General features: G+C 38.4%; 3 protein-coding genes and 3 long non-coding RNA genes across 14 annotated transcripts; 2 read left to right on the forward strand and 4 right to left on the reverse strand.

The window, feature by feature from the left end:
- Positions 1 to 48,683: 48,683 nt before the first annotated feature.
- On the reverse strand, positions 48,684 to 49,672 carry LOC118479823. Its single transcript, XR_004860947.1, has 2 exons — positions 49,579 to 49,672; positions 48,684 to 48,853 (listed from the first exon to the last, which is right to left on the reverse strand). It is a non-coding gene; the product is annotated as an uncharacterized LOC118479823 (long non-coding RNA).
- A 1,322-nt stretch (positions 49,673 to 50,994) lies between these two features.
- LOC110877188 lies at positions 50,995 to 55,684 on the forward strand. Of its 9 annotated transcripts, none has more exons than XR_004860970.1 (14): positions 50,995 to 51,137; positions 51,241 to 51,426; positions 51,531 to 51,680; positions 51,875 to 51,907; positions 52,170 to 52,275; positions 52,411 to 52,505; positions 52,578 to 52,746; positions 52,909 to 53,040; positions 53,124 to 53,176; positions 53,288 to 53,353; positions 54,168 to 54,199; positions 54,300 to 54,413; positions 55,015 to 55,232; positions 55,386 to 55,684. It is a non-coding gene; the product is annotated as an uncharacterized LOC110877188 (long non-coding RNA). The 9 variants fall into 9 exon arrangements; XR_004860982.1 differs by having other exon boundaries at positions 51,241 to 51,284; positions 51,385 to 51,426; positions 52,170 to 52,505; XR_004860952.1 differs by having other exon boundaries at positions 52,170 to 52,505.
- A 7,238-nt stretch (positions 55,685 to 62,922) lies between these two features.
- Positions 62,923 to 64,021, reverse strand: LOC110931056 (calponin homology domain-containing protein DDB_G0272472-like). Its single transcript, XM_022174453.1, has 3 exons — positions 63,629 to 64,021; positions 63,358 to 63,537; positions 62,923 to 63,279 (listed from the first exon to the last, which is right to left on the reverse strand). Exons 1-3 carry the CDS (start codon positions 64,019 to 64,021, stop codon positions 62,923 to 62,925), a joined length of 930 nt encoding a protein of 309 aa, XP_022030145.1.
- A 17,063-nt stretch (positions 64,022 to 81,084) lies between these two features.
- Positions 81,085 to 84,744, reverse strand: LOC110877229. The gene is made up of 4 exons (XR_002556852.2): positions 84,458 to 84,744; positions 83,871 to 83,921; positions 82,911 to 83,202; positions 81,085 to 81,456 (listed from the first exon to the last, which is right to left on the reverse strand). It is a non-coding gene; the product is annotated as an uncharacterized LOC110877229 (long non-coding RNA).
- A 1,211-nt stretch (positions 84,745 to 85,955) lies between these two features.
- On the forward strand, positions 85,956 to 93,050 carry LOC110877234 (protein transport protein SEC23). Its single transcript, XM_022125395.2, has 12 exons — positions 85,956 to 86,928; positions 87,006 to 87,179; positions 87,501 to 87,662; positions 88,595 to 88,737; positions 88,819 to 88,894; positions 88,992 to 89,161; positions 89,290 to 89,371; positions 89,838 to 89,915; positions 90,015 to 90,176; positions 90,606 to 90,869; positions 91,823 to 91,927; positions 92,625 to 93,050. Exons 1-12 carry the CDS (start codon positions 86,179 to 86,181, stop codon positions 92,766 to 92,768), a joined length of 2,310 nt encoding a protein of 769 aa, XP_021981087.1. The 5' UTR covers positions 85,956 to 86,178; the 3' UTR covers positions 92,769 to 93,050.
- A 10,176-nt stretch (positions 93,051 to 103,226) lies between these two features.
- LOC110931065 (glutathione S-transferase T3-like) lies at positions 103,227 to 104,997 on the reverse strand. The gene is made up of 4 exons (XM_022174464.1): positions 104,920 to 104,997; positions 104,003 to 104,353; positions 103,815 to 103,911; positions 103,227 to 103,240 (listed from the first exon to the last, which is right to left on the reverse strand). Exons 1-4 carry the CDS (start codon positions 104,995 to 104,997, stop codon positions 103,227 to 103,229), a joined length of 540 nt encoding a protein of 179 aa, XP_022030156.1.
- Between the last annotated feature and the right edge of the window lie 39,182 nt (positions 104,998 to 144,179).

Raw genomic sequence — 144,179 nt, forward strand, 5'->3', positions numbered from 1 at the left:
TTGATTACTTCACCAAATGGGTAGAAGCAAAACCACTCGCCTCAACCACTGCTATGATAACAAGAAAGTTCATTTGGGAACACATCATCTGCCGTTTCGGATTACCAATGTGCATTGTCACCGATAACGGCACCAATTTCGCTGCCGACGAATTTCAAAAATGGCTAGAGGAACTACACATTGAACACATATTCTCCTCGGCCGCACACCCGCAAGGGAACGGCCAAGTCGAGAGTATCAATAAAAGCCTAGTCGAAGGGATCAAGGCACGGTTGGGAACGGCCAGGCGTGGCTGGGTCGATGAACTCCCAAATATCTTATCGGCTCACCGCACAAGCCCAAAAACAAGCAATGGGGAAACACCCTTCAGCCTAGTCTACGGTTCAGAAGCGGTGATCCCCGCAGAAGTAGGTCTCCCCTCTCCTAGAATGTTGGCTATTGAAAAACTAGACAACAACATGGAACGCAGGATCGATTTGGACCTCTTGGAAGAAAGGCGCGAAAACGCTGCCATCAACGAGGCCAAATATAAATCCAAACTTGAAAAATACTACAACGCGCGCGTCCGCGTTTGTACTTTCAACCCGGGAGACTACGTCCTACGCGACAATGAGGCATCTAATGCCGAGCGCCCAGGCAAACTCGCCCCCAAGTGGGAAGGACCCTACCTCATCAAAGAGGTCTTAGGGAAAGGCGCGTACAGATTGCAAACACTAGAAGGCGAACCTATCGCACGCACATGGAATGCACAACAGCTTCGACGCTGTTATATGTAAGCCATGTTCTTACATTTCTCTATGTAACCTATTGGGCCGCAGGCCATTTGCAAATAAATAAATAAGCAATTTTCTACATTATTGTTTATTATCACTATTACAAATGCGTGTTCCACTTTGCGGTATCCCAAAAACAGATTGGCAAAATCTTCATTCGTGATACCCATACAAAGTGGTAACCACACACAAAAATTGTAATAGGCCAGGAAAAGGCAAACAGACTTGCATGTTTTATCCGGCCGGATACACAAGTTTTTGTTAAACACTTAACACAATTCCTGAGCCCAAAAAGGCAAACAATGGAATTGACGCGGACTCATACGACAAAGGTATGGAGTACACTCGACCCCATTCACAAATGGGTAGAGTTCCGGTAATATAAGCTTTTACAAAGTTTACGCAATTCTAAAAACCCTCACACGGTAAATAACAGAATTGATGCATACCCATACAACAAAAGTATGGAGTATACTTGACCCCGTTCATAAATGGGTAAAGATTACGCATACACACGTTCAGACATGCAAGAATTAAAAAAACTTGTACAAACTGAACAAAGAAACTTTATATTCAAAAAATTCAAGTATCCACATGATGCTTACGGAATTTACATAAAGTTCCCATTCTATACAAGAGGAATACAAAAAAGGAGGCACACTAGCCAACCCAAACCCTATTTTGTACCGCTGGTCCCCGCGTCTCCTCCGGCACCACCAGCGGGTTCTTCCTCTTCCACATCCGGATAAAGCATCCGCAAGCGGTCGACATAGTCCGCAACCTCCAAACACTCGTCCAGCTCCCCTACACAGGCAAGGGGCGTATCATAAAAGGAGGCTACGGCCGCTTTCAGACGACCCTCGGTATCCACATCACGGAACCCGGATGCCTGATCGGTATAACCGCCTGCGGATAATACATTGATGTGCCCAATGCAACGGTTGTAACCAGCCTTGAAGCCAGCATCGCGCGCACGCTCCCTAACCAGGTCCAAACCAGATGAGGTCTCAGGAGCATTCATTATAGCCTCGACAATCTGCAATAAAAGGATCATAAGTCTTGAATGCTAATCCAAGCAAATATAAAGGCAAGGGATACTTACACGCGCGATACCGTGAGTCCGCAACCACTCACGGTCAGCTTCCAGCTGGTTCAAAGAGGACACCAAGGCATCCTTGGCCTCAGCAGCAGCGTCGGCCCGCTCCTCCGCAGTAGACACGCGGGAAGTAAGGTCCGTCACTGCGACCTCCCGGGCCTGAACCTCAGCCTGTTACAAGAACAGCAAACAGTTCACTCGGTGAATATTTTGAAAACAATAAAGACGAAAGCAACAACGTTAAAGAAACATACCTGCAGGCTTTCAACAACTTTGCCTAAACGAATGCGCTCCGCATTCGCCTCTTCAAGAGCCTTGGAAGCACGGCTCTCCTTCTCTGCGGCCTCTTCATGGGCCTTTGAGGCACGAGCCCCGGCTTCTTTGGCCTCTTCAAGGGCCTTCAAGGCATCGGCCTTCGCCTGCAGCGCTTTACAAGAAATGGCCTCCGCCGCAGCTTTCTCGCTGCCCAAGGCAACGTTTGCCGCCTTGGCGTTTGCTAGCTCCTGCCGAGTATGAAACAGAAGATTGTTCTGCTTAGCCCAAGATTCGTTCCACTTCTTGCGCTCGTTGGATGAAATTTCCTCCCAACGCTTACGCTCATCAGCAAGGAGTTTAGCAAGGGTACGCACCTGTTTCAGTTGGGCAGTGGCAGCCCACTCAGCGGTCTGTTTCTGCTTCTCAAAAGCAGCTTTATCTTTTTCCAGTTGCTCTGCACCCGCACGAGCAGCTTGGACCAGCTTTTCCGCCTCCGCCCGCAGGCGGACAGCCTCTTCTTCACGGCGGCTCAGAACTTTATAGTCTTCCAACATGGCATTCGCCACAATGGAAGTCCCTACCAACATGGTCGAGAGCTGGTTTATACGCAGCTCCCGCGGTGCGGCACGAGCCCGCTCAACTTCAAAGGGGGTCCCCAGACCGCCCAAGATCTCCCTGCAGGCCGCAGGGTCGTTAGCAATATCATCCCCCTGCAACACAGTCCAGGGGGGTCGATGGTACACCGTACTGCGATCCTGGGAGTAGGTGCGGTAGTAATACTCCAATTCAGACTCCCCAGGCTGAATTGGAGGCCCGTCATACCCCGCACCACCAGCAGACGAGCTGGTACCCTTATCAACCGAAGACTTCTGCGGCCCAGCATCATGCTGCCGCACTTCAGCGCCAGTTTTTGCGGTTCAGCATCAGAATGTTGCTTCCCAGTAGCAGTAAACCGCACACTCAAATCGTCTCCCTCATTGGGAGAGATCAGATTGTTGGACGAGTCGACAGTATCAAATATCTGGGCCGCAGCATTCTCTGCGGTACCCTCCTTCTGCACGGTTGACTCAGGTACCACCTTGACGGGAGGTGTCGACGGCACCTCCGTTGCACCCGCACCCGTGGCACGCGGGGGGGACTCCGGAGCATTGAAGATAGAAAAATCTTCATCTTGAGGCTCTGCAAAAAAGTCAAATAGCTATCAAAACTAGTTACACAACAGTTAAGACTAGATAGCCTACACTTACCAACGACAACCGCAGGTTTTTTCTGCGTCGGAGCAGACCTTTTGGTTACTAGTCTCCGACGTTTGGTTTCAACACCACCAGCAGCTTTCTGCTCTGGCCTCCTCTTCTCACCAATCACAGGGGGACCCGCAGCTGTACCTCCCGCAGCCGCCTCTTCTGCCTGCTTCTTCGCAGCACCAGAACGTGACTCCGCGGCTGTACCCAAACCCTCAAGGGTATCAGATACTATCACATAATCCTTCTGTCGACGAAAAGAGGAATGAGAGATACCTGCTGCCTGCGGCACCAGATGAGGCACAGTAGTGACCTCCTTTATCTTCTTTTGGCGAAAGCGCACGCCCTTCACAGTTTGCCTCTTTGGCACACCTTTCGCTTCAGGGTCCCCCAAGGCCCCAAGATCACCTGCATGGAATCAATACGTCAATAACACAACATGATCAATACAAGTAGCAAAGCTTCGATAGTATACCTTTGCCTACTGGCAACTCAACTGCCAGTGCGGCCTCAGTAGGCACCCGGAAGTTACTACGGATGATAGTATTGTGATCCTGTTCACCATCCGCACAAACTACGGTCTCAACCGTACCCTCGAAATCCGGAGCAAACATCCTCCATGCAGGAGCATCTTCTGATAGTAGACACAAAAGTCAGTAACGCACGAAAGGATAAAGAAGGTAAACAAACAAAAAGTACGTACCACCGCTCTTTTCCCGCACCACGGGTTTCGAGTTCTTGCCCCTCCTCAACATCATACGCAACAGCCATAGTTGCGTGTTGGTCAACTTCACAGACTCAATAGTCTGCAGCTGCGGGAACCACTGCACTGATTTCAAGCTGGGCATCGCAATGGTCTCTGCTATGATCGTCTCGGTCACATTCCGAAACGTCATACCCACAGCAAGGGCAGCAGACTTGATATAGAAGAACTTCTTCTTCCACATCGTCATCCCCTTAGGGGGAGTCATCAGCTTGGGGGTACCGTCTCGTTGACGGAAAGAAAAGAACCCCATAAACACTGTCATCTGATAAAACCGTCGGAAATCTCCGACGGTAGGCTCTATGCCAAGAGCACGGAAGGTAGACTCAAAATTACGAATCCGAATCATCCCAAACGGACTCACTTGAGAAATGTGGACCTTGTACCACTCCAAGATATCCACAACAAACACCGTCAACGGTAATCGGAGGTTACAATCTCCGAAGAAATCGGACCACATGGTCACATAACCGGCCGGAGCGTCGGCACCAGTATCACCCTCTGATGGGTACCGAGCCCCATACTCAGAGGGCATTTGGACCTCAAGCATAAGGCGATCAAAGCTTTTCCTGGTCCACTTCAGCGCCGGTAATCCACTACCGGCAGCCCCATCTTCTTCTTCCTCAGCCACTATCGGCTGTTCAGTGTTTTCACCCTCCACATTGTATGGATTCGATGGTTCAGCCATCAAAAATATTCAAGAAACGAAAGATGGTGAACAGAAAAACTAAAAAACCTCACCGGAATTTCAGAAAAAATAGTCGGAGAAGACAGCTAGCAGTTTCTCTCTCAAACGGCAAATTTTTTGAAATTTTCGAACAAGTGAGGGGAAACCACGAACGGTTTCCCCTTATATACCCATCGCAATTAATGCGGAGGGAGAAAACAAATGATCACGTTCAAAAAGAGCGAATTATAGGACACCACGTGTCGAGCGCCGTTTCCGCTGACGGTTATCACGCGCGCGTGGCCGCCCACGCGCCTGACACAAGAGACGTTTACACTCTTCGCTACAGTGCATTTAATGCCTCGGGCAGTGCAAACGTCCTTTCATTTCAGCACATGCCAGGAAGATCTCACCAACTTCCACCAACTCACACGTGCGTCCAGCCACATATGCAACAAAAAGCGACTACATTATCCAATTATAAGCGGCATGCGGTTTCTCTGGTATACCGCACCATAACCCATACCGCATGTCGTTTTTTAACATACCCCTAAAAATAGGTAAAAACATATATCTCTACTATAAGGGGGTATAATACCTATCCGCGCGACCCACAAGCACACGTGGAATATGCGGACATGACACACACGAGCCCGTTCAGGTGTGTCAGATGCTCAGAACCAGCGTTGGCCGTTGGACTGAACCGCATCTCAGACACAGGGGAACTGCATTGCCTTCATTCTCTTCAAGCTTCAAATCCCTCCTGCCCGGTTCACAACCGCAGAGGGTATATGAACACCTTCTTTAACAAAAGGAAGGAAGGGTATGCACGCGACCGCACATCAGCAACCCTGTCTCCTGAACCTTCAAGAGCTACATCCGACCCACACCCACTTCGAGCAAATGTGGTAATACAAAACCGCAGACACTCACGAGGAGCTACGGACATAACCATAGCTTCCGCAGAGTGGTTGCTACGGAAGAGCCAAGCTCACTCCACATCACCGAACAAATGCTACTGCATGACAAACTCGGTATTGGAGCGGGAAGGTAAGTGGCTCCAAAACGAACGCAGAACAGCGCTCTAAATAAACCCTCGTCGAACAACAAGCGTCCGAACAGCGGTAACAAGTCTGCTTATGACTTTGTTAACCCGATTATGGGCCGCATAGAATAAACAATGGTGGGCATATCCTTGCCTATGACCATGTTTATTTACCCATAGTATGAATATACATTGTTCGACCAAACATGGCCAACAATGACGCAACGAGGTAACCGCAAAGAACATGCGGTTACTAGAGAGCTATGACGATAAACACGAAAACCCCACAAAAAAGGGATTGTCGTCTCATAACTCGATGCTGAACATAGAGCTCGAGCAAAGCACTTGCAAGCATCAACAACTTTTGATCCCAGTCTCAAAGATTGGTCCAAAAAGTTTCTTTTCTTCTTCATGCACCAATTCAACAATTGGTATGAAGACAAGCCCACCTTTAAAGGATGGGAAACCTCCACATACCTTCGAACCACCACCTCAGAGGTTGGTTCGAAGTTTGTGCAGCATTACTAACAAGGTCTCTAAGAGACCTTCGGCACAACAACAGGTGGCAGACCACCTGGTGACATAAATCGGCGAAGAATCTCGCATCCGACGAGATTCCTTCACCGATACGGAAGAGGCGTCAGATGACCCTTCCGGACCTCCAGCTTCATTTACATACCAAAAAGACCACACATGGTCTAGGATCTTCTCCAGACTCCAAACTACCTTCCAAACACCATAGTCCAGTACTCCTCCCACATACACCTTGTATGTGGCAGCAACACTAGACTGGGGGGACTTGAAGGGGTATGGTCCCAGATCTCGCGTCAGCATCGACCGCGAGTGACCATTACCCTTATCAAAACCCCCACTAGCTAACAACCCACTTGTGCCCATGCGGGAACGCATCGACACAAGGGTTGAATCCAATCTATCTAGTAACAAAGGAAGACTTACATGGAACAGGAGAACGGTAGAGTGATGCGACATAGCATCACATCTGGTGTACGAAAACGGAAGTATTCACAGCGACGCGGCATTGCACCGCGTCCAGTGAACACTTCTATCAATACAGGAAAGCCTTACCTTAGGCATAGAAGGAGATGAACGTAGTGGTACGGCTGACACCGCACCATACGGACATTTTCGTCACGACAAGGGATGCAGGCAAAACGACGATGCGGCTAGCACCGCATCTCGCGTATTCCTTGATCACAAGTACGAGACGCGGTAACTTCAGATGTTACCGCACGTAGCGATGCGGCTTGCACCGCATCCTATGTACTCAAGCAAGTGGTACTGACACCACAGTGCAAGTGGCACCAATGACAGTTACCTGTCAGAGCTACGTAAGCAATGGACTGACGTGGCGTAACCTCCATAACCGACGAGCCTGACACACCTGAAAAGGGGCAGCACGTCGTCAGTCCATCCATCATCATCCTCCTCCACTCCTCGGCTATAAATACCAACCCCAAACCAGGTTTGAGGTATCTTCTCACAATTCTCTCACTACTACTACTATCTTACTTTGCTTCCCAAGCAAACTACTGATTCTCACGCCGGAGAGTGGTAACAAGGAGCACCCCCCACCCCATCCTCCTTGTTACGAGTCACGGCTTGTTTCCTTGTGCAGGAGATCAACCACCGGTGATCCAGCCAGCGATCCTCGAGAGGAAGGGATTAACCCTTCTTGACGAGACCAGTGAGTTAACCCCGCCCGGTTAACCATTGTTTCATCAATGGTGGAAGCCATGGTCATGATGTCTAAAAACACAACTAAATATATTTCATGGTGCTCATGGTGTGAGAGAATAGAATATTGTGTCCTTTACTTTAGACTTTTAGTTAAAAAATGTGTTTTTTTCATATATTGTTATTGGTTAACAGGATTAATATGTTGGGATGAAAATGAGACGGGTATGGCTAATCTCATACCAATATCCGATTGTAAAATCTTGCCTCATTCCCGGCCCATACCCGTCGGGTATTTATCCGTAGGGTATCGGGCATGCCCATTGGGATTTTCATGTATGTGTATTTTTTACTTTCCTTTATTATTTTATGTTTTAAAAATCTATATAATATATTAAATTATGATAATAACATATATATCATGGTAAAGAGTAAAATACAAATGCGCTTATCGTACGATACGTACGCGATCATCCCAGCCGTTCGATCAGGTGCAGATCTGGTGCGAATTCAATACATATCGCATGTGAAAAAATGGTTAGCATGGGGTAGTGTGAAAAATGGCATGGGGTGTGTAGATGGACAAAAACGCATGTGGAAGATTTGAATATCGCATGTGAAAAAATAGCATGGGGTAATGTGAAAAATGGCATGGAGTGTGTAGAATCGCATGTGGAAGATTGAATATCGCATGTGAAAAAATGGCTAGCATGGGGTAATGTGAAAAATGGCATGGAGTGTGTAGAATCACATGTGGAAAATTGAATATCGCATGTGAAAAAATGGCATGGGGTAATGTGAAAAATGGCATGGGGTGTGTAGAACCGCATGTGGAAAATTGAATATTGCATGTGAAAAAATGGCTAGCATGGGGTAATGTGAAAAATGGCATGGGGTGTGTAGAATCGCATGTGGAAAATTGAATATCGCATGTGAAAAAATGGTTAGCATGGGGTAATGTGAAAAATGGCATGGGGTGTGAAGATGGAGAAAATCGCATGTGGAAGATTGAATTCGCATAGCTCGTACAGTTCGCATGGAGGTATTAAATCGCATGGGAGATGAAGATCTGACGGCTAGGGTTATCGCGTACGTAATGTACGATAAGCCCTATTGTACGTTAACCGGCCTCTATATATCATTACCGTAATAATATTTGATATATTTAAAAATGTAAATATTTTATAATATTAATCTTTACAAATAATTTTGAATTTCATATATATATATATATATATATATATATATATATATATATATATATATAAGGTTCAAGAGTGAACACTAGTGCAGCTTGCGAACTGAGTGAACTAATCCTGGCCATACACGTGTGTAGATCAATGGCCAGGATTTGATGTTGAAATACAATAGTGTATTTTACGATATGATGATGAGATCCTGACCATACACGTGTGTAGATCAATGGCCAGGATTTGTTCACTCAGTTCACAAATAATAAAGCTAAAAACGGTTAAATGAAAATAAATATAAAACTTAAAAGTTTTCGGATATATAGTTTCGGGTAATCGCGTCAGGTGTCATCTAATCTCATACTCGTCCCATACATTCCAATCCCATACCTGACCCAATATCCATCAGGTATCGGGTGTACCCGTTCTAAATGCTTCGGGTTTCAGATATATCCGTCGGACGAGTATTTTGCCATCCCTATTAACATGTAGACTTTTTGTTAAAAAATTGTTTTTCATATATCTTTTTCTTTTGCCATCCCTATTTTTAGTTTAAAAAATATTTTTTTTTCATAGATCCTTTTTATTGGTTTACATGATTAACATGTGACAATTAACGTGAAGTCATTATTATAACCTTATTAATAAGCAACTTATTTGTGTATATGATAGTTGTACAATTGGCTTTGGGAGTATTTCAAAAAAAAAATAGAAATTTTCCTTTTTAACCTTATAGTTTTAAAGTTTGACAATTTAAGTTTAAACTTCTAATTTTTCTTTCCTTTTTAACCCTAAAGTTTTAATCTTTGACAATTTACCCTACAATTTTAATCTTTGACAATTTAAGTTAAAAAATTTTAATATTTCTTTCCTTTTTAACCCTAAAGTTTTAATCTTTGACAATTTAAGTTTAAAGTTTTAATCTTTGGTAATTTAACCCCTTTGATTAATTTGATTCTTTTACTTCTAATTCAAAAGTTTTCATCTTTTGCGATTTAATCACTTTGATTCTTTTTTACTTATGTGTTGTAATCTTTACTTTGTTGGTTTTTCAAAGAAAAAATAGTTATGCGTATGGTTGTTGTAACTTTGCCATTGGAGGTTTTTCAAAAAAAAAATGATTTTTTTACTTTTCATCCAAAAGTATTTCATAAATTACTTTTAACCCAAAACTATTTGTTTTTTAGTTTTAACATTAAACCTTTTATCTTTTGCAATCTATACTCACAACTTTTTTTACTTTCAAATTTGGTCCTTTATAGTTTTCATTTTCCGCAAATTTTTCGCTTTATGCTTCATTCTAAATTTTGTGACTTAAAACATCGCAACGTGCGTCTTTGGTTTAGCGTTTTCACGTTTCGGTCTAAATTTTGCGAGTTAACACGACGCAACGTACGTGTGTGGGTGAACGTTTTTACATCGTCTATTTTTTCCTGTTTGACAGGTTCAACATAACGTGTGCGTCCTAAATCGACTTAGTTATAACTAAAGAATCTCCGCCGCATTGCGGCGGGTCGTAATTCTAGTTATAACTTAAAAAGACCATGCCAAAGAAAATAATTAATATTTATATGTAACACCCTAATCTGACTACAGTTGATGTTTCTTTTATATATAATAAAACTAGGTTATAACTGTCACACCCCCAAAATCCACACGCGGAGTACCACCGCTTGGAGGCGTGACGTGACCAGGATCAAGCCACCAATCATATTGAACATAGAAATTAAAAAGTAATCAATTCGACCCATCACAATATAACTGGTGTTTAACAAAACATAATTTGAATAGCGGAAGCATAAGTATGTAAACCCAAAGTAAATCATAAGTTTCAAATGTTTAAACGTTTAACATGGCATCCATGATCCATGTCCCACAACGACCTGCTCCTCCCTATGCAAGCTCCATAAGTACCTAAGGTCCTGCAAGGCATGCAGCAGAGAGTCAACAACTAGTTGAGCGAGTTCACAGTTTATAGTTCAGTAGTTGTAATCGTATGAGTAGCGTTAAGTTCGTTCATTAGATCATGTATCGTATTATTTTGCATCGCGGCCATCTAGGCATGTATGCGAAGATTAGGGGAAATTTTCCCAAGTATTCTAGACTAGGTATATTTGTATGGCAGCCACCCGGCATGTGTGCGAAGTTTAGTGTATGGTTCGCAGCCATCCTAGGCATGTGTGCGAAGATTAGTCATATTATCGCAGCCAACCCCGGCGTGTGTGCGAAGATCAGTTCTATTAGTATCACTAGTCTAGTCGTATCTTATCAATAACCCTTCCTCACCCGAGGACCATATCATTAAGTTCCATTAACTAGGTAAGTACAAGTAAATCATCTAATCCCATTCCCACCCTGGGAACCCCATGCCTTGGTTGTGTGAACTCACCTTGGTTTGCTCGGCAGATACACAAAAGGTTTCTTGAACTAAGAGTGGTCAACCACGTCCTAACAGGGTTACCATACAAGTTAGGTTTGCATTCAAGTGGTGCACGTATGTTCTACACGTATTGTACACAAGTAGTGATCATAGCATACACGTATAATCATGGCAGATCAATCAACAGATCAGTCACGTAAACAAGTCCAAGTATGCGGCCCAAATGGTTGGGCTCGTAACAGTGTGCAAAGTCCAAAACAGTGTGCATGTGTTCATGGTCTCGAGTCGAGACTAGAGATCTCGAGTCGAGACAGTGCGGTCTCGAGTTGTGACGGCCTCAAGGTCTCGAGTCGCAACCAAAGAGGCCTCGAGTCATCATGTACTAGTCGAGACTACACGGTCTCGAGTCGCAACCGGACCAGCAACCGTGGTCTCGGGTTGTGCTGTTTGTGTCGGTGTTGTGGTCTCGAGTCGAGACTAGGAGTTCTCGACTCGCAATCTGTGTCGAGACTAAGCGATGTAACAGACTTCCTGATTTCCTTAATTTGCAGCTCAATCAATTCCTAAATATCAGCAAACATCTTTGGCAGTTTCACAATTCAGATGAAAACAATCATTAATCATCATTCAACCGTGTTCATATCATTATCATTTCAAGAACACTAATCAATATCCTATGAACATAAAATCAGATCATGTGATTAACGAATTCAAGAACTATCGTGCAACCCTAAGTCATGTGTACAATAAACCAATCAATACCACAAATCATAACATCACAGCCGGTTATCATGCATACACCCTAACCGGATTAGATCATCATATGACAATACCCAATCATTTATCAACAATCATGTACCATTTACAACTCATCACAAGAGACATGTATAACCACATATCATAACACAACAATTAACAAGTACTAACCGGTTGAGAGGAATATAATGATCCGAACACAAGGATCTTCGAGAGTTGAGAGGTTGTCGTCGGGTTCCAAGGGAAAACGAGAGAGAGAAGGAGAGCTCATAGGGTTTGTGTGTGTGTGAAGTGTTTTGCAACAATGAGAATCAAACCCCCACATTGGGTTATGTGTTTGCGTAAAGAGGGAAGTGGGCCGAACCCTTACTTGGGTTGCCCTCTTGGTCTCGAGTAGTAGAGAGTGGGCCGAGAGAGAGAGGGAGATGTACGAGAGATGAAGTGTGCGGCCCTAAAGGCTTGCGTGACAAGTATACATATCCACATTCATTCACATAACACGTATCATACAAAACGTAACATTCTATTACAATCCAACACATCAACTAGTCATGTATAGTCCAAACAAGTTACATCGAAGCACACAAATAGAGGTTTAAAATACGAGTTGTCACATTATCCCCAACTTAAAAGAAATTTCGTCCCGAAATTTGGTACGTACTCACTGAGGAAGCTAGGTATCGTTTACTGGTTTTCCTGGGGTGTCACATCCTCCCCCCGTTGATCTGGAATTTTGTCCCGAAATTCTGTGGTAGCTTCAGCCTCAGTAGTGGTTGTACTATTCGCGAACAATTGGGGGTACTTTTCTTTCATCTGATCTTCGCGTTCCCAGGTGAACTCTGAGCCACGACGGGAGTTCCAACGAACTCGAACAAGAGGGATTCTCTTGTTCTTGAGGACCTTAACATCCCGGTCTGTGATTTCTACTGGTTCCTCGACGAATCGCAACTGCTCGTCGATAGTGAGTTCCTTCAGAGGAACTATGAGGGTCTCATCTGACAGGCACTTCTTCAGATTCGACATGTGAAAGACGTTGTGAACTGCACCGAGTTCAGCTGGTAGGTTTAGTCTGTAGGCTACTTTGCCTATTCTTTCTATGATCTCAAACGGTCCGACATACCGCGGATTGAGCTTGCCCCGTTTGCCAAAACGAACCACACCCTTCCAGGGTGAGACTTTGAGTAGCACTCGATCCCCAACTTGGAACTCGAGTAGTTTCCTGCGCTTATCAGCGTAACTTTTCTGACGGTCACGAGCCGCCGCCATGCGTTGCCGTATCTGAGCAATTCGTTCAGTAGCATCAACTACCATTTCTGGTCCTGTGATCTGACTATCCCCCACCTCTGCCCAACAGAGAGGTGACCGGCATTTACGTCCGTACAATGCCTCGAATGGAGCAGCTTGAATGCTAGTGTGGTAGCTGTTATTGTACGAGAACTCCACCAAAAGGAGATGCTTTTCCCAGCTGTTGCCGAAATCAATAACACATGCTCGAAGCATGTCTTCTAGGGTTTGAATCGTGCGCTCAGACTGCCCATCCGTCTGAGGATGATAAGCTGTGCTCATGTCTAACCGTGAGCTAAAAGATTTGTGCATTGCTTGCCATAGCTCTGACGTGAATCGTGCATCGCGATCCGAAATGATAGAGGTGGGCACCCCGTGCCTCGAGACTACTTCCTTCAAATAGATGTTTGCTAGTGTGGAGAACTTGTCTGTTTCTTTGATTGCCAAGAAATGAGCAGACTTAGTGAGTCGATCCACGATCACCCAAATAGTATCGTTCCCACGCTGGGATCTAGGCAGGCTAGTAACGAAATCCATGGAAATTTCCTCCCATTTCCACTGTGGTATCTTGGGTTGCTAAAGTAAGCTTGATGGTTTCTGATACTCTGCCTTGACTCTTGCACAGGTCAAGCACTTGTTAACGTAAGTCGCTATGTGGGCCTTCATGCTAGGCCACCAATACGTAGTCCTGAGATCGTGGTACATTTTATCCGACCCTGGATGTACCGACTAGCGAGACTTGTGAGCTTCGTCCATTACAAGCTCGTGTAAGTTGCCATACAGTGGGACCCAAGTACGCCCCGTTACATAGTAGGCGCCGTCATCCTTCCGTTCTAATCGTTGTCTTGAGCCGCGTAGGGCTTCAGCCCTGACGTTTTCTGGTTTCAATGCTTCCACCTGAGCATCTCGTATATGTGCAGGAAGACCAGACTGAATAGTAAGCTGTAGTGCTCGCACGCGTCTAGGCAGAGTGTCTTTTCGACTGAGGGCATCAGCCACAACGTTGGCTTTGCCTGGATGGTACTTGATGGCACATTCGTAATCGTTCAGTAGTTCAACCCATCGACGTTGACGCATGTTCAGTTCCTTCTGCTTGAAGATATGCTCGAGACTCCTGTGATCGGTGTAGATAGTGCACTTGGTACCGTACATGTAGTGTCGCCATATCTTAAGCGCGAAAACAACAGCTCCCAGCTCTAAATCGTGCGTCGTGCAGTTCCGTTCGTGAACCTTAAGTTGGCGCGAAGCGTAAGCAATGACCTTGTCGCGCTGCATTAACACACATCCAAGACCCTGAATGGATGCATCACAATAAACCACGAAATCGTCCATGCCCTCTGGCAATGAGAGGATAGGTGCACTGCAGAGTCTATCCTTCAAGTGCTGAAAAGCGGTTTCCTGAGTATTTCCCCAACGGTAGGTGACACCCTTCTGTGTCAGTAACGTAAGCGGCTGTGCGATCTTTGAGAAATCTTTAATGAATCGCCTGTAATATCCTGCCAAACCCAAGAATTGGCGTATTTCCGTTGGTGTACGCGGTGCAGGCCAGTTCCTGATCGAATCTACCTTGGATGGATCAACATAGATCCCATCCTTGTTTACTACGTGGCCTAGAAAGTGGACTTCACGGAGCCAGAAGTCGCATTTTGAAAACTTGGCATACAGTTGTTCCTTTCGAAGAAGTTCCAAGATAAGACGTAAGTGCTGCTCGTGTTCCTCCTGACTCTTGGAGTAGATCAGGATGTCGTCAATGAAAACAATCACAAACTTGTCTAGGTAGGGTTTGCACACCCTGTTCATAAGATCCATAAATACGGCAGGCGCGTTCGTTAAGCCGAACGGCATGACAAGAAACTCGTAATGGCCGTAACGAGTTCTGAATGCTGTCTTGGAGACGTCCTCATCCAGGACTCTCAGCTGATGGTAACCCGACCTTAAGTCTATCTTAGAGAAGTAGCACGACCCTTGCAACTGGTCGAATAGGTCGTCTATACGCGGAAGAGGATAACGGTTCTTCACCGTCACCTTGTTGAGTTCCCGGTAGTCTATGCACATCCTGAATGTACCGTCCTTCTTCTTCACAAATAATACTGGAGCTCCCCAAGGCGAAGAGCTAGGATGAATAAAGCCCTTTTCCAAGAGCTCTTGTAGCTACTTTGACAGTTCTTCCAGTTCAGTTGGAGCTAAACGATACGGTGCTCGAGCTATGGGTGCTGCTCCTGGAGCGAGCTCGATTTGAAATTCGACCTGACGATGAGGCGGTAGACCTGGTAAATCTTCAGGAAACACCCAAGGGAAGTCGCGTACAACTGGAATGTCCTCTAATCTCTTTTCCTTCGCTGATGCATCAGTAATGAGCGCCAAACTAGCGGTGTGACCCTTCTATAAACATTTCTGAGCCTTCAAGAAAGAGATGATGCCAACCACAGCACCACTCTTGTCGCCTTGAACTTCGAGAGGTTCCTTATCAAAACGAGAAATACGAACTATCTTCTCCTTGCATAAGATCTCTGCTTGATGTTGGGATAACCAGTCCATCCCAATCACGATATCGAAGCTTCCCAGGACTATGGAAATGAGGTCGATTGTCACACCCCAACCGATGGCGGAAACATCGGGATGAGACGAACAAATTGCTCAAAACAACATAACACTAAATGTGACAATAATTTATTTAATTCATTTCATAAACTCTAAAGTGAAATACATAGTTCCATACAATACAACATATTGTTCAACAATAATTCAAATGTTATGTGGGTTTCTAGAGTTCATCCTAGCTTGATTCTTGAATCTTGTACTTTCAACCTGCAATATGTATTAAAATACAATCAACAAAAGCATGTTGGCGAGTATACAAGTTTTCATACATAGCATAGTACGTGTTTAAAATGTTTGCTCATATCCAAATGTGAAATACAATATCATGTTAACAGTCTATACTCGAAACGATGTTACTCTATGTGTCCAAACCAAAGTTTAACGCAATTAAAGTGTACTCAAACGAGTTTGAGTATGTTTGACATAGTTTAAGCCTAACAATACCTGCTCATAGAACAGGAGGGGCGTTTCTCAACCTATAGCGCTACCATTGTTAGGGGAGGCTTGTACGAAGTTAATGAACACATAGTCATTAGGTGTTTACAATAGCATAACATGTCTAACATGATTAAAATGTATCACATAGAATAAGCGAGAGTACAATTGTCTAAAATAGGAAAGTACAAGTTAACGAGCTATAAATAGAAAGTTCAAAAACGCGAGGCGTTACAGTCTCCCCTACTTTAGGAGATTTCGTCCTCGAAATCAAGATGAAAGATCAAAAGAAAAGAAATGATGCAATAGTTGAAGAACAACGCTGGCCGCGACAACTTCACCATTAGATGTTGGCCTCTTGGGCTTGATTAGGAGCTGGATCTTTTGGTGCTGGTTGTCGCTCTTGATTCCATAGAGAACAGTGTGGGCGAAGGTGTGTTGTGTCTCCACACTTGAAACACGCGCGAACTCTGTTGTTTGCCTCCGAGCCTTGAAATTTTCGTTTCCTACCCTCGTTGCCATTTGTTGGGGCTTTAAGGTCAGTGGTTATCTGGTTGGCTACTCGAGTGGAAGTTGCGGCTTGTTTATCACGAACACGATTATTGTTTAAACTAGCGGCGAGACGATAAACAGCCTCGATGTTGTCAAGCTGGGCTGCTTCGATAGTGTCCCTCATAACAGGGGGTAATCCACGAATATACTTCTTGATCATACGATCAACCGTGAGGACCAGGTGGGGTACAACAAAGCTCAGCTGCTTAAAGCGGGTGGTATACGCGAGGTTATCGTCCCCAACTTGCTTGAGAGCCCAAAATTCTTCCTCAAGCTTTTGTTGTTCATGAGGAGGGCAAAATTCCTCCATCATGAGCTGCTTTAATTCTTCCCATGACAACGCGTATGCCAACTCATTTGAACGAATGTTCCTTTCATTCGCCCACCATTCTAGGGCTCTTGCTTGAAAGACACCAGTAGCACTACGTGTCTTGAGCTCATCAGGACATTCACTATTGATAAACGTGACCTCTATGCTGTCGAACCACTCGAACATAGCTGTCACACCTTCTTCACCAGTGAAGGGTTTAGGGCGACAAGAGGCAAAGTGCTTGTAGCTAAAAGTAATAGGCTTAGGTTGGTTAACTTTGGAGTCAATGGAAGAGTTTGGGGTGTTGGAAGCTTGGATCTCAGTCACGACTTTGGGGATAAGGCGAGCGAACTGCTTGGCCATAAAAGCCATCATCTTCTTTTGGGAACTGACCCTTGACTTTTTGGATGAGCTGGAATGTTGACGCGATGAAGACATCTATGGATTCCAAATGAAATGAGAACGAGAATGAGACTTGATCATAATGTTTAAAAGAATTTGTTTTTATGCATGCCACATGTAGCACATTGTTTCACATTGTTTTTCACATAGGATTACATGAATAAAATGTCATAAGTTTCCACATAGTGTAACATGTATAATGAAAGCACAATAAATTTAGTTTGTTCACGAGAGAGTATTGTTAATTGTTTTAGGTTACGACAATTGTGCAAAATGTGTCTCCTAGATAGAAACGAACGTAACGCTCAAACGTAAAACACATAATAATTGAGATAACATAAAAAAAGAGGTTTAACGTAAAATATGGATTGTCACGGAACGTAACATACGACACTTCCAAAGTGAATCGAGGACCTTCTCGAATTAAGGAAACGTGCTTTGGCCTAATAGGTATTAGTACTCTCATCGATGGTCCCCAGGTAGGCAACGGGTCCTTAATGGATTTATACGAATGCCAAACCTAGACAGGATGTCCCGACTACCGGTACCTAACCCTTCCAGTTACTACACGTTCTTAATCGATTGGGAAATCGAGACTTTGGCGAGAGCGAAAATCGAGGAGTGGGACTAGTTAACAAGATGCGAGTATCACCTCTAACTTGATAACATCGTACCCTAGTGTGGTTGGTACTTATCCTAAGATAAGGGTCCTCTAGAATATGAAATGGAAAACTCCCAACAAGGTTTGGATATCACTCCTAACTTGAGGGTAGATTTCGTGCAAAAATCAAAGTATAGCTGAGTGAAAATCATCACCAAGTGTGGGAATCACCCCTATCTTGATGAATCATTTCGATTGTGTTGTAAGAGTGTCTTCAAAGCCTCCAAGTGTGTATTGTGTTAGCCTTAGGAAAGGCATGTATATTATGAGTCCAAGAGAATAGGGGGAAGCAAAGAAGATAGAAAGGAAGTTGTTTTAAGCAACACATAGTGAAAAAGCTCCTAAACTATAGACTAGGCAAGGCATTCCTAATTCCCTATAGTTATGGCTCTGATACCAATCTGGTATCAGAGTACTCCTACTATAGACTAGGGAAAAGTAAGGCAATCCTACCTAATTCCCTATAGTTATGGCTCTGATACCAATCTGTCACACCCCAACCGATGGCGGAAACATCGGGATGAGACGAACAAATTGCTCAAAACAACATAACACTAAATGTGACAATAATTTATTTAATTCATTTCATAAACTCTAAAGTGAAATACATAGTTCCATACAATACAACATATTGTTCAACAATAATTCAAATGTTATGTGGGTTTCTAGAGTTCATCCTAGCTTGATTCTTGAATCTTGTACTTTCAACCTGCAATATGTATTAAAATACAATCAACAAAAGCATGTTGGCGAGTATACAAGTTTTCATACATAGCATAGTACGTGTTTAAAATGTTTGCTCATATCCAAATGTGAAATACAATATCATGTTAACAGTCTATACTCGAAACGATGTTACTCTATGTGTCCAAACCAAAGTTTAACGCAATTAAAGTGTACTCAAACGAGTTTGAGTATGTTTGACATAGTTTAAGCCTAACAATACCTGCTCATAGAACAGGAGGGGCGTTTCTCAACCTATAGCGCTACCATTGTTAGGGGAGGCTTGTACGAAGTTAATGAACACATAGTCATTAGGTGTTTACAATAGCATAACATGTCTAACATGATTAAAATGTATCACATAGAATAAGGATAGAGTGTGCATAAAATGTTTAACGTGTTGTGATGTTTGATATGTAATACATATTGCACCCAAAAGTGTAAAACGAAAATGGGTTATGTATACTCACCTTAGTGTGCGTTGCGTATTTCTTGGAATAAGATTAAGAATCAAAGATTTTCCCAAAGAGAGCGTGCACAAGAGAATTACCCTATTAATTTTGAGGATTTGATTAATATTGGGAATTCAGGGATTGTTTAATTAACAAGGCAAAATTTATGTTAATATTTCTAAAACGGAATAATAACAATATGCCTTATTTTATATATCTTGTATTTAATAAAAATAAATGGCAATTTATTTATAAATAAGTAAGCAAAATAAATACTGATTTTTACATGGTAATACTACTGATCTTACCAAAATAATATAAATATTATTACTAAAATGATGTATTATATAAGTAGTATTTACTTAAAATAATTCTTATATATCTAAATATGATAGATTAATAAATAATATTTCTAAGTAAACTTGTTTATTATATAATAATTAGATAAAGTAATAACTCTGATTTTTTTTATACTTTTATATAAAAATGATTTTGATTATTAAACATAAAATAATAATTCTGATTATAATAATAGTAAGTAATAATAAATATAATAAATAAACCTGTTTGTCATATATTAGTTATATTTATAATTTATAATATCGATTCATATATACTATATTATTTATAATATCGATTTCTTTTTTTTTATTTGGTGATAATGTTAACATTAATAACAGTTATATGTATACATATATATACGTACATACGCCAAACGGAAAAAAAAGAAACGGAAAACGGAAACGGAGTTTCATACCGGAGATTGACGGTGGTCGAAGGTGGTTCCGGCGAAGACGGAGATGATCGTGTGGGGTCGTTCCTGTGGTGGAAGGTGTCCGAAACAGAAGAAGTGTCGAGGTTCCCGTCGACCTCCGATCGTCTTCTCCGGCGACGGCAATGGTTCTGTTCCGGCGGGTTTCAAAAAGAGAGGTGTGCGAGTTCGGTGGAGGTGATGCCCGGTTATTTATAGGGGATTCGAAGGCTACGTAATTACGGAATTGAATCTTGTGATTATGGGTATTGTTTGTGATTGATAAACAAAAAAAAGAAATGGTTCGGTTCATATGGTAAACGATTTTTTTGATTGATGATAATAAAGGAAGGAAGAATGAAATTGGAAGTTTTCAGGAATGGAAAGAAGAAGAAGAAAGAAAAGTCGGACCAGAAGACGCGTTTTTCTTGGGCGGTTATGTTTGAATTTGGTTCGAATGTAATAACGTATAAGATTAATTAGAAACCAAGTTTATCAGCTCCGGAAAGGAGGATAAACTGGTTAATTTGTTTGGGTTTGGTGCGAGAGGCGCGGGTTCGAGTCCAAGGGAGGCCGGTTCTCACCCAGGAGACCCCTCCCTTTTTACTCCTTTTTATACTTAACCGGGTTAACAGCAGTTAACTGGGTTTTCTAACCCAGTTACATGATTTCTTTTATAAAGCTAACCGGGTTAGGTTACTTGATGGGAATAAGCGAGAGTACAATTGTCTAAAATAGGAAAGTACAAGTTAACGAGCTATAAATAGAAAGTTCAAAAACGCGAGGCGTTACAGTGTAACCTAACAATACCAAAGTTTAACGCAATTAAAGTGTACTCAAACGAGTTTGAGTATGTTTGACATAGTTTAAGCCTAACAATACCTGCTCATAGAACAGGAGGGGCGTTTCTCAACCTATAGCGCTACCATTGTTAGGGGAGGCTTGTACGAAGTTAATGAACACATAGTCATTAGGTGTTTACAATAGCATAACATGTCTAACATGATTAAAATGTATCACATAGAATAAGGATAGAGTGTGCATAAAATGTTTAACGTGTTGTGATGTTTGATATGTAATACATATTGCACCCAAAAGTGTAAAACGAAAATGGGTTATGTATACTCACCTTAGTGTGCGTTGCGTATTTCTTGGAATAAGATTAAGAATCAAAGATTTTCCCAAAGAGAGCGTGCACAAGAGAATTACCCTATTAATTTTGAGGATTTGATTAATATTGGGAATTCAGGGATTGTTTAATTAACAAGGCAAAATTTATGTTAATATTTCTAAAACGGAATAATAACAATATGCCTTATTTTATATATCTTGTATTTAATAAAAATAAATGGCAATTTATTTATAAATAAGTAAGCAAAATAAATACTGATTTTTACATGGTAATACTACTGATCTTACCAAAATAATATAAATATTATTACTAAAATGATGTATTATATAAGTAGTATTTACTTAAAATAATTCTTATATATCTAAATATGATAGATTAATAAATAATATTTCTAAGTAAACTTGTTTATTATATAATAATTAGATAAAGTAATAACTCTGATTTTTTTTATACTTTTATATAAAAATGATTTTGATTATTAAACATAAAATAATAATTCTGATTATAATAATTCTAAACTAAAATAGTAATTCTATTTATATAAAGTTCTGATTTAATAAAATAATAGAATAATTTCTGATTTAATGGGATAAGATATAAATTCTGAATAAAATTTCTGATTTTAAATTTAAATAAAAATAAAAATTCTGATTTAAATAAATAATACAATTTCTGATTAAAATTATAAAGTACAAATTCTGAATATTATTTTAAATACTAATTCTGATTTATATAAATAACAGAAATATTAATTCTGATTATTAGGATAGAATTCTGATTTTAATAATAAAACAGAATAATTCTGTTATAAAAATTAAATTTCAGAAATGTATTAATAAATCTGATTTTATAAATAATTCTGGACTAATATTTCTGATTTAAATCAAATAATATAAATTCTGGAATTTATAAATAAATCTGATTTATGATAATATTTCAGATATAAATAAATAATATTTCTGATTTATAACTAAAACTGAAATAATTAAATTTCAGAAAATTAATAATTCTGCTTTTATAATAGTAAGTAATAATAAATATAATAAATAAACCTGTTTGTCATATATTAGTTATATTTATAATTTATAATATCGATTCATATATACTATATTATTTATAATATCGATTTCTTTTTTTTTTATTTGGTGATAATGTTAACATTAATAACAGTTATATGTATACATATATATACGTACATACGCCAAACGGAAAAAAAAGAAACGGAAAACGGAAACGGAGTTTCATACCGGAGATTGACGGTGGTCGAAGGTGGTTCCGGCGAAGACGGAGATGATCGTGTGGGGTCGTTCCTGTGGTGGAAGGTGTCCGAAACAGAAGAAGTGTCGAGGTTCCCGTCGACCTCCGATCGTCTTCTCCGGCGACGGCAATGGTTCTGTTCCGGCGGGTTTCAAAAAGAGAGGTGTGCGAGTTCGGTGGAGGTGATGCCCGGTTATTTATAGGGGATTCGAAGGCTACGTAATTACGGAATTGAATCTTGTGATTATGGGTATTGTTTGTGATTGATAAACAAAAAAAAGAAATGGTTCGGTTCATATGGTAAACGATTTTTTTGATTGATGATAATAAAGGAAGGAAGAATGAAATTGGAAGTTTTCAGGAATGGAAAGAAGAAGAAGAAAGAAAAGTCGGACCAGAAGACGCGTTTTTCTTGGGCGGTTATGTTTGAATTTGGTTCGAATGTAATAACGTATAAGATTAATTAGAAACCAAGTTTATCAGCTCCGGAAAGGAGGATAAACTGGTTAATTTGTTTGGGTTTGGTGCGAGAGGCGCGGGTTCGAGTCCAAGGGAGGCCGGTTCTCACCCAGGAGACCCCTCCCTTTTTACTCCTTTTTATACTTAACCGGGTTAACAGCAGTTAACTGGGTTTTCTAACCCAGTTACATGATTTCTTTTATAAAGCTAACCGGGTTAGGTTACTTGATGGGAATAAGCGAGAGTACAATTGTCTAAAATAGGAAAGTACAAGTTAACGAGCTATAAATAGAAAGTTCAAAAACGCGAGGCGTTACAGTCTCCCCTACTTTAGGAGATTTCGTCCTCGAAATCAAGATGAAAGATCAAAAGAAAAGAAATGGTTCGGTTCATATGGTAAACGATTTTTTTGATTGATGATAATAAAGGAAGGAAGAATGAAATTGGAAGTTTTCAGGAATGGAAAGAAGAAGAAGAAAGAAAAGTCGGACCAGAAGACGCGTTTTTCTTGGGCGGTTATGTTTGAATTTGGTTCGAATGTAATAACGTATAAGATTAATTAGAAACCAAGTTTATCAGCTCCGGAAAGGAGGATAAACTGGTTAATTTGTTTGGGTTTGGTGCGAGAGGCGCGGGTTCGAGTCCAAGGGAGGCCAGTTCTCACCCAGGAGACCCCTCCCTTTTTACTCCTTTTTATACTTAACCGGGTTAACAGCAGTTAACTGGGTTTTCTAACCCAGTTACATGATTTCTTTTATAAAGCTAACCGGGTTAGGTTACTTGATGGGAATAAGCGAGAGTACAATTGTCTAAAATAGGAAAGTACAAGTTAACGAGCTATAAATAGAAAGTTCAAAAACGCGAGGCGTTACATCGATGGAGAAAGCTTGACCGGCTAAAACAATATTACAACCCCTGACTACATGCGTGGCTTCTAGACTCTTACCATTAGCTAATTCTACTACATGTTTGGTGGTTAAGAGTGTTGGTGCACGTTTTAACAATTTACTCACTTTCAAAGATATATAACTTGTATCCGCACCCGAATCAAACAAAACAGTAACATAAATATCGTCGAGAAGAAACTTACCCATAACCACATTGGGATCATTCCTTGCGTCGCCCTGACCTAGCACGAAAGCACGACCTCGGGCTTCGTTGCCATTGTTGTTGTTGTTTCCCCCATTGTTGTTGTTCCCATTGCCCTGGTGATTGTTGTTGCGATTTTGGTTCTGGTTCAATTGGGGGCAATCACGTTTGTAATGACCTTCAACCCCACACTGAAAACACCCCCGGTTTCCGCGCTGTGGCTGCTGTTGCTGGTTCTGTGGAGCTGGTGGTGGGAGTTGCTGATTCTGATTCGCAGGTCGCGAACTCCTGCAGTCTTTAGCTTCATGCCCTAACTTGAGACATCTCTAACATCGTTCCTTACGACACCGTCCACTGTGGTGTCTGTTGCACCTATTACACAATGGGTGGATTCCCCGATATCCACCCTGCCCCTGACCACCAGAAGATTGTTGACCCAGACTCTGGTAGTCGTTTAACTTGCGCTGCTGTGCTTGAGACTGAGCTGAGACTGAACCTTTACTGGAATCCCCATCCCACTTTCTTTTGTTGTCGATGGGTGTAGCAGAAGTAGCAGCTGGAGTGGTAGCAGTAGTAGCGCTGATACGTTTCGGTAGTTTGTCCTGCTCCACTGCCTGATCAGTGAGACGATGAGCTAGGCGTTGAACATCCTGGATGTTGTTATGATTAGCCGATGTCACATGGCTTTGAATTTCCGGTGCTAGCCCCTTTAGATATAGCTCGATACGCTTGATAGGTGGGTCCACCATAGTTGGGCACAAAACGGCCAGCTCATTCGACCGCTTGGTGTAGGCCTCGATCTCCGACCCCGTCATCTTAAGATTGAAAAACTCCACTTCTAACTTGTGGATGTCGTCTCGTGAGCAGTATTCTCTTTTGATCAGTTCCTTGAACTCGTTCCAAGGGGTGGCGTTAGCAGCTGCCAACCCTAGGAGTTGAACTTGCGCGTTCCACCAAGTTAGCGCAATTCCTTCTAACGTGCAAGTGGCGTACTTGACCTTGCGAGCCTCAGGGCATTCACACATCTCGAATACCGACTCGAGCTTTTCAAACCAATGGAGGAGTCCCACTTGTCACACCCCGGCCGCATGTAACGTGCAACCGCGGCGGAAACGCCGGGGAGTGTTGTGGACAGAATTAATTGTTATACAACCATGGAAATTAAAGTCACATTTTATTTATCAAACATGGGTGCTACATTGTCTTAAAAGGAAGTACGGAATTCAAAACATAGTTATACTAGTTCTATCTCCATTTTTAGTCTCTAAGGCACAGGTCCGCCCTAGTATCGTGATCAACCTCTTATGGAACAGCTCCTGAAAACACATGTGAAAGTAGGTACGTCAGCATAAAAATGCCTGTGAGATACATAGGTTTTATGAAAATAAGATTCATGACTTGAGTTTAAAGAAATGTTTTAATAACAGTTAGTCATGAACCTTGTAAATTGTCTTGCTTTGTAAACCATTTGAAAAACGATAACATAAGATGATGTGTATAGATAAGTGTAAGGTTAAACGAGTAACCAATTAAAGTGAGTTGAATAAGATAAGATGTCTGTGAAAATAATGTCTTGTGAAGAATATGTTATTTGTGTAAAATGTAATGTGTCTAAACTGAAATGACTTAGATAACGCCACGATATGTAATATTATACAAACATTTATATATAGGAAGTACCAGCGGCGTATCCACCATGTTTGTATCATATTACATACGCCACATTACTCAAATCATTTACCCAAACCAACCACCATGTAAATTGTTCATGTATAAACCAAATGTCAAGTGTTATTGTGTAAATCATGTCGAAATGTCTATGTTCAATGTAAACCACCAAATGTGTATGTCAATGTCAACGTGTTTATTGTTCAATGAAAATCATGTAATGTGTATCCCAAAATGTATCATGTACGGTAAGCGAAATGTATCAACTTAAACCATATGTAAAATGCACAAAACAAGTCGTTGAAGTAAAACGTGGTTTAAATCAACGTTATGTTCTGTGGAAAAATGCATGCTCTATTGATATTAACATTTATGCGGTATTGTGAAATATGCATACATCCAAGCCTTGAGACTGTGGCGATAAACCCTTAAACAAATTAAAGGTTTATCTAAGTTATGTATATCGAATTCGGTCATTCCTTACAATCCTATCAAACCCAGGACTTCAGGAACGGGAGTTGTCAATTCCTATGGTACCACTACCTACTAACGAACGGCGTAGCTAATGTTAATGAATGTATTGTCCCATGTTAAACAAACCAAATGTCATAACAAAATGAAGGCATGTGATGTAAACAATTGTACTAAGTATGCTAAGTAAACATACGAAGCAGAAATGTTCATGTAAATCAATGTGTCCATATGCTGAGTAAACATATGCAACAGAAATGTTCATGTAAATCAATGTGTCCATATGCTGAGTAAACATATGCAACAGAAATGTTCATGTAAATCAATGTGTCCATATGCTGAGTAAACATATGCAACAGAAATGTTCATGTAAATCAATGTGTCCATATGCTGAGTAAACATATGCAACAGAAATGTAATGTAAATCAATGTGTCCATATGCTGAGTAAACATATGCAACAGAAATGTTCATGTAAATCAATGTGTCCATATGCCGAGTAAACATGTGCAACAGAAATGTAATGTAAACCAATGTACTAAGTACGCACACAATGGGCATACATAGCATGAAATGTAATGAAATCATGTACTATAATGTACTAACAACATAGCAGGCATATGATGTAAAAACATGGAAAGCATGAAAGTAACAGATAGGCACATGTGTTTCACCCCAAAACAGTTTGGAAAACAGTAAAAGATGGGGTTCTATGTACTCACCTGAGATTGCTTTGAAGTTCTTGTATAATAACCAGATAATGCTAAAGATCACGGGATATCAAACGGCACCTAATAGCTATGTTAATATACCGGACCAAATCGGAAGGATCGGATAGTATGCGGGTTCGTAAACCAAACGAGTATGGAGACTCGTGTAATATGGTTTAACAAAGCCTACATACTAAAATGAAACCAAACCTAAGTGCTTGCGACCCATCACGACCCGTTTAGGTAGCTTATGCTACCTTACGCGTCGTTCGCGTAGAACGCGTCTGGAACGCCTAACATCGTGACCACAAGGAATAACCTCGGAAGGTTATAGCTATGGTCACCTAATGTGTTTGGTCGGATCCTAATGATCGACCAAATGGGTCGGGTTCGAAAGTATAAGCGATGGTTTAGATCGCTTACCTTACGACCCTATATACGCACTATACTAAAAGTGACGAGCTAAGCATGTTAGAACATGCTTAACTAAGTTTAGAAAACAGGTTTGACATCAAAGCAAACGGCTTTGATGCTCACGAGTAGTTTGGTTACAAAATATGCAAGAATGCACATTTTGGCCGAAACTACGACTCGTCACTGAGCCTAGATAACGTGGTAATCAGTAGGTATAGTCACTACGGACTATAACCATCGTGATCACGCTCACGTTATGAAGTTCCATGAACTTTGGGTTGACCATAGGCTGGTCAATGCAGAAAGTCAACAAAACGTTGACTTTCGGACTCGAAAAGCGAATAAAAGAACGAAAGAAGACTTACGGAGGGTCCCCGAATGCTAATCTAGATCAAAGAGCTCAGGTATGAAGCAATGGAATCAACTTAGAGCATTTTGATCAGATTGTGTGAGTTTTTAGCAACAAGGGGGGGTATTTATAGGAAAAGTAGTGCCGTTAGGATCGTTTCTTGATTTTCGTGCCACGATCCTAAGCGTCCACTTGTCAAAATGTTGTGGTTACTGAAAATGGCCCTTGGCTCTTGATTGGGTGAAAGGGCATTGCCCCTTGAACGAACGAAAGGCCAACTGCAAGTGGATTCAATGAATCTGCTGTACTTGGGACTCCTTACGGACCGTATGGGTTTTGGCTTACGGCCCGTAAGCCCTTAGTTTGGCAGATTTACAGTTTTGGTCCCTACAGCTCCAAAACTTGGTATTTGATGCATTTTTGACACGTTTAAGCCCCGTTAACCCCATTTCAAAGCTCTAAAATGAAGTTAAAGTATAGGGAACTTAAAATGTGCTAAAAAATATGTCGGATGTCGGTTCGTTTGGCCGTACGTCGCGATGCTCGGTTAATTACGACGGAATGCGCATAAGCGCGAAAGACGATCCAAATTGCACGACGAATGGATTTTTCTCATGCCATACACTAAGGCATAATATAAGGATGCTTACATAAATTTTTGGATGTCCGGATGTATTCAGAACGTAAGTTATGCGCGAAAGTGCAAACTTGTGCACTTTTTGACACTTTTAGCCCCTCAATGTTCCAAAAGTTTGTTTTAGCATACCAAACCCCTCAAAGCCTATTTCTAAGCTATGTAAAGGATATTTATGGTATGTTTAACTTATGGACATGTTCCGGAATGTTTGTTACGGTCCAAATTGGCATACTTTCGCAGTTTGTCAAGTTTAGTCCCTGTAAGCGAATTAACTTGTTTTTGCCATACCAAAGCCTTCAAAACTTATTTCTAAGTTATGTAAGGGTTATTTAAGGTATGTTGAGTATATGTTGATGTTCCGGAGTATTTGTCGCATTAAACCGAGTACGTTTATGCACCAGTTTGCGTATAATTCTCCATAAAGCGATGTAGAGTTTGGAATTGAATAAAAGTCAAAACATGAAAAATGTAAAACACAACCAAACAAACATTGGGATCAAATAACATTGTTTTATTGATAATTGAACTGTTCACAATGATTACAAGCACAAATGTTACAGTCTCCCCTACTTGTGGAAATTTCGTCCCGAAATTTATTTAGAGGAAACTCGTGGAAACAGATGTGGATATTTCGCCTTCATTTGATCTTCACGTTCCCAAGTAAACTCGGGTCCACGTTTAGATTCCCAGCGAACCTTGACCAAAGGAATGCGCTTGCGTTTTAGCCACTTGACTTCACGTTCCATTATTTCTACCGGTTTCTCAACAAATTTCAGTGTTTTATCAACACGAATCTCGTCAAGCGGTATGTGGAGGTTTTCATCAGCTAAACACCTCTTGAGATTGGACACGTGAAAGGTTGGATGAACATTTCCAAGTTCAGGAGGTAACTCAAGTCTGTAGGCTACCTTACCGATTCTTTCGACGATCTTGAATGGTCCAACGTATCTAGGTGCAAGTTTTCCTTTCTTTCCAAATCTGATCACACCTTTCCAAGGTGAGACCTTAAGTAATACACAATCACCGACTTGAAAATCCAAGGGTTTGCGTTTTAGGTCTGCGTAACTCTTTTGACGGCTTCTAGCTATCTGAAGGTTATCACGAACTTTCTTTACCTTATCTGTTGTCTCTAAAATGAGGGCAGGTCCAGTAAGTTTAGCCTCGCCGATCTCATTCCAGCAGACTGGTGAACGATATTTTCGACCATAGAGAGCCTCGAAAGGAGCCATGTTGATGCTGGAGTGATAACTGTTGTTGTAGGAGAATTCAATCAACGGAAGATGTGAATCCCAACTACCACCAAAATCGATCACACAAGCTCTAAGCATATCCTCCAGTGTCTGGATTGTTCTTTCAGATTGACCATCCGTTTGCGGATGATAGGCTGTGCTCAGATTAAGTTGGGACCCCATGGCAGATTGCATGGTTCTCCAAAAATGAGAAGTGAAACGAGCATCTCTGTCAGAAATGATGTTCAAAGGAACACCATGTCGAGCTACGATTTCATCCACGTAGATTTGAGCAAGTTTGTCAGTAGAAAAATCCTCACGGGTTGGCAAGAAATGCGCTGACTTGGTAAGACGATCAACGACTACCCAGATGGCATCGTGACCTTTCTTTGTGCGCGGGAGTTTGGTAATGAGATCCATAGTAATGTTTTCCCATTTCCAAACTGGGATCTCTGGTTGTTCCAATAAACCAGAAGGACGCTGATGTTCAGCTTTAACCTTAAGACAAGTAAGGCATTTTGATACATATAAGGCAATGTCTTTCTTCATACCAGGCCACCAATACTGAATACGAAGATCCTTATACATCTTATCTGAGCCAGGATGAATAGAATAACGAGACTTATGGGCTTCATCCGTAAGCAGGGTACGAAGATTATCTTGGCTCAGGACCCACAAACGGTCCATGAAGTAATACGATCCATTGTCCTTCAGTTCAAGAGCATGTGTTATGTGATAAGGAAATTCCTTATCCATTAAACCTTGTGAAACACAAGCTTGTTGAGCCTGAGAAATACGGGCTTGGATATCGGATTGAGCTTGAATAACAGACTGGACACGAACACAATGAAGCTTAGTACGTTCCTTGCGACTCAAAACATCGGCTACGACATTCGCCTTACCAGGATGGTAGCGAATCTCGCAGTCGTAGTCGTTTAGAAGTTCAACCCAACGTCGTTGCCTCATGTTGAGCTCTTTCTGATTGAAGATATGCTGAAGACTTTTGTGGTCCGTGAAAACCACACATTTTGTGCCGTACAAATAGTGTCTCCAGATCTTAAGAGCGAAGACAACTGCACCCAACTCAATATCATGAGTGGTGTAGTTCTTCTCATGAATCTTCAACTGTCTCGATGCGTATGCTATGACTTTGTTCCTTTGCATCAGGATGCAGCCAAGACCTAATTTAGATGCGTCGCAATAAACGACGAAATCATCATTGCCCTCAGGCAATGTTAGGACAGGCGCGTCACAAAGTTTCTGCTTCAAGTGTTGAAAAGCTTCCTCTAGCTTGAATCCCCAATCAAAGGGCTTGTTCTTCTGAGTTAGAGCAGTTAGAGGAACTGCAATCTTTGAGAAGTTCTCAATGAAGCGGCGATAGTAACCCGCTAGACCAAGAAAAGAACGAACCTCAGTAGGAGTAGTAGGAGTATCCCAATCCTTGATCGCGCTGATCTTGGAGGGATCTACATGAATACCTTGTTCGTTGACAATGTGTCCTAAGAATTGAACTTCTTTAAGCCAAAATTCACACTTGGAGAATTTGGCGAAAAGTTGCTCTTTCTTTAGGAGTTCCAATGTAAGACGAAGGTGTTGCTCATGATCAGCTCGCGTCTTAGAATATATCAAAATGTCATCAATGAAAACGATGATGAACTTATCTAAATAAGGCTTGCAGACCCTATTCATCAAGTCCATGAAAACAGCAGGAGCATTGGTCAAACCGAATGGCATGACTTTGAACTCATAATGTCCATAACGAGTATGGAATGTCGTCTTGGGAATGTCTTCCTCATGCACCCGAAGTTGATGATATCCAGATCGTAGATCAATCTTTGAAAAGTAAGAAGCGCCTTGCAATTGATCAAAGAGATCATCAATGCGAGGTAGGGGATATCGATTCTTGATGGTAAGCTTGTTAAGCTCACGATAATCGATACACATCCTAAAAGATCCATCCTTCTTCTTGACAAAAAGAACGGGAGCACCCCAAGGTGAAAAGCTAGGACGGATAAAACCTTTGTCAGAGAGCTCCTGAAGCTGCTTAGATAACTCTTGCATCTCAGACGGTGCAAGACGGTATGGAGCTCTGGCAATGGGATTTGCACCAGGTACGAGATCAATACGGAACTCGACTTGGCGTGCTGGAGGTAGACCAGGTAACTCTTCAGGGAAAACTTCAGAATAATCCCGAATGACAGGAATATCTGAAATAGACTTACCCTTGCCTTTATCTGCTGTAACATGTGCTAAGAAAGCCACATAGTGCTTTCACAGATACTTCCGAGCTTTAAAACAAGACATGAGTTTGAGACCACCGGCAGGCTTCTCACCACGAACCTGTAGGACCTCGCCTGTCGACAGCGGCACACGAACAATCTTCTCAGAACAAACTATCTCTGCGCGATGCTTAGATAACCAATCCATTCCCACAATAACGTCGAAGCTTCCAAGTTGCATTGGCATGAGGTCAATAGGAAAAATATGGTCGTTAAGGTTCAACTGGCAGTTGCGTAGAACAGAATTAAGAACAATGGGTTCACCACTGGCAGCCTCTACTGTCAAAGGTTTACCTAGTTTCGTTCTAGACACGCGAAGCATTGTCTCAAAAGACAATGACACAAAACTCTTGTCGGCACCCGAATCAAAAAGAACAGATGTTGGCTGATTATTAATAAAGAACGTACCGTTCACCACTTCGTTGTCTGCTTGTGCTTCTTGTGCATTCATGTTGAAGACTCGACCTCGAGCCTGAGCCTGATTTTGGTTTGCATTCTGGTTCTGGTTGGCTAGCCTTGGACACCGATTTCTGTAGTGGGTCAGATCCCCACAGTTATAACAAGCACCTGGTGGGTAGTTTGGTCGTGCAGCCTGACCCTGTTGCTGAGCAGGGTTCTGAACTGCGCGATTCTGAGCAAACCGACAAACATCGGCAAGATGACCTGACTTCCCACAGTTAGTACAGAAACGGCACTGATGTTGCGGCTGATGGTGACTGTTGCATTGATTGCACAAAGGTGCACTTCCTGAGTAGGGTTTCTTTGCTGGAGGCTGGTTGGGAGCTGCCTGGTTAGCTTGGGCAGTGACAGCATAGTTTTGGGAAGCCTTACGCTTCTTTGCCCTTTTTGATGAACTAGACTCCTTTCCATTCTTGTTTTGACCTTTCTTGCTATCTTCCTTGTCAGCCGACTGCTTCTTGCCCTTGTCACCCTTCCTGTGTAATTTATTCTTTCGAATCTGCGACTCAGTTAACGTCGCTGATAACTCGATCGCCTGACGGAGTGTGGTAGGGTTGCTACCAGTAAGGATGTCTTGTACCGAGTCAGGCAGGCCGTCGATGTACCTTTCGATAGCCTTATCGAGTGGGGTAACCATAGTCGGGCAAAGCAGACTCAACTCCTCAAACCTATCAGTATAAGCCCGGTGCTCGCCACTATCTTGCTTCAAAACATCAAATTCTTTCTCCAACGCTCGTTGTTCATGACGAGGACAAAACTCACTCATCATAAGAGCTCTCAGTTCAGCCCATGTCTGGGCTAGAGCAACTTCTGCACCTTGATCTCTCATAACCCCGTTCCACCACGTAAGAGCCCTCTTCTGAGACACACTCGAAGAAAACTCGACCTTGCGATTGTCAGGACACTGCACATGCCGGAAAGTGTTCTCGATACTCTCGAATCACTGAAGAAGCCCAGTTGCTCCCTCAGAACCACTAAACTTGAGTGGCTTAGCCGAGTTAAAATCCTTGTATTTGCATGTACCATTGTTGTTGTTGTTGGCCTGGTTCCATTGAGCAAAGAGATTTGGGAATTGAGCAGCCATCTGCTGTGAAATAATTTCTGCCAGCTCGGCAGTAGCTATCTGGTTGTCGCGTCGAGGAGGCATTCTAGAAGAGAAAAACATGAAATGAAACGAGTGAGATGATTGGATGATGTAACAACTGTCACTAAAATCAGTAATTAGGATGATAATTAGTGAATAAGAAAACCCTAATTGAGACACCCAAATGATTCTGCATAAACCCTGAAATTTCCGGAACAATCGGAATCAGGATCAGGGCCCCCAAAACTCAAGGGGGGCAAACCCTAGTTAACGATTATCTATATAAAACGGTGTTAAAAGTTCATTGGACCCATTTTTCGACCTATCAGAGCTAATCCCGTGGGGGGCAAGCCAAAGAAGTCGGTTCCATCCTTTACGGACCATAAGGGTTGGTCCTTACGGACCGTAAGCCGCCCAGGTTCCCTTACGGACCGTAAGGGTAAGGTCATACGGTCCGTAAGCCAATCGAAATTCTGGCTATAAATAGCCGACCTTGGCAGTCGACTGATGATAATAAAACGTCGACCAAACTCTCTGTGTACGTCGTTATTAGGCCAAATTACTACAAATTAAACATACACTACTACACGAGGTGCTGCTACGATGCCGGTATTAACTCAATCGCTGTTCAATTCTTTTCTTTCCGTCAGCTTTTATTTTGTAAATAATAGCTCGGGATTTTACCCTCTAAATCCCCAAACTCTGCTCGTTATTTGGGTAATAACTCTAATCACTGGTCATTAAAGTTGAATTGAGTTAATACACTAATACGAGTTCTTGTGTCTAGAAATTAGAACTCATAATCAGTAAGCTGTTAAACTAGTATATCAAACTTAGCAGTTAAGATAGCTAAATAGATTAATTAATTTATTAAGTTTAGTATTAATTAAGTGGGATTAATTAAACTAAACTAGATTAATTAAGCTGAGTACGATTAATTAAGTTAAGCAAGATTAATTAAGCTAAGTAGAATCTACTAATAAAAATATATAAATATAATAGATAATACCGAAGGAAGGTGCTAGGAAAGTGTAAGAGGATAGATATCTGTGGGTAGGAAGCTTCCTGGAAGATGTAAGTAACTTCCTAGAAAAGCTATAGGAAACTTCCTAGAAATACAAGGGAAACTTCCTAGAAATTTCCTATTTTCTACCTATAAATAGGAAGCTTAGGATTCATTTTCCTTTGCTCATTTCTTTTCTTCTTCTCTCTATACGTTGGTGTTCTAACCAATAATCACTCGATCGCTATTACGATTCATTTCCGGGATCAATATATCCAAGGAATGTCTAAGTGCCGCCCACATTAGGTTATGCTTTGTAGTTGTCGATAATTCGATAATGAGTTGAAGCATTGTACTTTGTCGTTGTCGATAATTCGATAATGAGTTGAAGTACTATACTTTGTCGTTTGTCATTTTGATAAATGAGTTGAAGTATTGCACTTGGTCATTCATTGTGAGAATTTGATCTCGGGAAATTATCGTAACTGCTGTATTGATCATTAACCCGGTTTTTGTGAAATTCGTTAAGGTTCGAATCTCATGACTACCGTTAAGGTTTGATTTGGGTTTTACACCAATACGTATTCCATTCTGTTAAACTATGTATTTAACTACCAAGAATACTCCCAACTACACCCTTACAATCAAACAAACTATTAAATCATCAGAAGATCCAGAATAATAAAGTGCATGCCTAATTATCGGAAGAAGTAGAATCAGGAAGTTTGTTAACTCAATACTGCATGCTTATATTGTGAGTTATTCTCTTTTTATAAATTCTTTTATCACAGTTTGTGACTATTTACAATACTCCAAATTATTTTCAGAATTATAACTTACAGTGATTAAGTTTATGTGAATCACCAAATTACAGTCGGTATGTGGGGTATTGTGCACATTACTTGATAATCTTCACCATTAGGGCAGCCATTGGGTGATATGACCATAATCACAGATACCATTGGACGTATGGGCCAATGGATCGAGTGGTAAAGTACTGTGGGTAGTTGGTTGATATCAGGAAACATTGTAAAAGATCTTACCACTGTAAATTATAATAAATGTGTCATTTTCCAGTAACTAGAATAATTCACTCAGTATTTCCCGCTGACAAAAACCTTTTTAAAACGCGTTTCAGGTAATTACAATAGATTGGAGTAAGGATTGGATCCGACACTGAAGGACTTCAAGAAGTGGCTTATTTTCAAATTAAGAAATATTGTTTTTATTAAAAGCTACCTTTGTAAAACATGGAATTTATTCCATCTTTTTAAATAAAATCCGGTGTTTCTAAACTCTGATATTTTTCCTAACTCACGGTCCTGATGAAATTTCCGCTGCAATGTTTTTCAAAATAATCACCGGTACCACTGGACTGCTCACGACACCGATTCCGGCTAGATGGGGTCGGGGGTCGTGACAAGAAGGTGGTATCAGAGCTAAGCCACTACTTTAAGCCTATAGGTGTTGTGATAACAATACTTAAGCTTAAATAAAAGAGTTAGGAGATTGCTATTAACTTAACTGGTAGCACATCTGATAACATTTAGACTTGAACATAAGAAAAGATGCCTTAGTATAAGCTAAGCCACTTGTTTACGCAAATAGGTGTTATAATAATACCTAAGTTTAAACGGAGAATTAGAAACTTAATATTATCTGATAGCACTCTGAATAATATTTAGACTCGAACTTAAGAATTTTGTCTTAATATAAGCTTCAAGATAAAATTACTTATATAAGTATATATATATAAGTATAATTGTTATTCAATAAGAATAACGACTAGCAGGTAATAGCATTTAATTGCTACTTATTCTTGTTTATTAGTATTACTTGGTCACGAATAAAGATATATTATGGAAATACAAATTTCCTTGATTCTGGATAAAAGTCCTAATAAAAGAGACACTTTTAAAATCTTGAAAAGATACTATTTATGGGAAATAGAAAATTTTCTCCGGCAAAACTGGGTATAGAGTAGCAGACTCTCCAGCTTGTCCGGATATACTGAAATTACCGCTCCGGCGCGAACCGGATAAGACGGGATAAATGGTATGTCAAACCAGTAACAAGATTTCCCTAAATAGTATCATGACCAAATATCTGACTGGTTTTTGGAAATATGAATCTATTATATACATTTAACCCTATGAAAGGTATGTATATTACAACATGTGAAATATATATTATAGATATGTATATCTATAAGGAATTCAAAAGTCAATTAAGAATAAAGCACAAGCATATGTATATAGATTTCTTTATCAGGAATCTTTCGCATATATCTTTAATTTTGATGTCAAACATTCTTTCGTTTGATCATCTACCTCGTAACTCATGCAACAAAATAATACTGGAAACCCATTAAGTTGGGGACACCATCAAAAATATAAGAATTACCAATGCGTTGCCATAAATTATTAACGCCATAAATTATGAACGCAAGTAAGAACCATCTAAAAGTTGTGCTAATGCACAAGAAAACACATGAAACTTAAAATTTTACATCCACAGATGTCGAAGTTTATTACACACGACTTCCAAAGGCAAGATCTTTGAAAAATATAAATTAGGCACAATGATACCTACACTAATTCCATCAGTAAAAGAACTCCTAAATCAAAAATCGGCACTTTGCCACATGATCTTACAAACGATCAAAATATCGCTGAGATACGTTAGAACAATATTTCACAAACATCGGTGCATAGTCTAACCTGAGTCATAATTATTAGCACTACAAAAGAAGTCATATATTTTTGCAAATCCCTGATTTCATTTCACTTCATTCGACATTCTCTGATAATGTCATTTAACAAATAGTTATCACACGAAATTTCAGATAAGAAGTTCTTATATTTCTTTCGTTGCAATTCTAACTTCTGCCTATAATAAGTTGACTTTCGTGTTCTTTTAATGGTCATCATACCATAAAGAATTCTTTCATAATAGCAAATATTGATCCATTTCGTTTCTTGGTAAATCCACACGATACACATGCACTATTTGTTGCGCATGTGGTTCATTGGAGTTATAAGACCCTAGGAAGGCATCATTTCAATTTGTTGTTTTATCAAAAGTTCAAATATCGTTCCGCTATACTTGATCTCTGCATTGTAAACCGCGTTTTTACAAAGCAATGACTCTTTAATATCGAATCAATGAATTTCTTGAAAAACTCGATTTTCTTTTTGAAGGGTATACATGGTTTCTGTTGTAATCATGTCCGAACTTCCTTATTAAAACTCGTTTTATCCAAACCCAGTTAACTTGCTCGCAATACGTACTCAATTCAAAGTCCCATATGATGGATTGAAACCATCATATTCAAAATAGTCCTAACAAGCACTTCAATTCTCTTAAATCATAATATGCTTGTTTAGTCTTCGAATTCATCAAATCATCTCTTTGATCACGATCACTTTGTGATGACATTTTCACAAAATTGAAGATTGCGCTAATCTAAGATTTAATTATTTATTTATATTGAATCCGCTTTATTGATTTATTTTATAAAAGCAATCTTAACACAATTATGTGCTAAGATAATGATCCACCATTTCATGTCCTAAATTCCGTAGTCCTTACAACCAATCGAGCCTTTCGTGATATTTCTTACCTTATCATCATTAATCAAAAAAAATTGTATAAACTTAATTGATTATATATAGAAACTTACAATATAGTATTTCTGTAATTAAAATTTTTGCTAAAACCATTAAGGTAAAGAAATTATATTTTTACATATAAAATTTTGTTTAAAATATATTCTCATTTAAGTTTATGCATTTATTATTGGTAATTAATATTAGTTTTATTATTAGTAATAAAATATTGATAGTAATAGTGTTAATATTATTTTTAGATACTAGAGTTATTATTATGGGCATGTATTGAATAGCCTAGCCTTAATTAGGCATGGACTGGCCACCTATGCTTAAACAAGGCAGCACTAATCAATATCTGACCATGATAATGACTAGTTAATAAACTAAGTCATCATACTTAATTAATAAATTTCAATTATATGTAAAAAAAAACATTTTTATATTATATATAGAAATATATATACTTCGTACTGTAAAGAGAAAACATATTTTCATAAAACAATTAAAAGGGACAAACAAAATTATCTAAATAATTGTCTAAGCATTCATTAACAAAACATATTATAAATAAATGTTTATCTTAATTAATATTTCACAACTATTAAATACTTATAGAAATATTCTTTTATAATATATACATATTAAAATATCAAATGTCATTTACGCAACCCAATATTTAAGTATGCTTGATATTAGAATAAACATTTATTATTTTACTTTTATGATTTAAAATACCCTATTATAAAATCTTATAGTTAAACATACTTGATTTTAAAAATGATAATCATGAATTCTAGAATATTGTCTAAACCTATTTATAAAACATATATCATAATTTTATCAAAACTATTACGGGTTTTGATATTTTAAACCTATCTATATTTATGTATTATTCTACTTTATGATAACATAAAAAGGAAAAGGTATTTAGTAAATCAAAATATTACCTATCTTTAATCAAATATTTTGATTAAAATCATCTGAATATAATTATGTATTAAGACAAAAATATACTAACTTTATTGTCTTTTCATGTATTCTTACAAATCACCCATCGCAGCACATTGATTTTCTCATATCATAATTCAATATTTGATGAATCATTTTCATGTTTTCATTTCATTTTGAACCGATCAATCTTAAGTCTTCCTTAGGTACCAATCAAGGTAAGTTTTCTTCTGACAAAGAATTTTACTAATTCCAAAAAGTTCTTCACATTCATTCTAAAAATCTATAGATCATATATCTTTTGGTTTAAACATAATCACCTTGGAAACTTTATCATTTCATCGGAATATCTCATCTTTTGAAATATTTAGATTCGCTTCCTTGAAACTCACAATTTCGAAAACGGTGAATTTATTCGGTCATCATTATTGAATTCTTTCAAATCATTACAAACGCTTTGTAACATCCGAATAGATTTGTAGCCTGTGCTAAACCCTATTCATACGCCATTCATTTAACTTATTCCTGATACAATTATATACTCAGATTACTATACACTAAAATTCTATTGTTTAGTATAACCTTACCATTTAGGTAAACAATATTGATTTTCGGGATAATCATTAACAAATCATTTTTCATACTTCTACTCACAAATAGAATCTTTCTCAATTGATCAAAATAAGTTCCTTTCTGACATTAAGTCATATTCTCCAAATCGTTTCATTTCAAAATTCATGCCTATCAAATATCTTTTGATTCCATAATATATTGTTCCTATTAAAAGAAGTAACATAACCTCAAGAAAATATCATCATCCAAATCTCGAGGACGAGATTTTTATTAAGGTGGGGAGAATGTAACAACTGTCACTAAAATCAGTAATTAGGATGATAATTGGTGAATAAGAAAACCCTAATTGAGACACCCAAATGATTCTGCATAAACCCTGAAATTTCCGGAACAATCGGAATCAGGATCAGGGCCCCTAAAACTCAAGGGGGCAAACCCTAGTTAACGATTATCTATATAAAACGGTGTTAAAAGTTCATTGGACCCAGTTTTCGACCTATCAGAGCTAATCCCGTGGGGGGCAAGCCAAAGAAGTCGGTTCCATCCTTTACGGACCATAAGGGTTGGTCCTTACGGACCGTAAGCCGCCCAGGTTCCCTTACGGACCGTAAGGGTAAGGTCATACGGTCCGTAAGCCAATCGAAATTCTGGCTATAAATAGCCGACCTTGGCAGTCGACTGATGATAATAAAACGTCGACCAAACTCTCTGTGTACGTCGTTATTAGGCCAAATTACTACAAATTAAACATACACTACTACACGAGGTGCTGCTACGATGCCGGTATTAACTCAATCGCTGTTCAATTCTTTTCTTTCCGTCAACTTTTATTTTGTAAATAATAGCTCGGGATTTTACCCTCTAAATCCCCAAACTCTGCTCGTTATTTGGGTAATAACTCTAATCACTGGTCATTAAAGTTGAATTGAGTTAATACACTAATACGAGTTCTTGTGTCTAGAAATTAGAACTCATAATCAGTAAGCTGTTAAACTAGTATATCAAACTTAGCAGTTAAGATAGCTAAATAGATTAATTAATTTATTAAGTTTAGTATTAATTAAGTGGGATTAATTAAACTAAACTAGATTAATTAAGCTGAGTACGATTAATTAAGTTAAGCAAGATTAATTAAGCTAAGTAGAATCTACTAATAAAAATATATAAATATAATAGATAATACCGAAGGAAGGTGCTAGGAAAGTGTAAGAGGATAGATATCTGTGGGTAGGAAGCTTCCTGGAAGATGTAAGTAACTTCCTAGAAAAGCTATAGGAAACTTCCTAGAAATACAAGGGAAACTTCCTAGAAATTTCCTATTTTCTACCTATAAATAGGAAGCTTAGGATTCATTTTCCTTTGCTCATTTCTTTTCTTCTTCTCTCTATACGTTGGTGTTCTAACCAATAATCACTCGATCGCTATTACGATTCATTTCCGGGATCAATATATCCAAGGAATGTCTAAGTGCCGCCCACATTGGGTTATGCTTTGTCGTTGTCGATAATTCGATAATGAGTTGAAGCATTGTACTTTGTCGTTGTCGATAATTCGATAATGAGTTGAAGTACTATACTTTGTCGTTTGTCATTTTGATAAATGAGTTGAAGTATTGCACTTGGTCATTCATTGTGAGAATTTGATCTCGGGAAATTATCGTAACTGTTGTATTGATCATTAACCCGGTTTTTGTGAAATTCGTTAAGGTTCGAATCTCATGACTACCGTTAAGGTTTGATTTGGGTTTTACACCAATACGTATTCCATTCTGTTAAACTATGTATTTAACTACCAAGAATACTCCCAACTACACCCTTACAATCAAACAAACTATTAAATCATCAGAAGATCCAGAATAATAAAGTGCATGCCTAATTATCGGAAGAAGTAGAATCAGGAAGTTTGTCAACTCAATACTGCATGCTTATATTGTGAGTTATTCTCTTTTTATAAATTCTTTTATCACAGTTTGTGACTATTTACAATACTCCAAATTATTTTCAGAATTATAACTTACAGTGATTAAGTTTATGTGAATCACCAAATTACAGTCGGTATGTGGGGTATTGTGCACATTACTTGATAATCTTCACCATTGGGGCAGCCATTGGGTGATATGACCATAATCACAGATACCATTGGACGTATGGGCCAATGGATCGAGTGGTAAAGTACTGTGGGTAGTTGGTTGATATCAGGAAACATTGTAAAAGATCTTACCACTGTAAATTATAATAAATGTGTCATTTTCCAGTAACTAGAATAATTCACTCAGTATTTCCCGCTGACAAAAACCTTTTTAAAACGCGTTTCAGTTAATTACAAAAGATTGGAGTAAGGATTGGATCCGACACTGAAGGACTTCAAGAAGTGGCTTATTTTCAAATTAAGAAATATTGTTTTTATTAAAAGCTACCTTTGTAAAACATGGAATTTATTCCATCTTTTTAAATAAAATCCGGTGTTTCTAAACTCTGATATTTTTCCTAACTCACGGTCCTGATGAAATTTCCGCTGCAATGTTTTTCAAAATAATCACCGGTACCACTGGACTGCTCACGACACCGATTCCGGCTAGATGGGGTCGGGGGTCGTGACAGATGAAGAGAATGAGATGAAGCAAAATCAACAAAAGCAAAGATGGCGGTTATGCATGGCAAAGCAAACAAGCGACATGAAATGTCTAGTCAAAGTAAATGGGTCAGAATTAGTGTATCGCGAAGACATGCTCGCCTATAAGTGAACACTCACCCCAAGAGTTCCCAGGTAAGAGTGACTGGTCCGATTATGTGGATTTGTACGAACACTCTAGCCTTAGACAGAAAACCCAGGGTACAGGCATTCACTCTTCCAGTTCGCACGTGTTCACACTATTAACCCAAAACTTTGACGGGATTTTTGATATCCAAAGAGGTTTAAAACCATATAACAGAGGGTTCAAAACCTAGTAATCAATCATCCTAGAACAGATGATTAATTTTCAAAGCGGATTCGGAATCGAAATCCTCGTTGTGGTTATCACCTAAGGATCCTAATGATCGACCAAATGGGTCGGGTTCGAAAGTATAAGCGATGGTTTAGATCGCTTACCTTACGACCCTATATACGCACTATACTAAAAGTGACGAGCTAAGCATGTTAGAACATGCTTAACTAAGTTTAGAAAACAGGTTTGACATCAAAGCAAACGGCTTTGATGCTCACGAGTAGTTTGGTTACAAAATATGCAAGAATGCACATTTTGGCCGAAACTACGACTCGTCACTGAGCCTAGATAACGTGGTAATCAGTAGGTATAGTCACTACGGACTATAACCATCGTGATCACGCTCACGTTATGAAGTTCCATGAACTTCGGGTTGACCATAGGCTGGTCAATGCAGAAAGTCAACAAAACGTTGACTTTCGGACTCGAAAAGCGAATAAAAGAACGAAAGAAGACTTACGGAGGGTCCTCGAATGCTAATCTAGATCAAAGAGCTCAGGTATGAAGCAATGGCATCAACTTAGAGCATTTTGATCAGACTGTGTGAGTTTTTAGCAACAAGGGGGGGGGGTATTTATAGGAAAAGTAGAGCCGTTAGGATCGTTTCTTGATTTTCGTGCCACGATCCTAAGCGTCCACTTGTCAAAATGTTGTGGTTACTGAAAATGGCCCTTGGCTCTTGATTGGGTGAAAGGGCATTGCCCCTTGAACGAACGAAAGGCCAACTGCAAGTGGATTCAATGAATCTGCTGTACTGGGGACTCCTTACGGACCGTATGGGTTTTGGCTTACGGTCCGTAAGCCCTTAGTTTGGCAGATTTACAGTTTTGGTCCCTGCAGCTCCAAAACTTGGTATTTGATGCATTTTTGACACGTTTAAGCCCCATTAACCCCATTTCAAAGCTCTAAAATGAAGTTAAAGTATAGGGAACTTAAAATGTGCTCAAAAATATGTCGGATGTCGGTTCGTTTGGCCGTACGGTCGTGATGTTCGATTAATTACGACGGAATGCGCATAAGCGCGAAAGACGATCCAAATTGCGCGACGATTGGATTTTTCTCATGCCATACACTAAGGCATAATATAAGGATGATTACATAAATTTTTGGATGTCCGGATGTATTCAGAACGTAAGTTATGCGCGAAAGTGCAAACTTGTGCACTTTTTGACACTTTTAGCCCCTGAATGTTCCAAAAGTTTGTTTTAGCATACCAAACCCCTCAAAGCCTATTTCTAAGCTATGTAAAGGATATTTATGGTATGTTTAACTTATGGACATGTTCCGGAATGTTTGTTATGGTCCAAATTGGCATACTTTCGCAGTTTGTCAAGTTTAGTCCCTGTAAGCGAATTAACTTGTTTTTGCCATACCAAAGCCTTCAAAACTTATTTCTAAGTTATGTAAGGGTTATTTAAGGTATGTTGAGTATATGTTGATGTTCCGGAGTATTTGTCGCATTAAACTGAGTACGTTTATGCACCAGTTTGCGTATAATTCTCCAGAAAGCGATGTAGAGTTTGGAATTGAATAAAAGTCAAAACATGAAAAATGTAAAACACAACCAAACAAACACTGGGATCAAATAACATTGTTTTATTGATAATTGAACTGTTCACAATGATTACAAACACAAATGTTACACCATTGCTCCTTCAGTGCCACTAAACGTGCTTGGACGACAGTCCATGAAGTTCTTGAAAGTGCAAACTTGTTGCGGTGCGTGTTGACCTATTGTGTACGAACAGGGCAAAGTTAAACACAAGAGTTGGTCTAAAAGTGTAGGATCTAAAGACCCTAGTGTGAGATACGACTGCAGGGTATACCTCCTGCGTGTGCAGCTGCAAGTGCCGCAGCAACTTGTTCGTTAATGAGAGCCGTCAACTGGGCTTGAGTCATGTTAACGCGTCCAGACATGATATTCATAGCAAAGATAACATAGGTAAGAGAGAGGTTCGCGAAAAGTGCGATGACAGAAGAGAGTAAGCACACAAGTGTTCTCAAGAAATAGTAGATATGTGTATCCAAGCATACTACGAGCAAAGTTCTATGTAATTCTAGCAAGCAGGTAATAAACATAAACCATATTACCTAGGATGTTGAGTCTTGCACATGGAGCGAAGCGTCGTTGTGGGTCGTTGAGAGCACTGTTCTGGTTATAGTCTTGTTTTAATAAAAACGTTTTTCCCTTATTAAAACCGAGTTCTCTATAACCAATGGCTCTGATACCAATCTGTCACACCCCCAAAATCCACACGCGGAGTACCACCGCTTGGAGGCGTGACGTGACCAGGATCAAGCCACCAATCATATTGAACATAGAAATTAAAAAGTAATCAATTCGACCCATCACAATATAACTGGTGTTTAACAAAACATAATTTAAGTAGCAGAAGCATAAATATGTAAACCCAAAGTAAATCATAAGTTTCAAATGTTTAAACGTTTAACATGGCATCCATGATCCATGTCCCACAACGACCTGCTCCTCCCTGTGCAAGCTCCATAAGTACCTAAGGTCCTGCAAGGCATGCTGTCACGGCCCCCGACCCGGTTTGACCCGTTTCAGGAGCCGCGGGACAGAAATCCCGTGGTATTTAATTTAGGCGACAGCGGAAGTCTTTTAAAACAGGATCTTTAGTATTAAAACTGCTTGTTACATAATTTAGGGATAAAACCCAGTAATTTACAATAATGTGATTTCCATGGAAATCTTTATTTTCAAAACATGTTTCTTTATTTATTTACACTGAGCCACTTTTCTAAGCTGGTAGTGCTTTCTGGCACTTTTCTTTGCTCACAACAGATTACCTGAAACATGTTTGAAAAAGGTTTTGTCAGCGGGGAAATACTGAGTGAGTTCATTCAGTTTTTAGGAAATGACCCATAGTTATAAATTACAGCATAAGAGCGATTACAATGGTTCATATCTTATTTTTATCTGGCTTTCTGTCACAATGGTGACAAGTCACAATGGTGACGATGGTCATACCACTATTAGGTCAATGAACTCTAATAGTGACGTTTCTCCCTAGTAGGTCAATGAACTCTAACTGGGAGAAATAGTAATGTGCACAATACCCCACTAACCAATAAATCAAGATATCCACGACTTAGTCCCTGTAATTATAACACTTTGAAAATAATTTGGAGTATTGTAAAACAGTTAATAAAAAGAGAATGACTCACATTGCAGATTTAACGAGCAGTGTATAAGCCTACTGATTAGCCTTGATTATTTCTAATTTAACAATAATGCACACAAAACAGGGTTAGTGATCAATACAGCAGTTACGATAACTCACGAGATCAAATTCTCACAATGAATGACAAAGTGCAATACTTCAACTCATTTATCGTATTAACGACAAACGACAAAGTATAATACTTCAACTCATTTATCGAATTATCGACAAACGACAAAGTATAATGCTTCAACTCATTTATCGAATTATCGACAAACGACAAAGCATAACCCAATGTGGGCGGCACTTAGACATTCTTTGGATATATTGATCCCGGAAATGAATCGTAATAGCGATCGAGTTATTACCCTGATTGCGGCAGCGTTTCGTGATCGGTGTGTGTTGTGTGGTAAACGAACGATATCTCTGTGTATATTTTGAGTTTTTACGTCGAATTAACGGCAAACTTCAAGTGCCACTGCCCCCTATTTATAGCTGAAAAATGTCCTCCCTCGCGTGTCACGACAGGGAAACCTGGTCCTGGCGCGTGGCGCGAGAGGTCACTTTTAATATGGTGTTGCCACGCGTCTCAGTAGCTTGGGTGAGTCGACGGTTTGTTAAAATTCAATTTCTATCGAAAACAGTTTGGATAATACTAACTAGGAAATACCCCCCCTGAGTTTTAGGGGCCCTGATCCTGATTCTGAAAATTCTGAAAATTTTAGGGTTTGTGTAGAATCAATTGGGTGTCTCAATTAGGGTTTTCTTAATAGATAATTAACATTCTAATTATTAATTTTAATGAGAGTTGTTACACATGCAGCAGAGAGTCAACAACTAGTTGAGCGAGTTCACAGTTGATAGTTCAGTAGTTGTAATCGTATGAGTAGCGTTATGTTCGTTCATTAGATCATGTATCGTATTATTTTGCATCGTGGCCATCTAGGCATGTATGCGAAGATTAGGGGAAATTTTCCCAAGTATTATAGACTAGGTATATTTGTATCGCAGCCACCCGGCATGTGTGCGAAGTTTAGTGTATGGTTCGCAGCCATCCTAGGCATGTGTGCGAAGATTAGTCATATTATCGTAGCCAACCCTGGCGTGTGTGCGAAGATCAGTTCTATTAGTATCACTAGTCTAGTCGTATCTTATCAATAACCCTTCCTCACCCGAGGACCATATCATTAAGTTCCATTAGCTAGGTAAGTACAAGTAAATCATCTAATCCCATTCCCACCCTGGGAACCCCATGCCTTGGCTGTTTGAACTCACCTTGGTTTGCTCGGCAGATACACAAAAGGTTTCTTGAACTAAGAGTGGTCAACCACGTCCTAATAGGGTTACCATACAAGTTAGGTTTGCATTCAAGTGGTGCACGTATGTTCTACACGTATTGTACACAAGTAGTGATCATAGCATACACGTATAATCATGGCAGATCAATCAACAGACCAGTCACGTAAACAAGTCCAAGTATGCGGCCCAAATGGTTGGGCTCGTAACAGTGTGCAAAGTCCAAAACAGTGTGCATGTGTTCATGGTCTCGAGTCGAGACTAGAGATCTCGAGCCGAGACAGTGCGGTCTCGAGTTGTGCCGGCCTCAAGGTCTCGAGTCGCAACCAAAGAGGCCTCGAGTCATCATGTACTAGTCGAGACTACACGGTCTCGAGTCGCAACCGGACCCGCAACCGTGGTCTCGGTTGTGCTGTTTGTGTCGGTGTTGTGGTCTCGAGTCGAGACTAGGAGTTCTCGACTCGCAATCTGTGTCGAGACTAAGCGATGTAACAGACTTCATGATTTCCTTAATTTGCAGCTCAATCAATTCCTAAATATCAGCAAACATCTTTGGCAGTTTCACAATTCAGATCAAAACAATCATTAATCATCATTCAACCGTGTTCATATCATTATCATTTCAAGAACACTAATCAATATCCTATGAACATAAAATCGGATCATGTGATTAACGAATTCAAGAACTATCGTGCAACCCTAAGTCATGTGTACAATAAACCAATCAATACCACAAATCATAACATCACAGCCGGTTATCATGCATACACCCTAACCGGATTAGATCATCAAATGACAATACCCAATCATTTATCAACAATCATGTACCATTTACAACTCATCACAAGAGACATGTATAACCACATATCATAACACAACAATTAACAAGTACTAACCGATTGAGAGGAATAGAATAATCCGAACACAAGGATCTTTGAGAGTTGAGAGGTTGCCGTCGGGTTCCAAGGGAAAACGAGAGAGAGAAGGAGAGCTCCTAGGGTTTGTGTGTGTGTGAAGTGTTTTGCAACAATGAGAATCAAACCCCCACATTGGGTTATGTGTTTGCGTAAAGAGGGAAGTGGGCCGAACCCTTACTTGGGTTGCCCTCTTGGTCTCGAGTAGTAGAGAGTGGGCCGAGAGAGAGAGGGAGATGTACGAGAGATGAAGTGTGCGGCCCTAAAGGCTTGCGTGACAAGTATACATATCCACATTCATTCACATTACACGTATCATACAAAACGTAACATTCTATTACAATCCAACACATCAACTAGTCACGTATAGTCCAAACAAGTTACATCGAAGCACACAAATAGAGGTTTGAAATACGAGTTGTCACAATAACCCCGTGTATTACACGGGTTGAATAAATAAATTTTATATACTAAATAATAAAACAACATATCTTTAAAAACCTCATTTATTGCATGGGTTGAATTAATATAATTTTATATATTAAATAATAAAGGTTAAGAACGATATTGTACGGGTTGAATAAATGTTATTTTATATACCAAATAAAAAAGTTATATCTTTAAAACCACGTGTATTACACGGGTTGAATAAATATAATTTTATATACCGAATAATAAAAAAATTACATCTTTAAAAATATGCGCATTACACGGTTTGAGCAAATGTAATTTTCTGTACTGAATAAAAAATATATATATCTTATCTTAAAAAACCTCATTTATTACATGGGTCGAGTAAATGTAATTTTGTAACGCCCTAACACGTTTTAACCAAAAGTCGCAGCGGAAATACGAACTTAAAAATTTTCTTTCATTATATTCAATCTAACATACTAGAAATACATTAAATCACTCTTTTACATTAAATACATTAATGCTTTCTATAAATTTATACAATCTGACATACTTATATTAAATTACGTGACCACGCACCCACACGTACAATCCAGGACTTGACTCGATCTTCGACCGCCTACACTTCATGATGAGAATTCACAGTTCTGTACAACCTGCAGACACCACGTACAATCACATTATTAGCAATGGGAGTCATCATACATAAAATTTAAACATACATAAAATTTAAACATACATAATTAGGAGTCAACATATCATGCTTTCGCTTATGTTAGACCATTTATCCATCCATTCAAACCACCCGCATTGGATTTCGGTGTCTACCTTCAACTTCCATCACAAGTATACTTGCATCTCCATTTCATTCTCAATAGGAAAACGGTTAGCATCATTAGATTTCATTCACACGAACATATCCATGTATACGCCTAACAAGTCTCATTCAATTGTGCATATAACTAAATTCCAATTCATGCATACATACCCTTTCTATCCGTACATGTACTTACAAATTTACATTCTACACAATATTACTTGTAAGTCCTAAACATACCCATCTATACATGTAAATTGTATACACATAATTCTCCATACTTACGTGTTCATAGTTATACTCTCCTATGAGTCCCAATTACTTACTTACAATTAAACCCATACCTACGCGTATAACTACTTATTTCATCTTTATGCATAATATCTTCATGTAAGATTCCTTCTTACCTATACTTAATAGAAACTATTTCTTAACTACTTTCGTCTCATTCACCGTAAACTTACCTTATTACTTCCATTGTCTCATACTCTCTCACACGATTCACAATAATCATCATACTACAATACATTTTACATCTAAAGTGTAATTCCGGGATTCACTTACCTCGAGCGTCCGAGTTCAAGCATAGCTTCCGTGTTTATCTTTGGCCCGTTGCCCTTCCATGCTTGTGTCCATGTTGACATGACTCCTATCCGTACATGCTATCACATTCATCATAACATGATTAGCATACGTGAGCATACATATCTTTTAATGAAGGTTTCTAGCCATATCATGTTATCAAACTAATTTCCCACTTGTAATTCATTCGAAACACATTCCTTATACAAATCTATTATCTAATACATCATCATCACATTCTACATACATTTATTCATTATTAGCATACAATCTCACTTATCATTTTCTCTTAAGCATTTCATCAAACACCTGGTGTGCGTATCACTTTCTAAGCATAATGTACAAGTGCTTTAAGCATGTTCTTCCTTATTTCATCTTATGAACCATTACATTCAAGCAAAATATCATAATCATAAATTCCACATCAAGTTTATCTATCTTAGCCTATCATACAACACCATATACATCACAAGATCACACTATAGCATCTTCAAGTTCATCATGATCATCATCTTCACACTCATGCAATGGGTTTTATTCTAAATCACCCAATTACTTGAAATTATTCATATCACAAGTTCTATTTGGTGTTTCTAACACCTCTACATGCTTAAATTCATACAATTTCATGGATTGATCATAACCCACTTCAAACAAGATCATCAAATCTAAGTTTTAAGACATACCTTGTGATCCCCTTGTGAAGGTGATCATTAATTTATGTTCGGTTGTGAATTTGGGCTTCGTTTAGTCTTTCAATTTGAAGAATTTGATGAAGTTTAGGGTTTTGGCTCCATGGGGAGCCTTCCCTGCTCGTTCACGAACACACACACACACACGATGTGTGTGTATGTGTGTGTGTTGTTTTCTTTTAGTAGAACAACTTTCAAGTTGTTCACTTTGGTCCCTCATGTTTTGTTTTAATTAAATAAGGCCACAATCCTTCGTTTAATACCAACGATACTAATATTCAACTAGGTTAATTATCCCTAGTTAATATTCATTTACGGGTTCACTTTTACTCCTAACAGTATTTTTACCCATTCCTTTATATTAACCGGGTTTAAATTACCAACCCATTTTTGGGGTGTTACAAATTTTATATAGTGAAAATAGAAATATTTAATATATTAATACAAAGTTTGGTTTTCGTGATAAAAATAGATTATTCTGTTGTTGCAAAATTTGTTAACGAAGTCTCAATAAATTTAACCCTTTATTTAAAACTCCGTAAATGTATAAATGATAAATAATATTAGTTAATTTTATTCTAAGTTTCGTAAAATCTATTCGATACCAAACTAAACAAAACGTTTAAATATAATTAATTCAAATAAATCTATTATATATAATAAATGAAAGTCATTTGGGCACGTGTCAACACCAGAGAGCCCCTAAATGCCCTTTTTCCCGCCCAACAGTGTTTTCCCTTCTTTATCTTCTTCTTTTCTCTGCTTCTCAATTCAGATTTCATTTCCCTCTTCTCTCTCTTCTCTCTGGCGATTCAAATGGCGATTCAAATACCAGATCTGCGATTTCAGGTACCTTTCATCTAATAACCTAAAATCATCTTGAATCTCTCTTATGTTAATCGTTGATATATGTATAGATCTGTGTGTTTTTCATTTTGTTGTTCAACCCTAGGGTCCTCCACATCTTCTAATCTTCTCTGGCGATTCAAAAACCAGGTAAATCTCTGCTTTCAGATCTACACAACTATGCTTCATATTTAGGGCTTTTTATGATCCCGGATGGAAGCTTACTATTGAGGAGTATTATGATCGGCAGAGTAAGCATATTTTGGATACGATTGTTGAGACTCTGTTGAAGGTGAGTTGTTGTTTTGGTTTGGTTTAAGTTTGTGTGGGTTGTTATGTAATGTGTGTTTGGTTTGATGGTTATTTGGATGGATTGGTTTGTTGTGATGTGTTTAGGATGAAAGGAGGAAGTTTATTTGGGAAGAGATGTCGTATTTGGAGAGGTGGTGGCGGGATGCTCCGGATGCGAAAAAGGAGGCTTTGGTTCGGTTGCTGCAGAATGGACAGTTAGAGATAGTTGGTGGTGGTTGGGTGATGAATGATGAGGTAAGATTAAGTTAAATCTCACTTGCTTCTCTATCAATGATTTTGATCGTATAGTTTATGTATGATACATACATCTTACAGTCCCGAAAGATAAACATGTTAGCATGGTTTTGTCAATATATATGCAGAAGTGATTGCACTTTCTCTTGATCTTTTAGCCTTACTGAATTTCATCTTTTTAATGTCTGTTGCAGGCCAATTCACATTATTTTGCCATCATTGAACAGGTACCGTTTTATCATTCATACTGAATTATCTCAATTAGTTATATTAGCTGATCAAAGTGTCTTATATGATATAAACTGCTAATTTTAGTCTGGTATAACAACTGGAAGTTACACAAAGCCTTTTACATGTTATACTCTTTTTACATTATAAGATTATAATTTTGTTTTCATGATGAAGTTTGAGTTCATATCAAGTTATTTTACTTCAGATGATGGAGGTCCAAAACCTTTAACCGTGTTTATTGTTCATTTTGTTTGGTAGGTATGTGATTGGTCAACAACTGTGGATCCAACATAAATGTTGAAATATATATTGATGATTCTTCATGCTTGATTACTTAGGCTACATGTTGTGGACTGAGATATTGGTTTGTGAATTTAGGGCTTTTGGCTTGCTTTTATGAATGCTATAGACAGTGATACATTAGTTGGGAAAAAATAAATTTTATTTAAATCTGTAATGTACTAAAGTTGGATATATATTAAGGGTATGTTCTATTTAGGAAGTACACCTCAATGCTTGAATTTTGAGATGAAGACAAGCAAATAAGCATGGTGCAACCGGATGGTTTGTTAACATTGGCTGGTCAGGTGGAAGGTAAGTACTGGGATTCAACTACTTATTTTTTTTTCCAGATTCTTATGCTTAGTGTTTTCCTTTGGTATGTAGTTATGGATCAGGTAAGCGTATAAAATTGGGATACACACGGAAAATAATTGATGCCATCCACTCTGGGAAGCTTTTGGAAGCAAACTACACAAAGACAGAGATATTTGGGCTTGAAATCCCAACTGAAATTGAAGGGGTTCCTTCTGAGATCTGAGATCCAGCTAACACAGTAAGTTACTTATAAATAAAGACATGTGTTGGTATATGGTAAGACCTGAGAATTGTTTATATTTTTGGAATATGTAGTTATGTATACGTATTATAATAGTGAATCCTAATTATCAATGGAAAATTTTCATAATATACTAATGGTTTCGCTTTTTTTAAATAGTTGGTTCAAGCCGCCCAAACCGAAGCAAGTCGGTTGGTTTGATATCCAAAGGGTTCGGTTCTGGTGGTTTGACAGCTTGGTTTGGAACTTTGAACTAACCGTGTAAACCGAACAAGTTATTTAACTTTATTGGTGAGTTTCATCTATCTGTCTATGAAGATGTATTGTAGATTTGCTTTATTATTTGTTGACAAAATTTACCATGTTGTTTTCAGGAGATAGCCATGCTGGAGGCAAGGCGTCAGCGGTGTTAAAGAAAATGTTGCCCGTAAGTGTCATTTAAGATTTGCTCATATTCTAATTGTCATCTATTGTTATTTCATACCTGATCATATGAAACCTTTATGTAATAACTAATAATTACTTTTATATGATCAAGTTCTCAAGAAGGAAGAGGAAGAAAAGAAAGCGAGGGAAGGCACTGGTCGTAAAATAACAAGCATGGGTACACTACATTTTCTTTTTTTTACTTTAATTATAAATTTTCAACTTTAACCAAACATATGGATCAATATCCTTTGCTTATTCAGCTCGCTTACATTTGTAAAGGTAAAGGCAATGTTGTCAAAATGGGTTCGAGTCGGATAATGGGTCAAAATGGGTTCGAGTCTGGTTGAAACCACTTTTGGGTTAAAACAGAGTTTTAAACCGGTGGTTTGAAACCACTTTTGGGTTAAAATAGAGTTTTAAACCACTGTTGGGTTAAAACAAGGGTTGAAAGCACCGTTGGCTTCAAACAGTGTTTCAAGCAACTGTTGGGTTAAAACAGTGTTTCAAGCCACTTTTGGGTTAAAACACTGTTGTTAAAGCAGTGGTTTGAAACCACTCTTGGTTTAAAACAGTGTTTCAAACCACTTTTGGGTTAAAACACTATTGTTAAAGCAGTGGTTTGAAACCACTCTTGGTTTAAAACAGTGTTTTAAACCGGTGGTTTGAAACCACTTTTGGGTTAAAACAGTGTTTCAAGCCACTGTTGGGTTAAAAACAGTATTTGAAAACACTATTGAGTCAAAACACTGTTGTTAAAGCAGTGGTTCAAACCACTGTTGGGTTAAAACAGTGAGTTAAACCGCTGTTGGGTTGAAACCACTGTCGGGTTAAAACAATGAGTTAAACCTTTGTTGGGTTAAAACAGTGGTTGAAACCACTGTTGGGTTAAAACAGTGAGTTAAACCACTGTTGAGTTGCAACGGTGGTTTAACTTTTGAGTTTTTCTGTTAGTTCATGTAGGATGTTAATCTTTTGAGTTTTTTTGTTAGGGCTTTGATCCTTTTCAAGAAATCTGATTTGGGTATGTTCTAATCTTTTTGTTTAAGGATTTTGTTGATTAAATTTAAGGGCTTTAGTTTCTGCAGATCACTTATACTACCTTCAGATTGCTCATCTTACAGATTTTATCTTTTTGACACGGTATGCTTCTTCAAAAGAGCTATTGGACTATTTCTCCGGTGCGATTTTGTCAGGCTGTTCCAGTTTTGAGTGGCTGTTAAAACAAGTAATAAAGGGTAAGTATTCATCGTACAATTTCATGACTGGCCACTACCGACTGATAATAGAGAAATGATTAGTCTAAAGATGAATCTTTCTGTTGAAAGGATGAACCTTTTGTGGAAAAGATAAAATTATCATAGAAAAGATAAACCTTTTGTAGAAAAGATGAATCTTTAATATAAAAGATGATTATTTTATAAAAAAGGAAGAATCTTTTATATAAAGCATGAATATTTTTTTAGAAAATATAGATAACTAGCTATTTCCAAACACGCAAGAAAAACAATGAACAAGAGCGTTAGATAGGTGATGCCCGCTCACTAAAATAAAGATGTTTGGTGTGCATTTCTGAAAGAAAAAAATGCGACATAAAAAATTTATATCAGATAATCAGCTAGTAATTAAAAGGGACTATGAAAAATAGTGTTTGGATGTGCATGCTGTTTGATGTTCAAACAATAAGATGATCGGATGACTGGTAAATAAAATTCTAATTATTTAAAAAAGTTAATAGATAAAACGATCAAAATGACGTTTTCCAGTCTCTAATTTAGGTTGAGAAAAGAGTAAATCAGTACTTTTATCTTATTCTTAGAAAAAACAATTCTGTTCCAGGTATCAACTAAATTCAAATAAAAAACGTTGCATATACTTTAGTGAAGGTCAAACTGTGATCAAGGTCAAAGTCAAGTTTCATGATAGAAGAACACAGTTTTTACACTCTACGGTTTGCATTTGATCTAAAGAACACAGTTTTTGCACTCTACGGTTTGCATTTGAGCAACAGTATTTCCCCTTTGACCGTCATACGAACAAAGTACAGGCAAGATAAGGTAGTTAACAACTTAACAAGCTACTCTTTTTCTTTCTAATTTTACATTAACCACTAATCTCAAGATTCAAAAGATCAAAGTAACAAAATTTTGATGCAAGAATTTTCGGTCAGAAACTCATGAAGTTACCGTGAATTCAATCTTTTCTTGTAGGAAGCCGGATTATGTATGCCGGTATATACATTCCGATGATGGAGATTTGGTAAAATACAACCTTTTGAGGTCTAATCTGGATGAGGAGCGATGGGTATCTATCAAGGACACTGATCAATAATTTGAATCGATTCAACTCTGGCATGTATCATTTTTAGTTGTTTATGTTGAGTAGGTTTCAATAAATAACTTTTTAAATTTGAGCATGAACTCAAGTACTTCAAAAATACTTTGGCTCTGTTTTCTTGGTTAAATTGTACTTTACTGACGTTATAGTCTATCAAAATCCATTATTATTTTCCTTATGTTTCAAAATAATCATTAATAAAATATTTAAGACAGTAAGAATGCTTATAACCAACAGATTAATATGTCAATTTGTTTCTAGAATTTTAATTATGTGTTAATTATTAATAATTAGTATAAATAACTTTCTTGTGCATTGAAGTAATCGTGGAAATGATGTTATTCATGTGATTCAGTTGTGCTTTTGATGTAATGAGGTCGTATTAATAACAAATAATAATTAATATAACTAAGTTTCCCGAGTCCGGGAAGCAATCCCGGATAAAAACCTAGTAATATTATAAATGAGAAGGAGATTAAACTAAATATATTAAATTAATAATGTTTAGTAGGAGGGTTATCTATAATTAATTAGAAGAGATTAAACTAAAATAATAATTATCTATAAGAGATGGCCTAATATGATGACAAGTGTCCATAAAGTGGTTTCTTTTATTATATAGTTAGATTAGATTAGATTAGATTAGATTAGATTAGATTAGATTAGATTACAAACCAAGTCCAATAAATGCTTACGACGTACCTAACTTGATATACAAGTTAAACTCTAGTTAATTTTTTTTGAACGGTGATTTTTTTTAGTGACCCAATGTCACACCGCCTGATCGGCGGCCCTAGCCAAATTTGCCCAGACTTACGTTGTTTTAACCGGGCTTGCGCTGGGTTGGCCAGACTTGGTTACGGCGTTCTAGCATTCTTTGTATGTCTCTGTCTCTAGCATTCTTTCATATCCCCTTTCTCGAGCATACGACAATTTGATGTACAAGAAGGAAAAATAAAAATGCACGTCTGAGTAAATTTTGTCCGTATTTGATTTTAGGGGCGTGTAGGATAATTAGTGGACCATAAGAAAATTAGGGATTATGTAGCATAATCATGCATGTTATTCGACTAACATTTCATAAAACTTTTTCATCAATAACCAATACAAACATTTTCAAATTACTTATGATTTTCATTATCTTAAGTTCTCTCGAGTCATAGACATATTTCTTAAGTTCTCACGAGTCATAGACATTCTTTAAGACAAATAAAATCAACTTAAGTTCTCTCATATATGATGTTGCATATTTAACACATGTTGACATGAAATTTGAAATAAAATCAACTTGTTCGATACATACAAATAAATTTGAACCACATAGACTGAATGTAGTGGCCAAGTGTGTATCGGTTTGACCATAGAAATTCAATTCGTGTGGTATACTATAATTTTTTTCCATGACATATTGAATATTTAATTTCACTAGTATTTTTAACCCACGCATTTACATGTCCACCGTACTAATTCTATGCAAGCTTATCAATTGGATATTTCTATTAGTTGTTTTTTTTTATAAACTACATGGTCAAGCATGTACCTTTCAAAAAAAGAAAAAAAATGGTCAAGCACATGATCCATTTTCTATTTAAGTATTGTAATTGCTATAAATTAGATTATGAATGAAAAATATTAGTATTGAATTCTCTCTAAATTGCTATTTGGCTTCCTTCTTAATTTCTTTGGCCAGCAATTGATTGTTGGAACCACAACAGTGGTATTAGAGCTACTGTGATCCACCCATGAATGGAATGCTTTGATGGATCGAATCGAGTCGATGTTTTTTTGAGATGATTGGTCTTCTCAAAAAGGAGTCCAGAAGATGGGCAACCTCACCCATTTTTCTAAACCACCACCAATTTTCGCTCATATACCACCATCACCCACTCCCAAACCATTGCCGACGACAGCAATCATAATACCAGCCACAAGATTCACCACCTTCGACCAACTTACAACCACCCTAGCCCTTAAACAACTTACAGCCCCAAAACCAGCTCTAAACACTGCACCACCACCCACTTCTGTTGTTGTACAACCACCAACACAAGTTTCTTCAGCCACACCGGCACCAAAAACCACCCTAAAACTGCAAACACCGCCTCCAAACAGGGCCTCTTCACCTTCTATATCAGCACCAAACCAAGGCACGTTACCACAATATGTTGCACCAAGAACCTTATCGTTACCGGAACCGGGTGCATCAAAAAATGCTGCAACACCAACAACATTTGCGGGCCACAATTTGATATCTCTAGTACAACCGACTTCCACCGCAAAGCGTGAGTGGCGACCATTATGGAGTCATGGTGAGACCGCTCTATATGTGATTGTCCAACTCGAATGGCGGCCACTGTGGTCTATCCGAAGTTTCGCCTTGAGGACAAGGCGAGTTCGAGTAGGGTGGATTGTTACGTGTCCACCGTACTAATCCCATGCAAGCTTATCAATAGGATATTTCTATTAGTTGTTTTTTATAAACTATGTGGTCAAGCACGTGGTCCATGTTTCCTGTTTTATTTCCCAACTTTCAGTAGTGGCTCTGATACCAATTGATGTGTACCAATCGGATTTGGGATAAATAATCCGTTCAGTGGATTAAGCGCAAAAGAAAGTAGAAAGAAGCAAGACTTTGAGATAACTCTCTTTTAATATTTTTCATTCACAATAAAACACTAAACACAAATACCTTTTTATAGGCTTACAAAATAAAGAGAATTAAACTACTATCACCACTAATCCCACTACTCGTTCTAACTTACCTATGTACGTGAAATAAGGACATGAATTACAAACAAAACAAAGGAAAATTGCATAACTAAAGGTGCGTGAAAATGAGTTTTGTGAGAACGTGCTAGGAGATCGTGGGGTCACATTGGTATGTATCATTCCTCCCCGCTCAAACTATCCTTGTCCTCAAGGATACAATGAGAAAGATGCTCGATAATAGGTCATGACAGAGGCCACTCGGTTCTTCCGGTTGCATTGCGAGAAGTTATAACGACGAGCCATGGCAGACGCCACTCACGTTTCTTGGTTGAGGCTTCTTTCAAATCTCTATTGTACAACTGCGACCCCCAGTTTAACGTAGGAGGCCTAAATACACCAGCCACAAACAATTGAGAAGGGTTTGGCAGGATAGGCATCGACATAGAAAAAATCACGGGTTCGGTTGCCGGGGCTAGTTTTGGTACAAACATCACTGGTAGTGCGCACTGTGAGGTTGGTTTTGGTGTAGATGAGGCGGTAGGAAGGGTGGCGTGTGGTAACAGGGTTGGTACCGGTTTTGTGTTTATTGCGGAAGTGGTTGTCGGCAATGTTTTAGAAACCGGTAAATACCGGCAGGTTATACCGGTATTACCGTTTCCAGATGTAAATCCGGTACGAAACACCCCGGTAAATAAGTGAAACGGCATAAGGTTTGTACCGGCGGTAAAATCCGGTATACCGGTTTGAAACGTAATATCGGCACCGGCACATGGTTATTCTAGTTTGAGTTGATACTTATTTTCAATATATATGTTACTGATCTTATGTAATTTGTATATATTATGATTATTCGTAACTAAAAGTTCTTATTTAATATTGTATGAAACGAAAATAGTTGATGTATTCAATACTCAAATGGCTTAAACATATCGTACACTTTCATTTAAAAGAGCTTGTTGGAAAATTGAATGATTTTCGATTATCTTTTGGATTATTTTTTATTCTGGATTTACTTTTGGATCATCTTTTAATACGTAGTCATTCATTTTTGGATTAACTTTTGAGTTGATGTTGTAATTTATGAAATTATAGAGTTAGCTAGTCAACCCGGTTGAACCGCTTGGTACAACCTGGTTCAACCGGTTGAACCATTTTTTAACCTAATCTGGTTTGATCTAAAAACTGGTTTTTAAAACATTGGTTGTCGGTGGTGGTTGTTTGGGTTTTGGATTGGCGATTGTCGTCGAGGTGGTGGCAGAAACGGGTGACGGGGTTGGTGGTGGTGGTTTGATGGTAGCTATTGGTGATGGTGAGGCAATAGCGGCTGACGGGGCGGGTGGTAGCAATCCAGGTTTGTTCTTGAGAAAATCAATGATCTCAACAATCACTGACTCGATTCGAACCAATGACTCGTTCCATTGTTGAGCATCCATAAGAGTGGATCAAGACCACTCTGATACCAATTGATACAAACCTAATCGTTACCCGGTTGATCCAAAGAAAATAGATCGAAGCTTGAAAGAAAATCAGAGAGAAACCAAGACTTAATTTATATTTCATTCATATCTTATCTAATAAACTTGAGGCTTATATATAGCCTTATATTTAAAAACGTTAATGAAGGGGTAAGGTCCCAAAAACCTCGCTTCAAGTACTTGGGACCATACCACAACCTCATCTTTCTAGACCTTCTTTAGACCTTGCGCGACCCCGCACTGGTCCTACAAAGAAAACTTAGAAGGAAAACAACAGGCAGCACCTGCGCGCCAAAAGGAAGGTAACGAATCCTTGCGCCAAACCCCATAACTAATAAGGATAAAAATCCTGCGAAGCACTCCCGTATAAATAATATCCAGACTTGGGTATTATTTACTTCATCGATGCCATACAGTAAGGAGTCACACAGGATTACAGCTATGCTTCTTCTAGAAGGCTCCATCGTGCATCACCAGACGGTTATAACCGTCTGGCCACGTGTCATCATCCCAGGCTCTCTTGAAGTCACGATGATGGCACGGAATTGAAGAGAGATCTTCACTTGCCCACTTTCCACGTGGCAATACCCCAGCCGTTGATCAAAGACCGCGATTCATGTGCTCTCACATTCGTTAAATGATTAACGGAGGGAAAAATAACCGCTTACGGAATTAACACTTTCCGTCAATATTTCACCAACAAGTTTTCCCGCCCGAACTTCGGCTATAAATAGAAGGATAATTCAGATATAATCTTCAAGTTACATTCACTTCAGTTACACTTCTTCTTCTTCATAAAACCTGTACTTATTCTCACACCGGAGGGTGGTCACGGAAAGAACCCCCATTCTCCCCGTGGCGAGTCTAACGGTGGTTGTTTTGCAGTTACTGTGAAGAGAATAAGACCTGTCACCCACGAACCGAACGAGGAGAAACCACCCCTTTTATGCAGAATCAGACCCCCTGATTAGTTGATTCCGGTCAATTAACCAGTGTTTCTTCATTGGCGCCCACCGATTTCTTAGTTTCACTCACTTCTTCTCGTTTCGATTCACTTTTTCATCTTCGTTTTTCAAATGGAAGAAACTCCGAGGAACCGTCAAACCGCCCCTCGGCCAAATTTCGCTCACAATACCCAAGTTGAAGGGATTGTGGAAGAGGCTTCAGATGACAATGAAGTGCAGTACGCTGATAATCATCCAAATGACCCTGTCACTCCAGTGATGCAGCCTGAATTCCTATAAGCTGAATTCTACCTCCTGGGGAAACCCCTATCTCCTGGTACGTCAGATCCCAAGGAGCGATAAATGCTGTATATGCACAACTCTGTGTACAAACTGCTCCTCCCACTCAATCACGAAGACCTGTATCTCGTACCCGAGCACCATCAGTACCTCGTGGTTCTCATCATGATGCACCATCATGAGTTCAGGAAGAAGAAACAGAAGTTTACTCTAGATCTCCAGCGAGATCTAAGCATACTCACCCAGAAAATCGACGAAGAGAATATCACGATGAATCTCATTCTCACGAAACCAGTCAGTGTACTCCAGGTTCGGCCCACGACGGGACACCCACACCAATGAGTACGACAGAACATACCACGAAGGGGACAGTACAAGCGTGTTTAATCGGTTGCAACCAAACTACAAAAGTTGTAAACCTCGCGCAGTTTACAATCCTGAACCTGAACACGATTATAATCTGATCTACCACCCGGCGGAGGCAGCATAAAATTCCAAGTTCATCAGCGAAATTGCTTTGGCTCCCTTGGAGAAAGCAAAACTCCCATCCAATGTTGGCAAGTTTAATGGTATGACAGACCCAGATAACCATCTTCGGGTCTTCACTAGTACAGGATTGGTGGGAGGGTGGACTTTACCGACGTGGTGTCATCTGTTCATTCAAACTCTCACAGGCGTCGCGAGACTCTGGTTCGACAACCTGCCTGTTGGGAAGATAACATCATGGGTAGACCTGGGATAAAAATTTTTAGTGCACTTCAGCCAGCAGAGGAGGTCTATCAGCGATACCGCAGATGTCATGAATATCTGGCGACGCGTTGATGAAAGTTTAGAAGATTTTATTACGCGTTACAACAATGAAGTACTCGAGATAGGAGATGTTCATGAGCACCTGATCAGAGCACAGTTTAAGTATGTCGTCCGATGTGATGACATGATAAATGTCTTGTCCGGAACGAAGGGGCTACCAAAAAGCTGGGAGAAGCTGATGGCGGCAGCTAAGGTGTACGCCCAGACTGAGAAAAACCTTAGCACTAACAGACCACCGCCGCCGCACAGTCGCCCAACAGACTTAGGCCCGAACAGCGGGAAAAAGTTTAAGAAGAATTGGCGTGACTCGAGTTCTGGAAATTATTCATATGAGGACGCGCGAGCTACCATCAACAAGCTCGTTGCGCAAAGAGAGACAAAACAAGAAAACAGAGAGAGGCAGTGGACTCCTCTGACCAAAACCCCAGCAGAGGTGCTGAGCACCGAAGACTACTAATTCAAGGCACCCCCACCGATGAAGAATAAGCATGGCCAAGACCCAAATCAATACTGTGACTATCACAAAGACAACGACCACACTACCAACAACTGTATCTTCGTCCGTACTAAAATCGAAAAGGCGCTCAAGAGCGGTGAGCTCACTCAGCTGTTGCAGAATGTGCGAAAAGAGATAAAATAAATTACTCGCGGCGAGGAGGGCCTGAGTAAAAAGGCGAAGAACTAAGCAGCATACTATAGCCTCCTCGCAGGTTGGTCAAGCTTCGTAGCTTATCAATTCGTGGCAAGGACTATAGTGTAAGTTAAGTTTCATGTAATTACCCTAATATAGACTTTGTACCATGGCCTCTGTGCCCTATCATTAATCAAAACAAAGTTTCTATTAAATCTGTGTTTATTACAAAGTGCATGCAATTCCTTTTGGTAAGCGCAAAAACATTATGGTAGATATAATACAAGCCTCATGAACGGTCAGCGATCACACACATTGCGCAAGACCTTACGTTCACACATGAGCTTTATACCACCTTTATTCGCCTTACCTAATCCAAGCAATTGTACTCATGCAAAATATTGTAAGCTAAAACACATATCATACTAATACTGGCGCACCCCATGCCTTAAAAATTACAAATATACACGACAGTGTACTAATTAAAGTTACTTGCGCGTCAACGCATTAACAAAACAGGGATCCACCCAAAACTTACAAACTAATTGTTCATACAAACACAAAAGAAAACATACGCTAGGTCTTCATCTTCATTTTCTCCATCTGGGAAGATTTCTTTCAGTTGCGCCACATGGTCCTCGGATTGTAACGCAACATTGATGAGATCCAGAACCGGGAGTTGTAAGTTATTAAATTCTGTCTTCGCATCAGCAAGGGCAACATCTGTATTAACATCATGGGTAGCGAACTTGCTAGTATTCCAGTCAACCTTCAAAGCGTTAACCACATGGTGCGAGCCTTCAGCATACCCCTGGGCATATCCATCATTTCGCGCTGCAACCAACAAGCGCGCAACCGATTTTTCTAGCTCCTCAGAATTCAGAACTGATTCAACAACCTATATAAAAAAGAAAAAGCAAATAAGGAAAAACACAAGACAGCTCCAAAGAGTTACAAAAAGAAAAAAGAAACTTACACTCGTGATCCCGCGTTCTTTCAGCCATGACATAACACTTTTCAAAGGCTTAAGTTCACTCTCCGTCGTTGCCCGCGCAGGTTCGGAAGTTTCTAACTTTTCTTCGGTTTCAGCAAGACGGCGAGAAGTTTCAGCCTTCTCAGTACGCGTAAGCTCCAAATCTTTCTTGGCAGACTCAAACTTCCACCTTAAGTTGTTCCTGCTCAGATAGCAAAGCAATAAGTTCTTCTATCTCCTTATCTCTAAGAGCAAGAGTAGCGCATGTATGTACCTCTCGTTGTTCGCTCCTTTCCCTGTGAGAGCGCGTTTCGTCCTGCGCAACTTCAGCATCAGCTTTTTCCTTCTTCAATTTCTCAATCTCCGCATCTTGTTTCTTCAACTTTTCCACCTCAGCCTTGAGATTATTGATAACATTGCGGAGATTCATCTTCTCGGCATTATCCTTCTCACATATCTTTTTCCAGTTTTTGCGTTCCTCGGAAATAAGGGCAGCTTCAGCTTCCGCCTTTCTCTTCCACCCCGCAACAGACCATTCTTCAGTTTTTCGATCATTCTCAAACTTGGCCTGATCAGCTTCTAATTTAGCCCTCAGCTGGGCAACACGGGCCTCACCCTCAGCGGCTTTCTTCTTGGACGCCTTAAAAACAGCCCACTCCTTATGCATACTATGCCACTCGCGCACTATGCGGTGCGTAGTAGATGTATAAGAAGCAGCCTCTTCATGATAGGCATGATAAGTTTGATCATAAAGGTGACCCTCCTGAAATTTAATCTCCCCAGGCGGGAAGCTTCCCTGTAACCAATCTCGACACACGCGCCAGTCTGAAAAGTATCACCTTTCTTCAGATTCCAAACAGGGACGTGAATTTCAACAGCGTTCTTTTCCGAATAAGTTCTATAATAATAATCCCCCAGAGTTTCATCTGGGCAGATAGGAGAATTTTTATCAGCATCAGAAAATGAGCCTTGGTCCTCAATAGAGACACTCTCAATATTCTCAGGCATAAAACCAGAAGCCATGGAAGGAGAAGTTGTTACAGGGATCTCTTGAGCAGATTTCCCTTTCTCCGAATCTTGAGCAACAAATTCAGGAGTTTGTGGATGACCAGCACCAATATCCACAACCTCCGGACTGGTAACTTTCTCCGCATCAACAACACCATCAGCAGATTTTTTAATCTCAAGGTTTTCTGCCCCAGCAGTCTTCCCCGCCTCATTCTCAGGAACTTCAGTATTCTTTAACTGCTCATTAGCAGAGGCGCGAGGAGGAGAGGGTGGAAGCTCCTCATTTACCACAGACGATGGCTCTGTGTGCACAGGAGAGTTTGGTTTTTCTGCAAGAACATATGAATTACAATCATTCACGACATATAAGAGGAAAACAAAGAGAAATACCTACCAAGAACAGGTTTTGCAACAAAGGCATCAAGATTGCCCCTTCTGGTAACCTTCTTCCTTCGAACCTTCTTCTCAGGCTGACCTTCAGCCTCAACATCAGCTTGTTTCCTTTTCCCCGCCTTCTTCCTCAACAAGTGTTCAGGACTCGACTCTAAGTCGATAGGATCATCCGGGTTTGACGGAGGGATGTCAGCGGTGTCCCTTGGTTCCGGTTTAGGTTTCCTCACAACTGCAGGCGCAAGACCCTCAAACGAGTCAGATACCACCACATAATCACACCAGGAGTCAGAGGAATGGCGCATACCTTTCTTCTCTCCTCCCAGATATTTGGTTTTAGAAGGTTGAGCTTTCTCCGCGTCACTCTTCATTGGTACAGCAGTAGCAGCGGGCGCACGTCTTTTCTTCTCAGGGCCTATGCCCAAGTTAGACAGCTCACCTACTATAAAACACAAAAATTGACTTATTCAAGTGCGCAAAAACAGCAAGCAAACAACATTATGATAAAAAATTACCGGCGCCAGCAACAGGTTGCGCAGCCAAATCATCATCCCGCGGAAGAACAAAGTTCCTCACAATACGGTGATACCAAAGCTCCTCATCAGGTTTTTGGGAATAGTAGCCATCTTCCCACCTTCTCTCTCAAACGCAACGACATACAAAGAAACAACTACAAAGGAGAGAAGCAAAGGTAAAAAAAAAGAGGAAACAGGGCAAACCCCAAAGCAAAGGAGAGAAGCAAAGGTAAAAAAAAGGAAACAGGGGAAACCCCGAATCTTACTTTTATTGCCCTCCATATACACCGGCTTCTCTTCCCGATTCATCCGCTAGTTCAGGCTCATGCTAGCACCAACAAGGGCTTTCTCCGGCAAAGCAATAGACGGAACGTCTTTCAAATCCTGGTACCAATTTTAATCAATGGGAGTCTGAATAGTCTCAGTGGGGACATCCTCTTTTCCCCTAAACATCATCCTTATCGGAATAACCCTTACTTTAATAAAGAAGAACTTTTGTTTCCAATCTTGAAATGATTTTGGGGGTTAAAGCAAAATCTTCTTTGCAGATGCCCTTTGCATAAAGGAATAGAATCCCTGAGAACAATGCATTTGATGGAACACTCGAAATCGAGGAACCGTCGGTTCAATGTGCATTGTACGACACACAAATTCGAAGTAACGAACCCTAACCATACCAATAGGATGCATCTGGGAGATGTGAAACTTGTAATAATCGAGAATTTCAAGAAAGAACTTCGTTGCAGGCAATTGGAAATTGCCTGCAGAGAAAAAGTCCCAAAATAAAGTTATGTACCTGGCCGGAGCATCCGCCGCCGTTTGACCCTCGTCAGGCTATCGAGCACCCCAACTTTCCAGAAATTTGAAATTCCGAATCAAACCATCAAAAGTTGCCCTGGACCACTTCAACGGTGGAAGTTCGACAGCCATTTCTTCAGAAGAGTCTTCATAATGATCTCCGGTTGACATAAGAAAGAGAAATTGCAAATTCTTTCGACAAACTGATAAGGGAGACGAAGAAGGAAACGGGCTTTTAAGAAAGGAACGATTAATGAAAATGAGCAATTGAAATCATTTATATACTCATCGCCATAAATAACCTAGATAACTACAACAACACCTTTTTCGGGGATGGCACAGTTATCCAAGCGTCAGGGGCAAGTAGGAAAGAACAACAAGACGCGAGTTCACGCGCACGTGGGAAACACGGTCAGTAACATACAACTGACAGTGATAGCCTGTCACACGTCAACAGTCATTACTGCACCTTTCCACATACCCAAAGTCAAGATTTTCAAAATCAAAATAAATGAGCAAGAGTATCTTCTACCAAAAAAGATTCTCCACTTTCACGCCAAAAAACTCTACAGCAAAAACACCTCCCTCTCAAAGTCCAGTGCTCCACTTATTTGCATAAGAACAACACTAGACTGGGGGGGACTTGAAGGGGTAAGGTCCCAAAAACCTCGCTTCAAGTACTTGGGACCATACCACAACCTCATCTTTCTAGACCTTCTTTAGACCTTGCGCGGCCGCGCACTGGTCCTACAAAGAAAACTTAGAAGGAAAACAACAGGCAGCACCTGCGCGCCAAAAGGAAGCTAACGAATCATTGCGCCGATCCCCATAACTAATAAGGATAAAAATACTAATAAGCACTCCCGCATAAATAATATCCAGACTTGGATATTATTTACTTCATCGATGCCATACAGTACGGAGTAACACAGGATTACAGCTATGCTTCTTCTAGAAGGTTCCATCGTGCATCACCAGACGGTTATAACCGTCTGGCCACGTGTCATCATCCTAGGCTCTCTTGAAGTCACGATGATGGCAAGGAATTGAAGAGAGATCTTCACTTGCCCACTTTCCACGTGGCAATACCCCAGCTGTTGATCAAAGATCGCGATCCGTGTGCTCTCACATTCGTTAAATGATTAACGGATGGAAAAATAACCGCTTACGGAATTAACACTTTCCGTAAATATTTCACCAACAAGTTTTCCCGCCCAAACTTCGGCTATAAATAGAAGGATAATTCAGGTATAATCTTCCAGTTACATTCACTTCACTTACACTTCTTCTTCTTCTTCATAAAACCTGTACTTATTCTCACACCGGAAGGTGGTCACGGAGAGAACCCCCATTCTATCCGTGGCGAGTCTAACGGTGGTTGTTTTGCAGTTACTGTGAAGAGAAGAAGACCTGTCACCCACGAACCGAACGAGGAGAAACCACCCCTTTTATGCAGAATCAGACCCCCTAGTTTAGTTGATTTCGGTCAATTAACCAATGTTTCTTCAGTTAACAAATAAAAACTACCCACTACTTAGCCTATCCACCACTAACTTACTAGAAAATTGGAAATACATAAACAATTAGTAAAGACTTGCATAGGTGGAAATCGTGGACTTGCATGGAAATCAGAAGTGCACACATCAATCCCTCCGACTCAAAACATCCTTGTCCTCAAGGATGAAACCGGGCCAAGTCTCCAGGACGCCCCACGGTGGGCGCCACTCGGTTCTCACTTTCATATTCGGATAAGTGTTAGCAATACGCCATGGCTTATCATCCATGAACACATGATAAGCAGAATAATGAGTTCGTATAATTTATTACCTTCATTAGCGAGTAGGCACTTAAATTTGGGGAAAATATAAATAAAACGCGATTCTAATAATACTAACTCCTAAATTAGGGTTTGTGATTGTAGCGGAAACATAAATGCATAGATTGTGGTGAAATTATGTCACAGAAAACAATAGATACAGAAATTGGAAGCAATTAGAGGATTGACGGAGAAAACAAATATCTGACCGTCGGTAGTTAGTGCGGATCCAGGTTGAGATCGGATTCTGATGATAAAAACTTTCCTCAAAATCAGTCACAATAACTCAAACTTACTAATGAAAAAAACTTAAACCATAATCACATATATAAACCAAAGTCGGAGAAATAAATCATATGGAAATAGAGAAATTACCACCTTAATCGGTTAAAATCTCAAACTTATTGATAAAAATAATGTTTGGAAGCAATCATCGATAAGCAACAGTGGTAGTGGTCGGCGGCTCACTTCGCACTCAACAACATGAACACTAACGGGTGCTTCTCTGCTTTCTAATAAATAACTATTATCCATTTCAGATCATGTCAAAACCCTCGAAAAATATTTACCGAGCATCTGCTCACTTATCCAAAAAAAAAAAAAAACCCTCGAAAAACATATAACAACTCAAATCATTAGATCGATTAGCATATAGATACAGAAGGACAATACGAGTAGAATAAGATGGTAGAACTTGAATAAAAAGGTAGAAATCAGCAATGAAGGATTGCTCAACTGATGCACGAATTTAATCGGAAGATCGACAGTAGTTTCGATGGGAGAGGAAAGCTGATTGAAGAATGAAATTAGGGTTTGTGTGGGGATCATAAAAGAAGCGTGTTTTAGAAGGTTTTTATAACCGGGTCACAAAATAGGTATATGGGGCTTCACTAAAGAAAAAAGCGGACCCGGAACTTTGGAGCCAAAAGTGGAATTGAGGGGCTCTAATATTGTGCCACATCAGCCCCCCCCCCCACACACATATATATATATATAATATTGCCATATATAATTGTACATCATACACTTATTCATTTACTGTATCATTACAAAAGATAACTATGACATCAACCTCTGTACAATCTGATGATTTGAAGCAGGGATTTCTTAAACAAATCGAGAAGCAAGTTTACGTAGACAAGGCTACTCTTCAAGAGTTGAAAAGGTGTTTTGATGGATTACAACTTGGATTGCTGACAAGAGACCAGGTTTTGAGAAATTTGATGGCAATGCCAACCACTTCAGTTCGTGACTTGTGTGTTTCGAGTAACATTATATTTGGTGATAGAAACTTGCAGTTCATGACAAAGCTCATGGATACACACCGAGAAGTTCAGTACTCTATGGAGTTAAAGTTAAAATTATCATCTTAAACTACCACCGTTGATATTTCAAACTTGGGCTTTATGTATCAGATTATTTATTTAAGTTGTTTGTGAGATTCAAAGAAACAGTGGCTGATTGATATGTTAAAAACATTGTATATGTTTTACAAAAATATTGAAATTTGGGATTTTTTTTGAATTAGCTATAGCTAGACAGTTTGTTGACAATCAACATCCCGCCGCAACGCGCATGTTAGCGTTAACTCGTTAAATTACAAAAAAAATAAACGATCATTTTGGCAAGACACTGGGTTTTGTTTTTTTTTTTTGGTGTAATATGCGAAACCATTTGTGTTTAGAGTTTTGGTTTTGGATACTTAAAACTTTATATTTGATGCAAATTCTCTGATGTATTTAATTTAAATTATTCAACTACTTAATTGACTAACAATGAAAAAATAATTAAAAACCTTCCTAAAGACTAACAATGTAAAAATAACTAAAAACCTTCCTAAAGATTTATTGACTGTGACAGGAGCAGTTAAACACTTTAGAAGCTGGTTATATGTTGATTACTATAAGTAAGAGCATGGTTGCAAAAGTCGCTAGGCGCTCCCTAGTCGGTCGACCGGGGAGTTGAGAGTACTCGGCCTAGGCGGAGAGTATACGGGGATTACTCGGACATGCCAAATTATAAAAAAAAATAGTTTTTGGAAATTAAATATGTTTCAAATAACATAAATTTACTAATATTTATAATAAAATACGTGAAATTGATATTCATTTTTTAATATGATAGGAATAGAAATTGTGTTTTATTTTATTTTAAGTCAAAATCGGCCTAAGTTGACCTATTAGATCCGATTTTGGCCGATGTTGACCGCATTTGATTGATTCCGAGTAATTAATCGGAGTTGAAGAAAGTCGCCTCGGCAGCCTACCTTGTAGCGACTACTCGGGGGGTACTTGGCCTTGGAGACCTTGTTTTACAACCATGAGTAAGATTACAAACTTACACAATAATTATCAAATAAAACTAGTAAAACTTTATATCTTATTGTATTTTACAAAGAAACATATTATATTATTTAACCAATCAACCCATATAATATCAGAAAGATTATATGATTTAAGATAGTATATTCGTTTTTAAAATAGTTACATGGCCTACATTATTTATTTATTTATACAAAACTAGTTGAGTGTTAATCTAATCTCATGGTTAGGGGTTTAAACAAGTCGGGTGTTACATACGTTACTTTTTCTAAAATCACAATCGAACACACTATGCAATGCTTTATACGCTAACCGTTATCGCATGTATTACGTGACTAAATGAATGCATGTTGTTTTGTGTACACATGGAATGCTGTCTACCTGCCTTAACGACGATAATACTATAGTTTGGACTCAGCACCCGTTCACACGGGGGTTGTTAAGGACAATTACTTGCATGGATTACGGTGGTAATCATGTATTGCGAACTGCCTCGGGCAGTCAACCCGCAGTCATTGGTATCGATAGATCCAAGTCGATAATTAACATGCTTCGTTTTCCTCTGTGTATGTGCTGGTTATGCGTAAACTATTTCGAACTCTATTATGCTATTATCAAACTTGTATGCTCACCTTTACATTTTATGTATTGACTTTATTTTAACGTATGTGACAGGTGCTTAAGATGCTTATCTGCTAGGAAAGCGAGGCTAGAATAAAGCTTTGGAGCCCAACAAATAGTTGTCTGTAGTGGTCAAATTATGGGTCTCTAGAAGCAGATAAACAATTGCTGTTTAATTAAATCTGAGTTGTCGGAACAGAATATTTGCCTGGATTTTATCTGTAATAATTTGTTTACCATTTGAGATACGGTATGGGACGTGTTATTTAAATTGAATAGTAATGATAATTGTTATGAAAACTTCTGGACAATCTGTTTCGCTCAGTGCCGCGCCCCGATGATTCTTGGCCAGATCTTCCAACCTTTTCACAATTACAGTTCACAGCGCCCTTGACTAAACTAATAGAAAGTCAAGGGGCTTGAAAGCTTACCTGATTATTAGAGAAAGGTTTGGAACCCTAGTTTTGGAGTTTTCAGCTCAACCTAGGTTAGCCACCGGAGGCACTAGTTTTGGAGTTTTCAGCTCAACCTAGGTTAGCCACCGGAGGCACTAGTTTTCCGACAGGTTCTTATGCCTGAAAGACATTCACAGCTAGCGAATGTATGATTCCTAGTTCGATCCAAAGGGTATAAATTCCTTACTCTATCAAGTAAGCAGCTTCGCCCCTTAGTCTCACTATGTTCAACTAAGCCACTTCGTACCTTAGAAAGGACTGGGAGCTCTAGCTCATTTCTATTTCCAGGGGACTATATCGAGAAAGATAAAGGAGTAGCGCAAGCTAGACGAGCAGAGAGAAGGTCTGTAGAGGGTTCTTAGTAATAGCTAATGTCTGCTCACGTGATTTTCCGCCATCGGTTAGGGTGTGACATATTGGTATCAGAGCCATAACTATAGGGAATTAGGCAGCTCGACCTAGTCCGGGTCGATGTCTTAGAAACCTAGACTATAGTTAGGAACCAACAGACCAAACATACATGCTATATCTCGTTATTACGCTACACTATCACCGCACTCGAATTTTCAGTAATGAGAAAGCGATTTAGTCAAGATTAGGTGTGAAAACCGCAAACTCTCGACTAAATTGCTTGATCAATGCTGTTTTATCAACTTACCAATGATCTCTTTATTATTCTTTTTCAATAACGAACGCTTGATTAACGGGGAGAATTATACCAAATCAGGAGTGAAATCCATATTTTGATGAATAATCTCCTCTATTTTACTAAAATCAAGGGGAAGTTGTCAAGCTAGGGGTGAAACCCTAACCTTGACGGCTTGTCCATGGTTCTTACCCGAAATTCTCACCAAAGTCTCGACGGACTCCAACGACCTGGACTCACAACACGGCTCAAGGGATGCGCGCCGAATGCCCAAGAATCGAGGCAGAGGCTGATCTTGAAAGTCGGAATGTGATGACGAGTCCTTGAGAATAGTCGAATCGCTTTGGGTAGTCAATGTCTTATAGCCGCAGACAATCTATTTCTCGATTTTTTTTACATGTTTTGATTCTGAGCCCGCAACTGCTGACTCTGATGGCTCGTTGATTTTATGTGTTTATATGTGTTTAACTGTTTATGTGTTTAAAATTTTGAGATTTACTCGATTTTCCTCTCACTTCGATCGACACACACAACCCGCATTGCTCTCCTATCTCAGTACGCCAACAAGTCGCTACAATAAGAACGACATTATGCTACGATATACGCTTATACTATACTAATCGATATGCTATACGCGATCGCTATATACGAACGACTCGCAAGCTTTGAATGATAGGTTTCTGTATTCTGACTACCTCTGTGATTGAATGCGTATGTGCTTCTGTGTTTCTGTGCTTCTGTGCCCTACGTGCTTACGTGCTTATGTGCTTCTGTGACTATGTGGATATGTGGTTATGTGCCTATGTGTTTATGTGATACATGCTTCAACGTGTTCCTAAGCTTTAGTAAGTAGTAGACGTGTGAGGTGAGATTCGATTTTGATGTGTTTGAGACCTACGACGATGTCTGTTGCAGACATGTCGTAATCTGGACACCGAACCCCACTTACTCGCCAAGAAAAGAGAGACAAACGTCTTGCTGCTATCATCGCCAAGCAAGTAGCAAAGGCTGTGAGCGAAGTGTATGAGAACGTCAGCAAATCATCTGACGAGTCGAGAAGTGAAGCTCCCAAAGATGCTGCCAAAGCTATTTTCAGCTTCAAACAGTTCAAGGCATTCGGACCAAAGGAATTCACTGGAGAAGATGGCCCAACAGCTATGTTTCAATGGTTTGATTCCGTCGAAGTCACTCTGCGCCAAAGCGGCTGTCCAGAAAATCTCCGTACCCTAAACGCAGCCGGCGTCTTCTAGTCTCGAGCTCTAAACTGGTGGACGGCCGAACGAAACAAACGCGGGAACGATGCAGCTTATGAGCTGACTTGGGAAGAGCTGAAAGCCATTATGATGGACGAATTCTGCCCTACCCATGAACGCCAAAAGCTGGAGGACGAGTTTTGGAACATTAAGCAGAAGGATGGAGACAACGCTGCCCTGACTGCTCGCTTTAAGCAGCTCAGCATTATCTGTCTCGATCAAGTCAAGACGCCAGAGATAGCAATCAAGAAGTACATTCGAGCTCTACCCGACTGTGTTGCCGATTTTGTTCATGCCGCGAAGACATCATCAACTGAAGAGACTTACTTGCTTGCCGCCGAGATCAACGACAAGCGAGCGAAAGCTGGTTTTTGGGATAAGCCCTCCAAGTCTCTGCATCAATCCACCACTACACCGACCGCCGACACCGCCACTGCTCAACCATCAAAGTCATCACGACGTAAGAAGAAGAACAACAACAGCAGCTCCAGCAACAAGAACTGTGCTGTCACTACCACTGCTGCACCTCTGCAAGCCGTACCGGCTCAGCAGAAGTCTCATTATTGACCAGCACCAGTTATTCATGCACCGCCAGCAAAGCGTGCATACATAGGTCCCCACCCGCTCTGCCCGACATGCTCATATCATCATCCGGTGGGTCTTGCCTGTCGTTTCTATGCTCATTGCAATTTGTACGACCATTTCACTGCCAACTGTCGCTATGGTCCCCGTAACACCGCAGCTCCTGCCACTGCGCATCAAGCCCTACTCCCAGCCTCGCAAGGCCAACACGCGGCTCAGGCACCCGCGATCAATGCTCAAGTTTGCTTTGCATGGGGTGATCCTAACCACTTTGCAAACATGTGCCCGAACAGGGTTGTGAAGCAAGAGCCCCAGCAGCAGCAGCAGCAGCCTCAGCAGTAGCAACAAGCAGCACGCGCCAGAACCTTCAACATCAATGCTCGTCAAGCCCAGGCTGACAACAACGTGGTTAATGGTACGTTCCTTGTGAATGGTAATTATGCATCGTGTTTGTTTGATACTGGAGCCGATAACTGCTTTGTGTCGTTTGAATTCGAGAAGCTTCTTAGTCGTAAGCGTTCTTACCTGCCCTCGTTATTCGAAGTTGAAGTCGTTACTGGCAGAACTGTCGCCGTTAATTCTGTTCTTCGTGATTGTACCCTCAAGCTCAACAATCACATCTTCCCAATCGACCTTATTCCGATGCAACTCGGAAGTTTTGACGTCATAATAGGCATGGACTTTCTTCGCGAAAACCATGCCGAAGTTGTGTGCTTCGATAAGATGATTCGATTCTCGCTTGCGAATGGTGATTTATTATGTGTATATGGTGAAACTGCTTCGAAGGGTCTCAAGCTCATGTCATGTGTCCAAGCTAGCAAGTATCCCCGCAAGGAATACAGAGCTTTCTTGGCTAACATCGTAGTAGCGGAGAAGGTAAAGAAAGAAATGGCGCTAGACCAGGTACCTGTTGTTCGTGAATTCCCCCACGTGTTTCCTGATGATCTTCCAGGACTTCCGCCAAGTCGTGATATCGACTTCCGTATCGACCTCATTCCTGGAGCTAACCCCGTTGCCAAAGCCCCTTATCGACTCGCGCCATCCGAAATGCGGGAACTCTCGAACCAACTCCAGGAATTACTTGAAAAAGGCTTTATTCGCCCGAGCACCTCTCCTTGGGGCGCGCCAGTCCTCTTCGTTAAAAAGAAGGATGAGTCGTTCAGGATGTGCATCGATTATCGGGAGCTGAATAAGTTAACCATCAAGAACCGCTATCCCCTACCTTGCATCGACGATTTGTTTGACCAGCTACAAGGTGCTACGTGTTTCTCGAAGATCGATCTCCGTTCAGGCTATCACCAGCTGCGTATTCAGGAAGAAGATATACCTAAAATCGCTTTTCGCACTCGTTACGACCACTATGAGTTCGTTGTTATGCCTTTTGGTTTAACCAACGCACCCGCGGTTTTCATGGATCTGATGAATCGCATGTGTAAGCCATTTCTAGACCGTTTCGTCATCGTGTTCATCGACGATGTCTTGATCTATTCCAAATCGAAAGCCGAACACGCGCAACATCTACGCTTGGTTCTCGAGTTACTCCAAGGGAATCAACTCTATTCCAAGTTCTCCAAGTGTGAATTCTGGCTGGAGGAGGTTCAGTTTTTGGGTCACATCGTTAATAGTCAAGGTATTCTTGTCGATCCCGCGAAAATTGAAGCAGTTAAGAGTTGGATTACGCCAAAGAACCCAACTGAAGTCTGTTCTTTTCTCGAACTAGCGGGTTATTATCGACGATTTATCAAAGGATTCTCGAAGATCGCTGTGCCGCTTACCGCCCTTACGCATAAAGACAAGTCTTTTGTTTGGGGAACTGAACAAGAGTCTGCCTTTCAAACCTTCAAGCATAAGCTTTGCAATGCTCCTATTCTCACATTGTCCGACTGAAACAACGACTTCATTGTCTACTGTGATGCTTCCAACCTTGGTCTCGGTTGTGTTCTCATGCAACGAGACAAGGTTATAGCTTACGCTTCTCGACAACTCAAAATCCACGAGAAGAACTATATAACCCATGATCTCGAGCTAGGCGCAGTTGTTTTTACGTTAAAGATTTGGCGACACTACCTGTATGGTACCAAGTGTACGATCTTCACCGATCATAGGAGCCTGCAACACATCTTTGATCAGAAAGAACTTAATATGCATCAACGCCGATGGTTAGAACTTCTCAACGATTACGACTGCGAGAGTCGTTATCACCCATGCAAAGCAAATGTCGTTGCCGGCGCACTTAGCAGACGGAGTTATTTGCTCAGCATTCGTAATACCCAAGCCCAACACGATCTCGAAGCCCTCATCCGCGAAGCCCAACATGCTTGTTTTAATGAACGCACCTTAAAGAAGGAGAGAATCTATAACGATGGAGCTCAGCTTGTAAGCAAATCGAATGGGATCTTCTATTTTCTGGACCGAATTTGGATCCCTAAGCGGACCGAATTGCGAAAGATTTTAATGGACGAAGCCCACAAATCCCGATATTCTATTCATCTCGGTGCCGATAAAGTGTACCAGGATCTTCGCTACAAGTACTGGTGGCAGGGCATGAAGAGGGATATCGCTCTCTACGTTGGGAAGTGCCTGACTTGTGCAAGAGTCAAAGCTGAACATCAAAGACCCTCTGACTTCATAACAAAGCTTCCGCCCACGTCATCGGGTCACGACAGCATCTGGGTTGTTGTTGATCGTTTGACCAAATCAGCCCACTTTTTGCCAATACGGGAAGACTACAAGGTAGAACGATTAGCCCGAATCTACACCGATGAGATCATTTGTAATCATGGTACGCCTCGTGACATCATCTCTGACCGTGATGCCCGGTTTACCTCACGACTGTGGGAAACGTTTCAAGCGGCTCTCGGTATGACGCTTAACTTAAGTACCGCATTCCATCCTCAAACCGACGGATAGACTGAGAGAACGATTCGTACTCTTGAGGACATGCTCCGTTCGTGTGTCATAGACTTCGGTGGTAATCGGAACAAATACCTGCCACTAGTCGAATTCTCATACAACAACAGTTATCATACCAGCATCCAGATGGCACCGTTCGAGGCTCTACATGGAAGAAAATGTCGATCGCCCATTGTGTGGCACGATATCGGTCACTCGCAACTAACCGGTCCCGAGTTACTACAAGAAACGACTGACAAAGTCCTCCAAATTCGAGACAACTTGTTGAAAGCTCGAAGTAGACAGAAAAGTTACGCCAATAGAAGACGCAAGCCCCTTGAATTTGACGTTGGCGACTACGTACTCCTAAAGGTATCACCTTGGAAGGGTGTGGTCAGATTCGGCAAGAAAGGGAAACTAGCGCCTCGATATGTTGGACCTTTTAAGATTCTGGAAAGGATCGGAAAAGTCGCCTACAGACTCGAACTACCAGAGGAACTTAGTAATGTCCACCCGTCTTTCCACGTGTCAAACCTCCGAAAGTACCTGGCTGAGCATGATTTAATTGTACCTCTCGATGACCTTCAAATAAATGAAACACTGCACTTCGGGGAAAAGCCTATCGAAATCATGGACCGCCAAACCAAGCAATTCAGATGCTCGCGCATTCCTATTGTAAAAGTCCAATGGGAAGGCAAACGAAGCGCGGAGTTCACTTGGGAACTCGAAAGTGACATGAAGGCAAAGTACCCGCAGCTGTTTAAGTGAAAGTCTAGAGAGAGAAAGTTCTCCAACGTGATTCACGGTGTTGTGCAGCTTTTAGCCTAATTTCGGGACGAAATTCCCTAAACAAGGGGAGGCTGTAACACCCCGTGTTTCCGAAAGTCAAAGTCAAAGTTAAGTTGAAGTCAAAGGAAGAAAAGATCGCTAATTGCGATCTATCACTCCTTACTCAATTACTGTTTTGACTTCTTTGACTGTAATTAGCATATTTTATGTTTTTACGTTAGTTGTATATGTGGAGTAATTAATTACAATCGAAGTAATCGAATGTTTATCGCTACGAACCGCTTTACGACTGTGAATAATAGGAAGTAACAATGCGATAAAGTCAATTGATCAATAATCGAACTAGTCTAATCATCATCGAACTCGAAACTCGAATAACGCAAGGGTTGGTTATTGTTATACGTGTGTGTGTGCCTTATGTGTTGCTTGTGCATGCTTACTTTATGTTATGTGAGGAAATCAATCGAATCGAAATCGAAACTCGATCGAACTCAATCGAAACCGAATTATGAAAATTGGTGGAGAAGAGATAGTGCAAGATATAGATGCTTGTATGTTAGATATAGTAGTTGGGATTAAAGGTAATTTGAATAGCAAAATCTATCATACTCGCATCGTCCTCAATCAAAATCGAAATATCAAAAATCGTCGCATCGAACACTTGAATCGTGCAGCTGATCGATCAGGCTACCAGCCGATCGAACAGCCAACCGATCGGACTGCTGTCCGATCGAGCTGCCTGGCCGATTGGCCAGCACTTTCCTCATTTGGCATCCTATAAATACCCCTGTCATTGTCATCCTTTCCACTTTTGGAAACCTCTGTCCGACCAGCACGCTTAGCTCATCATTTTCTCAGATTTCTCTCGATTCCGGTAAGATTTCGTCCTTAATCTTGTACTTTCTTAATCTACACGCACTCCTACACCTTTCTATCTTTCAAATCTTAACTTTTAACCGTGAAATCATCGAGATTCAAGTGTTCTAGGATGATGTCATCATAGGTTCTTGAAGAACTTCATGTTTTGGCCTCAATCCACCAAGAATAACTTGGATCTAGCCGATTTCCACATAAACAAACAAAGATCTTTCATAGATCTAAACATATACACGGTGAAAAGGATTGGAAAATGGTTTTCCAACTTTCTTTCAACTTTTTTACACTCAATGCCTTCAAACCGATAGAAACGGAGCTTGTGCCGACTTACTAATCATTCCGGTGGTTGCATGGCTTAAAGATCCGGATTCTACCCACGAAGTTTACCGATTCCGGGTTAAACGTTAAATCCCGTTCCGAACAGTTCACCGGCCGGATTTGGGTGATTCCCGTCCGATCAGGGGGAAACAAGCAAGAACGAGGGTTCTATGGTTCGACTCGTTCTCAAAATACCTCGATAAAAAAACAACAAACAACCCGAACAACCAAAGTGTTAGACGAATAGGCTGATCAGGTCAGGGTGCTGACCGATTGGACTTCTGTCCGAACGGACAGCCAGCCGATTGGACAGTCAGCCGATCGACTAGCCAGCCGATCGGCTAACACATGGCCCCACACTTAATCAATTTATTTTGAAGTTGAGTATTGAACGAACTGCTGTTCGATCGGACTACCGTCCGATTGGATTACTCTTCGGATCATGAGATACTATACTTCAACACTTAATCAAAATTTTCAACATGTTCGATGCACTAGGAGTGCCACCCGTTCGAACAGCCGTCCGATCAGGTGACACCCTGATGAGAACTTGTTTTGCTAAAAGTACCTAACCGATCGGGTTGCCGACCGAACGAACAACCGTCCGATCGACCGACCTGAAAGGTAAAGATACTTCAAGGTTTTCAAATGCTACAACAAAAACCTCAAAAGCCAACCATCATACACAAACACATCCTAATCAAAGGAAGAAACAATCCACTCGAACAGCCATACGATACCGACCGACCAGACAGCTGTCCGAACGGACTATCCACCGAACGGTTAGCCGTCCGATCGGACTACCGTCCGATCGACCAGCTGTCCGACTCTCCAACACTTATTTCCGTTTTACGCGTTGCTTATCGTTATGCTATCGAACTATTCAGGCTAACCCTACCCTCAAGCGCTCCCTTCAATCCATCAACCGCTGTGAGTATACTCGAACCCTTTATGCTTTCGCACTTTTGGGTGTTACATACGTTACTTATTCTAAAATCACAATCGAACACACTACGCAATGCTTTATACGCTAACCGTTATCACATGTATTACGTGACTAAATGAATGCTTGTTGTTATGTTTACACGTGGAATGCTGTTTACCTGCCTTAACGACGATAGTACTATAGTTTGGACTCAGCACCCGTTCACACGGGGGTTGTTAAGGACAATTACTTGCATGGATTACGGTGGTAATCATGTATTGTGAACTGCCTCGGGCAGTCAACCCACAGTCATTGGTATCGATAGATCCATGTTGATAATTAACATGCTTCATTTTCCTCTGTGTACATGCTGGTTATGCGTAAACTATTTCGAACTCTATTATGCTATTATCAAACTTGTATGCTCAGCTTTACATTTTATGTATTGACTTTATTTTAACGTATGTGACAGGTGCTTAAGATGCTTATCTGTTAGGAAAGCGATGCTAGAATAAAGCTCTAGAGCCCAACAAATAGTTGTCTGTAGTGGTAAAATTATGGGTCTCTAGAAGCAGATAAACAATTGTTGTTTAATTAAATCTGAGTTGTCGGAACAGAATATTTGTCTGGATTTTATCTGTAATAATTTGTTTACTGTTTGAGATACGGTATGGGACATGTTATTTAAATTGAATAGTAATGATAATTGTTATGGAAACTTCTGGACAATCTGTTTCGCTCAATGCCGCGCCCCGATGATTCCGCCATCGCTTGGGGTGTGACAACTCGGCTCGAGTTCGCTTCAATGTCGCTTAAACGAGCCAAAGCTCGGCTCGCCAATGTTATCATCATCATTATTACATTATATATAAAATAAATAAGTTTTTGTTTGGGCTCATTTAGGCTCGCAAGCCTATACGAGCTTTGTATTTCAGCCTCGAGCTCGGGCTCGATAACTAAACGAGCTCTATTTCAGGCTCGAGCTCGTTCGAGAGTTTTATCGAGCCGATAACGAGTAACTCTCGAGCCTCTGGGCTTGTTTATGTAGGATCGGTTTTCGACTCCGTAACGATTGTGTAAGACACGTCTGACGTGCGGAATCCGTACACGTGCGTGGACCGAACACGATAACCGTACTAAATATGTGATTCTATTCAAAGATATGAAATCGTACAATCACGTGAATTACCTTTTGCACTTTCTCTCTCTAGCTCCAAGGCTCTCCAAACTCCAAATGTGCAAAAGTTCTAAAATGAAACACTAAAAACTCTATATATAGGCAAAGGCTTATAAGGAAAGTTTCCTTATATACAATACTAGGTTATAACCCGGAAACTTTCCGGGTAGGAAAATTTAATTTACAATAAATAAAAGTATAAAAATAACACTTTTAATATCTAAAGTATCATCTTTCCCTTTTCTCCACTATAAATTTTTAATTCGGTTTTTTAAACTTTTTCTTGTTGTAAAGAGTCATAAAAAATACAAAAGCAAGAATGTAAAGTACACATTTATCTTTACAGCATTTGAAAGAAATGAGAAAGCTTTTTTTACAATAATAAAATGAAGCATTTAAATGATATAGAACTGTTGTTTTAACGCATCAAAAATTGCATAAAGCTGGGTATTTTATCGTCTTTCAACATCAGCCCAAACCAAACGAATGAACATGAGTTCACCACACAACAGTCTGACACGACCCGACCCGACACAAACGTCACTCCTATCTCCAAAGTCGAGTCCTCCGATCCCTGGTACTTTTGGGACATATGCTCTAATACTTGTTTTTTGATGCAGGGGTTCTAGTGCAAAATATCTCCCCAAAAATCTAAAGGATTCCTTTGTTGTAGGCATTGGCTCGCATGTCGTACCTGTATACAACATTCTCATATGAAGTCTGCAAAAATAAAATGGAAACAAAACATATGAGATGTTTAGTTGGATGTAGTAAAATGAGCGGGTCTCGACTCTCGCGGGTTGGATAATGCGTAATTTGGGTACTGGCTAAAACAGACTAATGTGACATTCGTCATTTTGAAAGATTCAACAGACCTGTTAAATGTCATCCATTTTAGGGATTATATGTGACTTTAAAAAATAGTATTATTCTTGTAGTTTTTTATATGAAAGGTTGCAACTTATAAGGGACAATTTTCAAAACTTCATTTATACCACAACCTCACATACAAAAAGGTAACTGAATCTATTTCCTGATAATGTCTAATGCTCTAATATGATTAAAAAATCATTATTCCAATAAATTTTCTAAAGGGTTTAAATAAATGATGAGGTTTATGTATTATAAATGCTCCTTTCGAAGCTTTGACCCATTTGAGCCATTCATATCCTATGGGATAGACAGGTCACTTCCAGTGAGACTCCCGGCTCCAAAATCATATCCATGACATATGATTAGAAAAATAATAATCTAATAATCTAATACTAATAAAGAAATACATCTAATGCCATATGGCATTCTCTTATTTCATTTATTTTCATCTAATGCTATGTGGCATTCTCTTATTTAAATTATTTATATATTAAATTAAAATACTATTAATCTATTAGATTAATCTCTAATATTATTAATATATAATATAATATATCTAATAATATATAAATATAAATAATTGTTATACATTATCCCAATTTATCTTTGCGACAATTTCTTAAACTTTATTTTTTAATGATTTTATGGATTTTGTTTTTGTTTTCATTTTTTATTAAAATATTTAAGTTTTAAACATATATATAATAAAATGAGTATTTAAATTAAATTTAATTTTAAATTAGTACTATATTAATATATTTGATTAATTTCTAATATCATTAATTGTTATACATTATCGCGATTTATCTTTGCATTAATTTCTTAAACTTTATTTTTTAAAAATTACACGGATTTTGTCTTTGTTTTCATTTTCTCATTAAAATACTTAAATTATAAACAGATAAATAATTAAATGAGTATTTAAATTAAATTGATAAATAATCAAATGAGTATTTAAACAAAATTTTATATAACCCTTAACTTAGTATTTAATAATAATTAACAATAGTTATCGGTATATATTGGCCTCTTAATATGTGTAAATTTTTCAAAATTATTATATTTTTCTATAAATTTCAAAGAAAAAACTTTGATATTTTCTTGATTGTGGGTGGTTTTAAACATTGTATGATATTTATCATCTTTATCTTACGTAGGATATTTTATTTATTCAACTCATGTAATACATGGGTCTATAGTAACTTAATAAGTACCATTCATATCCTATGGGATAGACAGGTCACTTCTACGGAAAGTTTCTTTAGATGACAAAAAAAAAAAAAAAAAGAAAAAAGTCATACCTGATGTTATGATGTACAACTGCAATGACTTCCTGCCACAAACGACCTTTCTCCGTTCTTGATCTCCACCACCATTTTGCAAGGAGAACACGATTCATAGCCTGAAGAGATCCAATGCCCGTTCCACCTTTAACTTTCGAAGCGGTAATCCAGTCCCACGCAATCCAATGGTGGTTTGTAGAACTCCTGCACTTTATTTTGATATGAAATAAAATTCATATTTAAGGACCTTGCAGTCAGATATGGAGCTCCAGAGCCATCTGTTGGGGCTTGAATTGTAGCGAAACGAAACCTACAAAAGAAGAATCGAGTTTAAAAAAGTAACATTGAATGAAACGAGAGAAAAATATTATTAAACAATCATCTAAAAATTACACATATATTATAATCTTGTGTCTCGGGTATTAGGTGATCATAAAAGTTATCTACCACTTTAAAGGATATGAGAGACATATATAAACAAATATTTACATGAGAAGGGCTCACTTTTATTTCTATGCAACTCAAGAACATGAAAAGCTATCTCCTTTCCTTTTAGCTCAAGAACACTCAAGAACGCTAAAGAAAGAAACAATAAAACTTCCTTTTATGTTAAACTCAAAAAACACAAAAAGACAATATATATCCTTTGTGATACAAACTATTCTTCCAGCTATGCAACTTAGATGCCAGCTCTAACTTGCAAAAAAAAAAAAAAAACACATTTTTGCTTCTTGTAGTCATATGTATTCCCATTTATAGGTCCATGAAGCACCGTAAGCATGTGACTATAGAAAATAACTCAAAACAATTGTTGTGTTTAACATAAGTAGAATATCCTCTAACCATGTAATAAAATCATAATCAATGTATTAGATTTATAAGAAAACGCCATTCCACAACTCATACAACTGACCCACGAGATAAAGGAATTTCGTGTTTTAACCAAAAACTTGCATAAGAGTAAAGAGCCGAACTTACACATAACCAAAGAGAAGCCTTTCTTCTCAAATCTACCATGATTTCACCAACCTGAACATAATCAAATTAGTTGAAATATAAAATAAAACACAATCACAATCATATAGAAAGCATTTTAGAAAATCTTAGACCAATTTTTCAATAAGAACTTGTACATCACAAGTAAAAGTTGTACATTAACAAATTTCCCTATATCATTTTCTGTTTGCTGCGTCTTCAATGGTCTCTCAAACCTTTTGATTTAAAATATATAACCCATAATATAATCAGCAAAACCCATGACCAAATTCATCAAAAAAAATGAAAACAAAATTGAGAAATTAAAAGTTAGGGTTTGCTTAGGGTGGGAAGAAGATAAAGCAAAAAAAACGATACCTTTATGTACCTGGATGAAAATTAGGATCGGGTAAAACCAGTTTTAGTATCCACTAACAATAAAAAGAATCAGACGGATGTGCGCCAAAATCATGGAATATATACAACAAACAAAAAAAAAGTGTTTATCCAAAGTGATTTTTCATGGAAATTTTACATCAATCCAAAATATAACATCGAAACATTACTCACACAAAATAGTCATCTGTTACCTTAACTTAGGGTTTATTTCGGTTGTCTGCAACACCAAAAATAAGAAGACAATCCAAGTTTGTGGTGGTAACGGCGATTAAGCGATGATGAAGATTTAGATTTTAGAGAAAATGAGACGTAGGAAGAAGAGGCGATATGATTATGATCCACGCATAAATATGGACATGTGAAGAGATGATCAGTTGCTTGTAATGGAGATGGAGAATGGTGATGGAGATGGAGGCTCTCTAGGGTTTTGGAAAAGAAACGCAGATGTCGTACAAATGAAGTCGGGTCAAAATTAAAGGAAACGGATCCCGCGTTAACCCATATACACCAATTTTTATGACCTGAATTTTGGAGCCAAAACCAAAATGTAGATGGTCTTAGCAAATGCCACATCATTTTCCTTGCTCTTATATAATGCCACATAAGCCCTTATTTAACATGTTTATTATATATAATAGATAATAGATAAGGCTTGATTAGTTCAGTTTCTCGCTACGGATCGTATTCGTATTGAAGGCGATAGACATTACTGCACCAACAGTTTACACCCCTACTAATCTAATACTAATAAAAAAGTATGATTAATGCCACATGGCATTCTCATACTAAAACAACAACCTACTTAATACCACATGGCATTCTCTTATTTAATTTACTACTAATAATAATATTATTAATTAATTAATTAATACAAAACAACAAAAAATCCTTAACCACTTAATACTAACAAATATTTTATTGTTTACTTAGATAATGATTATTTACTTTTAACTTATCTAAAATATATAGTTAGTTATTAGTAACAACTCTACTTATAATAAACAATTTCAAATAATGTCAATGTGACAACATCTTCTTATTCTTTAAAAGGATTTTTTACTATATGTTAAACATCTATTAAATAAATTACAATTTTATATTATAATAATAAAAATGGTAAAGAATAGGTTAATCCGAAATTTGAAAACCGGTTTACTTCCATGCTTTGAAAACGGTTTTAATGTTATTAGACCCGTGTAATAAAGGGGTTTAAGGATAAAATATCTTCATAATAATTTTGATGCAGGTTTATACTCACCGGATGTCCTAAATGAAGTTATATTTTTAGGCTTGCCAAACCACTCATATTATCCGGAAGTAATATTGGCACTTAAACGTTTATCCCTAGATTTCGTTTAGTACCGCCAAATAGAAGGATTCCGTTTAAATTGAAAAGAAGATAGTTTACTCTCGCCCTATGTTTTGCCATGACGATAAATAAAAGTATAGGACACTTTTTATGTAAAGTTGGTTTGTTTCTAAAAGAATCAGTTTTTACACATGATCAATTGTTGCGTCATCTATGGTAAAAAAATCACTTATGTAAATTTTTGTAGAGAATATAAATTTAAATAATTTACAAATTTATATCCTTAAACCCGTAGAGTACACGGGTCTAATAATCTAGTAATGGTAATATACATTCGTTAAAGATATACAAGATCATCATCATCATCATCATCATCATAACAACAATTACACACACATCCAGCATTGAACTTCATAACCTCACCAAACAGTTACAACCCACAGTCCCCCTCCCCCATCCCCATCCACCCTCTCCCAATTTTGACTTCAATCCACCAATCTTCCCCAACCCCTTAACCATCTCCTCAGAAGAAACCCAATTTCCCCCAAACCCACAAAACCCCAACTCAAAAAGCTCCGATCTTGCCCCATCAATCACCCGATCATGTCAACAGAAACCCCCATCACTGATCCTGAAGGCATCGACGGCGTCCGCATGACCTGGAACGCCTGGCCCCGTACCAAAGTCGAAGCCAGCAAGTGTGTCATCCCAATCGCCGCCTCGATCTCTCCGATCCGCCCCCATTCCCTCATCCCCACCAACCCCTACGCCCCACTCCGCTGCAAAACCTGCTCTTCCGTCTTAAACCCCTTTTGCCGCGTGGATTTCACCGCCCTCATCTGGATCTGCCCCTTCTGCTTCCAAAGGAACCACTTTCCGGTCCATTATTCGGGTATTTCTGAAACTAATGTCCCTGCTGAACTATACCCGCAATACACAACTATTGAATATGCTGTTGGTAACCTTGACGCGCGCCACGCGCTTCCCCCACCTGTGTATGTGTTTGTTCTTGATACTTGTATGATTGAGGAGGAGTTAGGGTTTGCTAGATCGGCGTTACAGCAGGCGCTTGAGTTCTTGCCGGAGAATGCTTTGGTGGGGTTTGTGAGTTTTGGGACTCAAGTGCAGGTTCATGAGTTGGGGTATTCGGATATGTCGAAGGTTTACGTGTTTCGTGGGTCGAAGGAAATGAGTAAAGATCAGGTCTTGGAGCAGTTGGGGTTGGGTGGAGGGTTTGCCGCTGGCCGGAGAGTTGGCGGTGGTGTTGGCGGTGTGGCGGGTCAAGGGTTCCCGAATCCTGGGGTTGCTAGGTTCTTGCTGCCTGCTTCTGAGGGAGCTTATGTTATTCATTCTGTAAGTTAAAATTATGATTTTTTATATAAATTCAAATAATTTGATGTGATTGGATGCTTATTGATGCGGTGATGCAGCTTTTGGAGGAGTTAGGAACGGATCAGTGGCCGGTTGCGCCTGGGAATCGAGCGTTGAGGTGTACGGGTGTGGCGTTGAGTGTTGCGGCGGGTTTGCTTGGGGCTTGCTTGCCTGGTACGGGTGCGCGGATTGTTGCGTTAGTCGGTGGTCCGTGTACTGAAGGACCTGGATCGGTAAGCACATTCTGCAACTTTTCTCACAATTTCACTTTATAAAACATGATCTGACAATGTACTTGTTAATGGGCCAGTTTGTATAATATATAGTATATATTTTAGCTGTATGTTGCATTTTGTCGCCGTTATTTTTGTGATCTGTTAAATTAGTAATCATCTTTGAAAGGATCATCTGGGTTATTCTATGTTTCTATCGTAATATATGTAATCGATTTTGGTTTTGGTGTTTGATGGTTTTGATGATCATATCTTATCATGATTTTCTTTTCAACTTCTGTGGAAATCTGAAATTTTCATTACTTTTTGGGTTTTTTGCAGATTGTATCTAAAGATCTATCGGACCCGGTTCGTTCACATAAAGATCTGGACAAGGATGCAGCACCATTTTTTAGGAAGGCGGTTCAGTTTTACGAGGAACTTGCAAAACAGATGGTCAACCAGGGTCATGTCTTGGACCTTTTTGCTTCTGCCCTTGATCAGGTACAACACTGAATATGTTGACCCTTTTTATCTGTTTGACTGTTTGTAGATTTAGATATATAATGGTGGTTTTATTTCCTTAAAGTCAACCATGTATCATGGTTTTTGAAACCGTCAATTTCTTATAAGATACATCTCTTTTATCATAGTTCTTTCTCATCAAAGGGTGATTGATTTTCATGTTGTAAATGAGTGCGATATTGATGAATTAGAATCAGAAAATTAGGTGTAACTAAAGGGCTGCATGTGATAGTGTTTCGATGTAGAGATGGTAATGGGTCGGGTATCAGGTATACCCGGGTCGGGTATCAGGTATACCCGGGTCGGGTATCAGGTATACCCGGGTCGGGTATCAGGTATACCCGTTAGTTTTAGAAAAATACCAGCTGGGATTTTCATGTACATATATGTCTTATTTCCTTTATAACGTTATGTTTTTAAAATCTATACAGTAATCGAATTATGATAAATAATATACATATCTTCATCACATACAATTATTTAAAATTGTGTAAAAATGTAAATGTATTATAATATTAATCTCAATACATTTTTTTGTATTACGTAGCATATAAATATAAATAATGTCATAAAAATATATATTCCAAAAGAAAAGTTTATTGTTGAAGTGATGAAGCTACTAGAAAGAAACTTTACTAAACATTAATTAAGGGAATATAAAAACAGAAGTTAAAAGTTTTTAGGTATATTATTCGGGTAAACGAGTATATATTTTCGGGTAATCGGGCTGGGTATCACCTAATCCCATACCCGCTCCCATACCTGTCGGGTATCGGTATACCCGATTACCCGTTCCGGATGCCTTGGGTTTTGGTTATACACGTTCGGGCTCGGGTATGCAACTGATTTTAAAAATAATAATTATTTGACTTCTAAATATTAAATTACTAATTTAGTTTCTATATGCTTAGGTTGGGGTTGCAGAGATGAAGGTGGTTATTGAAAGAACCGGTGGTCTTGTTGTTCTAGCCGAAAGTTTCGGTCATTCGGTTTTCAAGGATTCATTCAGACGTGTTTTCGAAAAAGGCGAAGAGTCTCTTGGCCTGGCTCATAAGTATGTATCATCATGCTCGGTGACTAACGGTTACATTGTTATACTAATATATCAAACTCACCACTATTTTCTTATGATCAGTGGCACTCTCGAGATCAACTGTTCAAAGGACATTAAAATTCAAGGGATAATCGGACCTTGTACATCCTTGGACAAGGTCAGTTGCTAAATCTTCGCTGGAATTAAAAATCGATTATCGATTAAAATAATTAATTAATTCTCTGAAATGCTATTTGCTGTCACTCGCGTTGCAGAAAGGACCTGCGGTTGCCAGCACAACGATTGGTCAGGGGAATACGACAGCTTGGAAATTGTGTGGACTGGACAAAGATACTTGCTTGACGGTATTCTTCGATATATCATCGAGTGACAAAGATCCTTCTGGCAATGTAAATCCACAGCTGTATATACAAACTGTCACAAGGTAAATATATATGTGTGTGTTTCGTTTTGAGAATTGGAGACGGTTTCTTTACGTTAAAGTACATTTTATGTACATAACAAATTTGTGTAGTTGAAAATTACGCTCATGTATTTTGATTTTTGGTGCAGTTACCAGACTGCTGATGGGCAATCTAAATTACGAGTTACTACCGTTACTAGAAGATGGGTCGAGAGTGCCGTTGTTTCTGAGGTAAAGTAGTAAAACCATTCATCTTTTATTACTTTAATATAGTAAAAAATCAGTAAAGATGCAGCTAATTAAAAACAACACGAGCCAAAAGTTGTGGATATTTGAGAACGAATTGTTTTTGAGAACTACATGAAGTTCTCACACATATTTGGGGGGGGGGGGGGGAAAGGGGGGGGGGATAGTGCACGGTCCTCCCAACCGCCGGAGTGATCCCACTCTGGGAGCCGCTACCCGACCAAGCTAGCTCCGCGGTGAATTCCCCTTGCCGAGTTCTTACCCTGGGCGACATATGCCACTCCCAAGACTCGAACCCGGTACCTCTGGGAAGAGGTGGGTGTCGGTGGCCAACTGGGCTACCCCAGTTGGTTAGTTCTCACACATATTGCTCACGTTTAAATCTATTTTGTTTCAAATAGTCACATACAAAGTATTTAGTTACCTATGAGTTGAAAGATATTTTTCGCAGGAATTGATGCAAGGTTTCGATCAAGAGACTGCTGCGGTAGTAATGGCTAGATTAGCCTCTTATAAGATGGAGATCGAGGTGCGAATTCGTCAAATTCTTCGCTTTATCGTGTAGCGTTTCCCTTAATTTCTTTTATATTTTTTATTTGTCACTGATGGAAATTACTATTGATTTCAGGACACATTTGATGCTACAAGATGGTTAGATAGGAATCTCATTCGTCTATGTTCTAAATTCGGTGACTACCGAAAAGATGACCCATCCTCGTTTTCTTTAAATCCTTGTTTCTCATTGTTCCCTCAGTTTATGTTCAATCTTCGGAGATCACAATTCGTGCAGGTAAACTTGGACGTGTTGCCGATTTTAGTTTTTAATCTTGATTAAAATTTGGGTGAAATGTTTAATACAAAAGGCTCTTAACGTGCGACGGTACACAACTACCAATGGTCCATATAACGTGCGGAATTATGCAAATAATGTGCGTAATTAAAGTTAACCCAACCCATGCGTAACTATGCAAATAACGTGCGTAATTAGGGTTTAACCCAACCCATGCGCAATTATGCAAATTACGTGCGTAATTATGTAATATAACGTGTAATTATGCAAAGTTAGTTACTATTGTGCCACCGCGTTTAATTGAAAACCTAGATTAGATCAGATGCGCGGTTGAGATGCTCGCGTACGCATCGCACGATAAGGTGGTCTTGTACGTTAACTGGCCACAAAATTTGGACACTTTTCATTTTGTGTTTCTTTTTGTGGCAGGTGTTCAATAACAGTCCAGATGAAACTGCTTATTTTCGTATGATGCTAAACCGAGAGAGCATTACAAATGCTACAGTTATGATTCAACCTTCGTTAATATCATATTCATTTCAGTCACTTCCTACCCCAGCATTGCTTGATGTGGCATCCATTTCACCTGATCGAATTCTTTTACTAGATTCGTATTTTAGCATAGTTATTTTTCATGGCATGACTATAGCTCAATGGCGGAACTTGGGTTACCAGAATCAGCCCGAACATCAAGTATGTTATTTCACTTTTTTTTATTTTAATTTTTAGTGCTTATGCGCTTTTCGCAATTCTCTACTTAATATTGGTTCTGTATTGCACACACACCCTTTAAGAAGCATGTAACAAGTTGTTAGGGGTGTGTAGGTTAGGTTTTTGGTTATTGAAAACCGTTCGGATTCTTTTTTTTTTTTTTTTGGTTTTAGCAACGGTTCGGTTCGGTTTTTGAAACAAAATTACATAAGATTCAAAAATAGAATAACCCAAGATTTAATAATCTTTCTTAGATGCTTACATTTAAGTTATTATGTTTACCCGTTTTTAATCAATATCGTTCACGTAAACCTAACTTCTAATCTATTTTTAGGCTTCCTCAAAGTTTTTATTAAAACATTTTCTTGTATTATACTTTGAAAATCATATTTTTTATGTTAAATTTTGTTATTTCTTGTAGGCAATGGAAAAATCATTTAAAAGATAAATAAACATGTTAATGGTTGTATTATAAATACTTTACATTCAAGAATAAAACTAATAATTCCTAAGTCGATATATAACAAACATTAAAAAAATGATTTTTAGGTTGTTTGGTTCGGTTTTTTTCGGTTTCAAAAATTGCAAAACCGTAACCGAACCGTAAATTTCGGTTCGGTTTCTTCGGTTTTTTCTATCGTTCGACTTTTTTCGGTTCGGTTAAATCGGCGTTTTCGGTTTCGGTTCGGTTTTCTGCTCACCGCTACAAGTTGTAATAAAACTGAATTGGAAAAAATTGAAAATATCTACCTATCATTAGTTTTAAATCAATCACTTTCTAAGTTTTAAATTATATGAGATAATTATGTCTATATGCCTTTCTTTACGCAATCATATGAGGTGTGTGCGTTATAACGTTCTCTCGTATATGTGTGTATATATTTCTATGCGCATTGTAGCCCCTTAATGTGTTGACTTTTTATTTCTCTCAATAGGCATTTGCACAGTTATTGCAAGCTCCACATGATGATGCTGAAGTGATAATACGTGAACGGTTTCCTGTCCCAAGATTAGTGGTGTGCGATCAACATGGTTCTCAGGTTATTATTCTGTTTTTTATTTTTTTATATTACGTTATAAAATGTGCATCGTATGATGCGTAAATCTTTATTTTTATTGCAAGTCAACGCATTTACTTACGCGTTGTCCAATTTGGTTTTTTTTTTCAGCATTTAAACATGTCACGTCATAGCTAAAAGAGAACGAAAACATGTTTACGCCGTGCTCGATTAACTTATGAGAGCTCGTGCCGAGCTCGGTTCAAGTTTTGTTTTCAAAGCTCGAGCTCGGCTAGTTGGTAGTTTCTCAAGCTTGAGCTCGGCTCGTTTATTATCGATTAACTAATATATTAAATAAAAATAATAGACTCGTTTAGGCTCGCGAGCTCGATAAGTGAAGCTCAGTCTTGGGCTTGGCTTGTAAACAAGTTTAAATAAAGCTCGGCTCAGCTTGTTTACTAGACAACTTTCAATAAGGGGTAAATGTTATAAAATATTAATAAAAACTAATATTACACTAAGGCTCGACGAGCCTGACGAGCTTCACATGCTAGGCTCGAGCTGGGGATAAATAAACGAGCTTTATTTTAGGCTCAAGCTCGGCTCGGGCTCGATAAGGTTCGGCTCGTTTGCACCCCTACGCACTAAAAATGACATGTTTGAACTTTGAACGAGAACCCATTTTGATTCTTATCTTATAGGTTTGACTTTGACTGAATGGTTGTTTTATATAAAACAGGCTAGATTCTTATTGGCCAAGTTGAACCCATCAGCAACATACAACAATGAGGTAGCTGCGGGAATGGATGTTATTTTCACCGATGACGTCAATCTTCAAGTGTTCTTTGAGCATTTACAGAAGCTGGCGGTACAATCCTCTTGACCCAAAAGTCAAAATTAAGCACTTTACAAAGTTATGGGTGATCAATTCTGCAACATGAATCGAAACAAATCGTTCTATTAAGGGCTTTTGGCAATATGAATTGTGCCAGGACCGTTGCGTGAGTGATTTAATTTGAGGCTGCAAATTAGTGAGACGAATATGTGATCACTTAAAAGACATTTTACATTTCGACAGTTTTGTAAGTTATTGATGAGACTATAGTATGTTGATTGTGTATTTAACTTTGAGGTTATAATATATTGGAGTGGATTATGCCCCTGATGGAGCTAAAAGAGCAAAAAAAATCTTGCAATGGCATCGCGGAAACCAGCCCAAAAGTTTTAGTTGGTTCTACCTGACCCGCTTGCTAACTCAACCTGTATAACCTGAGACCGTTATACCCCCTAATGGGCCGATGGTATGAATAAATAAAAATGAAAAAAAAAAAAAAAAACGCGACGGAGCAAAATGCCACAAAAGCATAATGAAAGTGAACAAATAATGTGTTGATAGAAATGATATTTATGAATCATAATAATACGGATACATTTCGATATGACATTGTTTGTAAACTTGTAAATTTGAAAGTATTAAAAAATTTATAACTTAACTTTTCAAAATTCGTAACTAAACATTTTTAACTTTGAATGGTGAAGTCTTGCCAGGATACAGAGCTTCTTTCCAAATAACTTTTGGGTGATGAATCCGGTCTTTTTTATATTTCTCTCAGGGAAGACGGAGTGGTGTCCGAGGAGAGCCCGGGTGGCAACACCACCCCCGTTTTAGGTAAGAAAATTTCACTGAATTTTTGTGTGCCTACACCGATTCATGGGGAAGTGCGGATAGGGGGAAGCGGAGGGAAAAGGGAGTTGGTTTTGTTTTGGGGAATTCTAGGAAACGTTGGGATGACATCGTACCAGGAAAAACTGAGAAAAAATGGAGAAAAAGCTGATGTGACGCTGACATACATGAAAATCTTAGGAAAACGAAACAACTCACTCCAATTATGGTAAATTCTCAAACACATAACACTAAATGTTCTTTATTTCATGGCAAAATGCATGGTTAGTGGAGATGGAAATTTTGATGCATTTGGTACTAATGAATATAAAAAGATAGCTTTATAAGATACAATCAAACGGTCAAACACAATGAAAATTATATGACACATGTGCAATATGACCTAACCCAGGGAGTATCCACAATTCCACATAATCGACCCTTTAAATTATATTAATCAACTCTTTGAATTATATTACTTTACCATATTTAAAATATAGAGTTAGGTTTTAGCACAAATAAGTTTTAACATACGAATAAGCTTAATAGGAGAATTGAGAAGTCAAGCAGAGATTTTTTTTTTTCTGAATTTTTTCTCATCTTATTAAACACGTATCTTAGTCTCAAATCTAAATTTTATTTTGAGTAAATTACAAGTTTTGTCCTTTATGTTTACACCCTTTTGCAGACGGTATCCTTTGGTGTAAAAGTTGACAAATTTTGTACTTAATGTTTCAAAATCTTGCACGGTATGCCCTTTGATCATAACCCAGTTATATTTTATGGTTAAATCTGGTCATGTGCCTTGCACATGAGGGCATTCTTGTCAATTCATCTTTTAAAGGGCTATTGTATAAATAACTTTTATTCAGAGATTATTTTGTACAAAACTAGAAAATAAAAAGATTATAGAGTCAAATGCCATTTTAGTCCCTGTGGTTTGGGCCATTTTGCCAGTTTAGTCCAAAGGTTTCATTTTTAACCTGTGGGTCCAAAAAGGTTTCACAGTTGCCATTTTAGTCCACTGGGTTAACTTCATCCATTTTTTATGTTAACGAGAAAGCCAATTCGGTAATTTTGTATGTAATTCTGTTAACTAAAAGGGTAATTCAGCCATATAAAATGACCGAATTGGTCTTCTCGTTAACAGAAAAAATGGGTGAAGTTAACCCAGTGGACTAAAATGGCAACGGTGAAATCTTTTTGGATCCACAGGTTAAAAATGAAACCTTTGGACTAAACTGGCAAAATGGCCCAAACCACAGGGACTAAAATGGCATTTAACTCAAGATTATATAAACACACTCACTCTCTCGATCTCTCTCTCTTCTCTATCTCTCTCTCTCTATCTCTAATATGATTTCCCTCTTTATCTCTTCTTTCTCCCTTCTCTTTGTTTGTAATGGTTATAATTGTGTTTGAATAGAGTGGGAGGTGGTAACCGAGTTTGATCACCCAATAACACGAATTGATGTGTTCGATAATAACCGAACCCAGATCAAAATAATTGCCTTAAACAACAACTTGTTATAAATTAAAAGCTCCAAGTAATTGGCGAGTCTTTTCCAAGCATTCCCCACTTTCAATTTCTTGAAATAATCATCTGAACACTCACTGGATCTGTCACACCCTAACCGATAGCGGAAACATCGGAGTGAGATGAAAACAAGATTGCAAGAGACTTCATAACGACTAAATGTGACAAGTATTTAAAAAGTAGATTTTCATTTCATTGCTAACGGTTCAAGTACATGATTTTGCAAACAAAGTACAACAAGTAACGTATGACTAATCTAATAAACATAAATTAAAGTTTGGTGCGTTTCTAGTCCTTCCTAATAGATTCTTTTCAATGCACCACGATCACAATCTTGTAATATATAGTAAAGTAACATTTTAACACATAAAATATTGGCGAGCATACAAGCTTTAGTGTACTAGCATAAGTATAAAAGTGTTTAACGAAATCCACATGGCAATAACTTATAGTAAGGCATAACATACATAATCTAGCATGCATCACATACTTGTCAATGCAAAGATTCCCGCTAGTGTAATCTTGTCGTAGCAATGACAAGACCGTTATGATTAACTTAACATGATCTCAAGAATACGGGCGGTGCGTTACTCTTATAGCGCTATACATGTTAAGGGAGGCTTGTACGAAGTTAATGACAAAGTATTGTGCAAGTAAAATTTCTAGCATGCATGTATTTCTAAGTATAAACATATAAAGCATGTATATTGGATTCAGTTGTATAAGTGTTTATGTGAATATACATGACCCCTTTTCATTTTATCACTTTTTGGTGCAATATATACATCATACAAAAACCGTGAGTATACATGACCCCTTTTCATTTTTTATCACTTCTCCAAACTTGTGTAAAACCGTGAGTATACATGACCCCTTTTCATTTTTTATCACTTTTTGGTGTAATATATACATCATACAAAAACTCACACAAACACTTATGCAACTTGTGGAAACACTCCTAGAGGTGTTCCAAGCTTTGTAGGGGAAGAAAAGATAAAGAAATGATGAAAAATGAGTTTGAACTCACTTTGAGACTTAAGACAAATCTGCCTCTTCTTGCAATTCCAGCAGATTACGGAGTGATTCGAGAGTGTCTAATGGATTGGAAACGTACAAGAGAGGTGTATGAGGCTTGTTTATATAATGGGTTAGTAGGGTTTCAAGTTTAGTGAGGTTTAAAGGTGATTGAGGAGGAAAAAGGTGACCAACCCGTAGCTGGGAAACAACTCGCTACGGATTCACCCTCTGGCGGCCAGCGAGCAGAAAAGGGGGAGGGGTCATGGGGCGCGACGCCCTCTTGGTTCCAGCTATTTTGTTTTATTTACATTTTGGCCCCTGAACTTCCATTTGTTATCATTTTATGTAATAACATTCATAATTAGCATGTTTTTAAGTTTGTAAAACGTATGTAAGTATGATTCGAGTATTGTGAATGTATGTATGAGTATTTGCACGTATAACAAGTGCCGGTTTGCAAGTAAACACGTATTTAATTGATTGATTGTACGAATAACAAGTATATATATAACATATGAATTTCATTATGATCAAAGTCTCAAATTACAAAATTGAAAATGGAATACGAACATGATACGAATACAAGTTTCCATAAATAGAAATACGATTACACTTTCTAAATAAGAAAAGTACAGAAATGCAAAGCGTTATAGGATCATCGCCGGAACTCCAAACCAGGTCACAACTGTTCCCCGTCTTTCTGCGTCATATAAGGTATTATCACTTCCATTCCAGTCGGAATTCCATTTCGAGCAAAATCCCTTTGCCAATTTTAAATGGTAGTGGCATAAGCATCTCAATTTAATCCATTAGCAGGTCAGGGTTCATCTTGTTTCGTACTTGGGAATTAGGATTGAATTGAGTGTGAGGTGGTTGTGGGAGGTGGGTTAGGGGCGGTTGTGGTTGCGGGAGGTAGGTTGATGGTGGGTGACTGTGGGAGGTGGGTGGGTGACGGGTTGGTGACGGGTGGCTGAGGTGGTGGTGGTGGGAGGTGGTGGTGTGTTGATGGAGGTGGTGGCGGGTGAAGGTGGGTTAGCGACGGTTTGTGATGGTTCATCTTCATGGTTTCAATTATATATTCACTAGTTTGTGATGGTGGAGGGTGGTGGTGATGGTGATTGTTGATTTCTAAATTATTTTGTGTTTTTTGATAATATTAAATAAATAGGGTAAAAAGACTAAAATACCCATAGGTTGCCAAATTTAATCATAAAATCTAACTGGGTTAGGGTCAAAGGGCATATCGTCCAGGATTTTTAAACATTAAGTACAAACTTGTCAGCTTTTGCGTCAAAGAACACCGCCTACAAAAGGGTGTAAATATAAAGGACAAAACTTGTAATTTACTCTTTCATTTTTTATTTATGTTTGTGTATCTATACTAGTAGAATAATTACAATTACCATAGAGTTACCTTACTACTAAAGTAAATACATGTTTTTTTAACCTTTGGGTTATTATAATTACTCTACTACTAAAGTAAATACATGTTTTTTTGTTTTTATATTTTACAACTAAACAAAATTGTAGATAAAAAATGATTTAAAAAGAATTAAAAAAATTAAGTAGATAAAAAAGGATTTAAAAAGAATTAAAAAAATTTCATCCTTCACTTCTAGTGTAAGACCCATTTGTAATTACCATAATAAATAAATTCAAATTGTGTAAAATATTCAATATTTAATCCCCTATATATAATATAATATCAAAAAATCACCAATATTGTTCAGTTTTCCCGCGTAAAAGAAAATATATAATCTAAACCCTAAATGGCTAAATCCAAAACAAAAACCCTAAGTCCTAACACTCTCCAAAGAGGCAAAAAACCAGCAAAAAGGCGGAAAAGCGTTGTTGCCACCAGGAAACAACCACCACCACTGCCATCGCCGGTGTTTCAATCGACGGTCACGAAATCACGATCCTCTTGCCACTACAGTGACATTCCTATCGAACACTTTCTGTCAAAGGTGGTAATGTACCACCGTGATGAGTAACATAACCTTTAGTAATTGAATTTAGTAACTGATAAGACCATGTGTAGTGGTGAACAAATATAATGCCCCCACCATGGGGCATTATTCGACACGTGGCATCCTAGTTAGCGTTGGGGCATTATAGCAAAAGTAGCGTAGTGGGGCATTATGCCAATAACCCCCATTCAATCATTAAAAAAAAAAAGGAAACAATGGTGATTGGCTGGTCAAATTATGAGCACATGCAAAAGTGGGGTTGTCTACTCCCATTGGCCACATACAAAACTATGTTAGAAAATGAAACTAAAGTTCAGCGTTTTCTTAAAAATGGCGGTGTGCATTTTTTTTCAAATATAACGCCCGGAAACGCCGGGTGTAGTGGGAGGAGGGGCGTTATCCGACGTTTTTTTTGAAAAGTTTTTAAAAATCACGCCCCACTACGGGTGGTCTAAGTAAACAAGTTTTGATGTTTTGTAGCTTGTTTGAATGATAATTATGGTGGTTTCTTTTTCTTTTTTTTTTTTTTTTTTTTTTATAATGCATGTATATAACTTGATGAGTTACTTTTAAAAACTGAAAGTCTATGCCTTGCCTTCTCTAGTTGCATTTGTGTTGACGTTGAGTGCTGGAAGAACAGATTGGTTAAGTTATTCTAACCAGGGCCGCAATGGGTTTGTAATGGGGGTGTTTGGGATTGCGTTTTCAACCTGATTATTTGATTATTGTGTTTTGAAATCACAAAAAATCTATTTTGAGTGTTTGGTAAAAAATTAATAAAAAGTGATTTTTTACGTTTTGTAGAGTTCAAAACGTGATAATCCATAAGTAGGTCACCCCTTGCTGCAGGAAAACGTGATAATCCAAAAACTGATTTTTTACGTTTTCACTTGTTTTTTTTTAAACATATATACTTGCCAAACACTCAAATAGTTGATTATCTGATTATTGTGATATCAAACAACATAATCAAATCCAAACAATGTTGATTATCTGATTATTGTGATATCAAACAACATAATCAAATCCAAACACTATCTTTCTGCAGCACGTTTTGTTACAGCTAATTATCTGATTCTGATTATTCAAAACGCATAATCTATTTTCAAAACTCAACCCCAAACACCCCTTATTGCTTCAGCATGCTAAGCCTTAATATAAAATGCTAATCATTTTTGTAATCTCTATTATAGAAAAGGGGTGGTAAAGTGTATACCGAGTTTTTTTTGGGTGGAAGTTTCACTTGTGAGGCTTACTATATGACAAAACTGCATTCTCAAGGTAGAAAACATTACATGCTTCTATATAAAAGAGATCCGAACACGGATGGTCTCAAAGTAAATTCTATTATTTAATAGTGTTGAGATAAACTTTTAATTGAAAGAAACGCTCCATTACTTAGATAATTATTAAGTTACAACGAATTGAAAGAAATGAATACGAAAAAATCACAGTAAGAGCGTGTGATTGAATAGTCATGTGAGGGAAAATAGAGAACAACTCTCCTAAGAATAGCCTCTCAAAATTGTACAAGAATGAATATCACATTGTCACGTGGCCATAACGGTTTAAGTAAATGATATGTGAGCTAAATATGTATTGGTTTAGTATAGTAGATGGATTGGAATCAAAATTCTATTTATGTTTACATGAAACTTATGTAACTTAAATACATTTTGTCTTAACATGTATATTGTACAGTGTAGTTTTTATGGTTTAGAAATTAACATGAAAAACCGTTCGATATATGATAAGTGCATCTTTTTTTATGTTAACCTGACAAAATTATTGAGTACTGGGGTGCGAGGTAGGATGTGAACTACATAACATGCTACCTCAATACCAGCTATCTATCTATCTCGAGGAGCCTTTCAAAAAAAAAAAAAATCTATCTGGAGGAATACTATGTTATTCTTTATTGGTTTAGTCAGACCAAGCGTAATGGGGCGTTTTTTTTTTTTTTAAAAATTGCCCGAAAACGCTCTAAAACGCCCAACCCCCCATTACAGGGGGCGTTTTCAGGCGTTATTTTCGAAAAAATTAGGGGCCGGCGTTTTAAAAATAACGCTTAATTCATGTGGGGCCACCAAAAATCCGACCGTTTGCAAACGGTAACTTTCTTTTATTTTTTTTTTAATTTAAAATAATTCCCACTATATATATTTACCCCACATTCACACCATTTTTTATACAAAAACTCACTATCTCTCCCACTTTCTTCCAACTTTTATAAAAAAAACCCACTTTCTTCTAACTTTTATACAATCATGCATCCATTCCGCCCTCCTTTTGGTGTCCCCGCTAGACCCGCAAACCCGAACACAACCCAACCGCAAACCCCATTCAACCTTCAAGACATGGACCCGAGCTTTTTAACTTACGCGGCTTACTTAAGTGGCGCCCCTCCGTTTGTTCCTCCAACTTTCGGCTATGGTCAAGCCGGCGGGTCTCAACCGTCACAACCCGAAGCCGAACCCGATGTGGAAGTCGTACCGGAGACGCAACCCGAACCGGTGCAAGAAACATCGAAACGCGGCAAAAGGTCGCATAAGAAGAAGGATAAGGACGCACCGAGGCGTACAAAAAATATAATCAAATGGACGAAGGAAGAGGAATACGCGTTGACTCGGGCGTATGTCGACATTTCGGAGGACGAAGAGACCGGTAACTATTTTATATAAATATTATTTTACTTACTTCGAAAAAGTCCAAAGTGGGCGGTAGTTAACCCAATGACGTCTAGTAGTAGACGTCGGGCTAAAAGGTCAAAAACATCATCCTCCGTTGACCCGTCAACTCCGACATCGGATGCCTGCAATGTTGATTTAAATGAGGCGGTGGATGAGGGCATTCAAGAAGAGTTGGCCCGACCCGGCGGTAGAAGAAAGGGAACCGGGAAAAAAACGGTCGAGTCGTCTTCCGATCTCGAGTTAAAGGATGATTTCGAGGAGATGAACCGTCGTCTCCAAGACATTCGAGATCTCGGCCACCAACGTTATGAAATTATGAAGGAACGAGTGGCCGAAACAAAAAAATTTAACGAGATGCAAGAGGCGAGGCAAATGGAAAAGGACATCGAGTTTTTGTCCAAACCTATCGACCACCTACAAGGCGATGCGTTGATACTTGCGCAAATGCGTCGCCAAAAAATTAAAGAAAAATATGGACTCTAGATCATATTATTTTTTTATGTTTTTTTTTATTTTTTTCAGTTTTTTTTCGGTTTTTTTTTTATTTTCTGCTTTTTTTTTACTTTCGGTTTTTTTTAAGTTTTTTTTTTTATTTTTTTTTTCAAGTAATGTAATTTTTTTTAAATTAATGAAGGTTATTTTATGTTTTAAATTAAAAAAAAAATAATTGTGAAATGATTGTAAAATGATTGAATGGGGCATTATGGGGCATTATACCACTACATCACTTTTGCTATAATGCCCTCTTGCTGACTAGGACGCCACATGGCGTAAAACACCCCATGGTGGAGGCATTATAGTGTTCTACCACTACACATGGTCTCAGAACCAAGAGATACCAAGCTAACTAAATGCACATCATAATAGTCTTCATTTTAAAATATTATTTACACACTTATAAATTATATATTTGAAATTGTGTAACCCGTATAGGACATAAGTAGTTAAACTTGTAAGTACATATAGAAAAGAATTCGAAATCTTAGTGCTTGAAAACACCCACACATGTACGGAGATCATAAACTTATACCCTTGTGGGATCATAAACTAGTTAGTTAAGGTTAATATTGGTCAATATTGATTTTCAAGATGTGTCGATGATGGTACATAAAGCGTAACTTTAAAATAGTGACTCTTTTTCAGCATGAAAATGTTTTTTTTTTTTTTTCCTTAGCATACACAAAGTAAATCCCACAAAACAAAAGAAGGAAGTCAAACGCATATATATGAGGTCAAATACTGTGAATAAGTAGACCACATCACTCGTAGGATGGCAATGGGTCGGGTTTGGGACGGGTTTAGGTAATCCCAAACCCAAACCCGGTTAGATAAGCTTGTCCTAAACCCGTCCCAAAACTCGTCGGGTTTCTAGCGGGTAAATACCCATCGGGTATCGGGTATACCCGCGGGTTTGGGTAAACCCGTTAATTTAAAAAGATTAATCGTTGGGTATACTCATCTCAAAACCCATTGGTATCTATCGGGTAACTACTAACCGGTTACATTTTGTATTGTCATTATAAAAATATATATCAAATAACTACAATGTATACGGAATAGAATACCTATATGTGTAAAAATGGATTTATCATATATATACATATATAATAATATAATAGAAATTAAATCGGGTAAACGGGTACACTTTATCGAGTAATTGGACAGGATAAACGGGTATATCACTAAATCCCAAACCCGCGAAAAAAAAATAAAAACTATTCCCAAACCCGATTAACCGACCCCAAACCCGTCCCAAATGTGTCGGGTTTCGAGTTTACCCAGCGGGTTTAGGTTTGATTGCCATCCCTAATCACTGGGTTTAAATATTTTACCTATTACACTTTCGAACTCCTAAAAAAGTGAACTATGAAAAACTATATGTACCAAAAGCCAAATTCATCTTCAACAGTACAATTTGATCGTTGAAGACGCAAAAACTAACTCAACTAGAGAAGTTAAATATCTGGTGAATCTGGTCTACAGGGAGCAAAATGAGAAGTCTCTCTGTAACCACCCTACACCCTCCGACATGAGAAGTTTAGCATTCGCATTTTATCCTTTGAATGGGGTATTTATACCCTTGGGTGTGCACAAAGTAAGCCAGTGGTCTAGCCGGACCAACCACTTTCTTGGTTATTATTCCTAAGGGGCCCAGTTAGTTAGGTTTTTCCGTTATATGTATGGTGATCCGGACAAGAGATTGATTATTCTTTGGTCTGATTTTGTGGTTCGCCTAAAGATGTGGCTTATGAGGGAAATGGTAAGATCTTTGTTCGTGAATACGTGATCATCAAACCTACGTTGTTCGTTAGGTAGTAATGATACATAATAAAGTTAATTTATGAGATTGGGATGAATATCAAATAGAACATATAGAAGTGCAATTCTTGTGTATGAAAGTCTATTTGTCCGGTGGTATACATTGAATGAAATATATCTTTTTTGCAATAATGGGCGACGGTGGTTACATTCTAGTAGCTAACATACGGATACAATTATAAACAAAAAAAAAAGTTACACTATCCATTACAGTAAATTATATTTATGGTATTTATACCATAAAATTCTAGCTTGTAATTAAAAAAAATTATCATATAATATTATAATATAATGTCTATAGTCTTTAAGGGTGTAAGGGGCACTCCCCTAAGAGGGGAGTCCCCTCTCTTACGTCCCACCAATCCTCGTGTGCCATGTCAACTCCCCTCTTAAACTCCCCTAACACCCTAAATTGATGGCGGCACTCCCCTATTAGGTGACTTGGTTTTTTATTTTTTTTTGTTTTTTTATTTGTTGAAATTATGCATGTTTATAAAAAAATATTAATAAAAATTAAATAAAATTTAACAAAAGACATTTCAAGGTAGAAAATAAAAATAAAAATTAAATTCAAACTAGAAAATTAAAATTACATTCAAACTAGAAAATAAAAATTACATTAAAACTAGAAAATAAAAATTACATTAAAACTAGAAAATAAAAATTTTAGAAATCGCATGGCCACCCGTACTTGTTAGCGATGTCGCGCTTTCGGGCGAGGATGAACGGCAACATATTTGGCGGAGCATCGTCGTTAATCTCTCTTTAAATTCTGTTAACGCGACTTTCATCACGTCGAGATCCTTACATCCGCTTCCTCGTGTGCGATCCTACATATTATAAAAATAATAAGTGTTAAAAAAATATGAACTTAGTAAATAAAATTAAAAAATATACAATGTTAAAAAATATAAATTTTACCGCTTGTTGGTATAGGCCGTTGAAAAAGTTTATTTTCGTCAACATCGGGTTCCATTTAGACCGTACTTGATGCACGGTCCGGTTACTTCCGCCGACAGTGGCGTTAAAATGATCTAAAATTTTACGCCAAAAACTATCGCGGTTTTGTTGATTGCCCTTCTTTTTGTTGGTAGAGCAATGTACCCACGCCTTCGCCAACGCCTCTTCTTGGACCTTTGTCCATTTTTCGCTCACGGTTTTTCCCTTTTTATCCCGAGCATCGTCTTCTTCGTTGCCCGCGTCTTCGTCCACGTTATATTCATCATCCTCGTTCTCGTCCTCGTCGCCCAAATTTTGAGTTTCGGGCACTACCTTATCGTCCTCGTTGTCGTAAATAGGTAGAGGACGTTCGACATTTCCTCGTGATGGAACTTGTGGGGCACGAAAAGCATATGGGTCGAAGGCGGGGGATTGAGGAGGAGCGTCCATTGATAACAAATTTTGAAAATAGCCGAAATTGGCTTGAAGGTTGGGTGGTTGGGTGTTGTAAAAGGAGGGGTGTGAAGGTTGTTGGAAAAAAAACGGGGGTTGTGAAGTGTATCCGAAAGGGGGTTGTGGTTGTGCACTTGCACCGCTCGAACCACCACGAGACGGTTGCGAGCCCTGTACCTTAGTTTTTTTCTTGGCTTCGCGGGGTTGGTTCTCCATTGCTCGGTTTGAAGTGGGTGTGGTTTGAGAGTATAAAAAATAAGTGAAGTGGGTGTGGTTGGAGAGTATAAAAAATGTGTGAAATTGTTGTGGTTTGAGAGTATAAAAATTGAGTGAATGGTGTGGTTATTTATATATGTTTTAAAAAGTGATTTTTTTTTTTAAAAATTCGACCGTTGCACTCATGACCGTTCCTCAAAAATCGTGCATTTCAAGCGGTGAATACACACCGAATTCATTCCCCAAATCGGGTCCCCGCGTTGATGGCGGCGGTGTTCCCGATCGGGGTTATGGGTCACCGAATTCATTCCCCGCGTGTGCCCCGTGCACCCTAATGATATGAGGCATTGATACACTATTCACCGATGACTATAATCTACTACTTCTAATAAAACAAAATAATTTTTAGCCACTTGTCATAATCTTAACCTATTAGTTGACACTTGGCATTAGACTAATACCTATTTTGTTCTATTGACCGCCAAAACCACATTCACGCTTCTTTTCTTTTCCTTCTTCTTTCTTTTCCTCACACGCTATTCTTTCATCTGCTCCGCTTCAAACCCTAATAGTCATCTACTCTCTTTATGGTGATTTTTCAGAAAACCTAAATCTCATCCCGTCGCTTTTGAACATCGAATTAGGGTTTTTGACGAATACTTTCTTCTCCGCAGACGGTGCATATCTTCAAAATAATCTTCAAATCAAGGTTAGATCATCGTTCATATGTTTGATTTTGATTGTTTTTATATTTGATTTTGTTCGTTCATATGTAGGTTTCTGTCACTCGATTCCTTACAATCACCAACCCTATTTCTCAGCCGTAATAGACATTGGCGTTTTCAACGTTGGTGATTTCATCAGAAGATTTTATTTACATCGGTCTGATCTTGATCCTGGTATGTTTATCTGAATTGTTCAATTGTTTTTTCAATCCAAAATATCTATAGATGCTGATGATTTCATCTACAATTCCTTATTTTCCCATTCAATTATTTCTCGATAGATTTTTGGGCCAACATTCATCCATTAATCTTCATCGTTGTCTTCTTCTTCTTCTTCATCTCATAATTCCTAATTTTCAAACAGTAGCATAAAAACCCACTTCTTCCCTCTCCAAATTTGCATTTTTGGTTATCAAATTCGTATGTTATTTCGTCAAATTTGAGAAATCAAATTTCCAGTTTGTGTTCAGATTAGGATTGAATTTTGGATTCTATTTGCGAAATTTTTGCTTTAAACCGGTGAATTTTGACGTATTGATCTGAATTGAATTAGGGTTAGGATTATAATTAGGATTTAGATAGTTTTTTGTATGAAGAATTTTGATGTGAATATGTGATTAACATTGAAGGTGTTAGTGAGTAAGTAACGTTTGATTATCACTAACATGCACACAAGATTGGTGATTGATTTGTATTTTATTAATTTGTAGATCAATTCGAGGCAATAAATTATGAAGAAATGCCATTAAGCTATATATATACAGGTATATTTTTCAAAAGTAAAAGAAAAATATACATGTCTATGGCAGAGGAAAGCTTGAGAAAAAAGAAACATGAGGTACTGAATTCATGAGAAATATATATAGCTTAATCAAGGTCAAGTTCATAGCACTTACGAGTTGTCAATGGCAGCCACATTGCTAGCAGTTTTCTTTTTGTTCATTGTGCTATGCTTCTTCCTCCAAATCCATAGGAAAAAACCAGCAACCAATAACAATCTGCCACATGGAAGCTTCGTATGGTCGTTTTTAGGTGAAACCATAGAGTTCGTCCGTACACAAAGACATGGAGCTCCGGAGAAATTCATGAGAAATAGAATGGAGAGATATGGAAGTCCTATGGTTTTCAAAACATCGTTGCTCGGCCACCATATGGCTGTCTTTTGTGGGCCTGAGGGGAACAAGTTTTTGTTTGGAAACAAGAACAAACTGGTGGCGTCGTTGGCCCGAAGCAATCCAGATGATGTTTAGTAAATGCTTAAATACTAACCTCGTGATTGGTCAGGATTGTAGCTTCCAATTGGCTCCAAGCTGGATTAGAATTTTGATCTTTAAACTTTGTTTTATTTACTCTTTAAGATTGAGTTTTTTGCATTTACAGAAGTTAATTTAATGGAACATAGGCCATGCGTTGTTGCAACGGTAGCCGTCTTATTAGCTTGTGACGATCAGTCAACAAGAAACACTCTTGAATTGTCGTTTGACTACTGGAATGGTCGTTTGACTAGACATACATGGTTAGAGGACTCGTGCTCGACAAAATAAGAGGAAATATACTGAAGGTTCGTGTTTGTCGAATATCAAACTGAAGTGTTTACTGTAGCATATTTTTAGTTAATTACATTTTTTTATTTTATTTTTTATTTGTGTATCGTTCTCTCTTCGAGATGGACAGGTAAGTGTGGTGAAGTGTGGTGAAGGAAATAAAGGTGCTGGGAGTTAAATGTAACGCAGTTGGTTTTTGCAGAGCTTACTAAATGGGTCGTTGACTACTGGAATGGTCGTTTGACTAGACATACATGGTTAGAGGACTCGTGCTCGACAAAAAAAGAGGAAATATACTGAAGGTTCGTGTTTGTCAAATACCAAACTGAAGTGTTTACAATAGCATATTTTCAGTTAATTGCATTTTTTTATTTTATTTTTTATTTGTGTATCGTTCTCTTTTCGAGATGGACAGGTAAGTGTGGTGAAGTGTGGTGAAGGAAATAAAGGACCTGGGAGTTCAACGTAGCGCAACTGGTTTTTGCAAAGATTACTAAATGGGTCGTTTGACTACAGGAATGGTCGTTTGACTAGACATACATGGTTAGAGGACTCGTGCTCGACAAAATAAGAGGAAATATACTGAAGGTTCGTGTTTGTCGAATACCAAACTGAAGTGTTTACTGTAGCATATTTTTAATTAATTACATTTTTTTATTTTATTTTTTATTTGTGTATCGTTCTCTCTTCGAGATGGACAGGTAAGTGTGGTGAAGTGTGGTGAAGGAAATAAAGGTGCTGGGAGTTAAATGTAACGCAGTTGGTTTTTGCATAGATTACTAAATGGGTCGTTGACTACTGGAATGGTCGTTTGACTAGACATAAATGGTTAGAGGACTCGTGCTCGACAAAAAAAGAGGAAATATACTGAAGGTTCGTGTTTGTCAAATACCAAACTGAAGTTTATATGTTATACCTTTTATCTCTTAACTGTTGCAAAAGTCGTATGAGCAGAATAATGAGGTGGGTTATGAATAAAAGCCGACATCTGTAAGAAAAAAAAAACACATTGGTCAGTATAGTCACCTGTGTCAAGCTCGAATTTAGATGGTAATTGGTCAGGATTGTAACTTCCAATTGGCTCCAAGCTGGATTAGAATTTTGATCTTTAAACTTGGTTTTATTTACTCTTTAAGATTGAGTTGTTTGCATTTACAAAGGTTAATTTAATGGAACATAGGCCATGTGTTGTTGCAACGGTAGCCGTCTTATTAGCTTGTGACGACCAGTCAACAAGAAACACTCTTGAATTGTCGTTTGACTACTGGAATGGTCGTTTGACTAGACATACATGGTTAGAGGAATCGCGCTCGACAAAAAAAGAGGAAATATACTAATATACTGAAGGTTCGTGTTTGTCAAATACCAAACTAAAGTGTTTACAATAGCATATTTTCAGTTAATTGCATTTTTTTATTTTATTTTTTATTTGGGTATCGTTCTCTCTTCGAGATGGACAGGTAAGTGTGGTGAAGTGTTGTGAAGGAAATAAAGGACCTGGGAGTTAAACGTAGCCTAGCTGGTTTTTGCAAAGATTACTAAATGGGTCGTTTGACTAGACATACATGGTTAGAGGACTCGTGCTCGACAAAATAAGAGGAAATATACTGAAAGTTCGTGTTTGTCGAATACCAAACTGAAGTGTTTACTGTAGCATATTTTTAGTAAATTACATTTTTTTATTGTATTTTTTATTTGTGTATCGTTCTCTCTTCGAGATGGACAGGTAAGTGTGGTGAAGTGTGGTGAAGGAAATAAAGGTGCTGGGAGTTAAACGTAATGCAGTTGGTTTTTTGCAGAGATTACTAAATGGGTCATTGACTACGGGAATGGTTGTTTGACTAGACATAAATGGTTAGAGGACTCGTGCTCGACAAAAAAAGAGGAAATATAGTGAAGGTTCGTGTTTGTCAAATACCAAACTGAAGTGTTTACAATAGCATATTTTAGTTAATTACATTTATTTTATTTTTTAATTGTGTATCGTTCTCTCTTCGAGATGGACAGGTAAGTGTGGTGAAGGAAATAAAGGTGCTGGGAGTTAAACGTAGCGCAGTTGGTTTTTACAGAGATTACTAAATGGGTCGTTTGATTACTGGAATGGTCGTTTGACTAGACATACATGGTCGTTTGCTTTTTTTAGCAAAAATAATCGGAACGAACATTATTGGCCGATTTTCAAGTTACGTTTATACATATGGTTCTGGCTAATAACATTTTTGGTGCCATCCATTGTGTTGGGAAAGCTTACTGATGGAATCCAGCTTTGAGAGGGCCTAATTGAATTCGAGTAAGGCACTGGTTGGGTGATTAAAGGTTTGAGAACAACTGCCTTTAATATGTTTATATGTTATACTGTTATCTCTTAACTGTTGCAAAAATCGTATGAGCAGAATAATGAGGTGGGTTATAAATAAAAGCCGACATCTGTAAGGAAAAAAAAACACATTGGTCAGTATAGTCACTTGTGTCAAGCTCGAATTTAGATGGTGATTGGTCAGGATTGTAGCTTCCAATTGGCTCCAAGCTGGATTAGAATTTTGATCTTTAAACTTGGTTTTATTTACTCTTTAAGATTGAGTTGTTTGCATTTACAGAAGTTAATTTAATGGAACATAGGCCATGCGTTGTTGCAACGGTAGCCGTCTTATTAGCTTGTGACGATCAGTCAACAAGAAACACTCTTGAATTGTCGTTTGACTACTGGAATGGTCGTTTGACTAGACATACATGGTTAGAGGAATCGCGCTCGACAAAAAAAGAGGAAATATACTAATATACTGAAGGTTCGTGTTTGTCAAATACCAAACTAAGGTGTTTACAATAGCATATTTTCAGTTAACTGCATTTTTTTTATTTTATTTTTTATTTGTGTATCGTTCTCTCTTCGAGATGGACAGGTAAGTGTGGTGAAGTGTTGTGAAGGAAATAAAGGACCTGGGAGTTAAATGTAGCGCAACTGGTTTTTGCAAAGATTACTAAATGGGTCGTTTGACTACAGGAATGGTCGTTTGACTAGACATACATGGTTAGAGGACTCGTGCTCAACAAAATAAGAGGAAATATACTGAAGGTTCGTGTTTGTCGAATACCAAACTGAAGTGTTTACTGTAGCATATTTTTAGTTAATTAAATTTTTTTATTTTATTTTTTATTTGTGTATCGTTCTCTCTTCGAGATGGACAGGTAAGTGTGGTGAAGGAAATAAAGGTGCTGGGAGTTAAATGTAACGCAGTTAGTTTTTGTAGAGATTACTAAATGGGTCGTTGACTTCGGGAATGGTCGTTTGACTAGACATACATGGTTAGAGGACTCGTGCTCGACAAAAAAGAGGAAATATACTGAAGGTCCGTGTTTGTCAAATACCAAACTGAAGTGTTTACTGTAGCATATTTTAGTTAATTACATTATTTTATTTTATTTTTTATTTGTGTATCGTTCTCTCTTCGAGATGGACAGGTAAGTGTGGTGAAGGAAATAAAGGTGCTGGGAGTTAAACGTAGCGTAGTTGGTTTTTGCAGAGATTACTAAATGGGTCGTTTGATTACTGGAATGGTCGTTTGACTAGACATACATGGTTAGAGGACTCGTGCTCGACAAAAAAAGAGGAAATATACTGAAGGTTCGTGTTTGTCAAATACCAAACTGAAGTGTTTACACTAGCATATTTTCAGTTAATTACATTTTTTATTTGTGTATCGTTCTCTCTTCGAGATGGACATGTAAGTGTGGTGAAGTGTGGTGAAGGAAATAAAGGTGCTTAAAAGTTAAACGTAGCGCAGTTGGAGTTTGCAAAGGACATAATATTTATGCGTACAAGATGCAAAACCATGTTCATATCTGAATATTTATAAAAGATGCCTCTTTTTCTCTTAAATGTCTTTAAGTAATTGGTTTAGTGTGCTTGACATTGTAACTGATTTTTGTTACTGGATTTTTTAGAGATTACTAAATGGGTCGTTTGACTAGACGTACATGGTTAGAGGACTCGTGCTCGATAAAAAAAGAGGAAATATACTGAAGGTTCGTGTTTGTCTGTCAAATACCAAACTGAAGTGTTTACAGTAGCATATTTTCAGTTAATTACATTTTTTTATTTCATTTTTTATTTGTGTATCGTTCTCTCTTCGAGATGGACATGTAAGTGTGGTGAAGGAAATAAAGGTGCTTAGAAGTTAAAGGTAGCGCAGTTGGAGTTTGCAAAGGACATAATATTTATGTGTACAGGATGCAAAACCATGTTCATATCTGAATATTTATAGAAGATGCCTCTTTTTCTCTTAAATATCTTTAAATAATTGGTTCAGTGTGCTTGACATTGTAACTGGTTTTTGCAGAGATTACTAAATGGGTTGTTTGACTAGACATACATGGTTAGAAGACTCGTGCTCGACAAAAAAAGAGGAAATATACTGAAGGTTCGTGTTTGTCAAATACCAAACTGAAGTGTTTACAGTAGCATATTTTCAGTTAATCACATTTTTTTATTTTATTTTTATTTGTGTATCGTTCTCTCTTCGAGATGGACAGGTAAGTGTGGTGAAGGAAATAAAGGTGCTTAGAAGTTAAACGTCGCGCAGTTGGAGTTTGCAAAGGACATAATATTTATGTGTACAGGATGCAAAAACATGTTCATATCTGAATATTTATAAAAGATGCCTATTTTTCTCTTAAATGTCTTTAAATAATTGGTTCAGTGTGCCTGACATTGTAACTGATTTTTGCGAAGATTTCAAAGTGTTAGTTAACATCTCATTTATATTAATTATTTTAGGTACTGCGTGAAAGCGGCAATCACCAGTGCAATGGCTACGTATGTCGTTTTCAACAAAGGCATGACTGCCATGCTTAAGCATCAATTGCGATGATATGATGATTAAACGTGGCCACACAGATCCAAAGAAATTGCCACATCGGATGGCCTCCAAATTAGATATACCCAGTTAGCACGCTAATCGTTCGAATTAGCGGAAGATGTAACATGGCTTCCAACAAAATGACTTTAACAACTATTAAATAACAGACGCCCAGGAGTACACATTTCTAGAGGTGAAGTTGCAAATGGTAAAGACAACGATGCATAAACTTTATGGAGGTTTTCTTCAACAATTAACTTTTTAGTTCTTTCATTTCAATGTTTATGTCAGCACCGATAAATAATATCATTTACTTTGAGTAGCATATTTGAGGAAAACGATCAAGGTGGTTTCAAGGTTCATAAACCAAGGACAAGACTGTAGGGGCTGCCGGGGTCGGTTACAAGTGTCAGTGAATTATGGTTCGTGACGATTTGGGGGTTTCGGTCCAAACGAGCATGATAAATCTAGCCAAGTGTGTAAACACTTGAGGTGAGTTCACAACCCTTCTCTTCTAATTGTTTTTAAATATTATTGGTGCCGATCATGTACAAAGAGTTCATTGTCTTGCAAGGGGTTAAAGCGTGTATTGACAGTTAAAAGTTAAGTAGCCGAATGTCCCATTTAGGTGACTTCCAATGATGTATTTGAATCGGATTTAAAGTTATATGTCTTGCGCCTCCCTTCTTGCTGATTTGTTCAGGGAACCTGATTTGGAGTTCGGCGAAGGGCGCATATGGTGAAGTGACCAATGAAAGTCAAAGTTAGTACTCTTCCAAAGTAATAAAATGTGTTTTTATAGAAAAGCGTTATTAAAGGAACTAGCGTTGTGGCAAAAGTTGCGCCACTCGAACATAGTGCAACTTCTTATTATTCTTAAACAGTCGGGCATGGCTTGCGGACAGTAATGGATAGAGATGGAAAGTAAGGGTCTAGGTGATTCAAGTATCACTGTTGGAGCCAAGATGGTATATGTGGTGGATTTTGTTGATTGATGTTCAGGGCACATTAACTCAGGTTGAGTGCTCGGTAAGGCTTTCCAGTTTGTTGAAGAACCCAAAGGTGAAGTTAATACTTCAATTATTTATGAAGATAAGGAATATGTTTGCTCTATTTTTTAATTTTTTTTAAGGAACATGCATCTTGGTTGATCTATCAGATAGAATGAATTGCATTCTGAACACTTTTGATCCCATATAAATTCTTTTAATGGAAAATTGAGATTTTGGGTCTCTATGCTTGAGATAACAATATTCCTTTTGTGAATATTTTATGAATATTTTAGATTTCTTTTGTTGAATACTTGAGATCCCATATTTCTTTTGATGAGTACTTGAAATCCCAATAATCTTTTTGTAAAGTTTGTGGTAATTTTATGTTGGTTTTAGCCGATATTTCGTTTAAGGACAGTACTTATGCGTTCACTTTGAAGCATTTAAACCGTGAATGAAACCTGTGTACATGCTAGAAGTGGGAGCGAACTTGAGAAAACTTATATGTGAAGGAACACCAATAAACATTAGGAATAGTCCATAAGATGGTGCGTGATAGTTATGGTATAGAACACCAAGAAGCCTCAGGGATAGCCCATGAGGCTACACAACATACGTATCAACTATTATTTTAGGACTTTTCACTAGCCACACGGTTAGTGTGACACCCCGACCCATGGCGGAACTCCGAAAGCATCAAACCGGTACGAAATCCTGGAAGCATAAAACTAATAAACATTGTAATGGATACAAACACTATCCAAGTTCCTTAGAGATATTAGTTATGTAACATTCTAACGTGAATAACAAATAAGTTAGTCTTAAGATTATAAATAAGTTAATCGCATGATTATTTCGATTTCATTCTCAAACTTTAGTGAGATATTTTGTAGACATGTCAATTATTTCGATTTCATTCTCAAATTTTAACGAGATATTTTATAGACATGTTAAAGGGTGGAATGTTTCTTTTATTTCAAACTGGGATCAATACCGGTGTTTCTTTTGTAGCATGGGCTGAACTTGAAGCGATAACACGAAGGTATATTTTTGTCGTAGTGGGCCTTCAAAAGATATCATCCCTGGGTATATTAATATGAATTTAAATAAGAATTTAGATATTGATGTTTTTATAAACTTGATGTCAATCAAAAGATGAAAACATTGACCTTTCGTTGATTTATTAAAGGTTCACTGGTATGTAACTGGTTTTTGGAGAGGGAAGTGACCACTCTGTTCGGTTTTGGGTTTGTACCAGTTAGGGTCGTGTATTGTCTGTTTAGGACCTGTTTTAACCCTTAGACGTGAAGCCTAAGTTTGGAAAGGCCCAGAAAAAAATGATGATCTACATGAGCTTCAATGCCGGTAGATATTATATGTTTGTGTTAAGCCACCCGCGAAACTCGCGGGATCTTAGGCTAGTTAACTAATAAAACATATTCATATTTGTCAAGTGGTCATGCTAGAGAAATAAACGGTCATGGATAATTATGAGATGAGATCCTTCCGAATGGAAAATGTGTTATTAGTGTCTTTTTTTAAGCGTATTATTATTAGTGTCTTTTTGATTAAATTTACTGCTAGAAACAATAATAAACTATATATGTGTTACTATTAAAACTAAATAAAATTCGAGGATATGATTTATGAAGTGAACAAAAGGAGCAAATGTATAAAGCTCGGTGATCAAGTATTTAATTTTATATCACAATGGAAAATGCATGAAAAATCTATTCGAAAACAAACTCTAGTTGACTAGTTATTTATAAAATGTTGTTTTAGACCTTTGACTCAATAATTAACTATGTTTTGTTTATCAAGCATTTTTGTTTAAATCATTTTTTTCCGCGAACATTAATATTCTCTTACTAAGCGCATAATTTATTCTTGATATGAATTGATACGGCCATAACATCTTCTTCAAACACAAAACTGATCTTTTACTAAAGAAGATAATAAACAATCTTTTAAAGATAATCCATTACTCTTTAACATTGATAAATGCATCTACAAGTATCCACCATTAGGCACCGACCCGCTGCCCGTTCTCCTCTTTTAGCAATGCATTCATTGTGGCATTGGTTATACTCACACGGATACGAGTACCATGTTTCTTCACACGCTTCGGCAATCATCATGGGGCTCCCTATATTAGCAGTAAACAATAAGTAATACATATAAATCATTAACAGTGAGTGATAAGGTCAGATTTAAAAACATTAACGGATCTATAAGTATCGACTAATGTGTAGATTACCGGCAATTGTGAGTATGAGGAAAATTGCAACATAAAACTTGACAGATGACATGCTTATAATTTCTCGATATGTTGAAATCAAAGGATTATTGAAGGCTATGGTTCTTTCAAATGGCTCAAGCATTGTAAATTTATATTAGATGAGAACGTAACATATTAGGAAGTAGATTTTGTTATTGAATAGCAATATACACGACATCGGTGATATTAAATGCGCATGTTAATGTTTTCATATAACAAATAAATAAAAAATTTAAATAGATTAAGAAGATTTACAAATAAAGGTTTCTTTTGAAACGTGTACTTCATAAACGAACGCAAGAACATTAACAAAATAAAATGTATGTAACATTAATTATTAAGGCACTACCAAGAACATTAACAATTTATTTTTGAATTACGTTGTTAGTGTATTTTTTCCAAATGATGATTTTCAATGACGAAATATATGTGAATGATTTTTGTTTCAGTGACGAAATATACGTGAATCATATTTTTTCCTAATTGTCATCGCGTAGTTACCGATGAATCATACAAAAATTCCGAAAATAATAATCACTATTAAATGTCTTCTGAAAATAAAAAAAGGGTGAATTTCACAACTTCCTTTGGGGTGGTGACGGTTCTATTAAGAGCAATGTTTTAAAAACCGGTTTTTAAATCAAACCGGATTAGGCTAAAAAATAGTTCAACCGGTTGAACCAGGTTGTACCGAGCGGTTCGACCGGGTTGACTACCTAATTCTATAATTTCATAAATTACAACATCAACTCAAAAGTTAATAAAAAAATGCATGATTACATATTAAAAAAAGATCCAAAAGTAAATCCATAATAAAAAAAAATCAAAAAGATAATCGAAAATCATTCACTTTTCCAACAAACTCTTTTAAATGAAAGTGTACGATATGTTTAAGTCATTTGAGTGTTGAATACATCAAGTTCACGATCGCATAAAAGATTCACTATTATCGTCATCCTTATCAACTAGAGGATAACTATTGTCGTTTCAGACAATATTAAATAAGAACTTTTAGTTACGAATAATGATAATATATAAAACTTACGCAAGATAAGTAACATATATAATAAAAATAAGTAACAACCCAAACTAAAATAACCCTGGGCCGGTACCGGTATTACGTTACAAACCGATATACCGGATTTTACCGCCGGTACAAACCTTATGCTGTTTCACTTATTTAACGGGGTGTTTCGTACCGGATTTACATCTGGAAATGGTAATACAGGTATAACCGCTCGATATTTACCGGTTTTTAAAACATTGATTAAGAGATTACATTGGGTGGCCTGGGAAAGAGTTTGTTTGCCGGTTAAGAATGGTGGTTTAGGGCTGAGTAATTTAAAAAACGTAAACACAACGCTTTTGTCCACGTGAGGGTGGAGCTTTTTAAATAACAAAAACAAACTGTGGTGCAGAGTCATTTTTGCCTTACACAATAATAGGAGCATGGGAGAATTCATTCCTGCCAAGAAATCTCTTGGTGGAGTTTGGTACAGCATAGTGCAGGTCTTGAATAAGACTATCGTTAATGGGGTGCCTTTAAAATTTAGATTCAAAGCTCGGGTGGAAGATGGGGAATGCACTGATTTTTGGTTAGATAACTAGTTAGGAGATAGGCCTTTATTTGAGGTTTTCCTAACCTGTTTAAGCTCGAGGATTTTAAAAACTGCAAAGTGAGTTCGTGCTTCGGGAATGGTTCGGAGGGGAGCCGATATATTTGGAGATGGAAGAGATCGGTGGCGACGAAAGTCGAAGTTAATGAGTTGGTTGGGCTGTGTTCGATGTTGCTGCAGGTGAATCTAAACCAAGGTAGTGATAACTGGGTATGGCTGGGAGCCGAAAACGGGAAATAGGAGGTAATGTTTTTGGACAGATGCAGAACTCAGGTGGATAACTTTGTGCCGGAGCGGTGCAAATGGATTCTGAAAAGGTGTAATGTTTTCATTTGGAGAGCGGATTTGAACAGGATCACCACAACAGAAGCTTTAATTTATCGGAACATTGCTGTCGATAGGCCGGGTTGTGGTCTGTGCGATGAAGGATCCGAGAACGTGGAACATCTATTCACATCATGTTATTTCGCGTCTTTGCTCTGGGCTTGGATGGGCAGTTGGTGTAAGTGTTCTCCCTTGGTTATTTTTTCCTTTAGGGATCTCATCGAATGTTATAACCATGTGGGTTTGGAAGGAAAGAAGAAAGAGGTTTTAAAAGGAATGATTAGAGTTGGTTGTTGGGTGATTTGGAGATCGAGAAACGAAGCGAGATTTAAGAATAAAGATGTTAAGCTTGAGTATATTATCGGTGAAGTCAAGAAGACGGGTTTTTTATGGTACAAAAATAGGAATAAGGGTATTTTGACATCGTGAGATGATTGGTGTAAATTTGTAATGTTGTTGTAGTTTGGTTGCCTCGGTTTGAGGTAGCTGTGTTTTGTTAATGAAGTTCACTTTTCAAAAAAACACAAACTTTTCGTCCTTTATATTTGTACCGAATTGCAACGAATAGTCTTTAACTTCAATAATTACAGTCACAATCCTTTATTTACAAAACTCGTTACACTCTACGTCCTTTAGTACTAACCAGGATAAATTTTCCGGTTAAGTTTATTCACTTAATGGTATTTTGGTCAATTCATGTTTTTATTAAATGTTTAATAAATAAAACAAAAAAAATGCATATACACTTCATCTTCCCCAATTTCCTAACCCTAAAACCCTAACCACCACATCTTGCCACCATCACCTCATCCTGCCGCCACCACCACCACCCTGCACTTGGGCACAATAACTCGTACTCTTCAATTTCTATGTTGTTTCTTCAATGTTTTTTCTCTATTTTTCAGGTTCCTATATCAACTGAAATGGTAGTATCCATCTCCTGTTCCATGTTTTTTTCCTGTTCCAATATCAGCAAAAGTGGAAGAAACAATCAACATATCTTCTTCATCGTCATCTGTTTCATGTGTAAACCCGTTCTTTTACAAATGATGTCATCTTCGTTTTTGTGTCCTTTTAAATAATGTGAATTACCATTCACCGAGTGTACCAAGTAAAGATTCACATCCACTACTGTTTTTTCAACATTTTTACCGCCATTTTTGCAAAAAAAAAAAAGTAGCACTTTTGAATTATATTAGCATATGAAAATTAATTAAGATAATTGATTTTAGCAGATATGTGAATGATATCAACAGTTTTCTTTATCAGTACATTGAAAACAAAAGAAAGATTCAAATAACGAATTAATTGTTTGTTAGCATAATTATAGGGAATTCAATATAACTGATATTATTTAGGTTATTATTTTACCATTTCTATAAATTGGTTGAATACCACATGACACTTTTTAAATGGTTCTTACAGTTTGTATAAAATATGGAATTTCACACCAAAAACCACAATCTTGAAAACCTCTAAAAAAATTGCAGCTTCTAGAAGAAAATATGGAATTTAAAGGGTCAAGATTAAAAGTTGAAGACTTTGAATGGTCAAGATCAACATAAATTAGAGTTGACTTTAATGAAAACATAAGAATATATAATGTTTAGGGTGTAAGAACTAGACTGAGTAAACTATAGGGGGTGAAAGATCACTAAATCACAAAAAGGACCCGATATTAGAACCGAAAGAGAAACTCATAAACAATGTCGAAGAAAAGTTTATTGAAGTTTAAGGGTTGTTTGATAACTTTATTAAAGGTTAGCATGTAAAAGTAAACTAAGTAAACTACATAGGTGAAAGTGAAAATTCACTAAATAACAGAAAGGGTAAATTACACTTTTCGTCCTTTATGTTTGTATCGGATTGCAACGGATGACCTTTAACTTCAATAATTACAGTCACAGTCCTTTATTTGGAAAAGTCATTACACCCTACGTCCTTTAGCCGTAACATTATTAAAACTTTCAGTTAAGTCAGAACATGTGCCTTGCACATGAGGGTGTATTGGTAATTTCATTCATTTATTTAAAATATCTCATTTTAAAGGTCTCTCCCTCTCTCCTCCCCTCTTGTTCTTCTCCATCATAATTCACAACTTACCACTACCTCCATATCTCCGGCCACCAAACCAATTGATTTAGGATCCCCACAAAAAATCACGCGGAATTAATTTTAACAAGCCAGAGGTCATGGGTTCGAACCCGACCTCCGGTAAAATCGCTTTCTATTATCCTTTTTATATATGAACAATTATATGAATCAAGGTAGTTACAGTATAAAAGAATTAAAAATCAAAGATATAAACGGGTTAGACACATGTCCCAGTGATAGGAACGTGTGCACATAACTGAGAGGTCTCGAGTTCGATCCATGGCCAGGCCGTTTTTTAAAGATTATTTTTTTTTCTTATTTAATTTATTCGAAATTCCTTTTCCTTCTAAAATTAACAGTTTTATTTATTCTTTTAATTTAATTCTTTTTCTTTCTTTTTATAATAAAACTTCTAGAAATTATTATTAACTTAATTAATCAACAATCTATTATAATTCTCATATGACATAGAATGTTATTAACGAGATAAATTATAATACTTAAATAATTCGTAAACCGTAATTAATAAGAATATTATTTAACTTATAAATATTTTTTAGATCGTTTACGAGTGATATTTGTATATCTAGGATAATTGCTCTCGTTCATTCGGTTTCTCAAAATTCTACTCGTGCGTTATTTTACAAGGAATCATAAATGCAACCACTGTGAGTGAATCTTACAACTCCCCTTTTTTTCATCTTTACTTATACGTTTTTGGGGTATATCATGTGTCGTTTCGTTTTATTATTCATGTTATCAGTTACGTGCAATTACCCACTTGTGCAGTATATGTGTTATGTGTTGTTTGGTTATTTATCACTTGGTGCATTTCATTCATGTTGGACATCACATCATCATAGGCTCGTCGGTTCCCCATTACCTATGAGCGGAACTTGACGTTGCCAACCATACGAGTCCAGCTCCGTTTGATTGAGCATAGACCTTGCAGCACACCATAATACCGTGCAACATACATTCATTTGAATCATTTGAGTTGGTTTGTTTATTGTTTGAGGTTGTGTTATGAGTTTTGTTATACGACATTCAAAATTATATTGGTTAACGCACTTTTTCACAATATATCAAACTTAAACATATTATTTTTCCAATAACAATAAGGTTCTTCGCCAACATTTGTTGCCCCAAAATCTATTTTTATACATGATACAGGTGAACTGGTTTGAAGAGAAGATTGAATGTCGCAACTCCCGACCCCTACCCCGGGAGCGGGCGCCCCGAGCTCAGATGGGTGGTATCGGTATTTATTAGTTTAGCAGCGGAATACATCAGGACCGTAGTTAGGAAATATTTTTATCAGAGTAAAACACCAAACTTTTTGTAATAATAAATCATTCGGATAAAAGCCAAGTTCATTTGACAATACATTTGTAGGGGTAAACCCTAATTATTGAAAACAAAACTCATTTTTTATTTAGGTAACTTTTATAACCACTTTTCCAAGCCTTTAGTGCTCTCCAGCTAACTTCTATTGGCTTTCACATTTTATTATCTGAAACGCGTTTTAAAAATATTGTATCAGCAATAAATACTGGCGAGTGCATCCCAGTTTAATCAAAACAGTTTTATCACTTTACAGTATTGAGGGCATCCGCAATTACATTTGCTTATATCTATCCAATTACCCTTTTTCCTGGTATTGTCTTTGTAGGTCCACCCGGAGGATCGAGTCAACCTCTATTCCTGTTTTCTGACAAACCCGAGAGTGCGGAATCCAAACGGGTAAGTTAAACCAAGTTACGAACACGTAAGACATAAGATTCAACGATTAACACTCAATGTGTTAATGCTGTGAAACGGTTACAATGCAATGTTTACAAATGGTCTCTGTAAACTCTCAGTGTGTGTGTGTTACAATGTGTTTGCTCTCAAATCAATTCAGACTTGTCTCGGTGTGTTCTGTTTACTGTCTGTGTTTATATAGTAACACCATCGACGAAAACAGGTAGCCGACGAAAACTCATCGACGAACATACATCATTACGACGAAATCCAGTGATTTCGTCACATATGGGGTCTTCGTCACATGCATATGGGGTCTTCGTCATCCAAGAGTGTCTTCGTCAAGGGGAGTGTTCGTCACATGTGACTTTGTCCAACAAGCAGTCTTCGTCGTATATACAAAGCCCAAACCAATGGCCCAAGTATAGTGGCCCAATTCTTTACGTAAATGAATTCTGAGAATTCATATTGCAAAGTTTAGTCAACATGTGACATCATCATGACATCATCATGATGATGTCATGATGATGTGTCAGCGGGAAACGCTTACGGCTCTTCGTGCTTCGCGTGTCGAACTCCGGGGCGCACGACGGAGGAATGTCGTGACGTCGGACTTGAGCCGAACCTAACCGAGTCGAACCGAGTCGAGCCGTATCCACATAATATGTATCAACAAACTCCCCCTTGGATGCTGCTCGCGAGGTTCGTAGTCTCGTTCTCCATCTTTTGATGGTTCTTTTTCTCGGAAAGGATCTTCAAAGTCTTCACGTGTTGTAAGTAGAAAGTGTATTAACAAACTCCCGCTTTTATCTAGGAAGTGTATCAATAAACTCCCTCTTTGATTATGCTCGTGAATCTTTTGATTTTCAAAACTTTAGATCCTTGTGGTGTTGATGATTGATCAGCGGCAACTCGATCATCTTTATCATTTGAGTGCCTTCACGTCGTGTCTTCATTCCGAAGCTTATCATCGAACATGTTCTCTTCGCCTTTAGCATCTGCACATGCAAGAAATCTAAACGCGTAATGAGAATAACTGCTTGGAATATAGTTAATCATAAACATACGACGCATATGAGACCAATTCTCATTCAACTACCGTCCGACAATTAGTTCGAAAAGTTAACAGATTTTTTAATTTTGATTATTAACTTTCAAAACTTGTAAACTCTAACCGTTTATGAAGATTCAGTTGTTTTGGTTTTCATCAGATTTCAGGCAATGAAGACTTGAGTTCCAACATCGGTTAATCAAAACTAAAGCAGAAATAAAATCTTTTTAACTTTTATAAAGTTTATATTAAAACACACCTAAAATCTTTTTGGTATTTTGAATATTTTAAACTTAAAGACTGAAAGCAGTAAATAAATATATACAGAGTTGTAGAAACTAAGAAAAGTAAATAATTACAAACATTCTTTTTGCGAGTTTCGAGAGTAAGAGAATCATATTAGTGTACGGTCATGCCAAAACGCTCTTGTTGTTCAATTAGTTAACATTTAGATAAGCATCCTATAACAATTATCGGTATTGTTGTCCACATAAGCTCAACTTATCAGATGTAATCATGGTGAGAGGATACGTTAAGGTATGATTTATACTTACCGACCGGTGTTCATCCACATCACAACACATTCCCGTATCAAGGTATGCACGAGAGTTCATCTTACTGGTGAGTATACCATTTATCATCTGTTTTGACGTATATGAAAATGTGAGAAACTGATGCGTGTGTAGTGTAATATATTTTAGATATATATTTTAAGCCCTTTTTACACTTTTTAGCCAAGTTTTAAATTTATAAAACACGATATTTACTAACACTAAACACACATATGGGCAAGTGCACCCATCGTGGACGTAGTATAGTGTTGGTAAGATACCGAGGTCGTCCAAGGACACAAGAGCTTTTAGTATCGGTTTATCCTCAACGTCTAATCAAATCAAAATGTTAGAAAAAGATTTTTAAACTAAGAAAATAAAACTAACTAAATGCTGAAAAATAAAATAAAAATAAAAACAGATAGACAAGATGAATCACTTGGATCCGACTCGTGTGTTAGTATAACCTTTGATTATTTTCGCACTTTTGCACTTGTTTAAGAGATTATCTTAGTTATTATAGTAGGCCCCTCTTTTGAAGGCGACGTTACCCTCAACCTAGTAGTTTGAGTCAGCAAAGATACAATCCTAAAGGGTTGGATTATTGAAAGATAATTAATTAAGTTATTAATGCAAATTATGGTAGGCCCCTCTTTTGGAGGTGACGTTACCCTCGACTAAGTAGTCTGAGTCAGCAGGGATACAGTCCTAAATAGCCGGGTTATAGTATTAATAGTAGTTTACTTATGAGGGGGTCAAAGAGTTTGGATCCCCGCCATCCAATACCTTTGGGTATTGAAGGAGATCCTACTAAATTTGACCCAGGTCCCTTGCAGGACCTCTAAACGCTGAACAAGGGCAAGACCCTTACCAAACCTGTAACACCTTGAAAATTTGTGTCCAATAAAGTATAAACACGTGTCATAAGCTCTGAACGTGAGAAAGAATACTTTGGAGGGACTAAAGTTGACAAACAGGGAAACTCTGAGAATATAAGGGTTCAAAGTGTCAACAATGGATAAATATATTCTAAAATAGCCCTACATAGTGTTTATACCTTCCAACGAATAAATCATGGATCATACGAAGCGAAACATAAAGGAAAGTGAGGAATTACAAACTACAGGGGCTAAAAGTGTCAACATGTGCAAAATATACCTCTGAGTGACCTTTTGGCAGACCCGAAGCTTTGTAACGATAAAATATACTCACTGGAATATGTGGTTAAAATTTCATAAAGTTTCGTTATCGTATGAGAAAGTTATGATCAAATTCGTGTTCGAGGGGTTAAAAGCGTCAACTTTGAATTCTATGGCCCTATGAGTGGTTACAAGGTTAGTCAAGGACTTAACCAAGTTAGTAAATGTCCCAAGGCCCTTAAAAATCAAGTTTGGAGGCTGAAATGGCAATTTAGAAACTCAAAACCACGTTACAAAGGACCAGGGACCAAAAGTGCAAACTTTGAAAACTTGTTGATTGATCAGACAGGTCAGGCGGCCCGCGTGAGAATCCCTGGTAACCCCAGGTGGGCCGCATCAGGCTCCTAGTAACAGAAACTCGTGGACAGCTGCCATTCAGGCCAGTTAACCGACTTAAAAAGCTTGTTTTATATACCAGGGGCTGCCCCAATGGTATTTAATGCATAGAGGCACTTGGACTCATCTGGGATCACCTATAGACTTGTTTGGCACCATCTTGTTGCATCAAAACATCTATATAAGAGCCACTAGTTGTAACCATTGTGCATTCATTTGCAAAGAGTTCACAACTCAACTCCTGGAGCTCTCTGGTCAGCAAGCACTCTTCCTTAGGCTCTCTAATCTCAATTAGGACTCTTGTAAGTGTCCTTAACCCTTCCTAATTCGTTTTAGCTTAGTTAATTAGCTAAAAGTCAAACCGTCGTAATTAAGGTTTGACTTCGTGATTAATTAAAATGTGCTCTGTCAAATCACGAATTAAAAGTACCTTTAAGTAGGTAATTATGTGGGTAACAAACCCTTAAAAGGGTATTTCCAGATTCCCACTCTAACTATGTTAATTGTCGAGTCAAAGCTTGTTATAAAAAGTCAACAGAAAGGTTATTTGCGAATTAATACATAATTAGCAATGTAGGATGCATGCAACCTGTTTAATCATTAAAATAACTTGGTAATTAATGTAAGAACATGTTCTAACATGTTCAACTCGACAATTTTCAGTTTAGGCTAGGTTTGGAACCGAAAGTCGCAAAGTTTGACTTCTGCTTTGACTTTCAGTTCTGACCCGTTTAAGCCAAGATTAGGATTGCCTTAGAGCTTCTTTTGAACTTATTTACATGTTAGTATAACTCTCTGAGATTATACAACTTGGTTCATTAGATATCCTATTCACATGCATGTTTCCGTTAATCGCTTATATGTTGACCATTATGCCCTTTTGACCTTAAAATGTGATTTTTGAAAATGTGAAAGGGTAGGCACCTTAGCTACTGATTTATAAACTTGCACCCAAAATTTGAAGTCAGTTCGAGGTCTAGATTAAAAGTTATGCTCAATAGCGTAATTAAGAGCTTCTTTACTAATTAAATGACGTAAATTACGAATAGCCTATCAAAACCCAAATTTTTATACCAAACTTTTTACCCACTGTTATAAAATAATATTTTGGGATTTTTGGAGATTTTTATTTATTTTTAGGCTGAGCATAACTTAGGGTTCTAAGATTAATTCGGTTTATGCCGATTTTGCCCTTTTTAGCCATAAAATGAGTTTTACAAATCCTTTTGACCTCAAACCAATTTCTACTGATTTGTTATGATAAATAAATTATTTTGAGCCTTCTGGAATATTAAAAATATTAGCTTTTTACAGAAAACCCGGAAATGGCTCCAAATCGCCTTTTTAGGCATTTTTAACGCATAAGTGTGCACTAGAACCTTATTAAGCTTAAGGGGTTGAACCTACTGATGTAATTAGTATATCTTTATATTTTAAACAGTAGGCAAATGTTTTGAACTCAGAATTCCAGAATTGACCTTTTAGGCACATGTGAAATTACCAAAATGCCCCTACGGTGCATAGTAAGGTTAAAGATAATAAATTTCACATAAATTTGATACCCTACTGTTATAACTTAGTAAATTAAGTATATTTACTAATTTAATCAGACCTGTAACTCAGGTTATCATTTTAACCCTTTTTCACTTTATAAAATGACCAAAACGCCCATATGAGGCATAGTATTGGTTTAAAATCATTTGGGGCATAATGGAAGGTATCATTCTGATATCACAACATATTTTAAGCATATTGACTTCAGAAACTTGTATTTGACTCTTATGGTTACTCGTTACGCAATATACGCGTTCGGATCGGCTTATGTGACTAGTTTGGCCATTTTAGCCGAAACGGGTCAAACCATATCTTTTTGGTCTCAAAATCCAGAATGTGATTATGTTACCTGTATAAAACAAGTGTGCAAGCTTGTTGGGACAAAACCACATTCTAAAACGGTCTTCGCCTTATTGTGCGTTTAAAACCGTAATCTTTATATAAAACTAACCGGTCTAAGCTTAAGACCCGTTAGGATTCTAATAGGTTATTAAAACCTTAATTTCCAGATCTAGGAGCCCAGTAAAAGCTACGTGCACTCGTTATATTTGGTTTATACTTTGCTCAGGTAAATACGTTTAACTTATTTTCCCTATACGGGCTTGGGGTACGGTATATAAAATACCGCTTGGTCGGGGAATTGACCTTAACCGGTCTTGGTTATGTGCAGTCAAATTAACCCGTTTGAAAATGCTGTTTTGTTTGTTTAACGCCTTTGGGGGCTTAATGACCATGTCCCGGATATCCTTGGCATCATTCAAAGAATGGCCACGACCTTAGCACTCGGGTGTAGGCGTACACCCGTAGTGTTGTACAACATGTATAATCCTCGGTACGAGAGAAGTCTCGCGGCGGAATTATATTAAGTGGTGTGTCTATTAATCTTTAACCCGGCATGACCCGGGCTACCGAACGCAGAACGAACATGTAATTCTTTTACAAGATTATTAAGCAAATAATTATCCCAAGTTATAAAAAAAGTTTTATGCCACGAGCATTTAAATCAATTTTAAACATTTTCAAAATGAGTCAGTTGAATTGTATTTACCAGTGTAAACTGACGTATTTTCCAAAAAGACTAAGTGCAGGTACTACGCTTAATAGGCTGGTCACTCCTTAAGCATCCATAGAAGTCTCGCAAACTTAGGATGCATGAAGTCTGTTGAAATGAAGTTTCCTTTTTATTTGATTCTGCCTGTGGATTCTATTTCGACATTTTGTGATACTCGAATATTACAATAATTTAAGTTGAAATAAATCTATCTTTGCTTCCGTTGTGCATTATAATTTGTGTTGTTTGACTATGATGATATCAACTACGTCACGATAATCCCCCACCGGGCCCACCGGTGACACGTGGAAATTAGGGGTGTGACAAAACCGTTTCCTTAACCCCCGACCAGGTAGCCAACATACCTCCATATAGACCGTGGAGATATGAATGGTGAAAATCTTTTATTTTATATAGACAGTAAAATAATGCCAAGACACCACGGACAAACGATAAGGAAGAATCACCTTCAACATAAGAAACTAGTTATTAAAGTCATTAATACAAAACCAATTAAGAAGTGCAAAAGATTAAAAATAAAAAGTACTATACTAAACACTTGTCTTCACCAAGTGATGTAAGAGACTTGGGCAAACATGGCCTTGATTGTCAAGAACTCTTACGATCAATCTTGGATCCCGAGACGACTCACACACTATATGATGGACAATGGATGATGGTGGTGGATGATGGTGTTGTGATGGTGGTGGGTGGTGGATGAAGTGTGAGAGAGGTGGTGTGCCAAGGGATGAGTTGCAATGAATCCAATCACTCCTATTTATAGGCTGAACAGAGGCCTGGGCACGGCCCCGTGTCCGCTGGGCACGGCCCCGTGCCTGTCTGACACTATCTCTCTTCATTAATTGTAATTCGCAATTACAATTAATGCGCCTGCAGTACTTTGGGCACGCCCCCGTGTTTACTGGGCACGGCCCCATGGTGAGCAATAGAAGCTTCTACAGGTTTATCTTTTCTGCTGCTTCTTGGGCACGGCCCCGTGCTCGCTGAGCACGGGGCGTGTTCAGCCTTCTGTCTTCCTTGTTTTGCTTGGGAGGATGCTGTCGAGGGGTCGGGCAGTCCACTTTTGTTCCTTTTCTTGTATTTATGTTAGATTTAGTTGTCTTTTTGCTTCTTTTGTTAATTTGAGCTCATTTAATCCTGAAAATACAAAAGGAAGACAAAAACACACTTTTTCCAACATTAGTACTTAAAAAGGGTTAGTTTTATGCCTCATTTGATGTAATTTATATGTTGCATTTTACACACATCAAATATCCCCACACTTGAATTTTTGCTTGTCCTCAAGCAAAACTCTTTAATATGTGGCTTACACTCCCAAATGGAATGGGTAGAAGAGAAGGTTTTGGGTTTGTCATAGAGTGTCGGGATTTTCCAAGATTGTTTAGGTTTTATTTTTACTTATTTACAATCCTATTCGTCATGATTTATCAAAAACTTTTCATAAGGTAAATTATTTATAAAGGCATAACATACATTATCTAAAATTCCATTTATATACAAGTTCACATACCTCACGGGAGAAATCACTCACACTCGGCCGAAGGTGTATTTTTAGTGAATCACTCGAGAGCGGCATGGAACTTATTCCTACCATAAGCTTGCCAAGCAATCAGTCCTCCTCCTTTTTAACTTTGTACCTTTGTAAATATCAAGAGGACTTTTTGGGTGAAGGGTTAGGCTTGGGCTAAAGGTGGGTGGTTGGGTTAGTGGTTAGTAGAAAAGGGCGAAAAGCGTAAAAAGCGTCGGTTTTCGTAAAACATTTTGTTTTTGTGACTTTTTATTTTCAATGAAGTATTTATTCAAACAAGCTTTTGTTTGAGGAGCTTTGTTTGTTTATTTCTAACTTCATTGTAAAATATATATATATATATATAGTGGAGAGTTCAAATGAGAAGAATTTTTTTTTAAGAATAAAAAAGAAGAAATTTCAACCAATAAAAATGCTTTATTTTACTTCATTTATTTTTTGTATTTAATATTAGTATAAGGGTATATTGGTAAACTTAGATGGATCATTAATTCATAGTCTTCCTTTTTAATAGCTAACTATTAAATTTGTACTTATTTTCAAAATAACATATTTATTCAAAAAAAAAAAAAGAAAAAATATATAATTAAAGTGTAGCATAAATTACGAGGTGTGTAGGATGAATTACGAGCTGTGTAGGATAAATTTCAATATGTGGAGGATAAATTTCAAAACGTGTAGGATAAATTTTGATGTGTGTATGCAAAAATTTGAGTGTGGAGGATGATAGTGTTTATGACTAATTAATTACTCAAAGATAATAATAAATGAGTTGATAGAAAAACTATTTAATATTTTACATTTGTACCCTTTGTTCTTTTTCTTCTTAATTTAATTTTCTTCTCAAATGAACCTTCCCCTATATATATATATATATATATATATATATATATATATATATATATATATATATATATATATATATATTCACACGAAGACCGAGCTTGTTACTAAAATAAAAGGTAAAAATAAAAAGGGTTTTTGGTGGGTAAAAAGGGTTTTGGGTTAAGAAATGAAAAGGTTTAGGCTCAAAGGGGCTAACTAGGGGGAATTTTTGGGTAGGTGAAAAGAAAAATAAAAATAATGGTGTTGAAAGAAAAAAGGTTAGTCCTAATGCCTCCATCATTTACTTACTTGGGTTTAAGTTGGTAAGGACCGGGAATGAATTGTCGTGGCAAGTTCTAGAGTCGTAAGAACCAAGCGGCTATTCACACAAGAAACGAAAAATGAGCATTTAGCGTAAAAATGTATATTTGTATGCTCAATAAAGGCTCAAAACTCACTTTTGTGGGAATGGGGTTTTTTTTTATGTGATCAAGTATATATAATCAAATTTTAACTAAGCTTTTCATTTCGTTTCATAATTTTCTTATGTTGGTTCTTTTTATCACGACGCTATCAGTTGTAAACTTATAAAAATATAACCTTATTAGTCTTAAAATTCCCAACTTAAACTTAGACAAGTAGAAAAAAAAATGCAATTTTTTTTTGAAAAAATTTGGGGTGATTAGCGGTTCCAATAAAGTTTTGTGTAAGGCTTGTTATTAGGACTTGCAAAATTCAAGGTTTAAGCATCCCCCCCCCCCCCACACTTAAATTACACATTGTCCTCAATGTGTCCCAAAAATAAATTTTTAGGTTGATTGAATGTGCAAAATGGTGTTAAAAGTAAAATTTTAGGTTACTGGCAGTCTGGACACGGCCCCGTGGTGACCGGGCACGGCCCCGTGTTCAGGTGCCAGTAACAATAATTAAAGAAAAGAAACAGAAGCCTGGACACGGGGGCATGTTCAGTGAACACGACCCGTGTCCAGTTACCTGAACTGGGCATTTGTCTGCAGGATGTTCAGCACGGGGACATGTTGGCTGGGCACGACCCGTGCTGAGCTTACTGTAATGGAGAAATTGTTGTCGGATGGCCTTGTTTTTGTGCATGGGGCTATGTTTCTCGTTTCCCTTGTCATCCTTGACCACCATGAGTGTGTTTTATTTATTTCAACATCATTCAAACCTTAAACCATCATTTCATTAAATCCATAGAGAATTACATAGTCCTAAAATACTAGTAGTTAGATAAGTAAGCACAAGAAGTTTTAACCCAAGGAGCCCTAGCCTACAAGTTATTTTAATTAGCAAAATTTCCGAGAAGATAGTAGTCTCGGTTGAATGTGGCTTCATAGAACTCCTTCCTCCGGTTATGGCCCCGTCATATGTCGGCGAGCCATTCCTATTATCCCTTGGGAGGAGAAATGAGGGCTCATTGGCATCGGTTTGAGGAGGTGTGACTTCCACCGGGACTTCTTGCAGATCTCCAAGGGGAGGCTCTGCTGGAATATCATCCCATCCGGTAGGGTTATTGACTCCGAGTGCTAGGTTCCAATCCTCTTGAGGGAGGATGGGTTCCATGGGAGGTGTTACAAGAATATTTAACCTCTGGTGCAAGAGGTTAATTTCTTGAAAACTATCTTCCAGCCCCACCGTAAGATAATTTATACGGTCTATTAGGACCTCCTCTACCGAAGTCATCTCATCGATTGCTTCCCGTAGTGCCATGACGTAGTGTACAAGGGTAGCTTCAATGGAAGGCCTTCTTCCACTTCTACTGTTTCTTGAATGCACTGACGATGTTTCACTGTTTTCACTTGACATTCTGTGAAAATAAATCGAAAACAGCTTATTTAATGAAACAGTATCTTGGACACGGCCCCGTGTTCACCTTTCTGCAGAATTTTGAAACAAGGAATCTTGAAGTTTTAAGTTATTTTTTTTCTAACTTGTGAAGCCTTTTTGATTAATAGTAACTTAAAACAATGTTATACAACTTATTTTTAACAAGATTCCTTGAACAAAACTCAATATTCCTTGCCATAAAGCTTGAATTCTCAAACTTTAATGGAGGTTTTTGGAGAAAGATGAAGAAGAGGAAATGGATAAAAGAGGAAAGGACAAGAGGGTTGTTGGAAACTTCTTTTAGAACATACCTAGGATAGTTGAGAGAAGATTCCTTCAAATCTCTGTCCCTAGATGGTTCAAATGTGCAGAATTCTTGGCTTCATTTATAGAAAACGACAGCGTGCTGGACACGGCCCCATGTCGGTTGGACACGGCCCCGTGTGCAGATAGAATCCTGACACAGTTTGTCCGTATTCTGACATAAAAGTCAGAAGGGAATCTTTTGGTGGACACGGGGCGTGTTCACTGGACACGACCCCGTGTCGAGGGGCTGATTATGAAGTTCGTCTATTTCTAAGGAATCTATTCGGATCAGGTGGTTCCTTACTGGATGGAACAACCCCAAAGTGCCTAAGATACCTTAATTGCCCTAGACTAAGACGAGAACGCAAGAGGTTTTCGGTGAGGGTAATTCCTATTTTTATTTTAGGTGGACAAGTCCAACCCTTTTCTGGGCTCTCGTTAAAGAAGGTATATGCCGGATCGCTCAGGTCTATGTATGCACCGAACGAAGTCGATGGAGAGTCCTTTACGGCACAATCGGTACAGGGACGACTATTGTCCATGTCTTTGCTAGGTATGAAGGTAGGATTGGGAACAACGAGGTTGTTTTCATGCGACCCCAACATTTCTTCTTAGTCATCGTCTTGGGATGGATTAATGAAATCCTTCCTAAGCTCTTTTAATCAATTTAAAACTAGATTTTCTAGTTGAAATAACTTGTCAAGGAGCATTTCACCTAGAATATCTGGCTGGGCGCATTCGAGGGAGAGATAGTGATTATTTTTACTTTCGCCCCTCTTAAGGTTATAGGGAGACGGTGGGTCTATATAGTGGGGCTTATAATTTAGAAAGTAACATTCTAATTCTTTATGTTTGCCTCCACATAATTGACACCACGTACCATAAGAGTGCCGAAAGTAAAAAGAATTACCATCACTCATGTTTGTGTCAGAAATTACCAACCGTCGGGATCTAACGGTTCTGTTTTCAGTAACTGAATATTGGGCACGGGGGCGTGTTGAGTGAGCACGGCCCCGTGTTCAGCTTACTGTCTGACTTAAAACAAGATCGCCAGTTCCAATGATTGAGCACGGGGGCGTGTTCAGCAGGCACGGCCCGTGCTGAGCTCTGCAGAAGCTTAAAAATTAAGAAAATCCTAAAAAAATTAAAAAGAAAATAAAAAAAATGATTAGGCCGTTGATTCCTAACTTTCTTAAAGTCCTTGTGTCCCGGCAACGGCGCCAAAAACTTGATGCGTGTGTAGTGTAATATATTTTAGATATATATTTTAAGCCATTTTTACACTTTTAGCCAAGTTTTAAATTTATAAAACATGATATTTACTAACACTAAACACACATATGGGCAAGTGCACCCATCGTGGACGTAGTATAGTGTTGGTAAGATACCGAGGTCGTCCAAGGACACAAGAGCTTTTAGTACCGGTTTATCCTCAACGTCTAATCAGATCAAAATGTTAGAAAAAGATTTTTAAACTAAGAAAATAAAACCAACTAAATGCTGAAAAATAAAATAAAAATAAAAACATATAGACAAGATGAATCACTTGGATCCGACTCGTGTGTTAGTATAACCTTTGATTATTTTCGCACTTTTGCACTTGTTTAAGAGATTATCTTAGTTATTGTAGTAGGCCTCTCTTTTGAAGGCGACGTTACCCTCAACCCAGTAGTTTGAGTCAGCAAAGATACAATCCTAAAGGGTTGGATTATTGAAAGATAATTAATTAAGTTATTAATGCAAATAATGGTAGGCCCCTCTTTTGGACTCGACTAAGTAGTCTGAGTCAGTAGGGATACAGTCCTAAATAGCCGGGTTATAGTATTAATAGTAGTTTACTTATGAGGGGGTCAAAGAGTTTGGATCCCCGCCATCCAATACCTTTGGGTATTGAAGGAGATCCTACTAAATTTGACCCAGGTCCCTTGCAGGACCTCTAAACGCTGAACAAGGGCAAGACCCTTACCAAACCGTTCCCTTAACCCCCGACCAGGTAGCCAACATACCTCCATATAGACCGTGGAGATATGAATGGTGAAAATCTTTTATTTTATATAGACAGTAAAATAATGCCAAGACACCACGGACAAACGATAAGGAAGAATCACCTTCAACATAAGAAACTAGTTATTAAAGTCATTAATACAAAACCAATTAAGAAGTGCAAAAGATTAAAAATAAAAAGTACTATACTAAACACTTGTCTTTACCAAGTGATGTAAGAGACTTAGGCAAACATGGCCTTGATTGTCAAGAACTCTTACGATCAATCTTGGATCCCGAGACGACTCACACACTCTATGATGGACAATGGATGATGGTGGTGGATGATGGTGTTGTGATGGTGGTGGGTGGTGGATGAAGTGTGAGAGAGGTGGTGTGCCAAGGGATGAGTTGCAATGAATCCAAGCACTCCTATTTATAGGCTGAACAGAGGCCTGGGCACGGCCCCGTGTCCGCTGGGCACGGCCCCGTGCCTGTCTGACACTATCTCTCTTCATTAATTGTAATTCGCAATTACAATTAATGCGCCTGCAGTACTTTGGGCACGACCCCGTGCTCGCTGAGCACGGGGCGTGTTTAGCCTTCTGTCTTCCTTGTTTTGCTTGAGAGGATGCTGTCGAGGGGTCGGGCAGTCCACTTTTGTTCCTTTTCTTGTATTTATGTTAGATTTAGCTGTCTTTTTGCTTCTTTTGTTAATTTGAGCTCATTTAATCTTGAAAATACAAAAGGAAGACAAAAACACACTTTTTCCAACATTAGTACTTAAAAAGGGTTAGTTTTATGACTCATTTGATGTAATTTATATGTTGCATTTTACACACATCAGAAACTCACTTATTTTGATTGAAAACAAGCCCTATGTGATAGAATCACTTATTGATGAGGAACTTGCTTTTCAGATGCATGAGGGCACAGGAGCAAGTCCGTAAACAGATCAGTACTTTCGTACAGCAAAGAGACGAACTTGACTCCCGGATAAATGTGATATTTTATCACTTATTTTGTGGGACATGTGATTGTTGATCACTTATTGAGGTCGTATGCAGTATGTACATGTATGTATGATATCATGGAAGATCTAGACTTCGTCTCTATTATATTCGGTAAAAGAAATAACCATGATACCCAGATGATAAACATCATAAAGACCACATATCTCAGAACCTCGACAATCTCTCAAACGAAATTTCGGTACTAAGACCATATGCCAATGAGTGGTTCCCACCTGGTCTTCAGTCGATTTAAGGTTTATATCACCCTGCACACTTTAAGATGATTGTGAGCCTACCGATACATCTTATATAGAGCTGCTTAACATTTTTCATTTTGCATTCCAGTTTAAAAAGGTTTCAACAGACCACTGATGTACTATCATTTTCTCTTTTGCTCGCCAGGAAACTCATTTTTGTTTTTCTATTGTTTTTGCGTTTTTGAAATTTTTCGATGATTTTGAATTTTTCAAATTTTGGAATTACTCCCCCTAAAATCAACAAACTTACAATAATTTTAAAACACAAGATATTTACAAAAACAATTTTCCGATGCAGATTACTCTTGCTTGACCTTAATTCCGTTTACCAATAATAAAAAGTCAAATCTGGATTTATCAAATGCTTTGGTAAAAAGGTCGGCACATTGGTCATCGGTATGGACCATGACAACATTGACGAGTTTCATATTGAAACAATCATGTGTGAGGTGATATTCGAGTTCAACGTGTCAGGTCAAAGAGTGCTGTACGAGAGGATAATAATTCATAAAGCAGCTTAAATATCGACAAGTATATGAGAGATATGAAATTTTAAAACCGTATCCTGCAACTGCTTCGTGCATTGCCAGGAATCTGAGTGCTCTCCCAAACTGGATATCCACCCGGTGTGGATTTCAAAGTCGATTTTGTAGCTACTGAGAAATCTCTTCACAGCAACAAGATCATAGACCTCTGGGTCCGGCTGGTCTTCCACATTGCACCGGCGAAGGTCTTTGTCTTTCTCTTTGAGAGTAGTGTGCGGTTGTTCAATCCACGCCAAGGCATCCGCACACCCGGTTGGTTTGATCAACAAACACATTTTCTTCAATCACACCGCGAAGAAAAGTACACTGCACGTTCATCTTGTTGATTTTGAACTTCAGACGTGCTGCAGGTGCGTACATTTTGATTTGAATCTATCATGTTGACCCGGTCAAAAACCATAACAACCAAATTTTTGGCACATATTTCATCTTGTCGAATTTTTCAACTTCATTCAACCACATTCTTTCACCATCATTCCTTCATCGGAATTTTTGTCTTCTTTTCTTTTTCCTTTCTCTCCATCAATGGCAACAATATTCTCCTAGATGTAACAATATTTCGGAGCCTTATGTCACCGATCTTGTGCATGGACGCTCCACTATCAACAATCCTAAGACTGTCAATAGATCCTCATGGAACATCCTGCACACTCATTCAGAGATTAGTTGGAGAGGGGGACCCAAGCCTTCACAGACTTGGGTCGTCCGTCATCATCGAGAATTGTAACATCCATTTCCCCAAGATTCAGAACTGATGTAGCTCCCCCTGAAACAGTTACTGGTTTTGGTTTCCAAATATGTTTTTGTTTTTCATTTTTAATTTCTAACTTAACAGACTGCGTTTGGATAACCTTTGGTTTCAAAACCTTTTCAACTTCTTTTCGTTGTTACTTTTTCTGTTTCATTTCCCGTTGTTTAACAAGACGAGGGTCTTGTTTTGGTGAAACAGATCTTTTATGGTATTTGTTACCACGGGGGGGGGGGGGGGGTTCAACCTTTGACTTTCCCTTGGTGAGATATGGACAATTCTTAACAATGTGTCCATACTCACATCATTCAAAGCCTGATCTCCGCTCAACAAACCTCGGAGTATCATGTAACGCCCCGTATTTTCATATTTTAGGAAAAAACGTGCCGTTCCCCTATTTTATTATTTTCAGTTGAAAACCGATCGAAAAACAGATAAGAAACGACAACCGAAGCATTTACACAATTTTAACTTAACTGACAAACGTACGCATTAAAACGACTTCCGACATATATTTCACGTGGTTTTGACTTTAAATAATAGATTACAATATCGCACAACGTTCGGGTTTGAAAACGGGTTTCAGAAATTTACCGGGCCGCGCAAAACACAAGAAATGGGCTATAGGCCCAACCCACTCAAAACCCTAGACCTATATAAGAAACCTAAGCCCCCCATCTTCATTTAAAAAAGAAAACCCTGGCCGACACCCTCTTTCTCTCCCGATTCTCCGGTTACCGGAGTGGATTTCCGGCGGGTTTCTTGTCCGGCGACACCCACCACGACAACCTCCTCCCCCCTCTATCACAAACACCCACTCTCTTCTTCCTCACCCCTCTCTTCCTCTCCTGTTTCTGCTCCGACGAGGACCACCGGCAGAACCGGTGGTGACCGGTGACCTCCTACAACGACTCTCCGGCCACACCCGACAACACCTCTCCACTCTCGCTTATCTCTCTACTCTCGCTCTCTCACAAAGACAACAGCCGCCACCAATATGGTGGCGGCGTAACGTAACAGCGGCAGCAGCCGCACTGAGCGGTGTCGGAGGGGGGGGGGTATGGTGGGGATTTGGATGGTGTCTCAAGGCAGTGGAGGTGGTTGTCTAGTGAGCGGCGGCGCACAGCAGAGCCATTCTCCGGGCGACACTGGTTTGGGCTCTCGGGTCTGTTGGTTCTCGGCTCAGTTCAGGCTCGGTTCCGGTAAGGATTTGGGTATTATTCGGTTAAGTATCAGTTTATATTTCGAAATCAGATTCTGTCTTGGATTGTTTTCAGGTCCGTTTCAACTCGGGTTCACGCCGGTTCCGTTTTAGGCCTCGACTCGAGTTTGGTCGACAGTGGTCAAACAGTCAACTGTCGGGTTTTAACCTCAGCTCAGATTCATTGTTAGTTCGGGTTCAGCTGTTGGTTCAGGTTAATCCGGTCCGGTTTTGATGCGTGATTCGGCGTTCAGGTCAAAACTGGTCATCCCTCGGTCAAGCCGGGTCAACTAGTCAAACACGAGATTGGGTAGGATCTTAACGACGCGATACTTTTTGTTTTATTTACTTAATTGGTGTTTAGATAAACTTACCTTTTTAATCGTAAAACACTAAATTATCCGAACTTGTAAACTAATCGTGTTTATATAACTTGTATAAACTTATACTTTCTTTTTCGTTGATTGTTGAATTTTGGCAATGTAATCGACAACTAGTATTGTCGGGGTCGTCCAAAAACAGAGGAAACTCTGCCCGATTTTCGTTAAAATTTATATGTACTTTTTAGGTGAACCGCTAATGAAAACGTATCGAAGTTCAAATGATTTTTATAACAATAAACATAAACGTATATTTACTTTGACAACACTTCTATAATGCTATTGATAGACTTAATTTATAATTTTTTTTCTTAAACTATATAAATATATACGTATATATAGATATACATTTATATTAACTAATTATACTCTAACTTCCAATTCAATCCTCCGTCGTAATTCCGATTTCTCATACGCCTGCGTTTGCCCATTTAGAGTGACCTCGGGGTTCCATCCTTCTAAACTCGTACGTTCGTCGACACTTGGATAATCGGAAGACTTAACAATTATGTGAGCATACTCGATCCCTTTTTACGCTTTATTACCTTTGGGATGCAATACATGTTCTTTGAATCAAATACATAAACATGCTAGAATTTTTAAACAAATAATCTCTATATATGCTCATACGTGTTGTACTTGTAATCATACGTGTTATACTTGAAAGCTTACGTGTTTAAATTCATATGCTTATAATTAGTTACTGCCATGAAAGATCTGTTTAAAACATTTTTATACTTATAATCAAACTTGTATGCTCGCTAATACTATTTGTATTGATCTATGCTTTAACATGTATTACAGGATTTGGATGATACAAGGAATCTAGTAGGATTGCCTAGAAACGCATTTAAATTCTAATACTAGTTGTAATGTATTCTATTTTCAAACATGTTGTGATTTGTTTCCAATCTTTGTATGAGACTATTAATCAATGAAATGAAACTTAATTACTTGAATACTCGTTGTATTTTATTTATTTCAAACTTGTGGCATTTCAACTTCAAACGATGTAAAAAGTAATTATTAAATACTCGTCATAATTAGTGTTATGAAGTCTCTTGCAATCTCGTTTTCGTCTCACTCCGATGTTTCCGCCATTGGTTGGGGTGTGACAGATTGGTATCAGAGCCATAACTATAGGGAGTTAGGTAGAATTGCCATGTTCGACCTAGTCTATAGTCTAAGTACCAAAACTTGACCATTCCTGATTCTTGTTTAATGTGAAATTCTCCCTATTTGCTTCTACCTCTTCATTTTGTCTAAATATACGATGCGCCTTTTCTAAGACATTTTACGCAATAAATAGCTTGAAGACACTCATATTCAACAATCGAAATAACTCACCAAAATAGGGTTGATTCCCGCCTTTGGTAGCGAATTTCAATCCTCCTTACATGTATTTTTGCACGTAATTTCACCATCAAGTCAGGAGTGACATCTGTATCTTGATGGGAATTTCCATCTCATACTCTAGTGGTTCCTTATTGACAAGTCGAGATTTTATCTTGTTTCATTCAATAAACCACATTATGGGGACGAAATTGTCAAGCTAGGATTGACATCCACACCTTGGTGACTGGTCCTGCTCTACGATTTTCAATCTTGCCAAAGTTTCGTATTTTCGATCAAATTAGGGACATGTACTAACTGGAAGGGTAAAATATTGTTAATCGCCTGGCGCCGAGAGTATTATACCTATTAGGCCAAAGCATGTCTTCCTAATTCGAAAGGACTTGCGATTCACTTTGAAATAGTCGAAGCTTCTAAACCCGAAGCACTCCAATACTTATCAAGCCTCTCTTTTATATTAACTTGACGTTTATGCGATTTAATACTTGTTACCTAATCATCGTTTTACACAATAAATTAATACATGCCTACAAATACGTTATACTCGATTCGGGATTACTGGACATTCTTTATGTGATAAACTGGTCATTAACTTCGGATGAAGCCACACCTTGACATATGTAGTGCTTGTGAAGCACTATAGGAGTAGCGCACCACCGCATGGATTTGTGGTAATGTCAAGACATTCATTCATACATTACAGATCTTTTCATAGCAACGAAATGATGACATATGCTATGATTAGATGACCTTTATACATTACGAATCTTTTCATGGCAACGAAATGATGACATGTGCTATGATTAGATGACGCTTTATACATTACGGATCTTTTCATGGCAACGAAATGATGACATGTGCCATGAATAGATGACGCTTGCGTTAAACGTTGGGTTGACATTTTGTCATTAACTTTGATCAAGCCGCACCTTAACATATATAGTGCTTGTGTAGCGCTATAGGAGTAACGCCCGCCGCATGGACTTGCGGTCATGTTAAGTCATTCATACATTCATACATACATACATACTTGCGGACACGATGGTTTGACCAGTGAGATCACATGCCAGTAATGCGTTAATCTAGTTAACTAAAATATCTCTTGTGTACTATTCAAAGAATTTAATCATACTCATACATATACTTACAGCTTATGACCTCTCTCATACTTAAATACCAATCATGCTTACATATTTAAATTACTATACGCTATCATTCTCACTCATAATACGTTAATAAACCCTGTTTGTGACACGGGACGTAACATGGCATCGATTAGCGAAACGAACGTAATATAGTATGAACATGGTGGATACGACGATGGTACTTCCTATATATAAGTGTTCCTACCATATTACCAAATTTTCGTGAAAACGTGCCATGAGGAATTCGGTGTTTCCCTGCTATAATTATATACAAACTTTAATCATTCACCAACCCATTCCTCGTCTATACCCACGCGTACTACGAAATGCCAATTTTCTAAAGTCTTCCTCTTGAATAAATTTCGGGACGAAATTTCCTAAATTAGGGGAGACTGTAACCCCCGTATTTTCATATTTTAGGAAAATACGTGCCGTTCCCCTATTTTAATATTTTCAGTTGAAAACTGATCGAAAAACAGATAAGAAATGACAACCGAAGCATTTACGCAATTTTAACTTAACTGACAAACGTACGCGTCAAAACGACTTCCGATATACATTTCACGTGGTTTTGACTTTAAATAATATATTACAATATCACACGACGTTCGGGTTTGAAAACGGGTTTCAGAAATTTACCGGGCCGCGCAAAACACAAGAAACGGGCTATAGGCCCAACCCACTCAAAACCCTAGACCTATATAAGAAACCTAAACCCCCCATCTTCATTTAGAAAAAAAACCCTGGCCGACACCCTCTTTCTCTCCCGATTCTCCGGTTACCGGAGTGGATTTCCGGCGGGTTTCTTGTCCGGCGACACCTACCACGACAACCTCTTCCCCCCTCTTTCACAAACACCCACTCTCTTCTTCCTCACTCCTCTCTTCCTCTCCCGTTTCTGCTTCGACGAGGACCACCGGCAGAACCGGTGGTGACCGGTGACCTCCTACAACGACTCTCCGGCCACACCCGACAACACCTCTCCACTCTCGCTCATCTCTCTACTCTCTCTCTCTCTCACGAAGACAACAGCCGCCACCATATTGGTGGCGGTGTAACGCAAACAGCGGCAGCAGCCGCACTGAGCGGCGTCGGAGGGGGGGGGGGTTATGGTGGGGATTTGGATGGTGTCTCAAGGTAGTGGAGGTGGTTGTCTAGTGAGCGGCGGCGCACAACACAGCCATTCTCCGGGCGACACCGGTTTGGGCTCTCGGGTCTGTTGGTTCTCGGCTCAGTTCAGGCTCGGTTCCGGTAAGGATTTGGGTATTATTCGGTTAAGTATCAGTTTATATTTCAAAATCAGATTCTGTCTTGGATTGTTTTCAGGTCTGTTTCAACTCGGGTTCACGCCAGTTCCGTTTTAGGCCTCGACTCGAGTTTGGTCGACTGTGGTCAAACAGTCAACTGTCGGGTTTTAACCTCAGCTCAGATTCGTTGTTAGTTCGGGTTCAGCTGTTGGTTCGGGTTAACTCGGTCCGGTTTTGATGCGTGATTTGGCGTTCAGGTCAAAACTGGTCATCCCTCGGTCAAGCCGGGTCAACTAGTCAAACACGAGATTGGGTAGGATCTTAACGACGCAATACTTTTTGTTTTATTTATTTAATTGATGTTTAGATAAACTTACCTTTTTAATCGTAAAACACTAAATTATCCGAACTTGTAAACTAACCGTGTTTATATAACTTGTATAAACTTATACTTTCTTTTTCGTTGATTGTTGAATTTTGGCAATGTAATCGACAACTAGTATTGTCGGGGTCGTCCAAAAACAGAGGAAACTCTGCCCGATTTTCGCTAAAATTTATGTGTACTTTTTAGGTGAACCGCTAATGAAAACGTATCGAAGTTCAAATGATTTTTATAACAATAAACATAAACGTATATTTACTTTGACAACACTTCCATAATGCTATTGATAGACTTAATTTATATTTTTTTTTTCTTAAACTATATAAATATATACGTATATATAGATATACATTTATATTAACTAATTATACTCTAACTTCCAATTCAATCCTCTGACGTAATTCCGATTTCTCATACGCTTGCGTTTGCGTATTTAGAGTGACCTCTGGGTTCCATCCTTCTAAACTCGTACATTCGTCGACACTTGGACAATCAGAAGACTTAACAATTATGTGAGCATACTCGGTCCCTTTTTATGCTTTATTACCTTTGGGATGCAATACATGTTCTTTGAATCAAATACATAAACATGCTAGAATTTTTAAACAAATAATTATACTTGAAAGCTTACGTGTTTAAATTCATATGCTTATAATTAGTTACTGCCATGAAAGATCTATTTAAAACATTTTTATACTTATAATCAAACTTGTATGCTCGCTAATACTATTTGTATTGATCTATGCTTTAACATGTATTGCAGGATTTGGATGATACAAGGAATCTAGTAGGATTGCCTAGAAACGCATTTAAATTCTAATACTAGTTGTAATGTATTCTATTTTCAAACATGTTGTGATTTGTTTTCAATCTTTGTATGAGACTATTAATCAATGAAATGAAACTTAATTACTTGAATACTCGTAGTATTTTATTTATTTCAAACTTGTGGCATTTTTAGTTCAAATGATGTAAAAAATAATTATTAAATACTCGTCATAATTAGTGTTATGAAGTCTCTTGCAATCTCGTTTTCGTCTCACTCCGATGTTTTCGTCATCGGTTGGGGTGTGACATATCATAACTGTAAGAACTTGACGATGAACTTCGTGATCTTGAGGTACTTGGTCCTACATCACAACCGTTTCTGTGTTGTGTGTAGTTGTTTTGACTGTTTCTTTTCAAAATTTTACTTTGTTTAACAAAATCCGTGTTGGATTTGTTTTCGAAAGTTTCAATTTTATCAGTCCCTCTGGATTTCACGAAGTTTATCTTCTGAATCGTCTTCTTGTTTTGGCTTTGTTTGCCTTTTCCCTTTCCTTGGTGAACGTGACCTTGCTTTCGTTGATTGTGTTGTGATTGCAATTTTTGATTCCCATATTTCTTTCTAACTTCGGATTTTGGGATAGGAGTACACTGAGTTACTACAACTCCTGGGCTCGACTTTCCCAAAAACTTACTGGTAGAATCTTCGAAAATTTTATCAATCAAAGATTGATTGACATTCTTGATTGGAAAATCATTGTCTGAGTATATTTTATCAGATCCAATCAACGTGTAAAGCAAGTTCATGCTTTCACAGCTTCCAGATGAGGATTCAACAAACTTGGCTATAGTAGTCACAAACAGTTTTGCAGGTGGATCACAAAGAATGTAATTTTCGAGAGGTATGCTTTCCTCTTTTGTTACCTTTTCTGACTGTTCAGAGTTAGTATCCTCGGATTCATCATCTGACGAATCAGCATCCTCAACAATGACTGGAGGATCCTGATTTCGTTCAGCTGTTGACACTTTCGCATCTGCTGATTCATCCGAATCTGAGGATACTTCCTTTTTGTAACCTAGCCCAAATGTGAATTCCTCAAGGCTCAATGAAACTGAGGGCTCAAAATGAGGTTTATTTTCCTCATCAGGCATCGAAGAATAATCGTGGTTAACAGGTGGTGGACACTTCTTATAACCTATGCATGTGACATCAGTTTTCTTTTTCTGAACATCAATGATGTGATCCAGCACATAGCTAGAGCTTAAATAGCTGTCTAACTTGAGTTGGATCGCCTCACTTTCAGATTTAACACAAGCCATTTCTTTTTGCATTAACTCGAGCCTATGATGTAAAGGTTTATTTCAGTTTGTTTTCTTGAAACCATTTTCGTTAGCTCGGTCTTATCTTTTTTTAATGTTTCAATTATCTTTTTTAATTCCTTTTCATAATTTTCACAAAACATGTTGGCCTTTGTGCATTTTGAAAGATCCACGATCAAATGTTGATTGTGGATAAATGTCACATCATATTTGCTTTGCAAATTAGACAATTTAACATTTAATCCAAGACACATACCACACCTATCACAACTATCAGATTTTGATTCATCGACACGTACCTGACTGGAATCACTCTCAGATGTTGACCCATCTGCATCAGAATCAACAACCTCCCTTGATGATTCACATTCAGATCCATCCTTGCTTGAACTTGAACTTGAAGTTGTAACATCTTCAACTGAAGTTGAAACGTCTTCAGCTGAACTACTGTCATGTTCAGAACTGTCATCGTTTCACGATGATTCACCATTGCTGGCATCTTTGACAATTTTAGCATAAAACGCCGTTTTTGTTTGACTACAGTTCCTTGGATCAAGAGATGATGGTGCTACAGTAGAACGATGGCGCTGTGAAGCAACTGGTGTAATGGATTTCCATACAAGTCTGTTGTTCTTTCTAGTTTGGGAACTGATTGTATTGGATTTCCATATAAATCGGTTGCTAAGTCCTTTCTCGTATACGTTTTATTTGA

Source organism: Helianthus annuus, chromosome 1 (assembly GCF_002127325.2).
Source record: "Helianthus annuus cultivar XRQ/B chromosome 1, HanXRQr2.0-SUNRISE, whole genome shotgun sequence".
In the NCBI taxonomy this organism is placed as follows: Eukaryota; Viridiplantae; Streptophyta; class Magnoliopsida; order Asterales; family Asteraceae; genus Helianthus; species Helianthus annuus.

What these genes read in the sequence shown, in the direction of transcription:
- LOC110931056 (XM_022174453.1), bottom strand. Translation starts at nt 64,021, where the DNA reads ATGCATAAGGAGTGGGCTGTTTTTAAGGCGTCCAAGAAGAAAGCCGCT. An exon ending in AAAGGAGCGAACAACGAGAG is followed by an intron (nt 63,538 to 63,628) that starts GTACATACATGC and finishes TTAAGGTGGAAG; the next exon opens with TTTGAGTCTGCCAAGAAAGA. An exon ending in AAGAACGCGGGATCACGAGT is followed by an intron (nt 63,280 to 63,357) that starts GTAAGTTTCTTT and finishes TTTTTTATATAG; the next exon opens with GTTGTTGAATCAGTTCTGAA.
- LOC110877234 (XM_022125395.2), top strand. Translation starts at nt 86,179, where the DNA reads ATGTCAACAGAAACCCCCATCACTGATCCTGAAGGCATCGACGGCGTC. An exon ending in TTGCTTCTGCCCTTGATCAG is followed by an intron (nt 87,663 to 88,594) that starts GTACAACACTGA and finishes CTATATGCTTAG; the next exon opens with GTTGGGGTTGCAGAGATGAA. An exon ending in GGAGATCACAATTCGTGCAG is followed by an intron (nt 90,177 to 90,605) that starts GTAAACTTGGAC and finishes TTTTTGTGGCAG; the next exon opens with GTGTTCAATAACAGTCCAGA.
- LOC110931065 (XM_022174464.1), bottom strand. Translation starts at nt 104,997, where the DNA reads ATGAATTCGGTGACCCATAACCCCGATCGGGAACACCGCCGCCATCAA. An exon ending in CGATTTGGGGAATGAATTCG is followed by an intron (nt 104,354 to 104,919) that starts GTGTGTATTCAC and finishes GAGGACGATAAG; the next exon opens with GTAGTGCCCGAAACTCAAAA. An exon ending in ACGGCCTATACCAACAAGCG is followed by an intron (nt 103,912 to 104,002) that starts GTAAAATTTATA and finishes TATAATATGTAG; the next exon opens with GATCGCACACGAGGAAGCGG.